This window comes from Telmatherina bonti (genome assembly GCF_933228915.1).
Source record: "Telmatherina bonti genome assembly, chromosome: 12".
NCBI lineage: Eukaryota > Metazoa > Chordata > Actinopteri > Atheriniformes > Telmatherinidae > Telmatherina > Telmatherina bonti.
In genome coordinates this window covers 22,340,172-22,484,350 of record NC_136610.1, presented here as the reverse complement: position 1 = coordinate 22,484,350, position 144,179 = coordinate 22,340,172, and the positions used below count along the sequence as shown (strand labels likewise).

The 144,179-nt window shown below is 38.2% G+C and overlaps 9 protein-coding genes across 14 annotated transcripts in view; 4 read left to right on the top strand and 5 right to left on the bottom strand.

Moving 5' to 3' along the window:
- dlg3 (discs, large homolog 3) overlaps nucleotides 1-17,666 on the bottom strand; it is a gene marked incomplete at its 5' end in the record, with an annotated part of 94,518 nt that extends 76,852 nt beyond the window's left edge. For all 3 annotated transcript variants that reach the window (XM_079249964.1, XM_079249962.1, XM_079249965.1), the window contains 3 exons: nucleotides 4,189-4,274; nucleotides 16,578-16,709; nucleotides 17,593-17,666. In XM_079249964.1, coding sequence (XP_079106090.1) covers nucleotides 4,189-4,274; nucleotides 16,578-16,709; nucleotides 17,593-17,632 — 258 coding nt within the window. The remainder of the gene's footprint in view (nucleotides 1-4,188; nucleotides 4,275-16,577; nucleotides 16,710-17,592) is intronic.
- Nucleotides 17,667-20,978: 3,312 nt separating this feature from the next.
- On the bottom strand, nucleotides 20,979-30,746 carry gdpd2 (glycerophosphodiester phosphodiesterase domain containing 2; the record flags this gene model as incomplete). The annotated part of the gene is made up of 15 exons (XM_079250087.1): nucleotides 20,979-21,046; nucleotides 21,521-21,549; nucleotides 21,647-21,729; nucleotides 21,829-21,976; nucleotides 24,587-24,735; nucleotides 24,839-25,045; nucleotides 25,135-25,294; nucleotides 25,483-25,565; nucleotides 26,114-26,259; nucleotides 28,099-28,189; nucleotides 28,281-28,379; nucleotides 28,461-28,520; nucleotides 29,589-29,682; nucleotides 29,799-29,902; nucleotides 30,660-30,746. The coding sequence occupies 15 exons, from the start codon at nucleotides 30,744-30,746 to the stop codon at nucleotides 20,979-20,981; spliced, it is 1,608 nt and encodes a 535-aa protein (XP_079106213.1).
- Nucleotides 30,747-42,255: 11,509 nt separating this feature from the next.
- On the top strand, nucleotides 42,256-49,209 carry pdzd11 (PDZ domain containing 11). Its single transcript, XM_079250020.1, has 6 exons — nucleotides 42,256-42,293; nucleotides 42,689-42,801; nucleotides 44,063-44,203; nucleotides 44,450-44,548; nucleotides 47,203-47,263; nucleotides 47,964-49,209. The coding sequence occupies exons 2-6, from the start codon at nucleotides 42,709-42,711 to the stop codon at nucleotides 47,996-47,998; spliced, it is 429 nt and encodes a 142-aa protein (XP_079106146.1). The 5' UTR covers nucleotides 42,256-42,293; nucleotides 42,689-42,708; the 3' UTR covers nucleotides 47,999-49,209.
- A 1,332-nt stretch (nucleotides 49,210-50,541) lies between these two features.
- On the bottom strand, nucleotides 50,542-52,926 carry stard14 (START domain containing 14; the record flags this gene model as incomplete). Its single annotated transcript, XM_079250086.1, has 6 exons — nucleotides 50,542-50,748; nucleotides 51,651-51,703; nucleotides 51,784-51,901; nucleotides 52,048-52,151; nucleotides 52,489-52,636; nucleotides 52,753-52,926. 6 exons carry the CDS (start codon nucleotides 52,924-52,926, stop codon nucleotides 50,542-50,544), a joined length of 804 nt encoding a protein of 267 aa, XP_079106212.1.
- A 1,841-nt stretch (nucleotides 52,927-54,767) lies between these two features.
- On the bottom strand, nucleotides 54,768-65,259 carry rab41 (RAB41, member RAS oncogene family). 3 transcript variants are annotated; one of them, XM_079249547.1, is made up of 8 exons: nucleotides 65,127-65,259; nucleotides 63,913-63,971; nucleotides 63,564-63,617; nucleotides 63,161-63,266; nucleotides 62,137-62,248; nucleotides 61,610-61,703; nucleotides 57,021-57,087; nucleotides 54,768-56,617 (listed from the first exon to the last, which is right to left on the bottom strand). In XM_079249547.1, the coding sequence occupies exons 1-8, from the start codon at nucleotides 65,203-65,205 to the stop codon at nucleotides 56,553-56,555; spliced, it is 636 nt and encodes a 211-aa protein (XP_079105673.1). In that variant the 5' UTR covers nucleotides 65,206-65,259; the 3' UTR covers nucleotides 54,768-56,552. The 3 variants fall into 3 exon arrangements, 2 of the variants coding, with proteins under 2 accessions (XP_079105673.1, XP_079105672.1); XM_079249546.1 differs by lacking the exon at nucleotides 63,161-63,266 and adding an exon at nucleotides 62,571-62,676; XR_013771510.1 differs by lacking the exons at nucleotides 54,768-56,617; nucleotides 63,161-63,266 and adding exons at nucleotides 61,087-61,180; nucleotides 62,571-62,676 and having other exon boundaries at nucleotides 57,016-57,087.
- A 3,203-nt stretch (nucleotides 65,260-68,462) lies between these two features.
- Nucleotides 68,463-73,965, bottom strand: arr3b (arrestin 3b, retinal (X-arrestin); the record flags this gene model as incomplete). The annotated part of the gene is made up of 15 exons (XM_079250085.1): nucleotides 68,463-68,517; nucleotides 68,615-68,638; nucleotides 68,758-68,835; nucleotides 69,006-69,143; nucleotides 69,429-69,501; nucleotides 69,632-69,716; nucleotides 69,818-69,953; nucleotides 70,063-70,139; nucleotides 70,239-70,298; nucleotides 70,409-70,602; nucleotides 70,689-70,733; nucleotides 70,810-70,870; nucleotides 71,047-71,077; nucleotides 73,699-73,817; nucleotides 73,921-73,965. 15 exons carry the CDS (start codon nucleotides 73,963-73,965, stop codon nucleotides 68,463-68,465), a joined length of 1,221 nt encoding a protein of 406 aa, XP_079106211.1.
- Nucleotides 73,966-80,913: 6,948 nt separating this feature from the next.
- Nucleotides 80,914-99,010, top strand: inppl1b (inositol polyphosphate phosphatase-like 1b). 2 transcript variants are annotated; one of them, XM_079250597.1, is made up of 27 exons: nucleotides 80,914-81,747; nucleotides 82,739-82,802; nucleotides 84,506-84,644; nucleotides 84,925-85,045; nucleotides 85,487-85,627; nucleotides 85,817-85,904; nucleotides 86,057-86,134; nucleotides 86,385-86,522; nucleotides 86,689-86,803; nucleotides 86,910-87,010; nucleotides 87,089-87,191; nucleotides 87,294-87,490; nucleotides 88,084-88,201; nucleotides 88,386-88,482; nucleotides 88,575-88,713; nucleotides 88,841-88,940; nucleotides 89,043-89,131; nucleotides 90,630-90,711; nucleotides 91,070-91,159; nucleotides 91,252-91,365; nucleotides 91,447-91,535; nucleotides 92,259-92,346; nucleotides 92,835-92,987; nucleotides 93,399-93,480; nucleotides 94,704-95,502; nucleotides 95,588-95,703; nucleotides 96,838-99,010. In XM_079250597.1, the coding sequence occupies exons 1-27, from the start codon at nucleotides 81,611-81,613 to the stop codon at nucleotides 96,929-96,931; spliced, it is 3,672 nt and encodes a 1,223-aa protein (XP_079106723.1). In that variant the 5' UTR covers nucleotides 80,914-81,610; the 3' UTR covers nucleotides 96,932-99,010. The 2 variants fall into 2 exon arrangements, with proteins under 2 accessions (XP_079106723.1, XP_079106724.1); XM_079250598.1 differs by lacking the exon at nucleotides 91,070-91,159.
- A 3,529-nt stretch (nucleotides 99,011-102,539) lies between these two features.
- On the top strand, nucleotides 102,540-109,659 carry LOC306763302 (P2Y purinoceptor 4; the record flags this gene model as incomplete). The annotated part of the gene is made up of 2 exons (XM_079250084.1): nucleotides 102,540-102,671; nucleotides 108,530-109,659. The coding sequence occupies exon 2, from the start codon at nucleotides 108,565-108,567 to the stop codon at nucleotides 109,657-109,659; it is 1,095 nt and encodes a 364-aa protein (XP_079106210.1). The 5' UTR covers nucleotides 102,540-102,671; nucleotides 108,530-108,564.
- Nucleotides 109,660-128,326: 18,667 nt separating this feature from the next.
- Nucleotides 128,327-129,229, top strand: sox3 (SRY-box transcription factor 3; the record flags this gene model as incomplete). The annotated part of the gene is made up of 1 exon (XM_079250422.1): nucleotides 128,327-129,229. One exon carries the CDS (start codon nucleotides 128,327-128,329, stop codon nucleotides 129,227-129,229), a length of 903 nt encoding a protein of 300 aa, XP_079106548.1.
- Between the last annotated feature and the right edge of the window lie 14,950 nt (nucleotides 129,230-144,179).

Genomic DNA, 144,179 nt, shown 5'->3' with positions numbered 1-144,179 from the left:
ATTAAGATATGCTGATTTTAAATATTCATGCCAAAAGGATGAAATTGTAACGAAGCAAATTGATCAAAACCGTATTTATTGAACAGTTAAAGCAGTGGCACAAACATGTCATTTTAAAACAAAATAAAGTGACTTTGCATGTAATAAATGCAACGTATGAAAATAGGTGCTCTAGGAGGTGACTTTTCAAATGAAGAAATAAATTTGTGGTACTACTACCTTTTGTGGCAACACTTTTGCGACATACTTTGCATACGACAGTCGTTTGGTCAACATCTTCTCTCCGGTATCCAAACCACCGCCAGATGATGGATCCTGTACTATTTTTCTTCTATTCTTTTCTTTTTTTGCCACTGAAACAGTCTATCCCTTTGAAAAATTATTTTGAATACCGTTAAAACCACATTGTATAAATCAGCTTTTGTCCTGCTTTATTAAATGTTAGATTATCAAATGTCAAATTTAACCAAAGGATTGTTATGTTTTGTGGAATTGCTAGGTGCATGTTCAACCCTCTTCCTTTATCTGGGCTTGGGACTGCCACAGTGACCCAAAAAAGACACTTTGACAGAGATACATTTATGTTTTTTTATTTGTGTAGTTTTCTTACTTTTTTAGTTTTTTTTAGTTTTTTTTTTGTTTTAGCTTGCTTTAGGTTGAACTATTATAAGGCTTTGCTTTATGGATACGTGTTTGATTTTTTTTAATCACAGAGTTTAGCGTAGAAATCAGTCTTATAATACAGGCAGAATGTCCTCGTATCATCTCCAATAAACAGCTTCAGCCAGCTTTTAATTCAGGGTTCGATTCCCACTCCTTTCTGTACTTTCTAGAGACATGACGAGCTAGATAAATATGCTTGTGTCACACACAGTGGATGAGGTGAGTAAGTGACAGAGGTTGTGAATGTAATCAAATAGAATTAATTATTTTTGCGTGACGTGAAAAACTTTGTAATTTATGTCCCACTCTGTAATCCAGAACGGGATCAGTGGTGAATTTGGCAGTTCATTGTGACTGTAGGTGGAGTCGTGCAGGTGTCCTCTCTGCTCCTCTGACTGGCTGCAGCTGCAGCCAGAGCCGACTGAGTGCTTTAGGACGGGGAGAGACTCGCTTGTGACAATAACTTTACAATATGCGCTTTAAAGTCCAGTAAAAGTCGCTAGATTTGTCGCTAGTCGCTTTTCACAAAAAAAGTCACCAGATTTAGCGAGAAAGTCGTCAAGTTGGCAACGGTAGCTACACGCTGCCTCTCATGATGCAGCACGTAGCTCACGTTATGTACGTAACTAGGTGCGCTTACTTTAACTCTCTGTGCAAAGTGGTGCAGAGTCGAGGAGGAGTGAGAAAACCTCGCCCACAGCTAAAAACAACTGTGTGACAACAGGATACTCGAATATGACCAATATAGGCATTTTCTATATTGCACAGAGGACTAGCCACGATATCTCGAGTATATTCGATATATCGCCCAGCCCTATTTCCACCACTCAGGTAGTCATTGTAACAGCTTGACCTGGCCATTAAAATGAACCACTATCCTTATCCCAGTTTACATGCATGGGAGGGAAATTTAGTTGATTCACCAAAATACATCTAATGTTATTGTGGCACATCACTGAACAAGAAAGTGAGCTGGAATTCCTGCACAAACATCATGTTAAAGTTACTTGAATGATGACCTTGTCAAATGACACCGTTGCTATGAAATTAGGATTTTATTATATTTTATTAGAGTGGAACTCTAAACTCTGGAACAATCTCTCTTTCTGTGAAGTTTTACAGAACTTTAGTGGATTTAAGTCTCATAAGTCTCATAACTCAAAAGGATGAGTTTTTCTCATAAAAAACTCATCCTTTTATCCTCGCTTTTAACTTCAGAGAGCAAAATCACTCAGTTGCTACGTTTACATCGGAGTTTTAATTCCTGTTTAATTCCGAATAAAAGTTAATTTAGCTTTAAACTGATAAAAAATGAACATGTAAACACCTAATCCCAAATGCAAATTTCTATTTAGAATTAAACTTAATTCCGATGTAAGAGGCTTATTTATTCACATTTTAATTCCAAACTATTAAATTCCTCTGTCATGTAAACCTTCCGCTCTAAGTTAATTCAGGTCATTCTGCGCATGCTCGTTACCTTGTCCTGTCCCAATTCCCAGTGTTCTTTTGCCTCCTGTGTGCAGTGGTCTATCTTTCTTCTCCTTCTCAGTTGCTGCAAAAAGTGAAGTAGTATGCTCGTCTCAAGCTGCTGCTTCAAAATAATTATCAAGATAGCGGCAAAACTGATACTTGTATGTAGTTTTTATAAGTTACAACTGAAAACACATGAAGCATGGAGCAAACTTTGTTTTTTGTTTTGTTTTGGTAGATGTCATACATCACGTCCAATCAGAACCCTTCCCAACCCGCCGCTCTAAAGGGGAATTAAGTAAGGACATGTTTCATGTAAACCTCCATATGGAATTATTATTTCCATGTGAACTCGTAGGAGAAATTGCTAATTTGGAATTATTTAATTCTGAATTATTAATTTCTAATAATAAAAAAAACTATGTACCCTACCTGATTTTCTACTCTGTTGTTGGTCTTTTATTGTTTTGTTGTCTAGTTTATTTTCATATTATGCTTTAATTATTTATTTAATTACCTGCGGATGAGGATATAAAAGTGCTTCACAAATAAAGTTTTTTTTGCATGATTGAAGGCTTTGACTGACAAGTTTACATGCAGTCTTTTTTTTTATTAGCTATTCAAGTTTCCATGAATTGAAATTTGATGGATTAACTAGAATTTACAGACTAATTGATACACTGTTAATTTAGCTAAAGTTACAATACTGGAAAAACAGCATTTTTTTTGGTAATTAAGGTAATTAATTTGTTTTGTGGCTTGTTTTGTGATCACATGAGGCAGCGCCAACTCATGTGCAAGGCTCACCCCCAGACTACCCGGCCCAATTTAAGTTCTGCAAGTATCCTTTTTGTACAGCTTTCTACTTGCTGGAAAACAAGAAGATATTCATGTTATCATGCACTGTTTAGGTATCCTAAACTTCTATCCAACAATTTGCTTTTTGCTTATGTCAAATTTCAACAGTGATGTAGAATAATGAGATTAATTTGATCAGGCATCAAAGAAACTTTAACCCTGACTGCATGTTTGTTCCTATCTGGACACCCATAAGAAGAACCTTTGGAAAATTAAGCTTGCATTTTTCTTTTTTTCTCTACGGAATAATTTTCTTTGAACATCTTTCAGACTCATTTAATTCTATTAGTCTGATAATTCAGTGGAAGAATCCTCCTTCAGTCTTTTTTTCAACAGAGTCAAAGCTGTCCATTGTGTCTAAATGACTTTTATTTTAATTAAATTTAAAATTTTGTCCATAATTGAAATCATGTCTTCAGTTTGCGTTGCGGCATGTTACACAGAGCCATTTAGCTAAATATATGGACACACAAAAATCTCAGAAATTTTCCAAAATCTCTTGTAAAACGAACAGCCAACAGACTTTTCAAATAATGGGTTATAGAAGTCAGCCAAAGATCAATTTCATTAACATTTTGGCATAGATCAAGCAAAGTTATGAAGTAGCATTAAAGAATACTAATGATATTAAGTGACCCCTCCAAATGCTATTAGGAAATTAGTGACAAAAGAAAGTCTTTATTTAATCAGTGTATGGATTTATTGATGCTTCACTTGCTTCAGCATGCAGACTGAGCTCTATGATGCTACTTAAACATTGAAGTATAAATCACAAAATGCGTTTTTCTCCCATCGCTTGAGTTGTTTCAGTGTCCTACGCTAAAAATATTCTCATTGCTCATGTGACTAAACGCTGGTTACAATGAAATGACTGGCTGACTTCATGAGAGCAACCCACTGATGAGCAAATGGTTATCAGCGCTCTTTTGACTCTAATTTCTTCTTCTTCATCCAACCATGTGGGGTTTCTACTGATCTTTCTCCCCTTGTGGCACTCCAGCACCTGCCTGAAGTCATAGCGACTGTAACATGTCTTCCATATTTAAATGGGAGAGATGCATAAAAGTGACATATTGTGTTAGCTACTAAACAAAAGGACAGCACACAGCAGCTGTGTACAATAAAGTGAAGCCCAGTGTAACATAAACATAAAACAGTATTCCTCCAATCTATTACGTAAAGAAGAAAAATTACCTCCCACGCATCCTGACTGTTCTCTTCTTTCACAACAGTATTTTCTGCATTCAGTTGCAAGGTCACCTCGTAACACTCCTGAATATCTGTGAAAAGCAAACAAAACAATAAATGTGCTGTTTTTCATTTGTTAGTTAATAAACGAAATGTGAACACTTCAACTTTCTCGTATCCATTTCTCGCCCATAACTTCTCTGCTTCTAAAGCTCACGTAGTTGGTTGTGTAAAATACTCCAGTGGTCAATCATTGGCACATTGGGAGATGCTTTACTTGTGGGAGTGGTCTGTGGACATGAAAGTCATATCACACGTTTGCTCCTCATTTCTTCTTTCTGAACTGCATGACTCAGACACTGACTTTGAGAACCACAAAAGATTTCACATAACCTGAACAACCTGTACAGTGGAAAGGCAAAAATATTTATACCTTTACTCCATTACCATCAGAGATCAATTAAAGAGTGGGCCACCATCAGTCTTGCTGTGTTGAAGCTCCATTTTAGGATGAAGATCCTACACTTGAATAAATGTGACCACTGCCACCTAGCTTAAAGCAACATATTCCTCCTGATGAAGTGACGGGAAGAAGTTTTAATGTGTTGTAGAAAGCAAAGCTGGTTTTACAGGCAATTCTTTAACCAAAGTTAACAAGATTTGTTATCTGAGGGACAAACACCAGGACCTAATCTGGTCCTGTCAATCCATCCAGTTCCAATCTTACCAAAGTAGGTAATGTATGGTTGAACCAAGCGGCATCCTCCGGCGGTTAAAAGTGAAGCCTATGCGGAAGTGCATAAAACTGCAGTTCCCCCTTCATCCCCTAGGGGCTGGCTCCAAAACAGAGCAAATCCCCATAGACTCCCATGTTAAAAAGGCCAACGGAGGAAATAAACATGGTTACAGCCTAGTTCAAAAATCCATTTTCGGTTTATAGGTCAGGTTTACCTTCATGACAACTTGGGGGGGGGGGAGTGAATTATTTTCTAACTCGCCTGTTTAAAAGTAATTTAATCTTGAAGTTTGGCATATTTAGGAGCGTGTTCTTTTGATTGACAGGTACCGATCTCCGGCTTCAAGTCAGAAGAACGTAGAACAACCGCAGTTTTTAGCCGGCTAACAACGTGACTTAGCTTTAGCCTGCTTACCTCCATTAGCTGGTTAGCTCCCGTTATCTCAGGTTTAGCCCGGTTAGCTTTTAGCTCGGCGTTCGCTTGATGTCAATCATTCGCCATGACGCTCACTGCTCCCCTCTCAGCTCCACCTCTTTGCCCATATTTGTATTTTCCGGGCGAGATGACGCGCATAACACTGCCAACATGGCAACGGTAGGAACCGCCCACCGAGCTTCAATTCAGCTCTTCAGAAACCTATGGGTGACGTCACAGAGGCTCCGTCCATCTCTTTATATACAGTCTATGGGTTGAACACACAAATTACACAAAGCTGTTCTAAATCTGAGATGAAAAGATTGTGGAAAAACTCCAGAGAAAACCAGATTTTCAGAAAACATGGCAGAAAAAGGTCCTGCCCTCACCTTTGGTTCACAAAAGAACTGTTGGGGTGAAGGTGATTAAACATGCAGTGATGAACTCGTGCGCAACAGCAACAATGCAAGGGAATATACAAGTATTGTTAACTCATGCAGCCTTTTCAACAACATGGAACAGCTTTCCAGTCAGTCAATTTTAAGTGTAGTATATGCTTCTCACACAAAAAGGTCTTAAACACAGACACATGGTTTCCAAATAGAGACAAAAAACTGCAGGTTTTCCAAGCACAATCCCTAACAACACGAGCAGCTCATAAACTACACCAGGTGTAGGGCAACTCCGTTCCTCGAGTGCCACAGTCCTGCAAATGTTAGGAGTTTCCCTGCTGCAATAAACCTGACACACATCAGACCTAATTAGCAGACTTGTGCAGAGTTTGACATCAAACTCTGCACATGCCTGCTAATTAGCCATTGATTTGACTCAGGTGTGTTGCAGCAGGGAAACTCCTAACATTTGCAGGACTGTGGCACTCGAGGGCCTTCGTGGCCCATTACTGACACACCATTTGAGCCAATTTGAAGGCATAAGGTCCACTGATGGATCAAAATAGCTTAATGCCTGGAAGAATTTTTGTCACCGACATCCACTGTCTATTCAACTGTGCTTGGTATGTTAAGTAATTTCTTTGCTGTTGTTTATCACTAGATGAGATTCCTTTTTACACAATGCACTTTTGAGTAAATCGTTCTGCTTCACAATGAGGATAAAAAAAAATCCTGAATTAAACTTTTGTTAGCCTGATGAACTTGTATGTAGGGGTAGGGCAAAGGTAAATGTGTTTCCTATATTGTAGCATTGTTTGTTGTTTTTGCTAAGTTTTGTTTTTGTGATGTTGTTTTGCATAAGGATCACTAACATCTCTCTCTCTCTCTTTCTCTCTCTGAGGTCTGGCTGGGCCTGGCCTCATGGAGTGCACACATGGAGGCAGCCTTTAAGCTGTGGAGAACTGTTTCATGATGGAGGCAGAGTAGAGAGGGGTAGGAGTGACTGGGTTTTTTTTATTTATCTTTGGATGATATGTGTTTTGTTTTTTTATGTATTAGTTTAATAAGTCACAATGTATATAGATAATTGTATGTATGTATGTAAATAATTTTTGGGGAATTGGGTTGTAAATAGTGGTTTGTGTGTAATTTGTAATGTCCTAGAACACTAGTTTTGTAAAAATGGACTGTGTGACTGGGGGAGGAGGGGGAAGAGAGAGGCATTTGGGGTTTGAGATGCTGTGATGCCTGCTGTTATCCACCCTGCCATTGGTGAGCTGTCTGTAAAAGGAAAAACCTGAAAAGTAAACCAAAATTCAGAGCTCTAAAAGTCAACTGTGGAGACCTTTGTTGTCACTCATATGTCGCGCTTCACCCTGCCATTGACCGCTGACGTCCCTGTTTTGAGGGTTTCTTTAACCCCAAAACCCCAACAAATGGCATCAATTCAGCTTCATACTGAAACTCGGTGACAAAAGTTTTATTTTAAAAACTGGGCTAAAAGATCAATAAACTCTGATGTCATTAATTCTGGTTTCAACATTAGAATAATAAGGAAAAAGTTATTTTTAAAAAAAAAGTCTTTTTTTATAAATTTAAGACATCTGTCAACAGTGTAATGAAATATTCCTTATCCAGAGAGCTCCTTGTTAAAGCTTGTAAAAAAAAACACTTGTGTGTCATGTGCAACAGCAGCTCTCACATTCACACAGTTTCAGCAAAGCACAGACATGCTGATCCTCCACTCCTCAGCTATAGTTAATGTCCAAAAGTTCTAGAAGAACAAAAACTATTCTTGCATGTAATGTGTTTTAACAAATGTGCATCACAAACAGAACTGTATTGCATCTCCCAACGCCTTACAAATTCTCCCTGAACAGATGACTTATCACATTAATTGTCATTCACCAATTTACAGGGACAGTTTCATTATTCCCACTGCTGGAAGCATAAGTGATTGAACAGCAGAAGGCACCATTTTCCTTAATTCTCATCTTTGGTCTCACTCCATGCATTTAATGGCATGGCAGAACCTAAAAAAAAAAATTTAATACAACACTTAAGTTTCTCACATAAAAGTGAAAGTGAAAAAGAGGTATCAACTACTATCAGTGCAGACTGAAAAATGCCTTGTTGAACAACCTTGTTAAGGCTCTTCTTAAACTGTTAGCATTCTTTAACTCTGCTTCTATCCTCTTCTCATCTCCTCTTGTCTCATGTTCTGTGGTTACCTATTGAGAGGCAGACATTTGATGAGGATGCACTGTGACAATTTTGCTGATATGAAAGACAGGCCTTATGACTGCAGTGTTGACATAAGGAGGTTGCTGAACAGTTCATCAACTTTCCCATAGTTCATTGTTAGGTCAATATAGGGCTCAAAATACATTTCAAAAGGATATTAAGTTTTTTTTTTTTTTTTTTTTTTTTTTTTTTTTAATGTGTACCTGGGTCTTTGAAATGAACAGTCCATGGAAAGTTTGTCCCTCTCAGAGACATAGATAAGAGTTAGTGAGTCCCAACAAGACACTGTGAGAAGAAAAGTGTAAGAATGGAGCATGTGACTCATCACTGTTTGAATGTGGAGGAGTGAAGCTGTGTGTGGGCAGAGCAATTTGGTGACCAGCTGACTAAAGAGCTGCCTCACTTAGACAAACTCTTATATAGACACAAACACAAACACAGTCTGGGCCTTTCTGCTTTTAACACTTGCATGAATACTTAATACACACAATGAGCTAGTAGCATGAAGCTATGCTTGGCAGTGATAATGATGACAATGCTTTTTTCTCGTCGGCTTCAGTATTTTTTTTTAGTTTTCTTTTCAATTTGCTTCTGAGGGCAGAAGCTGCCAGGAGAAGCATCTGGTAAGGATTACGGTCGGCGTATTTAAGAAAACCGCTGACATTTTAGCCTGACATTCAAAGATTTGGGGATGGCATCTTGATCATGAACAATCCCTCACATCCTCATCCTGCCTTGGAAGAGCTTCATCAAAGCATGTTCACTTAGACTGCTAACACCAAAGTGCAGGGTGGAACACTTCAGGAAGTTTTCCTGTCTGCTGCAATCAGACTGTTTCATAGACATGAATAACTATTAAAAGGGAAAAAAAAAAAAAAACTTTACATCATAATGCTATTACTGTCATGGCATACTATTGATACTGCAACACAGTACTATCCTGACTACTTTTGTTGCACATCAATCCATTACACATTAAACATCTCTTCCTCTATATTCCTCTCATATTAAGTTTATTCTTTGAAAGTATTCTTACTTTGTGGAACACTTTTCACATGTGGAACAAACTCACAGAAAACTGCAAAAACTTTCAGCTGCTTTCAGTAAAGATAAAAAGCTGTATTTGTCACCTATCAAAACAACCATTAATTCGTCACAGAGGAACCTTTATTTCATGCATTTATTTACTTTATTTGAGCTTTTTCCTCTTTAATGTCTTTATTTCTTTAAGCTTCTAACATTTTATGTAAAGCACTTTGAATTGTTATTGTATATTAAATGTGTTATACAAATTGCCTAATTTTTTAAAAATGTAATCTTGTTTTCTTAATTCTTGGCTTTTTTAAACATTAACTGTATTTAATGTTTAGCTGTAGGACAATAAATTATTTCCTGTAGGATCAATAAAAATTCTTACTTTATCTTCTCTTTTTTATTTTTTGGTTTTAGTTAGTGACATAGCTAGACTATGTTGGTGGTTATCTTCATTTTGCCCATCTCTAATCTGTCACAACAGAAGTTATGCAAACATAAAATGACAGGAAACTGCAGCAAAGTCTTGCACTGAGCTGAAAATAAACTGTGGCTAAATAAAGTCTTAACGTTTAAAAAAAAAACTGTTGCTTACTACAGATGTATCAAGAACTCTTGGCATCACAAATCAATAGGCCCTAAGAGTAAAAGCATAGTGAAATTGTATACTTTTGCATTGTTATTTAATATTAATGGAGTGATATTATGTAATTTTCATTAAAAAATTCCTCTCAACCAAATTAAGTAGTTTTACTACTTAAATCAAACAGCGATTAAAGTCCAGTTATTAAATCTTAGTAATGGCAAACAGTGAAATGAAAAGAGGATAGAAAAAAGCATAACACACACACATTCACACACACTAAAACCCAACCCCCACTTATAGCCTTTTTTTTTTTTTTTTTTTACATTTGATATACACATTAATGTTTCCACAGGGTGCATCTTCACAGCATTGGGGTTTCTCCTACTTTCATTTACAACACTGCACAAGTTTGACAATATTTTAAGAAGTAAATAGGAGTTACTTCCTAAAGAAAGAAGATCAGGGACTTCTGCAACAGTTAGAATGGCCCCTGTGGGGCCCAGATCAGCATCAAATCTGTCTGGGCGCACACAAGTAGGCGGAAGCAGTTGTTCTGCAGAAAGCCGGAGTAATTTCTCCATGACATCATATATATATATATATATATATATATATATATATATATATATATATATATATATATATATATATATATGTATATGTATGTATATATATGTATATGTATGTATATATATGTATATGTATGTATATATATGTATATGTATGTATATATATGTATATGTATGTATATATATGTATATGTATGTATATATATGTATATGTATGTATATATATGTATATGTATGTATATATATGTATATGTATGTATATATATGTATATGTATGTATATATATGTATATGTATGTATATATATGTATATGTATGTATATATATGTATATGTATGTATATATGTATATGTATGTATATATGTATATGTATGTATATATGTATATGTATGTATATATGTATATGTATGTATATATATGTATATATGTATGTATATATGTATATATGTATGTATATATGTATATATGTATGTATATATGTATATATGTATGTATATATGTATATATGTATGTATATATGTATATGTATGTATGTATATATATATGTATGTATGTATATGTATGTATGTGTGTATATATGTATATATATATATATGTATATATGTCTATATAAAGATATAACGATAGCTCCATGATTTATTTAATCTGTTATCCTGCAAAAAGTGTTTTTTTTTTCTTTACTTTGAAGTTGAGTGATCAAGATAAAAGTGGCATAATTCATTAGAGATCCTGCACTTTATTTTGAGTGCATAAGCATTTGTACAAAGTCATATGTGTAGCATTTGTTCAGCTTTTGTGTTGAAAAAAGTTGCATCTGCTAAGTTTTGCCATGTTTGCTCCTCAGAGGCATCTTGGACACTTGGCAACACTTAAAGTTCCATTGTTGATCTGTTCCTGGCAGAGGTAACAACGCAGGCAAAAGGTGCTAAATCACATCTTTAAGTGTTCCGGTTATCAGGATTCAGTCACACAGAATACATCAGAGTGCATCTGTTTTTACATCTGTGACCTTCCAAAAACACTCAGAAATGTTCCAACCCTCACAGACCACATAAATTCCTGGCCATGAGACAAAATACACAATTCAAGCCAAAAATCTAAGTCACAGAACTTATTCCACATTTTTTTATGTTGGGACTATTTTGTATGAGATTTGAGCTCTGAACCTTTTTTTTATCACTATCAGTTTTTTTTTGTAGGACTGGTACGTTATAGACCTCTTTTCTTTGTCATCTATTCAGTTTGACTGAAGTCATCTCAACATTTCCTGCCTGTATAAATCATACAAATGAAGAAAAAAGTGCCCCTGGATCTTTACATGATGATGAGCAACCCACACTAGAACAACACACTGATAGAAAACTAGGTCACAATTTCAAGGCAGGCAAACAATTCACCCCCTTGTCACTGCCTCAATAAAACACCCCCAAGGCATTTAGGGTCCTCTGTAATTTAACGTGTGTCTGTCCCAGCTCTCTGCCAGCAGCACCCACCCCATGCTCCCCCCCAAATGCTTGTATGTTAGAACAAAGGGATGCATGCACAGTTACGGTAACCTTTGTTCGTGACTGTGCAACCATGCAGACATCCAATCTATTTACCAAAACCAAACCTTCCCACACTGCATCCAACACCTCTGTACTTCCCACAATCTGTCAAAGTTGCAGATATCTCTTCAAGGCAAATACTTCACTGCAATCTTAACAGATCACTTTCTTCAGCTTGTGAAAAAAACAGCTTTACTAGTCACACTGTGCTCATTTAGTTAACGCTCGTCTGAATACAATCATTTTCAGCACAGGAAGCGCTTCAGTTTTAACCCTCCCTTGTGCTGAGAAAAGCATAACACAGAAAAGGTCCAACCAGAATCAGTTCACATGGCCCTGAGCATGTGAAGGCAAACACAACAGGAGCGGATAAGAGGATGACTAATGTTTATACTGCACTGTGTTCCTGTAAGAGCTGGGAACCGGCTGCTCCTCCACTCTTCCCTCCCTGATGGAAAGCACAAGTTGAGAAAGGGGCTAAGTCTCCTTAGCCCTTCACCTTACTCACACCGACCACAGGCCTCTTCTTTTACTATTCTCACACAGATTGTGGATGATCTAGAGAGCTGGAAGAGTAGTGGAAGAGGTTTGGCAAGGCAGCCAAGAGCAATTTATTTTCCTGTCTGCCTCAGGCTGGGCCTGATTGAAGATTCTTTGTGAGGAATGTTTGGAATCCCGATTTGGAAAGCTAATCCTCTCTGAGTCTCCCTCATTCCTACAAATATATCTGGTGTCCGTAGTCTCCAATTTAAAATTGCTCACATCATATGTCTCATAAAAATCCTGTTTCATAACATCATATTATACAAGGTATTCATTCTTTTTCCATACTGCTTATTCCAATTCAGGGTTGTGGGGAAGCTGGAGCCTATCCCAGCAATTAGCAGGCAAGAGGCAGGTTACGCCCTGGACACGTCGCCTGTCCATCGCAGGGCCAACACAGAGAGACAAACAACTACACACAATCACGTTCACACTCACTACTGGGGAGAATTTAGAGTGACCAGTTAACCTAAAATGCATGTGTTTGGATGATCAGAGGGAGAGTGAGAGAACCCACACACCCGCAGGGAGAATATAGAGACTCCATACAGAAATGCCCATGGATGGGCATTTCAGGTGAATTTTGAAGTAGATTAGTCATGCCAATCAAAATCAATTAGTCAACTGGTCATGACACCACCATGACGTAATCAATAATGGAACAAAAAATATTTTATGTCCAAATGGAAACTGTCACTTTGGACATAAATGTCCCCTATTGCCCAGTAGGTAGATGAGAATGTGGGTCAGGAAGATGCTGGGACTGAACCTGGCTGGCTGCATTTATGGGGTGGCTGCTAATGCCAGATTAACTAAACACAGCACACACAGGAACGTTCAGCCACAATAAAAACCAGTTATTTTCCTCGTCTTTCCATCTGGTCTCTTTGCTTTTAAGTATAACATTTCTGTGAAGGTTTAGTAATTGTTCTGCTTTGGTCTGTTGGCTTTACTATGTGTGAAAACTTCGACAGAAACATTGAACTTCCCAGTTTTTCCCTCAAGTTGGGGGGTAGAGGCAAGGTGAGCAGTGCTGGGCAGCTAATTTAACCAGGAACTCTGTTATAACTGCAAGAGCTGCAAAGTTTATATCAATATATATGTATATATATATATTTTTTTTTTTTTTTTTTTTTGGAAGAGATGCACTTATGATGTAGTGGCATTCTGTTTCAAAGTGAATACTTAAAGTTAAGACTCTAAGAGGTTTCTATCCTCTCTGGTCCAGGTATCAACAGGCTAAGCAGGTGCGGCTTTGGCCATTGCCAGGGCAAAAACTCGGGCGTGGGAGGAGTTCAGCGAGGCCATGGAGAATGACTTCTGGACAGCTTTGAGGCAATTCTGGTCACCCATCCGCCGACTATGGAGGGGGAAGCAGTGCTCAGTCAATACTGTGTACAGTAAAGATGGGAGCTGCTGACCTCAGTTCGGGACGTTGTGGGTTGGTGAAGGGAATACTTCGAAGACCACCTCAATCCTACCAACATCCTCCTTCCTACCTCAATCCGGGACTCAGGGGTGGACTTTTCTATCTCTGGTGCTGAAGTTGCTGTGGTGGTTAAAAAGCTTCTTGGTGGCAAGATCTGCCTGGAGTTCCTTAAGGCTCTGGATGCTGTGGGGCTGTCCTAGCTGACACGCCTCGGCAGCATCGCGTGGACATCGGGGACAGTGCCTCTGAACTGTAGACTGGGGTGGTGGTCCCCCTTTTTAAAAAGGGAGACCAGAGGGTGTGTTCCAATTACTGGGGAATTACACTCCTCAGCCTCCCTGGTAAGGTCTATTCAGGGGTCCTGGAGAGGAGGGTCCGCCGGATAGTCGAATCCCGGATTGAGGAGGATCAGTGTGGTTTTCTGAGGTGTTAAGGGGATCCGGCTTGGTGGCCTCAGGACTGGGTCTCTGCTTTTTTGCGGATGACGTGAAGCGGCTGGGATGAGAATCAGCATCTCCAAATCTGAGACCATGGTCGAGGTCGAGAGTGGGGTCTTGCCTCAAATGGAGGAGTTTGAATCTCTTGGGGTCTTGTTCAAGAGTGAGGGAAGGATGGAGCATGAGACCAACAGGCAGATCGGTGCAGTGTCTGCAATAATACAGACCCTGCGCCACTCTGTTGTGGTGCAGAAGGAGCTTAGCCAGAAGGCAAAGCTCTCGATTTACCAGTCGATCTATGTTCCTACCCTCACCTATGGTCATGAGCTGTAGGTCGCGACTGAAAGAATAAGATCTCGTATACAGGTGGCTGAAATGAGTTTCCTCTGCAGGGGTGGTAGGGCACTCCCTTAGAGATAGGGTGAGGAGCTCGGTCAACCAGGAGTGGTTCAGAATAGAGCCGCCGCTTTTCCACATTGTGAGGAGCCAGTTGAGGTGGCTCAGACATCTGGTCAGGATGCCTCCTGGGTGTCTCCCTGGTGAGGTGTTCTGGGCACATCCCTCCGGGAGGAGACCCCGGGGGAAAACTGATGGTTTAAGAGTTGAATAGTAGGTGCAGGTTAAAGGCCATGTCGCATTTTTAGCATCTACAATATGTAAAACCAGTCCAGGCAGATGCCCACCCTTCCTGAGACTGGTTCTGCTGGACATTTATAGCTGTTCATAAAAAGTATTCATCTCCACTGACACTGGCCTCAAAATGAGGGATTCAATTAAAACTTGTAATGTTTTCCTTAGCTGGTTAACTTTTCATTTAGTGGCTTTATGTGAGCAAGATTATACAAATTGAACTAATGTGGATTATAATCACTTGAATTTACTTGGATTATATTTAGATTATAGTAAATCAGATTGGACTGTATTTTAAAATATGTCTTTTGTAGTGAATTGATTTAAACATGAAGATGAATTAAACTAAAATTCTGCAAAGATAAAGTTCAAGACTACCAACAATCATAGAGGAAAACTGAATGAATAAAACCTGATTGTTAAAGATATCAACATTCACTCCAATACACATTTGGCATCTTGCAATCAGCGCAGGAGACACAACATTGTGCAATTAACATCATGCCCAGCAGGTAAAATGAATGACTTGATGATGGTGTTTCTGTCTGACTTGTATTATTCACCTCCTACTGCCTATCTAATGTGATGAAGATGATCACCTCCTACAGGAAAATATCAGAAGCCATTTTTCATCTTTACATGTTGATGAGGACCATCTTAACCATTTATTAAAAGGTCACACTATTTGTGTGCTCATTAGTCAACATGAGGCTTCACATCTAGGTTGCTTTTTAAAGAACATTTAAATGGGATCTTAAGCCACATCTTGTCTTAAATTATGGACTTAAATTGACACCATGTTGCAAATAAATCTCTTGCAGAACTTCTAAGAAGAAGCTAAATGAGTCATACATCTTATCTTTATGTCTGACACCTGCATCGACCTTGCAAAAGAAACAACACTCAATCCCCCCCCCAATGGCTCACTAGTAAAAAGGGCAATGCTGTTTCTTTTCACTGCTGCCTGAGTCATGGCAGCCCTTCCCCCTAAGATTCCCAGCACACAGGCAGCAGTGGGTCAGCAGAAGCAATAGCAGACCCAAAGGCGAGCATCATTATAACATGTCTGTGGTAATTAAAAAGACCACTGAACCATTGGTTAAAATGAAACGATGTATTTTATCTGCACTAAGAGTAAGAAAGGTTAACACTGATCCCGTGAGCGTTTTTTTTTACAAAACAGCAGGCTTGTCATGGAGGTGTATGTGGTTACATGAGCTATAATAATAATGGCATCCCTTCAGACAAGAAGCTTCACACACCAAGATTTTAATCAGCAGAATTAAGGATTAGTCCCTTGTAAATCAAGTTTTCGGAGCAATAATCTGCATTATGTTGATATAAATTCATGAAGCATATGCTACAAAATATGCTATTTTGTTCAAGCCTGGGGAATGATAGTACCTAAACAGTCTGGGTTTATAACAGCTCGGTCTATATATAGGCTGTGTTGAGTGTGGCTTTAATGGGATTTCATTACAATCTGAGTATGCTACAGAGGGGGGAATATACAGAAAACCTTTGTGAGATGTACTGAAAGCCCTCTTTCATAAGACTTAATTGGGAAACATTTAGACTCTGTTAACGTCCCATACAAATTAATACAACCTGACCCGGTCTATATCCTGTTTCTGCCTGCAGCAAGTCATACAACACAAATCGAGATGAATAACTACAGTAAATACATTGTGCAACGCAGCAAACCAAAACTGATATGTTACAAAACCATAATTTAGAGAGTCCATGCTCAGAAATTACTACTGGAATTTCAGCCAAAAGGCAGAATTTTGTAAGACTCTGCTGCATTGTTTGTGTTCTTTTTTTTTTTTTTCTTACCAAGAAGAGCTCGGAACAGCTGGCTCCCTAAGATGGAAGACACTTTGCCCACACTGGTCTTCAAGGCCTGCTCCTCTGGGGTGGTTAGGTTGGCCTGGTATTGTCTGAGTAGCCCCACCGCCCTCTCTGTGTCTGCCACACAAATTAAATACATGATCAGAACAACTTCAACATGAAATCTTTGCATGTTCACTAGGTCATTTATATTGCATTTCTATAACCTGGCAATCAGTAGATATACTGTGTATTGCTCCTCAAGTCCAAATAACCAGGTCAGACAAAACATGCAAATAAGAAATATGTCTCAGGTAATCTTTGGATTACTTGTCTATGCAGATTGTAAAATCTAAGCAAATAGTGATAAATGATGCTGAGGACTTCTTCTGTTGTTTTGTCCAATAAACACAGTCATCCATTGGCAAAGACTCAAGAAAACACATCTGGGGAGCTGGAAGTTAATTTCTTCCTAAACTGGGCAATTAATGAATTTACACAATTGCTGCCGGACTTTCTTCCTGTGCATCCACTCACTGATATGGGCATGTCAGCTCTAAAATCTATAAAATACACATGTTTTAAAGCAATCATTCAATGCAGGACCCAAAAGATTAAAATAATATTTGTCAAGGTATAGTAAAAGAGGCATACTTTGGGGTCAAAATTGCTTTTTTTTTTTTTTCTCACAAAAAGCAGCATTGGTGCGCGTTGCTGAACCCGGTGGGTGGTGAGGAACTTAGTAGAGAGGATGCACATCACAAAGGTACATCTGCTACATCATTGTGTCCTACCTAATTGAGAAAATCTGAGTAATAATCAGCTGCAAACCTGAAGGGGAAATTTCAGCGAACTTTTTCATTGCCTGTGGACAAAAAAAATCTCGAGGGATTACAGCTGAGGTTAGTGTGGCAAAAGAAAATCAGAGGAAAAACTTTGAAGGCGTAAAGCGCTGGCATTAACCTAAAATCTTTAAATGACACTCACGACAGAGATGAAGACATTACAGTAGGCTACTTACCATACTTATGCACCATGTTGTGCACAACTCGAAAAGTCATCTAAACTTAAAGGATTGTTTATCTTTAGTGAGAAATTAAATCCAGTTGCCTTCCAGTCTGTCAGAAACGGCGCTGCAGGTGTAATAACTGGGGTTTTAATGTGAGAAGACGAGACTGTTCACTTCTCTTCAACTTTCCATAAGTTTGGGGCAAAAACGGCCCGGGAGCTTGACATGTTTCTCCTCCCCTCACACACATGCCTCGCCTTCGTGGATACAATCCGCTGGCCCTCCCTCCTCTTTTTAGGTCAGTAACCGGTAATTAAACATTTAAACAAATGCCACTTGCAGGCTGCTTATATGTGTTGCACGACAGCGGTAATTATTAACCCGTTCCTGAAGCTATTACTCTGTTCTGGATCATTGTTAAACTTCTCCGCGTAAAGTCAGCTATTTTGTATTATTTTGGACTGTGCGCCATCTTGTGGAGAGCACAGGTAGTGCTTAAAAATTGTTTAAAGGAGGACTTCACCGACTTTATAAATCAAGCAGGGGAGCTCTGAAAACGTTCACTGGTAAGCTAGCTTAGGTGATTTAAAATGTAGTTAGGACTGCAGACTACAAGTTTAAAAATGCAAAAAAATAAATAAATAAATAAATAAAATTAAAAAAAATGTGTGTGCATAGTTTAAATAAGTTTGCTTACCGGATCTATTTAGCCGCCTCCTCATCCCTGTTAGAGGCTAGCGGATCGAGGCTACATAAGCCGCTACCATGGCAGCTACTAGCATAACACACCCAAATCTTGATGAACGAGCTGCATTGTGGGTAATGTAGGCACATTATATTGCAAATTTATTTTATTGATCAGGTATGTAAAATATGATAGGTTAGGATTATAATGCCAAAGAACCTTTATAGGAGAGTATCATTATGAAAAGAATCAGGACAATGAAGTTAAAAAAAAAAGGAAAAAAAATGGTAAATTGCACAAACGTCAAATAAGAGGTAAGTTTAAAAAAAAGCTAGATTGCTTGAAATATGTTTAGTATACAATAAGTAATGACACAGTAGTCAGTAACTTGTTGGTACCTGTAAAGCTATAGACGTTGTTAGTTCATCAGAGACTTATTTGGTTGCAGTAGTGGAATAATTTAACTCCTATGTTTGACATGTAGAACGATAAACGCCATACAGGGAATTCTTAAAACCCTGAACTGAAGTGGCAGAATGTAAATGCAAAACAAAAATCAAATAAATTAACCAATATTATAAAACAGTGCAAGAAGGAATACTAGAATACTGAATAACAATAAACATATTATTTAAACAATACGGGACATATTATATAGTATTTTTAGAAGCAGTCCAGATAAGCAAAGCTAGTTTTAATATTGTATAGAAAATAATTGTATCAAGGACAATTCTGTGGATGGTGTAAATGGTTTTAACAAAATTTTTGTTGGGCAAAATCTGTCCATGGAAATTCAACCAGAGTGGTTCCTTGTTTACCTTTCAGCTGTGGAAAAAAAATGCATGTTATTGTAAATGAAGACTAAAGTAAATATCCACTGATTGTTATGGCATTGATATGAAAACTATGACGGTCATAGATGGGATCTCACAGCCACTAACTTAACAGTAACTTATCATCTTAAAATAGTAAATTTTCACGAAGTAGCTCAAGTTGTGCCATTGTATAAATCTGGCAATAGATACCGCTGTACAAATTAGAGGCTTGTTTCTTTACTTTCACAATTATTTAAAATCCTTTAAAAACTGTTCAGTAATTGACTAGAAAAGTTTTTAGATTAACTACTCTCCAATAGTGGATTCAGATTAAACAGTTCCTTTCCTTGATCTCAGCTTTTCATACAATCCATCGCAACATATTAATTGACAAAGTGGAACAGTGTGGGATCAGGGGCACCAGGTGAAAAGTTATTTAAGGAACACAAAATCATTTTGAAAGTTGGCTGAATTTACTTAATGTTTGAACGTTGCTTGTGCAAATCCTTAGGGGCCAATACTAGGTCCCGGATATTTAATGATATATGTAATGTACTATATGATATATTAAAACTGTTATTATTAGCTTGTTGACAATCGTATTTTTAGGTCTGGAAAAAAAAATTTTAAATGACCAGAAAAGGTTACTTTGGAATTATGAAAAATTAAAAATTTGTTGGACCAAATTAAACATGGAATATACATAAGATTAATATTATGTTATTTAACATCTGCAAAAAGATATGCTTTTATCAAGAAATGATAAAAATAGGATATGAATACATGTTTCTTGGGGTCTTATATAGATGACAAAATAAGCTGGAAATCCCAAATTAAACATGTGTATAACTAAATTTCAAGAAGTATTTCAGTTCTGAATAAAACTGTAGACCAAAATTCAGTCCACATTCTTTCCTCCTCCCTGGTTTTACTTTATTTTACTTACTGTGCATGCACATGTCTGGGATATTACATAAATGGTAATTGTCATAATTATTTACACCACATAAAAAGAGCCATTACAATTACCCATAACACTGGTTACAGAGATCATTTAACTCTACTTTTCTAACATCTATCTTTCTATCTATCTATCTATCTATCTATCTGTCTATCTGTCTATCTATCTCATACTGTATATACTGTAATATCTGATGTCTACTTAAACTTGACCATTTGTACTTGTTTGTTAAACCAGCAGTGGAGATCCAGTGGTTACTCTTCCCTCTCCGATAGAGATATAATGACACAGAACTTGGGAGTGCTTTGACATAGATAGAGCAGGAATATTATTGTTAGTATTAACAGGCAGCTCTGTTGGTTTCCGAGTCCTAGCCAGCAAACAGAAACCAGACTTTACATGGTGTAATGGTTTGCACTGTGGCCTAACAGCAAAAAAGTTGCTGGTTTGAGCCTTGGCTTGGGGGGACTCGGTATCAAGGTTTTGTTCATCCCCTGAGAGTACAGTGTGCAGTAGAGGCTTACATACATAGAAAAAGAAGTTTAATTTAATTTGGCTCAGGTTATAGACATGATTTTTCTGCAGTGCTTGATACAATGAGTTTTTAAACTCCATAAAAAAGATAAAGTGCTGAGAAATCCCAGAACAACATTATGTTTTATGCAGGCATAAAGTCAAATACGCTGTAAAAGAAGTCGCAACAAATGAAAGCTCCATGATAGGTAAAGTCTTACAATCATCTGTCATCCTGTGACATTTTAAGGCAATCTGATGTACATTTTATAAAATCTGTAGAAAAAAAACTTTCCAAGTTTAATAGTTTCATACTGAAGGCTACTGCAGTAACGTTTACTTTCTCCCTGATGCACTGAGGTGGTGTAATAAAAGATGCAGAACAGCTTCCAGGCTGAAACATCTGCTGCTGAACGTCGTCCAATTACGAAGTGGTTAAGAAGGGTGACATTTCTCTCTCATTCTGGGCTGACCTGGTATTTCCTTGCCTCTCTGTCAGAAAAGAATAAAAGTAATAATGAATTGTCAGTATGTTAAACAACAAGCTTATTGCGTATCATGTTGCTGGTATGATAATAACTTTACTATTTGTGTCTATTCAGTGAATCAAACAAAATGATTACAATCAACAATAACAGTTACAATTGTTGAGCTCTTTGTAAAGGGAAGCTATTTGAAAAAGAATTTCACAATCTCTTAATTTTCTAATTAATAATAATATGTAATCTGTAAATAGTTCTAGTTGCATAAGTTACTAATGTCATGTTAAATTAATGTTTTCCGTGTTTTTTTTTAAACTCATGCAATTTTTATTTCGTGGAATTTGGCTTAAAGTCAAACATTTACTAAATAAGAATGTTTAAAAAATGCTGATGTAAAGATGCCATCTGAGCCTTAAAATAACATTTATCCCAGTAGTTAAATAATTAGTTATTGTGTGGACATATTGAGCTGTGAGCTCTCTACCTCTTCTGTGACATGAACAGGACCTTTTCCTGGAACAAAACAGAAAAGCAGATCAGTCAGTCTCTTTACTGTCATCAACTTATCAAACCACCTAACAGTTGTGCCATAAACCTGTGTTCATCTTACCTCTGGAAGAGGAAGAGCCCAATCATTAACAGAACTGATGCAGCATCGACTGTGATCCATATTTTTCTGTATTCAGATGGTGACTGAAACACACAAACATGTCTGCAGTATCAACATGTGAAGCACATCTTGGGAAAAGGATTCTTATTGGTTTTACATGCTGAATGACAAATGCTGCCCACCATGATCCAGTCAGGCTTTTCCACATCCTTTAGGAGGTGGCAGGAGTTGGTGGTAACAGAACTGGCCCCTGCACACCACAGCAGAGAGAACAGCCAGCGCTCATTAACAACCCACAGGTTCACTGTGGTGTTATTCCTCCGGAGATCACTGTCCGAAACAAATCATCATCAGAAAGATGCAGGACTTTTATAGATGATAGTGTACGTAAATAAAGAGAGAAGTAGCATGGATTGTAGCAATAGAAAGACCGACCTGAAATATTTTTATATATCATGTGTATGCAAATGTAAGTGTGCATACACATGTAAGTACATTAAGCAGCTTATTACAACCATTTCTAACACTATGGAGGCTCTTTGTTGGTTCCTGAGTAGTTTTTATATTGTGCCAGTTGTTATCATCCTGGTGTTGCTATGTGGAACTGTGCCTGGTCTGCAAGGTGGGTGGTATGTGTCAAAGAAACATCCACGTGAGTGTCAGCACCCAAGATTTCCTGACAGAGCTCTGCACTGTTAACAAGATACTCAGTATATTAATCAGTACACATTCAGTGGTTGTAAAGCTGGGGCTGATGGGTTTTTATGTGCTGCAAAGCGGGTCTTTGCACGTATTTATGTCCCAAATCTGTAAACTTCAATATTGGTCTTTTTTTCCCCTCCATTTTATGTTTATATATGGATCAGTAGATCTTTTTTTCTTTTACTTCATTATATACCAGTTTTAATAAAAGAGAAATAATGCTGACAAATGCAGACGGTATGCGTTTAAAATTAGCAGATTCTGTCATAGTGAGAAAGTCATATGACCTGATTTACAAAAGGCTGATGAACATTTTAAGTAAGATTATTTTGCATTCACATCTTTTACAATGTTATAATAATAAAAGAGAATAAATGAGGTTTAAGCAAAGTGCTCGGCTTACATTGGGGAGAAAATCTACCACTTTTCATAAGGAACAAGTATGAGAGCAGACAAGACCACCAGCAGATTATTACTTCAGTTTATTATAATACAGACATTCCTCTTGAATTTGTCAAGGTATAGAAGGTCCCATTCCAAGTTTTTCAGGGTTTTATAGACTGTAACCCCTTTCTTGAGACAAAGACTCCTGACCATGAGAACTGTTGCTACACTGTTCAGTCAGCAGCAGAATGAGAGGCAAAGCTGTCCGGTTCTGCAGGGGGAGAGACATGATCTGCCTGCTGGCTGTGACTAATAAATAGTTTTCAATCATAGTAAACAGTGTAGATTGTTATAACAGTATAAATATTCTTTTCTTGTTTCCACATGCATTTTCACAGGACGGCAGCATTCATGTAGTTGACATGACAGAGAAAAAGGCAATAAACTGCGCTGCAAGTTCATCTGCAGCTGCTGCAGAAATGGCTTTGAGCTGTGAAAATGAGCTGCTGTGGCCAAAATAGGTAGCAATGATCATATTTTTCTCTGTTCTTTACATAATAACATTTAAACTTGTTTTACTGAATATGCACTTCGTCTCATCAAGGCTTTGTGACTGTATGGCAAAGTTATTGAATATGGACATTTTAAAAATGACTGCTCTCATAATCTGGTTGATATGAATGTGAGATGATGCCAAGATTGATACTGATCTGTGTTTTTGTTTTTTCTTTTTATGGAAATGGCTGAAAGATCAGATATAGTGGCAGCACTGCATGAGTCTCCCCCAGGAAAGGCTTGGTATGATGTATGTAATTTGTTAAGGAGCATGTACTGTAATTTTTTTATTTTTACTTATGTTCAAATGTTTTAAAAGAAATTGTTTTTAGAATTATGAACACCAAACTCTTTTTCCTGTGTTTTAATTTAAATGTCAATATGATAAATTTAAACAAAACTGAAGCTGTTGAACGTTACAGTATGTAACAACTGGCTTGTTTTTACTATATTTTCAATTTTGTTTTAGCTTTCAATAAATGTTTCTTTAAAAAAGAAAAAGTGTGAGCTTTGTAACATTTGTTATCATTGTGCCATTTTTTATAAAAATAAATTGAGGGATTAAAAGGATTATCGGCTCCAAATATCAGCTCAAGAAAATCGGTCATTGGTTGAGACTAATAGGGAAAAAAATTGGCATCTGCCCTTAAAAAAAAAAAAATCTGTGTTGGTTGATCACTAGTTTTCTGTCAGACAGGATTGACATGTCTATTTTTTGCCTTTCCTACCATCGCCTGAGATTTTGGTAAAAGGTTGTTTTGTGCCTTTTTTTTCTGTTTTATCCTGTTAAACCATGCAATTTCACTAACCCCTTCTTGGCTCAGTCCACCTGTCACTCTCTCATTGTATTACAATGACTTTTGAGCTTGAAACATTTGCTTGCAGCTGTATGTGGTTTTACCAAGATGCACTCTATGCTACACATACTCCTGCCTCCTGACCAGTAACAGAAGTAATTACTGTCAGTAATAAGTTGAATGTATAAGACAACAAAAGCCTAACACCAAATGCACCACTTCAGGGATGCTTCAAAACTTGTTGCTACACTGGATTTCATTCTTCAGTAAGTCTTTCATGTGTGGTTTACTCATCTGTTTAACAACACTTCTGAGCCTGGATGTTACTGAATCTGCATTCCCCTGGAGGCTGATCTTGCACCTCATTATGAAGCACCGGTATCATGCCTCAGCCTGCTACAAAACATGCACACTTCTAGTTACAATGCGGCTGTGCATGCCTGTTGGCAGGATCACATATTGTAAATAGTGTGACTAGATTGTATTGTCTTTTTCTTTTTACCTGATCTCATCCATACTCAGTGCGCTGTATTTCACATTTAGGTGGCTTCCTCCTTTGTCTATCATCTCACTTTCACTGTTGTAAACCTGGATGAAGTCTGGAGCAACACTGCGTACATATTCTCTTTGTGATGGAGGAAGCCAGAGGACCTAAAGCAAGAAAATTCATTTAGTGTATATTTTCAAAGGAAAAGTAAAAAAAAATAAAATAAAATAAATAAATAAAAAAGTGCACAGCAGAGATTACTCTTACCAGGCTTGGGTCAATCCCAGATTTTAAAATGGTGTCCACTGTGTCCTTAGTATCATTCTCTTGATCAGGACTATAAAGATCAAATATCACTGAGATATTGTGCTGTTTTGCGAGTTGAAGGAACTGAAGTAGTGATGGTATAGTCTGATTCCTGGTGATTTCCTTATCCTCTTCGGACAGCTGGGACACTGATTGGAAAGGATCTGTCTGCAAAGTCATATAATGCTTCATAAATCTGTGGATCGCTGTGAATTTGCCAGTGTGCGTTCAGTTATGTTGAGATGCACCGTCCTCACCTGTAGGAACCACTCGCCAGCGTTCAGACTTTGCAATTCCTCAAATGTCAGGTTGCTGCTGCTATTAAAGTATTTGTCAGGGAACTTTTTTTTAACATTTGTTGTCCTTAGCAAGAACTCCGACTTATTGTCATGCATCAAGAAGGGAATCCTGTCTTTGCTGAGTAAAAAGAAAAAAAATTCATCAGCAGCCTCTTTCAAAGCAAACTAATTTATAAGATATTTTTCCCAATGATTTCTGTAACATGAAAAAGATTTAAAATCAGGTTGTTTTCTGTTCACATCTGTTACGAATCCCAGCAACGTTGCTGAATAAACTCAGCAGCAAACGGCGGGATGATGCTATACCTGAGCTGCACGTCCGTCTCAAAAGCCATCACACCGCACGCGATGCTCCGGTTGAAAGACATCATGGTGTTCTCTGGGGCCAACTAAAGACAGTGAGGACATATGGTGAAACACACTTGTGCACTAACTACCCTTAAAGCTGTTTAAGCACACACAACCCTATAAAGTGTGTTAAATGAAGCTTATCGGTGACCCAGCAGAAGGACAAACTAAACAAGGGCAGCGCTACACAGCACATGAGGTCCCTCACATGACTGGATAGTTGCTCACACCTGAGCCAGCAGCAGACTGTTTGATGTCATGTGTACATGTAAATAAGTGTTGATGTAGTACGTTTGCAAATGGGAATGCAGGATGGGTTATTTTGGTAAACTGATCTCAGATTAAATCTTATCTTTTGCTTTCTGGCTCAGACTATATCATGGCTGACCAAAAACACCGAGGACAAAACCAAAACTTGTCAGACTATTATCCACCTGCTTGTTATCAAGTAAACAACATGACTTAATTGTATGTAACTTCTATGTTTCTGCAGCTGCAGTGGGGGCTGTATTTCCAGAAGCGTACAATGCATTAGAACCCACGCCCATGTTTGTTTTTGAGGTACTGTCAAGTTGAACAAGACACTCACCATAGGCGCGCCTCTGTGGCCGATGAGCTTTGGTTTTTCAGGTAATTCTTTCCACTCTATCAAACAAGGCGAGTAGATGAATAGAGGACACAGGAAAATGGCAGCTGACACAGTTAGGAATGCCACTGCTATCAGGAACTTAGATCCTAGAGAAAACAATCACAAAATACAATGATAACCTCACAGATATTGACAGCAAGTTCAAGTTTATTTATATAGCACATTTTTTACAGCAGCAGCTGCCCAAAGTGCTGAAAAATAAAACAACAAACACTCTACAGTTCAAACCTGGAATTAAAAATGAAAAAACAAAAGCCTTAAGTTAAAGAAAACACTGTTAACTACAGAATTGACCTGCCGATGGAAGTCAAAAGTATTGTCAATTAAGAGACCCAGACTTTTTGCATGGGTACAACAATAGAGGAGAGCGGACCAAGAACACTGACAGTACCGCTTAAAAGCTCAGAGCTTCCAAACACCACAATCTCCGTTTTTTCTTTATTTAAGTGGAGAAAGTTTAAATCCATCCATGTTTTTAGGTCACATAAGCATCTGAGGAGGTTCTTCAGAGAATTCTCTTGCGGTTTCAGGGGAAATAGATCTGAACATCGTCAGCAAAGCAATGATAGGCAACTTTGAATCTCTGAAAAATAGAACCCAGGGGTAACATACAAGGAAAAAAGAAGTGGACATAAAATGGACCCCTGTGGGACCCCATAACTGAGAGGGGCTGCAGTTTAGGAAAACTAATCAAGATTAACACTAAATGACCGATCCAGGAAATAAGACTGAAACCAGCAAAGGGCTGTTCCTCTAATACCGACACAGTGCTCCAAGCGTGATAGGAGGATTTGGTGGTCGACTGTGTTGAAGGCTGCAGTTAGGTCCAAGAGAATCAAAACAGCAAAACTTCCGGAGTCAGCTGCTAACAAGAGATCATTAAAAACTCTTAAAAGTGCAGTTTCAGTACTGTGGCGACTTAAAACCAGACTGAAATTTTTCTAAGGCTTTACTGGACTCTAAGTGAGCCTGTAATTGCACCTCATGTCTGACCACACAATCGGCTGCACAGGCCTCAGACTCTGAACTGATGTCTTTCAGAGTAATCATAAAGTTGCAGAAGAAGATTGATGGTGTTCAAGTTTGTTTTTGGACTGTGGCAAGAAGCCAGGGTAACCAGACAGAAGAAATGGAAAAGTGTCTTCTGTATGTTAATCGATCTACAATGTGTCAAAATCCAAATGGATTAAATTTGGGGACAGTAGCTGATCTGCTTCGATGCACATATCCTGCAAAGTTCACACATAAAATCCAACATGCAATCCCGACAAATGTGTTGAAACCCATGGGTGTAAGAAAAACATCCTAAGAGATATGTACATGTTAAACCCTTCACGTGTCAACCACATGAAAACTTGAAGTGATCAAAAATGAGCCACTATTCTAGAAATAATTGAATAAAATGCAAACAAGAAATGCATCAGAAAGAATTGTAGCATTTATAAGGTTAATGAAAGCTGCTGAGATGTTTATCAAAAAAGTACAAAGCTATGTCCAGAGGAAAACTGGCACACCAGTGTTAATCACAACTATAAAACATGGTGAGAGGAGCATCATGGTTTGGAGCTGCTTTGGTCACCCAGAGCCTTAAACATTTGCTTAAAGTAAAAAAAGAAACAATTAGTAAACACCTTTGTCTTAACAGCAGAACATCAGAGCAGCTCTGTAGAAGTTTAAGGAAACTTTAAGAAGTCAGCAACGTCTCTGCAAAGGTGTTTATTATCATTTCATGTCGTGAGATTCTGTTTGACTATAAACTTGGCTCAGATCACTTTCTAGGCAATTGGTTCAGAAATCCCGGTAATTCCAGATAGTTGACAAGAGTCGTAATTACATCTGTATTTATGTTGTATTTATATCTAAACAGGGTTATTCAGCCCATGAATTATGCCTTTGTGTACTCTCAAAAGATGTCTGACATGTACCTGTTCCAGCTCTGTGGAAGACCTGAAAGACGAATGAGCTCAGGAGAGTCAAGGCTCCAACAGCGCCAAACTGCAAGAAAGGAGCTGTGGCCTACCCAGTGACCACAACACAAAACACACAGCGGTTACACACAACTTGATCTATGTAAAGAAAAAGAACCATAAAGATTTAGTGACTGTACCTGAAGTGAAAGAGGAACAGTTGGCCATTCTCTATTCCACTTCCAACTTATTCCTATCACCAGAAGAGTGATGAATATCGTACCCATGAAAAGGAAAATCTGTGCAGAGAACAAGCAAATGGGATATTAGAAAGTTTCTCCAAATGTTTATGCTGTATGTTGAAATAAATATATCATTACCTTGTGCAGCAAGTGTAAATCCAGCTGTTCTCCTAAGGCAACTTGGATCAGTGCAAATACCTGAAATCAATAGTAAAGTAAAAAAAAAAAAAAAAAGAATATGTAGGTAAATGATGCCCATTCTGGAAAAACTGGAGTGGGAGTGCTAAAACAACAAAGTTTTTCTCTTTGAACATTAAATATCTTTGTTTTGTATTCAGTTGAACATAGATTAAAAAAAGTTTGATAATCATTGTTTTCTGTTTTAGTTTCTGTTTTCCACAAAGTTCCATTTTCATTGGAATTGGGGTTGTGGATCTTAACTAGAAAAAGAAGTTGTGGAACGTACAACACCAGTTTGGATGAAATATGTGACTCATTGTATGTCAATGGAAAGGATAACACACAGTTAAACAAAAAATTGGGAGGATATGAAGAGCTTTGGTAGGATTTATAAAAGTTTTATAAAAAATGTTATATATTTTGGCAAGCTGTCCAGGGTGTGCCCTGCTCTCGCCCAAAGACTGCTGGGATAGGCTCCAGCTTCCCCGCGACCCTTAATCGGACTAAGTGGTTAGGATAATGAATGAATGAATGTTATATATTTTGTTAGTTTGTTAGTTAATTCATTATAAGTTTTTACTTAATTAATTACTTGATAAATAACTTGTGTATTTTGTTGTTGCTGCAATGAGTTTTTAAAATACTTAGGTCTACTTATTATAGCTACAGTATTATCTGTTTGTCTTTTGTATCAACTTTGTAATATGTCTTATACTGCTATACTACAAGTATACTCCAGAGAGATAAGTGTAGGATGGGTAGTTTAAGCGTTGCCCCTATGGTTGGGTTAACAGTATGACCAAATTACCCCGTCATTTTCTTTTGAGGATTTATTGCTGTTGAATATTAGTTATAATAAAACACTGCATTTCTTTTTTGTTTGTTCTTTCAATGATTTGAAGGCTGTTTCGACAACAATTCAATGCACATCAGAGAATTGGGTGGGTCTTATTATTTTTTTAACTTTAAAATTATCCCTATGATATGTTGCAATCTACAGCATCCAGTCTAGGTAATTAGCCTTCCCAGGGCTTACTTAGCCAATTTATCATGCTTTAACAACATTATAGCAATGTTATATCTTACCAGTAGCAGAATACAGTAGACAATTAACACTGCAGAAATGATGATCAGCACCATGAACCAGTTCACCCACTGTTTCAGAATTGTGAATGCCTCCCTTATAATTAGAAACAATAGAGCAGAGGACAAGGTTACCAGAGTAGAGGTCACCAGTATCAACAAAGAAAAACGGGAGGATTCGGGGCTGTTCGGTGAATTTGTGTGATCACGTACGAGTTAACATCCTCTCTGTCATTATAGGTAACCAGACAAATGTACATCCAGCACAAGGAAAGCAAGGATACCACAATGACAACTGAGAACCAGCAGCACGAACACTGAAAAAGAAAGGAAAATATTATCTATTATTACTTTTTCATTTATGGGTTACAAGTACACTTCATGCATATGTGTGTGTGTGTGTGTGTGTGTGTGTGTGTGTGTGTGTGTGTGTGTGTGTGTGTGTGTGTGTGTGTGTGTGTGTGTGTGTGAGAAAGTATGTTTAATCTGGTCTGAAAACCATTGGAACATGTCCAACATATTTTCATAGTTGGTTTTGTGCCATATGACTACAGCATGGCGGCTCAGCATAAACAACCCTTTCATGCTCTTTCAACGTTCCACCTGCGATTTTCACCACTTTCATTTGTGAGAAAAGTTACCACCATCCTCTACTTCCATCTCCTCCCATTTTAATCACGTTCCACAGAAAAAACAAGCAAGCCTGTCAGAGCTTGTGAGTTTATTTGTTTCTTGCCACACAAATCCGTTTTCACATTTTCATTCATTACTTCATGTTCTCAGTGTTAACATCGTGTGAATAGCTTTCGGGGCAAGCGTCCCTTTTAAGCTTCAGAGCAGCAGATGCAGAGCAGAATAGCTTGTTTGAATTATCTTAGACTATGAATTTAGTCTTTGTAGAAAGTAAATCCATGATTATAGAGATTGTAAACATTATTCCTAGTACAAAAAGAAAAAAAAAACTTCACATCAGAGCAGTTTAAGACAGATCAAACAAATCACTGAATGACTGTCCATTGAAAAAGATCAGACAAATTGTGATGATGAAACACAAATGTGGCTCATAGTACTCACTTTTCTTTTATTTTCACTTGGCTTCCTCCAGTAGCAGCTATACAAACCTCTGCTGCAACATCTCAGACAGCCACTGATTTGATGCATTATGTCTTCTCTTCAGTCACAGACTGCTAAATCTACTCTGTGCAGACGAGACACCTGATATTTGTTGGCTGAAGAAGGCTCAAGATAAAGCTTTCTGTGGATGCCCAATGGAGTCCTGGTTTCATTCACCTTCTTTAAACCTGCAGAGCATTGGAAGAAAAAAGACGACTGTGACAGAAAACCATTGAGGAGGGGGTTTCTTTTGGTATTAAGGCAGTCCCTGCTCAATAACCCTCCTCTATAGAGCTTGCATGCAAAGTGGGGGGTAATGACTGCTGGCAGAGCTTACAATGGGCAACACCATGGGGTACTGAGAGTGCTTCACAGTGTGGCCTGAGAGTGTGGTCACACCATTTCGCTGTACAAACGGACACAGTGACAGGCACGGCCATACACACAGAACATGTGCAGAATATAAAGTGACAGTGAGTGAAGACGGAAGGATAAACAAACGGGAGAAAAACCGTTGGACATGGATCATAAGTTAGGTTTTAACATGACAGATTAAAGTAAACATGTGAGGACTTGTCATTTCTTAACTGTGCCAGGTTTCTGTTATCCCTCACTAGAATAATTGTGGGAAATTATGCTTGTCACTTGTCACCCACTCAAGGCCTGCATTGAGCAACACACAGTTTCTGTTGTTCAAATCTCTTTGTAAGTTGTTGAACCTGATTTGAACGGGGCTTTTGCTGGTTTACTCCTCACCTGGGTTGACTTTTTTTTCACAGTCAAATCCTTCAGGGTAACAAACATGTTCAAAGAGGTGTGAAAGTTTGGGGATAGGTCAGACAAGTTAATATGAAACTTCATTTATTACCCTGAATAAACCCTGAGAAAATTACAACTAAACATTTAATAATATTTATCTAAAAAGTCATTGACAGATCAAAGAAAATAAGCACTCATTAGCATAGATCTTACCTGTCTAAACTTTAACAGAAGACACATCATTTCCCTGCACAGTAAGAGCACACCAGGAAGTTTTCTTAACAACGGCTGAATGTCGAATAATAACCGTCATATATATGAGCAACCACTCTGTCATCCAATGACAGATGAGAAAACCAAACAAAAGAAAAACAAAACTAACATTTTTCTACCTTACAAAAGACAATTGGAAACTTGTTTGTGGTTTGGATGGTTTACAACAGTCCCCTTTCTGTGTCTGTGTCTATTTGCTCATTTGATTTCTAACAGCAGCTCAGCAACATAACTGAGGCATGAATCTTTACAGTATTAATAAAACTTTATAACAGAAATCCATTGCACAGAGTGATATCTTTGTTATATGAGCACATTAAAACATGCACATGCACTTGGCAACTCACATAAATATTACCTTGAACTTCTTGGGAGTAACCAACAACTTAACAAATATTGAGGGTGTTTTTATAATTGGACGTGTGGTAAATTTAGCTCAATTTAGAAAGATTCATGGGTAAAACTAAATAGAATAGAAGACATCAGTCTCACTGTGTTTCAAATGCATAATGTTCTGCTCTGCTTTATGACTTTCCTTAAACCAGTGCAGTGTGAAATTTCCCCTCCAGCAAAACCTTCTCCTTTCGGGTTTCTTTTTAAATGTCTCTTCAAGAAAAAGATCAATTACAGTTAACATTAACTCTGTGCTTACTCTCTAAGCTTTCTGAAGGCCTTTCAAAGTATTATTTTGGACAGTGACTGCTCTTTTACTCATCTTAAGTCCAGGTTTTGTGTAGTTAGGATAATAGCTCCCACCAGCTCTTGTCCCTTACCATCAAATTAACTCAAAATTACAGATGGCAAACAGTTTTTTTTTAGCTAAATCTGGTCCAAAGCATCTTCCTGCTCAATGTGATTAATTTATTTGGCATATAGTCGTTGTGGTAAATAAACTCAAAATAAAAAGTCACCTAACTTAAGAGAAGAATGACTTGAGTCATCACATAACTTAACCAAAATATATTTCAAAGAGATTTTTACAGATTGTTGTGTGTAATTTGCTGACATTACTGTAATTGCAAAGTGCCAATGATGAAAGGTTTGACAGCTGTAAAATATCATCATAAACATCTACAGCAGAACAGTATCTGAAAATTATGTTCTTTAAAAGGAAATTCAGAATAAATCCCCTCAGTTTACTCTGGATATTCACAGATCCGGCTTTTCAGAGTCAGTAGCTCATCAGTCAGTAACTCAATAAGTTTATGTGTACTATGAGTTTGGTGTCACTGCAACATGTCATTTTGCAGTTATTGCTCTTTTATGACTTATTTTAATTACATATATATACATATATTTTTAGTATATTTTACCAAAGTAAGAGCTGTATTATGATCAAGATGAGATGGATTATGTCTGAGTTTGGTAGCATCAGAACGTGTAATATGATTTTGACTTATTTTAATGTTTAAAACATTGTAGGAAAGAAAAAGGCCATTTATCAAAAGTTATTCGATGTAGTTTTTAGAGCTAACTATCATTCATAGTGGATTTTAGTTCAACCACACACCTTACAAAAGAGGTTTGACTGAAAATTGAGCTCTTTAAGGCTTTTGAAAGATCATTCAAATAATTTTCAAGCGTTTTTTCCCCAATACACATAATGTAGAATGATAACAAAAGATCACACATTATCATTATTTTGATGACGATACGCCTGCCTTTGGTGAGACTATTGAATATTTCCCCAGAGCAAGTCTCCCAGCACGCTCGTTCAGACAAAATGCCACTGTAAGTCGCAGTCTGATTTGCTGTAATTGCTATAAAGTTTCGGTTTTGTAGAAGCAATGTTATACTGGCGAATTATTCGTCCGGAAAAGCCGAATCTTAAAATGTAGTGGACCTTCTGCGGTTGAAGCTTCATCAGAATAAAAATGGACGCATACAAATATTGACTTTTACTTATGTACAATAAGCTTGCACTAAATTCTTGTTTTTCTGTCCAAATTACCAAAACGATCGTAAAGATTTTGCACAGATTTGCAATAATTTAAATGTGCTTATTGACGACACCTTCTTGTGCTTTTGTTAAACTAATTATAATAAAACGCGTAGTAAATAAATGAAGTAAAACATTAAAACAGTAGCGTATGAACTATCTTTGATTATCTTTTTCAAATGATTTCAATTAACTTTACTGACAAACGTTTTGTCTGACAACTTCAAGCAAAGAAAAGAAAAATATAATTTCACAATACCAAAAGTTGCTCCTCGTAAGTCCGGTGATGCACACTTGGTGGGAAAACGTGTCCGTGTGTCTCTTTTCTCCTTGCGCTCATCCCCTCCACTTGTTCTGAGTCCGTGAGAAGACTGTGAATGTGACACATGAATGAAGGCGGTGAAATGAGGGGAGTTACCCCACAGAGAGGGAGGCGAAGCGAGGAGCAGGTAACAAGGCAAAAGATACGCCAGTGAGAGGCACCAATTCCAAAAAAATCCGCGGTTTAATCATGGATACTATATTTTATTCTAAGCATTAACCTTACAACTAGAGCTCAGACAACAGGCTGCAAAGAGGAAAAGTTCAGCAACTTGTTATTTGTCATCAAATCTTTGGTTAACTTTTGAAATTTTAGCTGGATTATCTTTTTTTCCAACTTTTCTTTTGTGACTAAAGATGATCACAATGAAACAATGGATAATTCCAAATGATAAAAACACGCGGCTACTTTCTCTATAACTGACACACACCTCAGCTGGAGGGTGTATATTTTTTAACCTAAGGGGGGAAAAAACTAATGTATGGTCGACAAGCAGAAATTTAAGCCTGTCAAGACGTGTTAGGACTTGATGAAGTAAGACCTTTTGTCCATAGCAGTTACTCCTATCTTCACCCTCTGCAGTATTTAAAAGATGTACACATCAGTGTAATTTTAATCATGCAGTGCTGTTCTGTAAACAGTCATATTATTCACTGCTACTGAAATGAATCCGTTTTTACATATGTAGACATTTGAATTCATGGCATTAGTTTTTCCCACATTCAGTTGATTTGACAGATCTGCATCCTCTCTAGGACATGATGAACAAATTAAGTTGGAGAGTTACATAAACTTAATAAAAATTTAAAAAAAAAAGAAAAAAAAAAGAAGCAAAGCTAAAGATGAAATAAAAAAAGCTCTTATATCCAAAGGATATGAAGATTTAATCTGTTTCAGATTACCTTACAGGAAGAAGCTACAAACAGGAAGTTCAGTAAAACAAACAATAAAAACAGCTATCACCTGTATAGTGTAAACACATGTTGCATTGAAGGGTCTTTACTGGCATGATACAATTAGGATCACAATGTCATAGACAGAAACTAAATTATATATTCCCTGGGTTATTTTCCACCTTTATGTTTTCTAAAAACAACTTCTTATTAAAAAAAAAAGTGAAAATTATTCAGTTAAGTTAAAACAAATTTATAAACACTGAATGAACATGTGAATGTAAAGTGAAAGAGAAAAAGAAGCAAAATGAACAACGCTGATGATAAAAAGAAAAAAAAAAGAAAAAACAGACAACAGACAAATGAAACAGAGTCAACTGAATATGGTGACAGAGAACCAGAGATTCAAGAACAAACACTTTTGAGTTTTCATTTCACTTAAGTGCCACATTAAACATGCAGAGACTTGAAAATCGCTTCAAATAACTCAGTTAGGTGTGAACCTCAAGGACGACTTACCCCAGTCCTTTCTGAGAACTGGAACAGTGGAGACTTGACACATTGCTGATACTGTTGGCTTCTACTACTACTACTACTACTACTACTACTACTACTACTACTGCTGCTGCTGCTGCTGCTACTACTACCCATACTACTAATAATAAGGATAATAATAATAATAATGGATTAGATTTATATACAGGTGTAGTAGTTAGCACTGTGGCTTTACAGCAATAAGCTCGCTGGTTCGAGCTTCGACTCAGGAAAGGGCGGGTTTGAATGTTTGCCTTTTTGTTTGGAGTTTGCATGTTCTCCCCATGTATGTGTGGGTTCCCTCAAGAAACTCTGGTTTCCTTCCACCGTCCAAAGATGTGCAAGTTAGGTTGATTGGCTACTCTAAATTTTTCCAAGGACTGAGTGTGAGCGAGAATGGCTGTTTGTCAGTCTGTGTTGGCCCTGAGTGATGGACTGGCAACCTGTCAAGGGGGTACCATCTTGCCCAATGATTGCTGGGATAGGCTCCAGCTTCCATGCGACCTGGATTGGACTGAGAGGTTAAGAAGAGGGATGGATGGATGGATGGATGGATTCATATAGTTGTTTTCAATCCACCGAAGTGCTTTACATAGACTCCAGTATTCAGTCACTCCACGCTTATCCTAGGTGATGGCAAGCTACATGTGTTACCACTGCTGCTCTGGGTCACACTGACAGAAGTGGAAGCCAATGCATGCCAGTATGGTGTACACTAGAGGTACTGGGGGCAATTTAAGTGTAAAATGAGGACCTTTAAGTTGAAGCAGGAGGCTACATGACACTGCATCAACACAGATGTTGAACTCCCTTTAGGCTTTGTCCACTTCCGCAATGCTGATATTAAACATTAAAGGTTAATAATTTTTTGTTTTTTTTAAAAATTAAAGGGCCCCTTAACGCCCCCCCCAGATCAATTAACTTTCTTCAGTACAGAGTAAAGGAATCGATTCTCAGGAATGCATGGAAAAAGAAAATTCAGCTTGGGGACAGGACTTTGTCATTCGACCATGATTATGCATCAGATGTGATCCAGCTGCGGAAAGCATACAAGAAGGTCAAAAGTGTTTTGAAAGAGAATGGTATTCGATTCCAGACGCCAGATACCCGAATGCGCATCCACTGGGAAAGCGGCCCTCAAATGTACAACAGCGCGGAGGACGTCGAAAGAGAACTGCGCCAGAGAGGTTTTTTACCTGTCAACCACCCTGAAGAGGAAGCAGTCACGACCTCCGGACCTTCAGCGACCAGAAGACTGGAGCAGACCTCGCTATGGCAACGCGTGCACCGGCGCCGGGGGAAGGAGACAGCCATGCGGGCTCGGGAGCGCCTACTTGAGTTCCAGTGGAAGACCACTACTTAATCTGAGACAGCGAGTATATGGACAAGGACGTGGGAAAACATAGGTACAAACTATGCTCCAAAGACACTATGTTTAACTGCATTAAGGTACTGATTCATACTTTAGTTCTGCTGTTCTAATACATGATTCATATAACCTGACTTGGGTAAGCTAAGACGCCAAGGTGGAATTGGTGGAAAAGCTCTGATAGGGTTATTCACTGATTCTGGGAGGGGGCCCTCTCGGAAAGGGAGGCCTTTCCCCTTACCTGTTGAGGATGAAAATGAGGGGATTTATAATGCCCCAGCTTGGGAGTCCCCTCAATTGTTTTTTTGTTGTATTACTACTCAAAGTTTAGTTCTATTACCGTTCTCAATTGCAATGTTTGTGTTAAAAGTTGAGAGTTACTTTATTTGTAAGATAAGCAACCAACTTAGTTTATTTCATTTTTTTTATGCAGAGTCAAATACTTAGAATAATGTCATTGAATGTCAACGGACTGGGTAATCCGGTTAAAAGGGCAAGAGTGATGAAGAAGATAAGAAAAGACAATGTACATGTTGTGATGCTTCAAGAAACACACATGGAGCCTCAGGAACATGAAAAACTTGCCAAATTTGGTTACAATGTCTTCTATAGTTCTTACTCACAAAGTCATAGGAGGGGGGTAGCAATACTCTTATCAAAAAAAAATAAAATTTGAGGTTGTTAAAGAAGTAAAGGATAAAGAGGGTCGATTTTTTATATTGAAGGGTAAAGTTGAAAACCATCTGATGACACTAGTTAATATATATGCGCCACCTGAAAGTGATGGAGGATTTTACAAAGCATTATTTAACAATGTAACAGTTGAAGCAGAAGGGATCTGTATTTGTGGAGGGGACTGGAATGCAGTGTTAAATTTGAAATTAGACACTACAAGTAAAAACAGGAGCAAAAAAAATATTACAAAACTACTAAACATAACTTTGGAAGAAGTGGGCATGGTGGATGTGTGGAGGCGGCTTCACCTTACTGAGAGAGACTATACATATTACTCAGTGCCACATCTGGCACATTCAAGAATAGACTACTTTTTAATGAGACAGGAAGATTACTATAGGGTTAAAGAATGTAGGATTGGGGTCGCAGATGTTTCGGACCATAATGCAATTTATTTACACATCAGTTTGGAGAATGATCCCAAAAGTACCCTATGGAGGCTAAACGTAGGCCTATTGAATAACCAATCAGTTGTTGGCTATGTTAAGCAGGAAATTAACACATTTGTAATAGACAATGATAATGGAGAAGTGGATCCATCAATATTATGGGACTCAATGAAAGCAGTCTTAAGGGGAAAATTGATAGCTAAGGCAACACACCTTAAGAAAATAAAAATAGAAGCATATAAAAAATTGATTCAAGATTTAAAAGATAAAGAAAATAAATTCAAATTAAAAAAGGACCAAGAAACTCAAAAAGAAATCCAAGATTTAAAATCGCAACTTGAAAAATATTTGGACGATGAAGTAGAAAAAAAAGCCAGATATACAAAGCAGGCATATTATGAACTTGGCCCAAAGTCAACAAAGTTACTTGCTCGAAAATTACGTAAACAACAAGCAGACTCAACAATTGTTAAAATTAGGGATCCTACGGCGCAAAAATTACAGACAGAACCAAGAGAAATAGAAAAAACCTTTTATCAGTATTATAGCAACTTATATTCACTAGAAGGCGCTCCTGATAAAGACTCCATCAAAACATTTTTAGACGAATTAGACCTTCCATGCATAGGAGAAACACAAAACAACAGAATATTAGCTGAAATAACACCAGAAGAACTGGACAAAGCAATAAGTAGTCTGAAGGCAAATAAAGCCCCTGGCAGTGATGGTTTCCCTGGTGAGTGGTATAGGACTTTCAAGGAAGAACTTAAGCCATCTCTTCTTAGGGCTTTAAACTATATTCATAAGGAAGGCAAAACCCCTCCATCATGGAAGGAAGCAATTATCTCCCTAATCCCCAAAGAAAATAAAGATAGAGAAAATTGTGGCAATTATAGGCCAATATCAATATTAAATGTGGATTACAAATTATACACATCCATTATCTCTAAAAGATTTGAAACATTTATTTCAGACATCGTCGACGAAGACCAGACTGGCTTCATAGTTGGCAGGCAAACGCAAGATAACATTAGAAGAAGTTTACAAATCATTCACACTATAACTAACAAAAAACTTAAAGCAGCCTTGATTAGCCTTGATGCAGAAAAGGCCTTCGATCGAGTAAATTGGGATTTTTTATATCAAACATTAGAAAAATTTGGCCTTACAACTCAATCTATTCAGTGTATAAAAGCAATTTATACTGAGCCCACTGCTAGAATAAAAATTAATGGGTCACTTACAGAAAGATTCAAACTCAGTAGAGGATGTAGACAAGGATGTGGACTAAGTCCCACCCTCTTTGCCTTATACATCGAACCGCTGGCTCAGGCAATACGACAGAAAGATGATTTAAAGGGCATTATAATTAACCATAGAGAACAAAAGATTGGACTATTCGCAGACGACGTGTTGTTATATCTTGAGGATATCAACACATCTTTACCTAAACTAATGAACCTTCTAGAAATGTATAACACCCATGCAGGATACAAGCTGAATATATCTAAAACCCAAATATTAATTTTCAACCACTCACCCTCAAATGACATCATTCTTAAATATAATATAAAGTGGAACGCCAACAAAATTAAATATCTAGGTGTATACCTGTCTAAAGATCCACTACTTTTATATGACTTTAACTACAAACCAATTGATCAAAGTATTAGAACGGATATTCAAAGATGGTCCACCTATCCACTCGACTTAAGCAATAGAATAAACGTGGTGAAAATGAGCATTCTCCCCAGGCTTCTTTACTTGTTCCTATCCCTCCCGATAAACATACCACCTAAACAATTTACAGAATGGGATAAGTTGATATCAAAATTTATTTGGGATGGTAAGAGGGCCAGGGTTAAATACGCAACACTACAGTTGCCAAAGGATAGAGGGGGCATGAATCTCCCTAACCTGAAAATGTACTTTTATGCAGCACAACTGAGGTATTTGTGCTGCTGGTGCGATCCTGGCTATCTAGCAAAATGGAAAGAGATTGAGGCATGCATTCCGGGACATAACATCCAAACAATTATAGGTGAAGATTCTATACCAATTAATTTGAAAGATATACTAAGTCCAATTACACAATTCACTTTAGAAATTTGGTTTAGTGTGCTAAGACAATTAAAATTGAAAAAGGAAAGAAAAATATTTAAATGGATAGCATACGACAAGGATTTTAAACCAGGAATGTATGACTCAACCTTCAGGTATTGGCACTATAAGGGTGTTACAGCGTTTTGCATTTTGATTAATAATGGTGAGATGAGGAGTTTTCAATATTTGAAGGACAAATTTGGTCTCGATAATCAGGATTTATTTCGGTATTTACAACTAAGAGAATATTATAACAAAGAAATTAAAGTAAAAGGAAGTGTATCTCATGTAGTTTTAGAGACAATATGCGATGCGTACCAACAAAAAACACGTAAAATTATATCTAAGCTTTATTTGAGCTTAATGTCCTGTCAAAAACGTACAACTCTGTATATCAAGGAAAAATGGGAGAAGGAATCACTTACTACAATTTCTGATGAGGTATGGCATAAAATCCGTGAGCTATCTCAGTCTTCTACAAATTCTTTAAAATGGAGAGAGTTTAATTGGAAAAACTTTATTCGGTTCTTTATTACGCCATCTATTAAAAGTAAACAATTATCCTGTCAGCAAATGTGTTGGAGGCAGTATGGCACTATAGGTGCTAATCATACTCATATCTTCTGGGATTGTTCACAGATTAAATTGTTTTGGACATCTGTTCACGTAACCTTGTGCGAGATGTTAAAATACCCCATTCCTTTGACATTCATTACATTGTATCTTGGCTATCTTTCTGATGTTGTAAATAAGGATGGCCAGTATTTAGTAAAAATATTATTGACAGCCGCAAGAAAAGCAATAACACGGCGATGGCTAAAACCTGAACCGCCCAGCCATACTCAGTGGATGGAGGTCGTTCAGGAGATTTTCACCATGGAGAAAATGACTTATGTCTTGAGACTTAAAGAGGGTGAATTTCATGAAAAATGGGACAAATGGATTGCCTACAAAATTTCAAAGAACACACTTTAAAAAGAAAAAAAGAGGGGGAGAGAAAGAGAAGGAGAAAAAGAAAAGAGAAAGGAAGGGAAGGGGAAGGAGAAAAGGAAGAAAAAAAAAGGAGAAAGGGAAGAAAAAAAGGGGAAAAGAAGGGAAGGAGAAGGGAAAAAAGGAAAAAGAGAAAAGAAGAAAAAGGGAGAAAAAGGGGAAGGAAGGAAGGAAAGAAAAAAGGGGAAGAAAAGAAAGGGAAGGAAAAGGGAGAAGGGAAAAGGGGAAAAAAAAAGAGGAAAAGAAGGAGAAGGGAAGAAAAAAGGAAGAAAAATGTATGGGTGCCGATTCGATTTATTGCGATTCTTCGTATATACCTGTATATTCGAATACTGGTTGCTGTCTTTTCCTTTTTTTTTTTTTTTTTTTGTTGCTCTCACTTTGTGTGTTTGTTCTTCTTCTAATGTTGTGTTATTTTACACAATGTAAATCTATGCATCGAAGGGGCACTGGTTTGCCTTCTGTATATGTTTATATTTTATTTCTAAAAAAATTAATAAAGACTTAAGTGGAAAAAATAAAGGTTAATAATTTTTTGGCCTTTATTTTTCCCCATATTTTATTAACTGCAACACTGTATGTTTTGTTTTTTTAATTTATTTTGGAAGATTTTAATAATTCAAATGTCAGTTTGATTAATTTATGTTGCTGTCATACTAATTTTTTACTAGTAAATTTTTTTTAAATTACTTTTATTTTTAAAATCTCCCATTCAATCCCATCCTTTGTAGTTCTTTTCTTTTGGATTTTTTAAAATCTTGACGACTTTTAAAAATGTAATATTCTGTCAGGTGTTATTACGGTTTCATATTATATAATTAGCCAATTTAGTCATTTTTATTGTTATTTTACTGTTTGTTTTCTTTTTTTCCTGTTATTTTTCTACCATACCATCTCCCTTGATTATATAATTGCATTTTTACCACCTTGCTGCAGCCAACATATTATCAATACATATTCCTCATGTGACTCCATCAGATCTCTTGTCTTTTCAACTATTTCAACAACGTTTCCAACCTCATCCATTCATCTGGGCTTCTGTCAGTAAACTGTTGTAGAATTTCATGCTTCTTTACACCATCTGTAATGCTTTTAATGTTTTATGTAAAGCACTTTTAATTGCCTTGTACATACAATATAAATACAGGTAAATTGATTAGCCTAAAACAACTTCACAAATGCAAAGCAGAGTGATAACACTTTCTGCCAGTAGGTGGCGACAATAAACTGAAAGGCACAAGTTAAAAATGAGTAGAAGAAGTGCTAACTGCTAGCTTCCAGACTAGCAGGTAAGAAATATTTCTGTGGTTTTATATCAGCAACCCCGTGTGATTCCAACAAAATGATATATCATATCGGTACTTTATGTTTCAAAGGATGAAAATACTTAATTTCTGAATGAACTTTGGTTAGGAAAACAAAACGAGTATATTTCGAAGTTATCCGGGGTAACTGTCGTCGCGTTAGCATCTAGTTTGTAGCCTGAAGTGTCAAATCCTTTGGCAAAAGCACCAAATGAATCTATGTTAACTTATCCAAAGTAATAATATTTAACTTTGCTCTATCACATGCTTAAGCGGGTTTAACTGAGCTAATCTAATATGTTGTCTTTAAATACAGACTCTTTATATGTCAGCATGAAGCATGAAAGCAACGAGTTAAAGTGAACTTCTCTTTATTAAAGGTTTTCCATGAGTTTTTGTGATGGACCAGAAAATTCCTTATGATGACTACCAGCTTCCAGTGGTGTTTCTGCCTTCTTATGAGAACCCACCAGCATGGATACCACCCCAAGAGGTATGCCTAAACACTCAGCTTTTACCCATCTAGATAGTGATGGGATTTATGGCTGGTTGAAAGGAGCACATCCACTTCAGAGGGGTATTCTACAGACTGGCTTGTTGTTGTTTGCACTATTTTAAATGACCAATGGTATTATTGATCATAAAATGAACACTGGGAAGAGGGATATGTTATAACTTGAGTCATATTAAATTTGGGGTTAGCTAATTGTTTGTTAAACCAAATTTGTATAATATTACTTATTTGCAAACACTACATTTTAGATTCCCATATTTTTCTTCAAAAAGAGTGAATCAAATCATACTTAATCTTCTTTCACTCCTTGCTTCTCGATGGCCACTTGCAACCCCTGTTCTCTGACTCACGATTCTTCCAGCTCTTCTCAAGCACCTCACCATCCAGTGGGCTGGTGAACTCTCTCCCATCTTCCGACACTTTGCACAGCTCGAATACTCCTGTATGACGCTTGCTTGTTGCCTCAACCTCCCTGATGGGACAAATAAAAGAAAAGCTCACTACAGGAAATCTTTTCTTTACTGCACAGAACCATTTAAATTATTTGATTTGTTCAAGAATGTCACATTACCTCAACTTAGACTTTTTTCCTCCTCTAATCACTTTTCTTTAAGCAGTGAAAAGTTTAATATAAAATTTAAACAACCCTCTTCAGCTTGACCCTGTGTTTTTTAAATATCACTCCAGTAAATTTTCTGGCCAGCTGTAGTGTAACCAGTGGTTTATTGACATATCAGTGAACATGAGTTCCACTGACAATGGAAAAACATAACCGGTATGCTAACCAAAACCAGTTACTGTGCTGATGTGAAATTGCCCACTGCTGTTGCTTTAATATCAGCAGTCAATTAAGGAATTCATCTTTAGGCTCGGTAGTTAGATAAAAATTTTCAACTCGTTTATTCACTCATATTATTTGTTGTTCATTCATTCATCCATTCATTTATTTTTCTGAACCATTTAGTCCAATTCAGGGCTGTGTGAAAGCTGCAACCTATCCCAGCATTAGGAGGCAAGAGGCAGTGTTCATCATGGACACGTCGCCAGTCCCTCACAGTCAACTGGTCCACTCTTTTAACATGTGTCTATACATATGTTGCTGAATAATTTTTCAATGCTCTGATATGTCATTGATCATTATTGTCTTCTGAAGATTGCCCACCCCTATATTACATCTACACATTTCTGCAGCTCTGGTTATACCTTTTCAGCTGTTCTTCTTGTCTGTGTTTGTTTTTAGCGGGTTCATCATCCTGACTACAACAATGAGCTCACTCAGTTCTTACCTCGTACCATTGTGTTGAAGAAGCCTCCAGGAGCACAGTTGGGTTTCAACATTCGTGGAGGCAAAGCATCACAGCTAGGAATTTTTATATCCAAGGTACGTGTGGTGCACTTGGAGTTTTGCTAGGTGATACACACGTATATCTCATATATATATATATATATATATATATATATATATATATATATATATATATATATATATATATATATATATATGATATACGTTGCCTGTATTGTGTACATATTTCATGTATATACACTATCTGTATTCATATAAGAGTCAGACAGGCATGCTAAATACGCCTGAATTATTAATAATTTATGTGTAATGTGTTGGCAGGTGGTCCCAGATTCAGATGCCCATCGAGCAGGACTGCAGGAGGGAGACCAGGTTCTCTCTGTGAATGATGTAGATTTCCAAGACATAGAGCACTCGAGGGTGAGTCAGAAAAACACTTGTTGCATTTCATACTTAAAGGCAATTCAGTGTGCTTTGCATCTTAGATGAAAAATATTCCGAGAAATATAAACAGTAAAACAATTTAAATTATATTTAAACATTTTTAAAGGAGTGCAAAAAATTACAATAAGTATATGAAATCCTATATGAAATCAGTTTGAATTATTATAAACTAACAGGGGTCTAGATGAATCATTATTTATTTATTTCTGTTTTATTAATGTAAAATTGGAAATTGAATCATAATCCTTTTAAGCAAAACATACAGAAAAAAACATTTTCAAGACAACTTCAGTTGTCAGATTTTGGAGCTGAAATGATGTAAAATGAATGTATCAATGAATGTAGTGGCACAAAGGCCAACCAAAAAAAAACCCCAACTATTTATTAAACAGTACTTTGTAGAAAACACATTTCAAGACTTTTCTTATCAGCATATCATTCTTTCAAGTCTTGGTTTTCAGAAGAAAAAATATTGACATTGAAGCAGTCACAGTTAGCTACTATCCTCACAAAATCTTTAACTCAAACTCAAACTTAAACTCAGCTTGGTTTTGGCACCCCCTCTATCCCTGGAGGACCTTTTATAAAGACAGACGTAACTTCTTTGTCACTTGACAGGTCTCTTAGCAACATAATGATAGAATTTTTCTTTTTCCATCACAACAATGTGAGAAATAATTGAGTTATCATGGATGAATCATAGTAAATTTACCACGTAAAGCCTCTGAATAAACACAACACTATTTGGTTAGATTTTAAACATCATGGATGAGTCCAACGACGAAAATTCTGAAAAAAATCCTGGGTAATTTTTTTTTCCGTCAAAGAAAGGGTAAGCTAGTGATCCCAGTTTACCACACCTTGACTTACACACCTGAGAAGGGTTGACCACATAACCTACAGCGTGTTGCGGTGCTGTCGATCTAGGGAAGTTCTCAGGATTATAAGATACAGCGCAGATTTCATGCATGGGTGCATTTCAAGTTCAAAGACCAAAACATAAATGATTCAGGAAGTATTTGTGAGCATCCATGTGTAAAGTGGAATGTGATGTGACACCAATAATGCTGCTATAATTTTATTACTTGACCTATTTTCTGTGTTTGTTAGTATAACAGCATTACGTGACCTGACACATGCTTATCCTAGTTGTTATTGTTTTGTGGGACAAGTGTAATGGAGGAACTTAGAAGATGACTGTTAAATATTAAAATCCATTAGATGTTGCTTTAGAATTCACTCTGCAGCTTCAGTCTTCTGTCACAATATGTATTAGGCCCGCAGTGGGACTAGTGGATCATGTCATGGACCTGATGTGTCTGTAAAGTACCCTGAGATGACATCGTTGTGAAGTGGCACTAAAAATATGAAGCTGAATTAAATTGAATGCAAGTCCAGGCCAAGACACTGCTTCAGTGTGTGTACAAACAACAAACGTGCTCCAGGCTCTCTCCATACCTTTTCCTTTTGATATTTAGTTTAGCGTAAAAATGTTTGCTCCAGGGCTGATTTGCCTTTTATGTTTTTTTAATTAAAATCTGCTATTAGTTGACTAGAGAGTGATTTAATGGTTTACATTGTGTAGTGACGCTGTACATTGGCTTTCTTATGAATTAGCCTTGTTTTACAGCTTGAGGGTGACCTGGTTCACTCACAGAGAGCTCATTGGACTACATGTTGTATAGTTACGTTTGCTTTTAGATGGAAATGTCACAACTGGAATGGCTTCCAGACTGCACACCTGTTTAGGTTTTGATGAAGTAGCGAAGGAATAACCCAGACACCCATTTGTGAAACAGCTTTGAAAGTACTGCTAAATAACTTTTTGACCTTAAACATTTGCTATAAGCAGACTGGCTGATTTAAAGGGGCACCATACCTGAGTCAGCAAAGAAACTCAAGAGGATATTATTGGAGAAAGTGAGGAAAAGAAAAGGAGAACGGCAAATGATTTTTAAAAAAAAAAAAAAAAAAAAAAAAGAAGAAAAAAAAAAAAAAGTCAGCACCAGACTGACTTATTTATTTAATAGAGCTCAGAGAAGAGATGGTGTGAAAGATGGCTGCCCTATTAGCCTTTATTAGGGGGTGGGCTTCAGAAAATCAGCCAAAGTTCAGTAATGGGGGCCTTGATCTGTGTTATAAAAACAGTTTTAGATATTACAGAGCTGTTATTAAGAAAGCTTTCCTCACATTCTTAGACTCTGATAGAATCCAATTAACACTGAGCATCTTATTTAGCTTTTTTGGTACATAACTATGACGGGAATGTTTTTGTAAAACCCCAAAAATAGCAAAATATTTCAAATATATTGGAGGGCATATAACAATGTCTCACGATTACGTCATTCCTTTAATCACATATACAGACTAGACGTTATTTAGTTGTATAAGATGACTGCATCAGCAAATCTAGCAACATTACTAGAAATTTTGGTGTAAAATCAGATTATTTTTCAGATTTTTACTTGAATTTTCATTAATAGAAGTACATGTTGCTAATATAGATGGTGGAAAAATGGGGTTTCAAATACCTCTATAATGTATAAAAATTTTTTTTAAAAAAAAGTAAAATATGTATTCATTTTAAGCCAGCGGTTTCTCATCAAATTGAACTTTGTTTTTCTCCGTAGGCTGTAGATATTCTGAAGACTGCTCGAGAAATCATGATGAGGGTTCGCTTCTTTCCTTACAGTAAGTCTTTGTTTACCACTTTGTTTACTTGTCAGTGGGTACATTTGTAGAAAGAAGTAAATATTGTCTTGTTTGAACACAGAGTTTGCATTTAGTTTAAATCCTACTCAACCTTACATTAAAGCCGTGTTTTTCAATGCCGGTCCTGTGGACTTCCTGGCCTGCATGGTTTAGGTGATATAAACTGTCATTGAACCAGAACATTTAGTGCTCCATTCATGGTTTAGACACTTATAATTATTTAGTTTTTGTTGTTAATCAACTTGTTGGAAAACAGCTTATAATGAAATATGGACTTAAATAATAAGAAGTTGCACATGTGCATCTAAGTTTAGACTATAGTTTAGAGAGGCTCAAATTCAGTTCACCTATAAATTATAATGTATTTTAGGGATATTCTGACATCATACAAACAGTCAGCTATCCCTACCTTATTATGAGGAGTGTATATCTAATAAAAATGTGTAAATCTAAAGCTTGTGTGGGGGATGTGAAAGAGTATAACTTTAAGGAATTTTGAAGATTGCCATCAAATAACAGCCTTTCATAGCACCCCCATACTAAGATATCGCAATTCATTCTTTTACAGTGAGAAACGGCTAAAGAAAAGAAAGAAAAACTGTCTTTCAAGACACTGAATCATATACTGGTAGGAGGTTACATAATGGTTCTACTTTAAAAATAAATCTTTGTTTTGCAGATTACCAAAGGCAAAAGGAGAGAACGGTACACTAGATGGCAGCAGAGAAAGCAAAGAGGCCTGGAAACTCTTCACTAGAAGTCATAAACTTTCTTCCACAGACTCGGGGGTGCGATGTGACTCCATGTTGAGATGACAGACGTATGACTAACAATCAAATTCAGTCTTCCATGTTAGGAAAGTTATTAACATTTCTAAAATAAGTCGTGCATACCGCCATTGATTTTCTGCGATACCTGATGCTTTCAGGATGTTGTCGCTGTAGGTTTTGTTGTTTTGTTGCAGTTAGAAAGGATAAGCCGAACCTTTAATATGAACAATTACGTAATGTGGTAAAGATGACACTTCCTGGGTCAAAGAAAGCATTCAAGGCTTTTGCATACTTAAAATGTCTGTTTTTTTGTTTAGTTCTATTATCTGTTTTTGTTGTTTTGCTGTGAACTTGTATAAAGTTCAGATAAGCACTAATGTGCCATTCGCACATTTGACACTTATAATTAAAAAACATTTTACTACACACTGACAGAGTAGGTACAAAGACAGCCTAGTCTTATATACTGTAATAACCAATAATTGTGCAAGACTTCTGGTAAATTTATAGCATTACTGACACAAGAATTTATTGTACTTAATTTAAAAAATGAACTATTTGTAGTTGTGCATGAAATGAATGATGGTGTAAATATACTTACGATTTTTCTGAAAGACTACTTATCATAATATTGTCCAGGAGTGTTTGTTTCCATGCTTTACGTGCACTGCTCCTCGGTCAAAGGATTTATTACTCTAAAACGGTATATTTAAGGTGCTAAATTGTTGACAGGTATGTTTGAGAGTTTATTGGAGTGCACGGCGTAAATAGTAGTGTGGTGGGGAAACTTGTGATGGGGTGTTCATTTGTGTGCAGCCGAAGCTTCAGTGTTTGCAGGTTTTCATTGCAACCACAGGTAGTCAGTTGTCATAGCATGAGAATGCAACAGACAAACCTGTTATTCAGCCTTTTTTGCTTGGTGTAGCTAAATTCCTGAACGGTGAAAGGATCATGTCATAGTTTTTTTTAAATCCCATAAACACTGAGCAAGACTTGCTTGAGCCCTCAGATCTCTGTTTTCATAGTTTTGACTTTTTTTTTTTTTTTTTTAAGAAAACTTGTGAATACATCTGGATGTTGCTGTGACACAATTCAGTTATGCATTTTAAGCATTTATACATACTTGGCTGTTGATTCACACCGATGTTCTTCTGTGCACGAACTTTAATAAAAAAAAAAAAGAAAGCTACAGTGGAACTTCTGATTTTCATTTGATGAAATTATATCAAACCAATTGATGCGAGTCAGAACTTTGTTTCGACTTTAATCTGTCATCAGTGTGATTCAAGAAATCATTTTGTTCTCAACGATCTGCAGAACATGACACTTAAATTCAGCTAGTTTAACTCCTGTAACCTTTTGTTTTTGTACTTGTAAAACCGGCAGCAGAGTTGCAGTCAGACTAGCTTTCACTGGTAAGTCGTCTGACTTGTTTCACTGACTGGTTCCTCTGGAGACTGAATGTTGGATAAAAAACAGTGCGGTCAATGACAGTGATTCCTCCAACATGTTAACCTCATAAGGATTTTTTTTTTTAAAAAAAAAAGGAAATTGTGCAACATTATTAAAATCTTTTTAGGAAAAAGAATCTCAGCCTGCAGGACTTCATTCCAGGGGTTGATCACCATCTTAAAATCATCTTACAGTGACATAAATACAATCATAAAAAAACAAAAAAAAGACACACCCTTTATGGTCAATCCAGTTATTCAGGCAACTCCCAATGTTTTTACTTTGCACAACTTCTATGTTCATGCAACAACCCTTCACATTCTTCTTCATTGCAAGTTTAAGGCAAAAATCCATAATGAACTTGTAGAGATAAAATGATCATTTAAAAAAATATATAAATTAAAAAAAAAAAAAAAAAGACTATTTAAAACTGCGGGCTTCTTGTTAACCTATTAACATGCAACTTGTGCTTAAACAGTGTAACAGACCAATCAAAGAGGTAACCGAGTGGTCATTTTAAGTGTCTTGTCTCATAAAAGCTACAAAATTAAGAATGCTAAAAGAATTTATGTTTTAACACATAAATGAACATAATCTTGGGAATGCAAACCACTACTATCACCAATCAGAATAAGTAAATAATTTCCCTTCACAGACACTTAAAAGAAATCACTAAGGGTCGGCATATTTAATATCTTGTAACTTTAGCTGCAATTACAAATGGAGTGGTGATGATCCATTGCTATTGTAGTGCTTCAGTAGTACCACATTATAACCTCTCACTCTGTACACTAGCTTAGTTTAACATGAACTGAGGAAAATGGCAACTTGATCTGTGCTCGTTTTCAAGACAGCTGTAAACACTTCATGGTCTGGCACAGCGGTCTGACAACTGGAGGATTTGGGTATTGTGACAGAGAGCTGGACATCTTAAATGTCCTTTCAAAGTCTTTTTTTTTTTTCTTTGATATATATACAGTTCATGTCCTCATCTGTCCTTCATGACCACCCTTCCTCCCACCACTTCTATGTAATTTAGCTGCTGTCTTCGCTGTCCTGAGCATCCAACTTAGCGCTTTCGTCTACATTTTCCAGTGAGTCCGCTCTCTGTATTGACAGTTCTGCAGGGTCCATCCTGGGCAGGGTGCTCTGCTCTGGGTACAGCCAGGGCTTGTGGTTAGGAGAGTTCAGCCGTTTCCACTCTGGGTAGTTCTGTCCTGCCTTATGCACACTTTTCATCACCTAGAAAGATAAGAGGTGATTATCACAAGGCTACTGGCTGAAAGTGAGGATTATGCTGCAACATCACGATCAGTAAACAAAGCGGACAGATAATATAATGGTCATGAATTAACACTTTAAGAAACCAGAGTTCTCTGACCTACTGTAGCTCAAAATGAGACATAAAACTTACAATTCTTTTTCAAATGACAAAACTCGATTCTTTAACCAATTATTAGCAGGATTGCACAAACTATCAAACATGAGGACATGGTTTCTGACAAAATGAGATGGAGATGAATATGGCAGTGTTGCTTGATTGATTTAATAAAATATCATTGGCTTGCTTTATTAAAAGAAACCCACTCCAGTTCCCTTTGCAGTCTAATAGATCAAGAATTGATGACTGGAAGTAGAAACTGGTTAAAATCTACATTCTCAAATGATCATAGTTAATTATTTAACCAGAAAGGAAATCAGCCTTGTAGAAACAGTAGATATTTTGGTTAATGTGTAAATATAGTTTCTGTTTAGCTAAAGGCATGAGGTAACAATTGACAGTTTCTCGCAGACTGACGTTGGCTCTAGCAGTTTCGTGATATGAAACCTGGGGAACAAGTTCTACCAGGAAAACCATCAACAGTTCCAGCAACGATTCACCTTTGTCAGCAGCAGCACTTACATGGACAAGCCCTTCAATCTTGTTTCTATGGTTACCATTGTCCTTACGAAAGCCCCACTCCCTCATGTTCACACCTGCAGTGCATGTTTTAAATTCTCCCAGTGAACACTCACCTACACTGTCTCATACACACACACACACTGAAACTCTGTTCAATGTGTGCAATTAACTTTGGTTTTGTGCTATAGGTAAATAAAGACTTTGCTTCAATTTGTCAAACCAGTTGAGTTAAGATACATACCCGAGGAGCAAGAACCTGTGATGCTTTGTTTACCACCCACTTTGGAAGAGAGCCTAAAAGAAAATTAAATAAAATGTCAGAAGAAATGTTTTAGTCTGAATTGAACTTTAGTCGCTGTCAGGTGCGATCTTACCTTTGGGGTCAGCTTGTGAAAGGTAGATGAAAGTGCAGCTTTTTGGTCCTGTGGGCTTGATAAAATAACCAGTCTGGATGGAAATGGCTCTCACCAGATCACTTTGAGGAGGGTATTTCTATGATCGAAGCAGATCACATGCAGAATAAACAGCGTTGCATAGAGATTGTTGCAGGTGATGTAAAGAATATTTGTGTCAATGAGCTGTAGAAACTAAAGCAGATGTTGCTCAGTGCTGTTGAATGTTAGGAGAGGATGGCGTACCGGGTGTTTGACTGAGAAGTTAACGATAATGTACTCATCATCTGTCACCTGCCATGAACGCAGAGTCACAACATCTCTGTTCTTTATTGGTTTTGGACAATTCCCTGCAATGGAAAAACAAGAAGAAGAAAAAAAATATAACGGTCTCTATTGGTTCAGTTTTTTTCTTTGTTACAAGCGTGACTTCTTTTGTTATGACAATACACACACTCTTGTAAGAAGAAGCCACTCTATATTCATTCCTGAGGACAACAGTGTCCCAGTACAGTACCAACAGAAACAAGAAAAATGGAAGTCATAATCTTAGATGGACCACAGAAAGAGGAGACATTTCTAGTAGTATTATCCCATGTAGTAGTAAGTAGTAAGATCCCATGTTTCTGAAAAGTCCCAGGCCCTCAGAGAAATATGGAAGCACTTCAACAAAAGAAGAGTACTCACATGAGTAGTAGCCCACATCAGCATTATCAGACAGGCGGGCAATGTCAAAACCATCCAACATATTGGGATCCCACCTTTTCCGATACTGGCCGTCATGAATAACGTCGTACATCGTGGCAGCGGACACATCTTTAATTGTCATTCTACACTAAAACACACATACAAACAAAACGTCATCCACCACGAATAAGAGGACCCTCCCAATCTAGTACAAGTTGATCATTTTTAGGCAACAAAGTGAAGTTAGAATCACCATTAACTCACCTTGATCTTGTGGACCTTGGGTGCGTTGTTCCCCTTGTTTACAGGTAAACCTTCGACCCACACTTGCATCCCCTGACTGTCATATTTGTTCACCCAGTTCTCGGTTGCTAAACACTGCTTTTTGAAGTCGGCGAAGACCGCCTCGCTCGGCAAAATACTCTGAAACCCTAACATATTTGTGTTCTTAAAAACCAGTGGCTCCTCTTCCGCTCGTTCCGCTGCGATCCGTTTCAGCAGGTGTTAAGAGATCCGCTGCACCGGCGACATTTAAGGACTGCGCGCGTGAGCCTCTGGTCGCACAAATATAAGCACAACTTCACTGCCAATCAAGCTCAGCAGCATTTTTGTGCTGAATTCCTGAGCCATTCCTTTGAATAAACACCTGTCCCTCCTAGGTGACAACACTTCCGGAGTAGGCTACAGGTATGCTTCTCTCGCTCTCGTTTCGGTGTGTGTGCGCCCCGCCCTGAATGAACCAGAAAGGTCAAACGAGTGAAAGTGTCGTTGGTCCCAGATTATTGAAATATGGGATTTATTTACTGACTCCAGAATGTTGCAGGAAGAATATTGCATGAGTGTTTGACGCATACATTGGCATCATGTTTAGGTGTGTTGCTCATTCCAGGGAAGTACTACCCTTACAAGTTACACCGTGTTCTAAAAGTGACTAATTAGGCTTTCCAAAAACATAACACCACCAAGTAGTATTGTTACAGAGGAGAAATAATCAACTAAACACAAATTTCCTTACTTTGTTTTTTTTATTTAGGCTCTGAACAAGAATTCTGAAATATAAGACCATCAGTACACTTGGCAAAGGCAGGATAATGATCAAGGTAATTCCAGTGATGTTAAAGACATAATCAGCTCAGTACATTGCTTAACTTACTGTACCTGCAAATTATTTGTAGAAGCTGTGAATAGGACATACACTGAATATTGATGGTTAAATTTAACTATATTTTATTGCTTCAAATCCTTTTTTGCATGAAATAAAATAAATTACATGCATTTACACATAAGCTGAGTGATTTTGTTTGTATCAAGCTTTTGAACTTTCTTGAAGTGTTTAAAATTCCAAGTTGTTTGGGACCAAATTACATCCAGATTGGTTTATCTTATATTTTACCTCAGCCTTTGCAACAAGTATTTTTAGAAAGGCGGCTGGCATCAACTAAAATGATTTTGTGTGGTCTCTAGAGTTGGCTATTAAGAGTGCTTTCATGGACAGTGAGCAGGAAAGGATTTGGGAAGTAGACAGCAGCTGGATAAATCCCCTTGTCCTCAGCCCAATTTATAAAACTACAAACTTGCTGTAGACATGTAATCTGTCCACATTGAGGGCTTGACAGGGCTTCTGTAATGGAGCAAATTACTTTTTACTTGTTCCTATTAAGCTATAGAGACCCAGCAGCAGATAGAAATACACAACTTAAATTAAATTTAAACTAAAGTGAGTATACCTAAAAATAACATACCACAAAAAGTTTCAATTGTGCCCCAAAAGAATAAGAGATCATCCTGCAGACAAAAAGGCCATCTCAATTAGCTGCCAATAGACAACATACTGAAATACTTTAATTCTGTCAAAAACCATTAAGGCCAGTAAAGTCTTTAAAACATTTAAGTCTTTTGCTTCATTTGCCAATCGCTTACGCATGAGAATCATTTACCAATTTAACAAACAGCAGACAGAGGTTTGTGCTTGTTTTTCCACACCTGTATTGTAACATTTTACGTCATCGATGAATTACCTAATGAGTAGTTTCAGTCTCCGTTGGTTACACAAGACACACCTCCATGAGACAGGTTTTTCCCCTTCAGCTACCTCAAACAACACTGATGAGTATAAATTAAAAGACTTCCAAGTGTGTCACATGTTTCCACTTTGCGGTAATGTGCAGTGATTCATCAAGAAAAATGACAAATGTCTCACTTTGGTGAAATACCTTTATTTAATTCCATGTGATAGGCCTACACTGTGTTTCATTAACTCTCCTTTTTATACATAAGATAGTAATAGTACATTATTCACACAAACGCTGCTAAACACGAGTAGACATCATATTTCAAATGGAGAGACAATTCAGAATAGCACAAAGCTGAATATTTTAGTCAGTGACAAATAATAGAAGAGCTGCTCATAATAAAACCTTTGTTCGTCGTGTAATTAAATACTTAAACCTTTAGATCCATTTTAAAAGGCTGACATTTAAAAACAAGCGACAGCAAACAACCAGTGCCTTATTTTGCTATGGCTAGTTATTTGGATTATGATACATTGTGTGTGTGTGGGTGTGTAGATGGTGTAGCCTTGACCTGCAACTGTAAACCAAGCTATGGACTACACAAAAGAAAACACTACCAGGCATTAATGCCGCCTTCAGGTGGAGCCTTTGCAGACACGCAAACAATAAATAAAATAAACTTTCAACATGCGTGTCAGCATTTGTACTTTTGGTTGAGCGTACGTCATTATCTGTAAGTCCACGTTACAAAATAAATAAATGCATAAAACCAACAGTCCTACATCTGCAATAGCAATACAGCAAAAGATACTGCAACTAACTTCTCTGCAATGTTTTGTTGTCTTACAGCAAGGGTGTTAATAAGCATTGGCTGTTTCTGAGGACATCTATCTACCAGCTCTACAAAACATCTAGTGAAGCCATGAGCCAGTCAGCAGGCTTCTTTGATATTTTACAATATTGTGGCTTGATTCAGTGCACTACATGGTGAACAAACAAGCAAGGCATCTGTGTTCTTATCCATATAAATCCTGCATGGTGAGCATGCTGCATGTTCTCGCGATAGTGTAATCAACACAACACAAACTATCAATGAGATGGTGGCATCAAGAGTGGAAAAACTTTACTAATTTTTTTCCCCGTTTACTGCTTTTAGGCCATCTAAAAGCCAAACAATCTTACTCAGTTGTGTTAGTATGCGTGCAGCTAATTCAACAACATTGTAAAGAGTCGACTGTTTATATATTTAATGCAAACATAGTTTAAGGTTAGTAGCCGTTAATGAATTTGGGATGGCTTCCCTTTGATGATAATGGACTTCTATTCCCTTGTTACTTTATTCCCCATCCTTTTGCAGCACTGTTTTAACTATGGAGTGACATTTTGTTAATTTGGTCTGCTAACACATTGTTGTATTTGGCAACTTAAGCCTACCAATGTGACACTAAAAAATGAGTCCACTGATCCTCTTCAATGTAAAGTGTTCACTCGAGTCATTTGTGATAATATGAAATATGAAATTTGAAATGATGTAAGATCCTGTCTCTACTTCCTCTAAAATGAGACAAGAAATAATGAGCTGTCAGAGATACAATGGTTTTAGGCAAATTCTCCATTCAAAATAAAAAAATATACAATGGGCAGAGAATTTAACCTTGCAGTCATTTACATAATCCCAAGCAGTTTAACTTTACAACGACAAGAGTAACGGCACTAAGATTCTTAACTGTGCAATAACTCAAGAGCGGTTAGCTATGTCAGTCTGCAATCCTATATAATGCCATGCAACTGGATGAAAATTGAACATATTTAACTTATTCCTTGTTTTAAATGTTTGCTTCTGAACTTTTTTTTCCCCCAAGATAATTTGATTCAATACAGTAATGCACATCCACACGGTTACTTTGAAAAGTCACTGAGTTGAAAAGGGAGGGGGAGGAAAAAAATGAATGAGGTCCTCCATCCTGATGGCAGTGTGCCATGGGTGGAGAGTGCCCACTGAGAGACAAGCTGTTGGCGTGGAGGAGACAGGCTGGGTGGGGCTGAGAAGTACTAGCATGAGCAGCTGCTCTCAGTTACAGCCATCTCTGGCTGTTTCTCCAGTTTGATGTCGATCACTGAGACAAGGAGAGTTAAGCAATAACAGCGATGAATTGCAAGTATTTACTTCAGTATTTTCACCAGTGAGCTTTCAGTCTTCCCTAAATGTACTCTGCAACCAGACTAACCTAACATAGTTCTTGTAACTGCTGGAGGAAGCATACACTATTTTTTGTAACTTAACACAAATCCTGAATATAAGCAGCTGCATAAACGTCGGTGCTTAATGTGAGTTAAAACAACAAAGTAAGAGTTATGGGTCAGAGGTTTTCACTCCAGGCAGTTCCCAGAACTTTTTTGTCTGAAAGCGCCTGAGCAGCCGTTCACGTGCAGTTTTTCTTCACATTCAAAAAGTACATCAGTGCCAATACTGATGATGCATGAAAATACTTTTTCTGCTGAGCAACTTAAAAAGGATACTATCCTCTTTGCTCTTCTCTGGTGCGCTGTCCATCCCAGGCAATGCAGCAGCAACGCGTCGGAACAGCTATGGGCCAAAAAAAAATCAAATGAGTTAAATAAGTTAAAAGGTATTTGAAATTAGTCTCACAACTAATATGGGGATATGACTTCAAACATGGGTGGATGATACAATTTGATTTGATTGATTTGAATATTGATAAAATCTTATACCTTTACTGAAAAAACATTGCAATAGTAATATTTCTGGAAACTAAACGGATTAAAAAAAAAAAATCAAATATACAAATATCACATGTTCAGATCTATTTATACACAGGATGCTTTATGTAAAATACACAGGAAAAAGTTTTTTTTTTCCCTTATATATGTATTCCTTTCCCTTTATATGTATTGGAAATTTGCCACTAAATACTTATAAAAAATAATATTTGCTCATGTCTGTTTTGCATTTATGAGACATGGTCAGTGGCTTAAAACCAGGTTAAAACTGGGAAATGCACTACAGGGAGTGGTGGAAACAGGATGAAATACTGAAGGAAATGCTTTTTGTTGGGTGCTATTTAAAAAAAAATCCTTTAGAAAATCGCAACAGTCTTCAACAGAACATTTCTTTACATGCATGTCATGCCGACACAACAGAAACAGCATGGTGTCAAAGAAGGTGGCACACTGAATAATATAATGAAACAAACTTATGGTTTAAAAAATGTCTATAACTATCAATATGGATTGTGGAAACTTTAATTTCATTATTCTCCAACCTATCAGATAAGAAAAAAAAACTGAAAAAATATAAATTTTTTTTAAACACTCAGAGTGGCTGTTTTTATCCAAAGGACCAACGAGTTTAATAACACCTGGGGCTTCATTTATCAACCATTCATACTCATGGAAGTGTACTTAATGTGTACATAAAAGCATTCCCCCGCATAATGAGATTCATCAACTTCTTTCAGTGAGTATGCACAAAGCTCAGTGGTAAAACAGAGAAACTGCATTATTTCCACAGGCATGACAGCGATCTCAACATCCATGTTCTTAACTGGATAGAAATAATTACTCAAAAAATAAACTTTTAGAAAAAGAAGAAAAGAACAAACCAACCTGGAGCTCAAATGAGTTCTAAACTTAAAAAAAAAAAAGACACCTGTGACAGACAGATGAGAACTTAATCAGTAATCAGATCATAACTCTGAGGTCTCCTGTGAGCACCATCAGAAAATCAGCTGATCTGATCAACAATATATTTTGATCAGATGCTACTTTCTGATCCTGTTTAGAGTTCTGCCTTGATTTGTGTTGAAAAATTATATTAACTACTAATGTCCAGTGGGTTTGACATACCTGCCCATCCCTGAGCTGCAGTTACACATCCATGCTAGGTTGTGTTTTCTCCAGGCAAAAAACACATTTATTCTTCAATTCATAATAGATTAAAGTAGAGTTGCCATAATGCTGGGAATTTATGTGAAATTAACATCAACAAGTCTCCTTCATCTCTAAAATACATAAAACCAATCAAGTTAAACCAAAGCGCTTCGGGATGGAAACTTTCTCCTCCAGCTGCAGATACTAACTTCTGTATGATGCTTTCTAAAACATTTTTCTTGAATTGTTTTATAGTTTTATATCAGACCATTTAATGACTTTAACCTTAAAAGGTGATAACAGATCTTTGCTTGATCCCTTATTATTTACTGTTTTCATGTTTTCTGTAGTATTTGTTTATTATTTAATTTACATTAAAACAAAACAAAAAACCCAGCATATTGTTTCAAAAGATTGTTAATAATATCTATCTCCTGCACTTAAACGTCTGCAAACCAGCTTCAGATTTATTTCTTAAGATAAATGTTTACTGAAATTGAATGAGTAAACTTAACAGAGATGTTCAGTTGATTTCATGCCTTGAAGAAAATTTATTTTTTTTTACTCTCCATCACTGAGGAGAAACAACTGATTTCCACATGACTTCTGTTTCCGAATGCAAATGACCCTGAACTGGCATGAACATGGTTATTTACAACAGGTGGGATTTAATCAAAAGATTACTTATCGGTGTGTGTACGCATGTTTGATCAGGAATTTTTTGTACACACTCTAAATTATAGTACTGTTTAAGAATTTACAACCCTTTCTACGTACGGTTGATAAATGAGGCCCCTGATCCAAGTAGTGATCACCTCTGTAGGTGATGTTAGCTGACAGAAGGGATGTATTACTCAAAGCTGAAGGCCTAAAATGATGTATTTTAACATTTACTCATTTTAAAACCATAATAATACACATTTGAACAAAACATGAAGCCTCATTTTTAAGATTGTAGTGAACTTCTGTTATTTAGACGTCAGCACAAAAACTTAAACCTAACAGTAGACAGACGGAAATCACTTCCGACATCGCTATCCACCAGTTCCATATTTCATCCCTCTGAGAGCTGTTGCCTTGTTTAGCATGTGTTTATGGCAGGCAGAAGTAGTAATTGCTCCTACCTGTCCTGAAGGTTTAGTTATATAAATGATGGTGTAGGAGGGTTTATATTTCAGTGTTGATAACTACACATAACTACTTTTGTCCTTTCTTATTTACATGCTGATTTTTGTATTTTATATTCTTGGCCCAAAGCTATTTGGTCTGCTGGGATTTCTCCTTAACTTCCTGATAAGCCACTCTGGTGTGTGCATACTTGTCAGTACATTTTTTCAGTTATTTTTTTATTATATTTTATTTTTTGGCTGTCAACTTATTCGCCTTTAAATGTGATGTTTTGACAAGAAGCAGGTGTCTTTGGCCTTCTGTCCACAGTGCACATGGCAGTGCAAGTAGCTTCCTAGAACTGGTGCGCTTACAGTACAGTCTGTACATTAAATGAAAGAAACAAATAGCAGCATTGAGGCAAAACATGAATGCCACCACTGGTCTTTTTCATTGCATACAAGAAAAGACTGCAAAGATAATCAATTCATCTGAATAACTATATTATAATAGTAGTTCCAAAAATGTTTGGAAGCTGGAAATTTTTTTTTTAATCCTATACACCACTGAAAAAAAAAATCTAAAAGGAAAGAAAAATGTAAAAACCTAAACAGACTTAATTTTTTTTAATGAAAGACCTGTGTATGTGAAATCCTTATTTCTCAGCCCCTTAATAGGCTATTAGAATGGTTAAAAAAACAAAAAAAACAAAACACTGGTTAGATTAATCCCACACCGAAATGTCACTCCAGGCCTAAAAGGAAGGGCAGCATTTGTTTCAACTCATCTGAATGGGTGAAAGAAATATCCTAAACAAATTCCAAGAAAAGGCTGAAAATTACACCTCTTTGCTTCTAAACATAAAGCAAATGACGTGCCCGATTTCAGAACACATGTTGTCCAGAAAGCAAATTCCAGAAACCCCTCTGTCTTCAGTCGGCCTGTGGTAAGTTCAGATGGACTGCGGAGGTGTCCAGTAGCCTGATAAAGCAAAATTTGACATTGCTTTTGGAAATTGTGGACTTGGCACCCTTTGAGCCAAAGAGGACAGGCACCATCTAACATATTTTCTAACTTTAAATCAGTAAGGGTGTTTGAACTGAGGGGTGGATTTAAGCAAAGACACAATTAATGTTAAATCACCACCGTGTTTGCACAGGTCTTAGAAGAACAGATACTTCAGGCCATTAGAGACAGCAACCTTTTGCAAAACATGTGCACTGGTTCTAAGTGATAGCCAAATCACTGCCTTTTGCTTTTATTTTCAACCTTCCAACATTTTAGGAAATGCCATTTATATTCAATGAAATACTAAAAAGCTGCCTATATTCTAGGGAATCAGAAGAAAAAAGGAGAAATAAATACTGTTGCATAAAATCTGTGCTGAGCAAGTGAAACCACAGCGTATCTTCTAAAAGCCAAGCATGTGGGGTGACAACACGACAGTGTACACCAAGATTCACACATTTTAACACGAAAAAGACAAAGCAGTAATGAGTGATGAGAGGAAGAAGAGTAGCAGAAGGAGTGAAGTATAGATTTTGAAGGAAGGATTAGTTCAACTACCCTGAGAAAACAGAATTGCTACCTGTTTGACATTGTAGCCAGTCTTTGCGCTGGTCTCAATGAACATGACATTCAGTTCCTTAGCTCTCTGCTCGCCCTCCTCCGTGGTGATCTGTCTGCTCCAGTAAAAGCAGAGGGAGGGGAGAAGGATGACGAGACAGATGTGGAAAGAAGCATCACAAAGAGGACAAGCAAAAAGAGGAGGAGGAAACGGAGAGAGAAAGAAAGAACTCAACACCAAATCTTTCTTTGGGTGAAAAAGAAGAGGTTAGTTTGTAACTCAAACAGAAAGAAGTTAACAAAGGAAGAGACACAGCTATGCTCATATCTCAGAGAGGATGGACGATAAGGAAATCAAGTTCATAGTCACTCATTCATTCATTCACCAATCACGCTAAAATCCATAAACAGAGAGGCTACATAGAGGCCAAAGCGTTCAGGAACTTGCAGGTGGGCCTCCCTGACCTATGGGATAGTATACTGACCTCCAGTATACTGGAAATGGGATCATATCAGCATTATACCTGCTGTTGCTCAACACCAACCTGTTTGACGTTATAGCCAGCCTTGGCACTGGTCTCTATGTACATCACATTGAGCTCACGAGCTTTCCTCTCTGCCGCCTCAACAGAAACTTGCCTGCCATGGTCCCAGGAAGGGGAGGGGGAGCAAATGGGGTGGAGTGTTGGATTGAAGGAAACACAAAAATATAAAAATGATATGGAGACAACATACCAGGCAGGGGAAAAAAAAAAAGTAAGGCAAAGAAAAAAAAGAGGGCAGAACAGAAATATGGTCAAATCATAAGAAAATAAAGGTGCTTAAATAATTAATTAAAAGAAAAGGCTGGATTATGAAACATATCAAGGAATGATAAGTCAAAACTGGGTAGGATGCACTGAAGGGAAAAACAGTGGGAGTCCAGGCTTTGGCAGTTTATATGCAGTAACAGTTACGGCAACTAGTTTTCTAATCAGTACTGGAAACAATGTGCATTTACTTATCAGTCTTTATAAACTGGGTAAGAATATCCTTATTTTAATCATGCGCACTTTATCACACAACCATGTACCTTTTATCTGCCAAGTCTGTTTTGTTCCCAACAAGCATGATAATGACATCACTTCCTCTCTCTGTTCTTACATCATCGATCCATTTTGAAGTTTGCTGGAATGAATTAAGATCTGCAAACAAACAACAAAAATACCACTAAATGATTGTGCATTTTAGCCACTGCAGCTTTAAAAGACATAAAACATGTATTACATAAGGTACAGCTGAAAGTAAGCACAGGCTGGTATCCATGACAAAGGTAAAGCATCTTATTCAAGCTTGGAGTCATGCAATAGTAAAGAAAAACATCCAGAAGAGAAGCTTTGAGAAGAAAAATATGTATGCAATTTCTAAAAACTGTTAGTAAAATTTAAGAAGCAGTTATGCCAAAAGAGTTTTCTTCCAATTGCTCTAGGCCCTGCTGAGAAAATTAAGAGTACAGCCCTGACTCACTGGTGATGTCATAAACAACCACAGCAATGGTAGAGTCACGGATGTAGCTGGGAATTAGGCTACGAAAACGCTCCTGTCCAGCAGTGTCCCAAAGCTGGAGTCGGACCTGAGGATTGGAATGTTGGAGAAGGACAAAAGAGGATAGATATAAAGGGAGGCAAGGAAAGAACAAGAATGTGGTGAACAGGACACACATAGAAGACTTGCAAGCCAAGCAGCAAAGATGAAAATGGACCTCAATGGAGGAATGGTTCAGAAAGCTCAAAGATGACAAGTGTTATGGTTACAAGACATGTGAAAGGAGACCCTGCTGAATTATTGTTTAGGCAGTTTGAGAGTTTTAGCCCATGAGGTGACATTGATAGACAGTTATTCTGTCTATCAGCCTCATAGGTGACAGCATTTAAGAAGCACAGACCCTCCTTGATACTGCTGGAGATGCTTTGTAATCACCACAGCTGATGCAAACAGTCTTTTCATGCTGTCTGACAGGGTTTGTTACGCTGCTAAATGCTGGGATTTTTCATTTTCCTTGCCCTTCCACATAGTAAGCGAAGGACAAGGAGGAAAGGTGAGGCCATGATACCTACTGGCTATGTCATAAACCACCACAGCGGCGGCTGAGTCGCGGATGTAACTGGGGATGAGGCTGCGGAAACGCTCCTGTCCGGCTGTATCCCAGAGCTGCAGCCGAATCTGTGGCCAGCCACGATACAAATGTGGGAATGAGGGGAAGGGGCATTTCATGATCCATCCAGGGGAATGGAAGGAAAACAAATTTTTGAAAAATAATGATGATGGGAACTACAAACAATCATATTTTGTAAAAACTAAACAAAAACAAATCTAAGACAATGTAAAAACACAATATGAAATGGTGAGAGGGAAACAAATGGTGGCAACTACATCGAAAGCAGATGCATGCTTTTTCTAGCAGTTTTACAACTATACCAATGAAAATTGTGAGAATACAACAAAATACATAAAACTTACCGTGCGATCTTCTAGGTACATGGTTTTTGACAAAAAGTCAATGCCAATTGTTGCCTGTAAAACAAGCACTGTGTTACTAAGCTCTCTTACCAGCATGTTCCTTGCCTTCTAATAAAATAATGTTTAACACTGGAAAAGAGTGAGAGATCATAACTTGAGTTAACCATCCTTTTGTTTTGACATGACAGATGGACAGCCATCATTGGAATACATATTATAAGTGAACTGATGTGTGGAAAGTATTCTAATCATGTGTTGGGTTTATTTTCTATGACAATACAGTCACAAAGATTTCAACCAGGACAAGGGAACTCAATCAGTTTCATTCACCATAACAATTTCCTTTTACCTGGTAAGTGTTGTCGAAGCTGTCATACATAAACCTGGTGATGAGTGAGGTCTTCCCAACTGTACAGATAAACATAGTTAACATTTGTGGTCTAAATAGATAAATAAATATTAAAAGCACATATTAGTGGGGCAATTTAAAGCCACAGCCAAAAACTCAATTAGTCAAAACAAAACCCAGCTTTTGAAATTCTTATTTCACATTTTGATTGGGAGAAAATCCTAAAGAAAAGACCAGATTTAGTGACATGACATGGTAAGTAAACTGGTTTTAACACCGATGCTGAAAGTACTGCTGAACCCACACGCTGAGCTGGCAATAAGGGTGGAGCCAATAAAAAACAAGGAAAATTAAAATAATTGGGCTTCTGACATTTAGTACGCGATGCAACAATGTAGCTGTCAAATTACCCAAAGCTTCCTCAAATACAGTCATGTCTGACAACCAGTCCCCGAGGCTGTAGATGACTGGGAGGAAAAAAGGCCGACTGGTCTGGATGAAGTGGCCGACGTGGCTCTGCAAGATGCTGCTAGCTAATTAGTTGCTATGTGCTACGATGACAAATGACGAAAGTAAAACTTATTTCCGAATACAAATATGAATCCTTCTTGTTAAAAAGCACCTGAAGGATTCGTTAAGCTCCTGGCAACCATACTAATGTCTGATTCAGGCAGTGAACAATAATGTATAGCAACGATTTAATTGGGGGCACAGTTGGCTAACTGCGAGTTTGTGAGAGCAACCATTAGCAATGACTTCATAGTGGGATATTACTGATGCATCAGAAACTAGCAGCGTGGGTAACAACGGCCATTTCTTTAATTAGGCAGCAAACATGTGCCAAACCTGACGTATAAAGTAAAAATAAAACAACTTGATCAATATTCAATATGAACAGGTCAGTGTTTGGCTAGCGTAGCTAACTACAGGCAGCTAACAGTAGCTATCCGATGACATCATCACCAGTGTAAAAGAAAAGGTTGGATCGTGGTCTTTTTCTCTTAATGTCCTTAAGACATTACTGCCTTTGGGTCGAAATATTAAAGCCATGTCTCGTATTTCCGGTAATCATTGGTGTTCACTGCATAACTTTACCTTACTGGTCACGGGCGAGCTAACGCCGAGAGGCTAGTTTGCTAACCTAGATACTTCTTCAAAAATGTGTACATCGCACTGCATTAAGCTTTGTCTGAAAAAGACGATGTCCAGCTTACCACTCTGTTCACCCAAAAAGACGAGCTTAAACTTCCGTAGAGGATTGCCAAACTCTCCGCCACCGGTCGTGGTTGACATTTTGTCAAAAATATTTAGCTAAAGTAGCTGACTCGGCTAATGATGCGATGTCTCGACCGGAGAAGACCAAACCGAGTATCTTTATCCTGCAATAGCCAGCGATTTTGTTTTTTAAGCAGTTTGTGGTGAAATAGCGCCACCAAGTGGTAACTCTTGAGACCCTAGAAAGACAACAAAGGATGGACATGAATAGCCGTGAAGACCTCATACTTTTACATTTAGTCATTCTCCTCATATTTTATTTTACAGGAAACGTGAACAGTTCTTCAAGACTTTGCTCAGGGTTTGGGACTAAATCTGGCTGGATGGGATTGTTAAGAAATACTAAGCAAACATCTTGAGCCATCCTAGGGATTCAAACTTAAATGGAAATACTAAGACACTTGCTCAAAAGTAAACATTTTCTTTAGATCTGTAATTTCTTGAAGTGGTTTTCAGTCATAGTCCTCTCGGGCTTTCTGAAGGACACCGCACAGTTCTAGTAGGTCTACTACAGTAAGGAACAGCTGGTTATTTTTGACCAACATATAAACAGGTTTTTGTCACTCCTTTTTTTCACCCAATAATATACCTAAAATGAAAAACATGTTTAAAGTTATGCTAAACGACTGGTCCGTGCATTTTGATACTTAAAGATGGAAAATGAAATGCTGCAGTGAGAGTCTTGAGTCTCCCTTTTTTTGCTTCTTTACATTTGGCTCAACGTTAAATCCAGACAAAAATGTAAAATTCCTTAAAAAACTTTTGGTAATGAAGCTCTATTGTGTCTTTACGCTCAACTGCAGGTTTGCTTGTGACTCCAAGTTTCTAAAAGTCAAATGAGAAGCAGAGCTTTTGTTTTGGACAAAAATAAATGTTTTTCAGCAAACGTCTGAGATGTTAAGAAGAAGAATTCAATAATAATGTAAAAACATTGAAATGGTTGAAATTTGAAACAGTGGTGCTATAACAAACATTTTGTTTAGGTTTTGCATACCCAAAACAATTGGTAGAGATGACTCAGGCAAGTTTCTTTCCACAACTTTTTTAAATAATTTTATCCAAGACACTGCAGATTTACTTCTACCAAATGGTAGACTAGGACCTTAAAGGGTTAAAAATTAGATTTTCTTTTCTTTTTTTTCCTGTTTTGTTAAAGTTCACAGTTAGGACTGACTTGGGTGACCCTTAGCCAACCATTTGGATGTGCTTAGGCATGGGTGTGCAAGTCTGGTCCTTAAGGGCCTCACTCCTGCAAGTGTTGCAGGTTCTGATGTGCTTCAGGTGTGCTGCAACACACCTGAAGCACATCAGACTTAATTTGCAGACTAGCTCTGCACAGTCTGCTAATTACCCATTGATTTGAGTCAGGTGTGTTGCAGCAGGGACCATCCGAATATTTCCAGGACCGTGGCCCCCTAGAGGACAAGAGCTGCCCATTCCTGTGTTTATATCTTGAGAGGATTTTCCCTGATGCACAGATAACCTCCCTACACTTTTCTCTCTTAGCCTTTTATTTTCTATTTATAATATTACGTCATTGTTGTAATTAATTTGCACTTCTCTTTGTCTTTGCAGGTATCCCTGACTTAGTGTTATGGCATTACTGACATTTTTTTCCTCCCGACAAGGACTGAATCAAAGAGTTCTTTGGTTTTCTTGGCAAAGCAATCACTTGTATGTGTGTGTGTGTGTGTGTGTGTGTGTGTGTGTGTGTGTGTGTGTGTGTGTGTGTGTATGTATGTATGTATGTATATGTGATTAATGAAGAACATATAGTAAATTTGTTTTAATGAAAATATAAATGGACTGCAGTGTTTGGGACTGAAATTGACAATCTCAAAAAGTTACTTGAGATGACTTTGTTGCAAATTGACTCTAAAAATAAATCAGAATTCAACTGAAGTTGAAACTGCTGTTTTGTCAAAACTATTTAGTTGTTATTATCTTAATGATAGACAATTAACCGATTTTTAAAGTTTAGCATTTCTATGGTTTAAGAGCTTGTTAATATGAAGGTCTTATGGTTGAATGCAAAATGACAGGTCAGACAAAAATACTTTCCAAAGGAAAAAATAACTCGCTGAAGCAGCAGACAAGTGAACATTTGGGCGACTGTTTATTTTACTGTTCATATAGGTTGATGAATATTTTGTGGGTATCATCCCACAGTTGGAAGTTCATCCATCATTTCTTATTGCTCTAATGACACAATGATAAATATTTAGCTTTAAAGAAAGTCTCTAAAATTTGTAGGAAAGTCTAGTCTAAAGAACGGGAGTGGGCCATTTATTATGACAAATGTGGGGTACATATTTAGTTCTATATAAGCCTGTTCTGACATTCAGAAAAAATGTCACACAGTTTTTCAGTGATAGAGCTCTCAAAGTAATTTACAATAAAAAGAAATATGTACAGGGGAAATAAGACCATAGAAACAACTGTATGCCACTTGATGCTTCTTTTTGTGCTGAGTTCCTTTGTGTTCTGCATTCTTTGTTAGAGAGAACAATTTCCTTTTCTTATCCCTCCGCAGGCTCAATTGTGACGTCTGCCCTGTGAATGAAGTAGAAGCTTACATCATGTTGAGGCAATGTGAAGAATGGATTTTTAAATGTGAGATTCTGCCATGACTAGAACAAGTAGCATACATTTAATTGTTTTTATAAATGTACACCATTCATATTCTTTGCATATGCATGATTTGGGGATCTATGTAGTGCTTACACTATTAACAACTGAGTTTCCCAAATCAGCATACATGCTGCAGATGATTCAAAATAAATATTTTTACTCGGTTACAACAAAATTATTACAAGAAGAGTATTGATTCAAGGGTCAGCACATCTAAAACACATCATTATCTTTTTTGAAACCTTATGATTCTTTTCTTAATGTTGTTTTTATTGATAAATGATTGGATAAAGAAGAAGAAAGTGACCCTTGAAGAAGTGAGCATCTTAAAAAATGTTGAATCTTAATTGGCCTCACCTGAACTAAAGGGGCTTTTATTCCAATGTGCTGTGATTTTTAAAACAAACAATTACAGATGAGAAAAACATGAGCAGCATGTCACCATCATCACTAGCACAGGTGAATATGTGACAGATTTTATTGTATTTATACTTACACTTCTGCTCAGTATATGCCAGTGACAAGCAGTAGGTGAACAGAAAGAGAAATGATCAGCTTGTACACTGGAAATTCTCCACCATCCTCTTTGTTTAAGAAGGATGTGTCAAGAAATAGCAAAAAAAAATTGTATTGAAAACACTATACTAACCTGCTGGTTTTGGAGACATTAGAATCAAAGGAAGCTCCACAACAACATCACTGAAATGAGCAAGTTTAGTTGTTAAAGACATATCCAATGGGAGCTTTTGTGTGGTTTAAAATAGTCCCTGACAAAGAAATGAAGAAAAATCTTTACCTTCCTGTAAGACCACCCAACAGGCTTTGGTAAGGAAGAAAGATGGAAAAAGGGGTGAGCAACAGTACAAGGGTTTACAGCTGCAATATTAGATGTACATTTAAATGTTATTAAGTGATATTAACAGTTCAGTAAAGCCTTACCCTCCTCCAGACACTGTTACAGCAACCTTGACTTTGTAGGAGATAATGATTCCCTGCATTTCCTTGTCTCCTTGACTCCTGCAAGAGGACAGGAATAGTTTATCTTTCAGATCTTGAGGATTTGATTTAAGACACTGTAAGTGGATGACACAATGTATAGCTGCATCACTGCCTTTCATTAAGAGGATGAAAACCCATCCTGGCTTCACTTTAAGCCCTTTGATTGGAAAGAAAGTAGATTGTCTTACAGTGTGGTGGATGCCAAGTTGGTGTCCTCATCTTTTAGCCTTCCATCGACTGCAATGCCTCGCTTCTCTTTATTGCTGGCCAGGAGCGGCGTCACCTGGAAGGATTTCTCAAGCGTGGCACTGGCTGCAACAGTCTCTCTGTGTATTACAAGGAAAATAAATAAGTGACAGTGTATGTTTAATTTCACAACCGTTATTTGCTTTGGTTTACACTTTCTTAATGCATACCTAAATATTAAGTGAAATATATTAATACCCAAGCATTTTTGTAATTTATAGCTGATAATTATTGAGAACTTGGAACGTCAAGATACTTTTGTTAGCTTGGATTTCTACATATTCACTTTGGTTGAAAATTCACTTGATAAAAATCTGAAATATGACTAATCCTGATTGGGTCATCTGGTAAAAAGAAAACCTTACCCAAATTCCTGAGCACAGACCTCCTTGCTGTAAGTGTCAGAGGAGTAGAGGACAACATTTGCTACCTGCTCAACTAGAAAAAAAAGAAGAAAAGTTAGGAGCATTTAGCTCTTTACCCTTCATCCTTTAAGAACTTCCTCAGTATTAATAAATCAACAAATGAATAAATGTAAACATCCTCAAATTCTTGTCTTGTTACATACCTGAAACTTTGACTTTCTTCACAGTCTTGGAGGTTTCATTGTTAATTTTGACATTAACATTAACTGGATCTCCATGGTAGTAAGTCTAACAAATAAGAAGGGTATAATTAGGTAATTCATCTATAAATTGCACCAAAAATGTGATTCAATAGAAGAGAATTAAAACAAATATAGGGTATAGTGTACCTCCTTTTCAAGGGAGGCCTCCACATGAATTGGCTTGTCACTCATCATGAACTGCTTGGATATGTCAGTTTTTGGGCCAGGCTTGTTGTTAGTTGGTGCAAACTGTATTTTGCGGATCATCAGACGGCAAGTGTCCCTGAGGTCACAGAAAAGCCATAGAAAAAAATTTAAATATGTGCCCCTGCATTCTGTTCATGCTGCTACATTTTGAGAGCGTTGTGTGATTTATGGAAGGTTTAACTCACTTTTTTTCAATGACTTCATCTACGTTCATTATTTCATTGGCAATGTATGCTTTAACCTCGAAGTCGACACCACAAGCCTAGAACAGCATAAATCGAACATAAATTAACATTTTGAACATTAACATACTGATGAGAAATAAATTAAAATGTTTAAGAAAATTAGCATGGATTCGTACCTTGCCAGAGTCACCTGGCCCTGGTTGTAAAGAGACGGAGCATGGGAGATTTGTTGGCATCTGAAGCAAAAAGAAACAAAATCTAGTGAAATTATCAGCTTTAATTGATCCAAATGATGCTGGACTGAAGAGCAGAACTGATTTGATGCTGTGTAAAGAGATTATACTACCTGGAAGGAAAAGGGACATCCTTGCTCTCCAACTTTTTTCATGAGGGACTCCTGCATTGGTGTTTTAGCTACATTGCCATCTGGAACTGGATACACCTGCTGTCGCTTTATCCAGATGTCTCTCCTGAATGAGAGTCCGATGACGTCCAAGTCCTCACTTCCATAACGGAAGGCACAGGCAAGGTAGACAAAAACTGTGAGGGAAAATGATTTACTTATTATTAGTCTTTGTTGCTCACATGTTGGGCTTATGATTGAATTGTATGCAGCATAAAAATACCTTTTTTGCCATTAAGACCAGCAGGGTCCACTTTAACTATCCCATCTGCAAAAAGAAGAATGACTCAACTATTTTTCATTTAATAAAAGCTAACATGTATGTATGTACATTTTATGCATACCAACTATTTCCACGGAGTCCACATTGTCTACAAAGTCTCTCTTGCCCAAGTACAGGGCAATCTGAAATAAAAACAAAACAACCCAAAACAACAACAGTGAAAAGCAGTTACTCCTTTGAAAAGGTCGCAAAATGGCTGAAGCTATTTTAAGGAGTTGGAAGAGCGACATACAAATCACACTCCTCCCTTTGCCCATACGCTGCCCTGTAATGACTCTATATTACAGAGGCCACTTACATTTCCATTCCCGCTGGTCTTCTTGAATACTCTAAAAAAGAGGCAGAGGGGAAAAACAGAAAAAGAATGTGAAATCAGATTTGTAAACAGCATCCGCCTCAGTAAATTTATGAGTCATTACCAAGTTAAATTTTCCTCCCTGTAGTGTATGTGCTTTTCAGGGGAGATACACTGCAACAATATGTTTTCTTTGTTTCCAAAGATTTCTCATGATTTTTGTACAATTACAAAGTAATGTTCTTGTCACTGCTAGTTAAAGGATAACCAGCCCTACTCCTCACTCATTACCACACTCCTGCCCTGAGTGGGTGGATTGGTACTTACAATGAAAATTAACTCACTCACAGAAGTCATCTAGTCATAAGATTTACATGCAATTTGTTAAACTACTGCAGATTTACTCACTAAAGTTGGTATTCTAAAAATTGGTATGGCTCATTGGTGACTTTGAAAGGTACTTAAAGTCAATTAATCTTAATTAAAGGATTATTTGACAGCAAAAGAAAGCAGTAGCAAGTTGTTCTCACAAATCTCTATCGACTATGCTGCACGATAAACAGTTATAATTTCGCATGTAATGTGTTTTTTGTTTTTTTTATAGCTCTTAGCAAGTGTTGTACAACAACTAAATTCCTTCCACTCTGTGCATGTGCCCTAATCCGTAATCCTTGGAGGTGTTTGCCTTTTTCAGGTGTTTGCCAAGTAATCCAGTTTAATCCCTTCCCTTTGTCTTGTAAATCTTTCATCCAAGATTAAATCCACACAATCCACCTTAATAAGGGTTTATCTATATCCTGGATAAATGATTGAAAAGTGTACAACAATGAAAATGTTACGGGAGGTCAGGTCATTACATTTATGTTACTTTGCTAATTTCTTGTGGGGGATTGATCATTTTAATCCCTGCATTAGATGGTTTTCTTGCACGACATGAAACAAGAAGCAACAGTTTATATTGATAAGAAAAAGTAATTCCAACAATATCTTAAATTTTGCATTGTAGATTCATCATCAGTATAGAAGAACTGTTTATTTTGGGGCGTGTAAAGACATAATGAAAACGCTGTCAAACAGGTTGAATTAATTTTCTTTGGCAGTATCATGTTACCTAACAGGAAAAAATGACTGACTTTAATGTCTATTATTAAATCATAAAGAATAAATATAAAAAATTGTTATATTGGGGTTGCTGATTATAGTACATAAGATAAAAAAAAAAAAAAAAACTCATTTACTTACTTTGACATGGTGAAGATTTAGTCTGCAAATAAAACAAATGGAATCACTGAGTTATCAGAATGTATTATTCTCGTAAAATGTCTGTCTATAAGGAACACCTTGCATTTGTGAATATTTACTGACATTATTTAAATGTGCTAGTACAGCATATCAATAGTTACATATCACATTTTAGATATGAGACAGGCATGCTGATTGTAATCACTCAGCTGTAAATAGACTATCATCCTGTTTTTACAGCTTAACAATGTAAAATAACTGAGAAAATTCCTCCAACTTGCATGATCTTAAGCTTGTCCTTCTTACCTGTAAAAGTGGTTAAATATATGACCCCAAGCTAACACAAACTTTTGCACTGTTTTAATTGCATCAAAATTTTCAGTCGCTGACCTCTTCATAGCTGTGGAGAACAGGTGAAATGTCTCACTTACTGTGCCCTCGGTGCCGCGAGTGAGTCTTCTCTGCTGCCTTCTCTAATCCGTCACTGTTGATGGAGAGTGAATGCCAATCACTCCCTCCTGTTTTACTTTTATACCGTGACCCCCACCCCCACAACCTCGAAGCCCTCCCTTCACCTTACACAGCCTGAAGGACGGCTGTTTGGAAGAAAATCTACTTAATTCATTATATCACCACTGTTTTGGACCACAGCAGTGTTAAAAATAAGGTTGCATTTGCAACTTTAAAAGAATGACCGACCAGGTATAAGGCAGTTTTAGTCTTTGGGTTGGGATGAATACTGATGTCCTGCAGTGAGACATCCTTGACAACTTTTTACAATTTTTTAAATTTTACTCCAAATTTTTTTATTTTTTAACATGTGCCTATGAGGTTAATTTAGCAATGGGATGATGTCTTGCTGTGGGCATGGTTTTACTGGTACTCATTTTTTAACTTGATATGAACTATATGCCTGTAAAGTTTTTCTGAGTACTTCCTGTGTTGTCATATTAACAACATCCTTTCAGACAAACAAACAAATCAACAGACAGTTAGATGGACGGATGCGCAGACAAATGTCAAAGTAATACAAATTGCTTTTAAGTGGTTTTTCTTATAGCTGGAGTCTACAGGATCAAATCTTTGATATTACATGTTGCTCATCTGACTTCATAGTTTTCTTGTGGGAAAGCAGAAGCAAGGTCCTAATCATAAATAGCAACTATAAAATCCTTGTAAAGTTAGGCTTATGTCTGCATGGTTGGTCAAATAAATATCCAAACAAGTTAACTAACAAGTAACTATGTAGCTAACATAAATAAATGTATATTGTGGATCTATAACATTAAAATTATATTTAAAATATTGATTGAAATACTTAAGTTGGATTATACAGGAAACAATTATATGGAAAAGATAACATAATTTTAACAAACTCCCTGTTTTGGTTAATACACTGTCTTGTGAATGGACCTCAAGGACTTCCTTGTGTTCCTCTTGTGGCTCAGACTGGAGTCGAATGGTATTTGTTGGATTTTAGTTGTTTTTGTAGCCAGGGCGACAGATGGCTCATCCACCAAGCCTAAAGCAATCTGTGCACATGGAAGGTTTATAGAAATCTAAGTGACCTGCTGACTTGCTGCTGTGCATCTTACAAGGATTTAAAGCTAGCATCAATATGCTTAAAGAAATCACCATGTCAATCAGTTCTGCAGGGTGTGAGGAAGGCTGGTCATTCATGCTACAAATGCAGATCTGAACATTTTTGGTGATTCTCTGAGTATCCACGCTAACTAATTTCTAACATGCAGTATGCAATAAATACATATAATCAGACAATAAAACAACAATAAACTTAAAATGTTTCAGGATGGTTATTTTCCAAGGCAAAAATAAAAATCCTGATAGTCAGAAAAACCATGTAACATGAACAGAGAGTATCGTTTGGGCCCTGTGGTGGTGTGGCTTCTTTGTGCATCAGGTTTGCTTCCCACAGATGCCATCAGAGCTCAACAGATTGGTATCTGCAGATTTTGGGAGCTGAGTTCTTTTTGCAGTGCCCACAGCCCTCCTCTTGGTGGAGGCTGCTGCTGTGAAGGAGTGATGCTAGTATATTGTAGGTGTGACTTGTCCATAAAAATGATTAGGTGGGGTTCAAGTGTGAATGTACAGCCAACACTTCTGCCAGGATGCAGTGATCTTCACATTACCTGTCAATTGTTTTACAATAAAACAGTCTTTTTTTGTTTGGCTAACAGGCCATTGTTTGTATTTATTTATTTATTTATTTATCTATCTCTCTATCTATTTATTTCAAACATACAAAAATCAATTGATCAAACTCATTTAAATACATAAGTAGCACAAAGTGCTTAGATAATAAAATATATTAAAAAAAAATACCAGGCACCTTTCTTCCTAAAAAATATCTTTCTGGTCATATTTTGATTTCAGCCTTTTTTTAATTGACAAGGACTAATCATGTGTGCTCATTTGGCACAGGTGGAATTAAACTGCTTAAATTGAGAAGGCAATGAAGGTTTGACCTGACTTCAGGTTCAACAAAGTATCTCTACTGACCGTGCAAATTTATTGGTAGTAACCTTTTAAAACTCCCACCTATGAACTGGGACTCAGATGTGGGTAAGGTCATGGGGGAGATATTGATTGAGGAACCTCTTATTTCCTAATTGATTGATTGATGTAGATGGTGGATACTGGGTGTTTTGGATGGATTGTTCACACCTTTGCAGTTAAGGATAATGAATCAGATTGGTGTGTGTTTGCAATGTCCTCACCTTTAGTGTCAAATGGGGATACAGTTGAAGATCTTCTTAAAGCTGCCCGGACAAGACAGTTCTGGTGTGAATTACACTGCCGGATCATCAGTTAACAGTTTAATCTCCTAAAGTTACATTTCTCTAGATAAATCTATGTAAGTGTAAAACCAACATCTGAAAGTGAAATGCAAATGTTTAGCCACCCTTGGTCAAACTTCCTGTTAAATGGAGGCAGACGATTGGTTGTGGTTATCCCCGAATGGGGACAGCTAAAAAGAAAAATTCAAAGAAGTACCATCAGCCTCTACACTTTGCTTTTACATAAATAAAACAGGCTAATTGAGATGTAGCTTTTGCAACTTTAAATGCTTTAATTTGTGGTTAGAAGGCTGAGTTTTTTCCCTTTGAATCTTCCATGAAAATCATTCAGTTGTGTTTGTGCACTTCCAAACCACTCTGATGGAGACATTTGCAGTTAAATAGCACTTAAATTCGTATTTCTATGAAGTCCATGAAGATTTCTGTCTGTATCTGGTCTCAGTATATCTCAACATAACCTTCCCCAGTTCTTTGGAACTGTCATTACATGGTAAATGCATTAAAAGAATGTGGAAACAGCTACCTGCAGCTCATCTAATTTGAAAGTTGAAACGACATCACACAAATAGTTCAGGAAAGGGAATGCTATGAATGCTGTCTGTGTACAAGCTTGTTCCAGGGATCCAAATCACACAGTCCAACATATTATTATTGTAAGTAATTTTTACCATATTTAGTCAAAATTTTTTATTTTATTTCATTTATCTATTTATTGAGAGGTGTAATTGATTGTGTGCTTGGTTTTTGTAGGTGGACACTTGAATTATCTATCTATCTATCTATCTATCTATCTATCTATCTATCTATCTATCTATCTATCTATCTATCTATCTATCTATCTATCTATCTATCTATCTATCTATCTATCTATCTATCTATCTATCTATCTATCTATCTATCTATCTATCTATCTATCTATCTATCTATCTAAAACGATAAGTTTGCCTACAGTGCATGGCCTCTCCATGATGCACTCTCTTGAGTTTTATTTGTTGGCGGTGCAGGGCAACATAAAGTCACATAAGCCCCTTACAGTTAAGCTAGTACCATTTTAAGAAAGTGCTTTATATAGACAGCCAGTATTGTCTCTTGAAAGGACTTCTAACTTGTCCCAGTGCATTAGAGCATCGTGGTATTACTGCTTCTTAACAACACAGTCTTCTGTTTGTTGCTAAATTGAGCCAGTGATGCCATGTTTGCCTCTTACAGTAACTCTTTACAACCAGTGCTAAGCTATTTAGTGCAGGCTTTAGCTGCTGGCGACCAGTGCAAAATGCTGTCACTGTAACCTTTAATAAAAAATCTGACTGTGCTCTGTAAAATCAACACTGCTGGTACTTAATTCTCAAGTCACTTAAAAAAAAACCCACAGATATACTCAGCATGAATTTTGACAAATTGTGAGGCAGGTAAAGATATTTGTGCTACAACTCCCACTTGACTTCTAGCCAGCTGTATTATTAGTGATGCATCGTCATAGGTTTTACTGCTGTTACTTGTAAAGATAACGTTTAAGAGAACGTCCATAATCTGATTTATTGTCTGCCAGCTATTTCTAAATCATGGTGCCATTTAACTCTGGCACTGTTTTGTTATATTTCAAAGCACAGTTTTCCAGCCAGAATAAACTATACACCTTGCTGCAGAACATCATTTACTTTCTGATCCAAAATGCTGAAGCAAGGGTTCTGATGAGGACTAGCGGGAGAGATCATATTTCACCAGTTTTAGCCTCTTTACAATTGCTAAGAGTTTAAAATTCTTCTCCTCACATATAAAGTTCCCCATGACCAAGCTCCACTGTACATCAAAGATCTCATAGTTTCATATATTTCTGTTTGGGGATTAATGACGTATTTTTCATTTCATTTCATATTCCAAACAGAGCACTTTGCTTTCAGACTGCAGGTTTACTTGTGCTTCCCAAAGTGTTTAAGAGTACTATGGGAGGAAGAGCCTATAGCTATCAGGCTCCGGTCTTATGGAACCAGCTCCCACTGTGGGTTCGGGAGGCAGACTCCCTCTCCACCTTTAAGATCAAGCTGAAAACCTTCCTTTATAATGAATTTTATAATTAAGACACAATCATCTCCTGAGTTAGAGTCTGCATGTACGGGGACCAACTGTCCAGGTCATGCCATTATAGTTAGGGATAGTCTAGCCAATCGTTACTTATGCTACCATGGGGACGTCACCTGATGCGCTGAGTTGTACCTTGCTCCTTTTCCCTAATGTATAAATGTACAAATATATGACAGTATTGCCATTTCTAACATATTTCTCCTCTTTCAGCAGGTGTTCCTGAATAAATGCTGCTATACATCTTGATCTGTCTTTCCTGTCCTCTCCATCCCAACCGGTCAAGGTAGATGGCTGCCCTTCCTGAGCCGGGTTCTGCTGGAGGTTTTTCTTCCTGTCAAAAGTGAGTTTTCCTTCCCACTGTCACCTTACGCATGCTCAAGATGGGGGATTGGATTGAAGTCAAGATTTGATGCAATCAGTTGGTTCTATTAGTGAAGCCATGTATGAATTGGCTTGAAATGGTGTGTCTGTAAAGTGCCCTGAGACAACATTGTTGTGAAGTGGAGCTATATAAATAAAGCTGAATTGAAAAAATTGAAATTTTGCAAAGAGATTTTATTTGGGAACACTTAAACAAGTTAAATCAACAAGTCGTCTGCCTGAGACAACCACAGTAGTGTGTTTTGTGTGTGAACTACTGTCCCTACCAGCAGTAGGAAATATGATGTAAGTAAGTGCCATTTGAATCCTTGCAAGTCTCAAACTATAGCCTTTATTCTACCTGTTAGTTTAAGTCCTCTTAAGTCAAAAGGAGTTGAACTAAAGGCGTAGTTACATGAATCCCCTTCAGACAAGCAGCTCATGGCTGAAACCAACATAATCTGTTTTTATCATCTTGAGTTCATGACATGACATGGATTTACTAAAACACTTTTCTCACATCTCTGTTAGGACAAGACAGTTGGTTAGAAAATGAATTTGTAACTACTTTTTAGAGCCATTATAATATTAATATCAGACTTGAATTACATTTTCTTTAAAATATCATCATGGACCATGTCACATCATTTTCTTGTTGAGGATAAGCAATAACATTATTTAGTTGAGGCTAGACAGCCAAAACTAGTTGGCAAACTAGTTAGTCTGAGCAAGACCAATTCATAGATAGTTTTGGTAAAAAGTTATATTTTTTAGAGAGTACGTTGAGGTTCAACTGTTAACCAGGTTGTCATCTATTTAAAGAAAGGCCTATACTCACAAAGCCATGACACAGGAGACTTATGGATAAAAGGCGAGCAAAAGCTAACCTGAACCCTGACCGTTCATCATTATAAATAGAACTTCTACAATATACTATTATTGGATTATAAATTAGTTAGCTAACCAAATTCCCTACATGATTACATGCATTTTCTCTGGATACCAAAATTAGCAGAAATCGAGCGAACTAGAGCGCAGGGGAACTGGATCAGTTTAGTGACGAGTAAAACTGAAATGTGGCATCACTGCAGATCCAGCAACACCAGCAGAGCACACCATAGAGAAAGGTTTTAGGAGTAACTATGGTGAGTAGTTGCACCAATGCACTGAATGGTAGAATGATTTCTTGCGCCTGTGCTGGTGATGTGTATTGGTTGAATCCTTGTCTCCAGATAGAAGGTGATATATTTTATATATGCAGCCTTTCTTCAATATTTAACATATGTAAGCTTTTGCTGCAAAATTAAATGAAAAATTCTGTGTTTTCTACTTTGTCTGTTTTTTTTTAGCTGACCTGAGACCTTTCTATCCGGGTTTTGTGCTGACACACTCCAAGCGTCTTAGATCCAAGAGCTCATTTCCTGTGTGTTTTAAATCTGATTTTATTTACTTGAGAGTTTTGGTCATTCATTATGGCTGGCTTGTTACTGCTGCTTATCAGTAGTTAGATGAACTCAGCAGGTCCTTGTACTTCTGCTGAACTCAGACAACAAAAAGCAACATTTGCTTAATGCAGTAGTAAGGCTTTCATGTCTGAAGGAATGAACAGCTCATGGCAACACTTTTGGGAGGAGGATCCTTTATTATCATGCAACAAGAAGTTAAACTTCCATGTTATATTTTAATAAATATTGTTATGTAACTTTGTAGTTGTACACTGTGGTGTAAGTAGCTATGAAAAAGTTCAAAACTCTTTAAGTACCAGCTGCAGATCAAAGGTTTTATGAATTAAAAGACAGTAAGTGGATATTATATGCATAAATTCCTCTCAGGAGGAATTGTGTGAGTTTGGTAATTCCGTCAACTTTCATTTAATAAGTTAGGGGTTGCAGACCACTGACCTTTAAAGCAAGAGACCAGCGGTTCAGCTCCTGTACTGCAAAACGTTTTCCTCAGCACTTTCACTTTTCCGCTGATATTGTACTTAATTACTTACTTTGCTATTTTGCTCCCAGCTGCTCGTGGTTATAATTAGGAGTTAAACACATGTAGAGTTAGGAGGCAAATTCTTATTATCAGATGTCCAAAAGCACATAAATAAGTTGAGACAGTTACATAGTTTAACACTGATTACTTGTGATTCCAGTCATGTGGTGCAAAATTACTCAACATAAACTACTACCTACCATAACATTGTCAATTTATAACTTTTAGGAAATGTGGACACAAAGGTAAATGCTTCTTTTTATGGAAAACTTATGCTATGGAGAGCATAAGTTGAAATTTGTCAAATCTTTCAAGTGCGAGCAACTCTAATAGCCTTCCTATTAGCCAGATATGACCAGTTGCAGTAGTTTTCTGTTGCTGCAAAGCTTTAGTGCAGTGAAATCCATTTGTTTTAATTATAACCATATGTACAAAGGACATAGCAAAAAAATAAGTGATTATAGATTGAAAGTTAAAAAGATGCATCGTCAGATTGTGATAAACTCACGTCTATTTGTTTTATGGGGTATGTGGTCGGTGGTTGACGCTTTTCTGCTGAGTAGTGAGAGGCAGAGCAGTAACCCTAAATGTGGGACCAAACAGTTTCCCACAGAGTTTTATGCTCCAGCTAATGGAGTAGGAGGGACATGGGAGTGGTGAATAATGCACCAGAAAGGCAAAAATAAGAAAAGCAAAGGATGATCGTAACCATATGGAGACTGCTTTGCTGAGAGGGGCTGATTGAGCAAGAGTGGAAGAGAAGTGGAGATGGGAGACAAAAAGAAAAAAGGCTAGTAAAATTTGATATACCTGTAAGAGGATTTGTTGTCTGAGAATAAACATGTTTGAAAGTAGTTAACTGAGGATTAACCAAACTGCACATTCCTGAGTAGAAAGCTGAGATTTCTGATTGTAACTTGCAGAAAGAGCCAGTTAAAGGGGCAAAGACAGGAAGGAAAAAACAGACAGGGAGAATAAGGAAGTGTTCTGCTGTTTCACACACTAGTGGTGCAGTTGAGCCCCTCACATGAATTCTCCCGGCTATGTCCGCCATCTGGAATGTCGAATCACTTCCTCTGTCTAGCCCTGCTTTCTAATGGGGTTGTCCTCTGCCTTTCTGTTCCCTCCCTCTGCCCTGACAGCTCTCTGAAGAACCACTGGAGACCACGCCAGTGTAAATGGGACTATTCTGACAAGGCACACGCACGGGCTCACAAGCTTTCAGCTTTTAAGTAAGACCCCTGGAGTAGTCGACTTTCACCAAGACTTGCTCTAAATGGAATCTTGGCTTGAAAAAAGCAAAGACAACTGCAGTCAGCTGAACTTGTTAGAGGGTGTTCCTTTTCCCTTATATGGCAGCAGAGCTGGGAAATCATTTGAATTAGTCTGGTTTCTGTTGCATGCCTGTCTGGTTTTAGTGCTGACTGACTTCCATTTGGTATGTTTCTGCCTTTACTGTGTGTGAGTGTGTGGGTGCTGTGTGTGTATGTGTGACTCGATTTGTTTGTTTTGCCATTCTTGGTTCTTCTTTTCCTGTTGTTTGCATGTAGGGCTTTTGTTTTGGGACAAGAGGCGGGCTTGTGTTTGTGGTTAAGCTCAGAGCCAGCGTCATTGCCTCAGGGGTGGCTGCTTCATTCACTCTGCTGTTTTTCTTCTACCTCCTTCTTCTCTCTCCCTTGCACTGTTGTGGTGGTCTCTATTTATTGGATCAACACACCCACCTGGGTGTAGCAATTCACAAACTGAAGCAAACTGGGTTTTTGGACAAGGATTTTTATCTGGATACGGTGGACTGGAGTGTTTGAGTGGAATAACCTCAGATTCAGCTGGATGATTTTCCCTTCCCTGCTACACAATGGGTGACCCAGAACAGACATCAGGGACTCTGGAAAGGATCATGGAAAAGTTTTAAACACTCAAGTGGACCACTCAGCACACTCTGATGCTGATGACTTGAATGAGAGACCTCCTGTGAAATGCCCTCTGTGCAAGTCTGACATGGTAAATTTGTGCGTTATGTATTGCTCTTCACCTCATGTGGATTATTCTTAGAAGAATATCACCTAAAGTTAACTGCCATGGCTACAGCATCATGGTATCATCGCGACATCAGTCGTGTGCATGCAGAGGAGTTGTTGGCACGGGCAGGGAGGGATGGCAGCTACCTTGTAAGAGACAGTGAATCTGTGCCAGGAGCCTTTGCATTGTGCCTACTGTGAGTATTCACACACATACCCTCAGCTATTCCATGACGTGTCAATCTTATCTGTGCATCTATGATCATAATATGGCAGGCATCATAGAAAATATAAAGATGTGTTTTGCAGAAGTTGTTGAACTGAACATAATGTTTATTTTGATGTGTTTCACCTCCTTGAAAACTGAATAAGTCTGTCACTTATTCAGAAAAGTCGTAAATATTGTCCTACAATATGTTAAGTGACACATAAAGGACAACAACCATACCCAGTTATCTTATCTTGTAAAACACTTCAATTTGACCAACAGAATGGGTGATTATTCACAAGTTCTCCCTGTTTGTAAATTGATTCAGCAGCTTCACTCACCCTGTCTCATCCATCACCTACACCGCCATCTGCCAGCAGGCCACAAAGACACTATTAATCAGTCAGACTGCTTTGTCCAGAAATGTCAATTTTAGCCAGTCAAACCCTAACTTATGACTCTCTGTTTCCCCACTTACCCTTATTTCCTCCCCGGGGCCCCTGAAAGTGGGTGGGAGCTCCAGCGACCGCACTACACTGACTACTCGTCAGCCCAAGCCAGATACATTCCTGAAAACTAAACCTGGCTGCTCACAGAGTTCCCTCTTTGCCTTCATTCTTTTCTCAGTATATCATTCTCTTGTTTGGTGCCATTAATTCCTCCACAGTGGAGACTAATATTCAATCTATCTGCTTTTTTTATTTTTATTTTTTTTTTACATTTTAACTCAAATAATCTTTTTATGCTGCCATTGGTGCTGATGATGATGACAGATGATATGATGATCTCAGCATCACACAGACTGTGTTTAGTAAAATAAACCACATTTGTAAAGATCTGCAAAACAACTAATGCCTTTTTTTTAGTGTTTTAAACCACAGCTTTTATGAACAATTCATTCAAACCGCATTCCCTTTGGAAAAATGCGTTGTTGTGAGCCGTTGTCACCATTAACAACAGTTATTTTTGGTTTGTTAAAGATTCCAACGCCATGTTCACACATATCGTATTCTTCCGGATTCAGATGGTCTTCTTGCAGTTCAGGTAAGCATTCTTCATCACCTGACACTGAATTATCTGCTTGAAATTGAGCAAAACACAAATGGCTAACACTTTGGCACAAACTGTCCAGCCTGTCAGACACCCAGCGGACAAGATGGATCAAACAATAGTTTGCTATTCCACGTTGCAGATAGAACAGGAACACATTTGTATTTGTACTCTGAACATACTCAGTCATGGCTGCAGCCACTTTGTTGTATGAATAGCATCTTTGCCATGTGGCTGCATACTTGTAGCGTTAGCTCAGCAGCACAGAGGAGAAATTGTTTTATTTCTCAGAGATTCCTGTTCAGCCCACACACTATGTCACTGACCAAATGGTGTGCTTGTTTGTTATGCTAATGTATGGGGGTGTTTGTATTAGACATTATGATTCTATTAGATGTAGCAGTCTGAGTCAGAGATGAGATGTTGTAAATCTTCTTTTGATGCTCTAGACAGGATGGTCATTAGACATCAACTAATTATCAGACACAAAATGCACACAAGCACAAAGTTTGCAACCACAAAAACTGCACACAGACACTCTCTGTGGTTGAGAAAAATGAACACTTTTTTCTTCAAAACAATATCTCTGTACATAAAAGGCCAGCGAGGAGTTTAATACCAATTGCTTGGCAGTTGTTTTTATGCCTTTAACTTGGAAAACTCCTCAGCTTTCCAATGAACACATTAAACTTTGTTGCTATTTCAGTTGTTTTTCCACTGCCATCAGTATAAACCTTTTGCATGTGTTTTCCCCCACTGGATTTGCTCCACTAACTCACTAGTCGCATGCTTGCCTTTTTGTTTTTCCAAGAAGGCCACGGAGATATTTTGGGGCCAGTTTTGTCGTGCACTGTCTGTTATTTCTTTTCATTTCTTTTAAATTACTTTTCAAGAGATCCTTCTGGTTTTAAAAAATACTATTTGAAGAGTTCCTGGCAAAACAGGCAGGTAGCTCGAGCCAAAAAATGGTTTAGTTCACCACAAAATGAAAACAAAAAACTTCTAAAAAGAGGGCACAGGAAAAGAGCTCTCTCAGCATTGTGGTCTAATGTGCACCATGTTGAATTGGTCCATGTTCTGAGTATGTAATCTTAATCTCTGCCTGTGCCGCTTGAAGTTTGAAGTACAGTTGGATAAGTTTCTGTGCATTGTTTGAGAGCAGGCTAACTTATGCATGTAGCTTAAATGTTAAGGCTGATTAGCTTTTTCGTAGCTTATCAGTACTAATAATGGGCTAAATGGAAACAAGACAACCAACTACTTCTATAGTGAGGAAGTAGCTGTAGTGATGTCATCTCTCTTCTGGGGCACAGCTTTCTGAGTCCCTCTGGGAGGCCTTTTATCACAGCATATAATCTACATGTGCTTTTTTCTGTCATGCAAATAATAAATAAATACTTCTGCTTTGTTCAGCCAAGAAAGTTTTAACAAGAGAGGTGGGGCTCCAATGAAACATCCCCTAAGAAGAAAAAGTATAAAAGTTAAATAGGTCAATTATATAAATTGAAATACAATGCCTGCTTCTATTTGCACAAACTTGTCAAGACAAATGAAAGAAACTTAACTAATAATAAAATGGAGCAACAGCGCTTCATACAATATGTGTCTCGTATCATCACATCTGCAGAGAACTTGTTAAAAGTTTCTGTGGATTTTACAGAATAACTCTACTACTGTCCTGTTTGCATGTCTCACAGACGACACAGGGGGTGCAGGTGAACTGTTTCCGGACACTGGAGGACTTGGTTTGGGGATATCAGCACCCCCACAAAGGCCTGGTCACTCCTCTTCTCTATCCTGTTCCCCGTGATACAGACACAGGGGATGAGAGCTCAGGTGGGTCATCAGTGGTCCCCACCAAAATGATAAAGTCATGAAAAAACATATAGCCTCTTCTGATTCTAAGATTTGATGTTAAGACAGGTCTTGATTTTGGGTAAATACAACCTCGGCTGAATAACAACTTGACATATCATAGTATGTCATTAATTATTCAGCTAAACAAAGCCAAAATGCAGCATATAAGATAGGAAACACTGTGATAAAAACTTGAAGATCTTCCTCTTAAAGTTGCCATATTCATTACTTATTTTTTGTTTATTTATTTTGTATGCAGACGATGAGAAGCCACCTCCTATTCCCGCCTCTGTCAGTACAGCTTCTGTTACAGCACCACCAGCAGAACCAGCCGCTCATACCGTCTTTCTGGAGATGCTGAAAAACCTGAACACATCCAAGTACAATTATAACAATTATTTTTCTTTAATAACTTTAGATTTTGAAAACTAACTTTTCCAGAATTTTGCTCGTAAACGTAATTTTATTTAACTTCAGCTAAAACGACGTTCAGTTCTGGTAATGGAAATGTGATTTTTTTGTGTCACAGCAACAGCCTGTTTACTTTTTACAGACTACATGCACCTGGTGGCAATGAAGCGTAACAACTAGTTGTGAAACTGTTTGCGTGACTTTTTCTTTTGTTCTATTAATAAACAGGGTTATTAGTTTGTGTTGTGTGCTGGACCAGTGCTCTTGCTTTGGTCAGTTTCCCCTGAAGAATCACTAAGCTTTTTCCTGTGAGATGACATTTAAGTGCAAACCCGAGCAGCATTAATATACTGAGAACTAATACAGATTACTTTTATTGCTTGACTAGTGTCTATTTTGTTTGTTTACAGTACAGCAGGGGAGGTGATTGGCCTCCTCAGTGACTACCTCTTCAGTGAGCTCCCTCTTGATATTGAAAATGTGCATAAAGGGGCAACAACCCTGTGCCACCTCAAGCGTACTCTGGGAACTGTCTGCCAAGGCTTGAACAGGTTAACATCACTTTATTTTTGATTTCAATGTTAACTAATACTGGCAGCTATAAATGTGTGGACATATACAAAAGGATATTTCTGTCTTTGCTACATAAAGAGTAACATATGTGCTTCTGTGATATTTTCCCCACAACAATTTCAACAAAATGTAACATATTAATTCATAATCACTGATCACTTCTACAGTGAGATTGATCTGACTCTCTCAAGTCTGGAAACGTTGGCCAAAGTCTTCGATCACCCTAGCTGCTCTTTAACACCCACCAAGCCACAGGTAGAAATGCAAACCATGGACTACACTTGTTTAAAAACACAATAACAAATTGAAGTGTTTTAATTTTAATCATTTGTCAGAGGAAAAAGGTGTAATTATATACTGATGCACACAAGCTCATTATGCATCATGTCATGTGTTTTGGAAACAAGAGTCCAGAGATGGAGATTGACAGCTTGCTGTGCAAGATCTCTGCTTTGATCAGCCTCCTTTCTTCTTTGGAGAAAAAGGTATATGATTGTTTAATAAACTCAGACACTGGTGAAAATTATTTGGTCACGTATTCAAGAGGTTTAAAATACAGAAACAACCGTTACAAATGTTTTTACTTCTCAAACAACTGTTTGAGTAATGAAGTCACAGTTTACCTTCAGTGACAGGAGTAAGTTTTTTCATTTTTCAAAGAGGGCTTTTGCAAGGAAAACTAAAATGTTCAGTAACTGTTTGAATCTAAGCCTGCAGTATTTTCTCCCCTTGAAGGTTTTGAAAGCGTTGCAAGATGCAGTGACCAATCACAATCTGGCTGTGCAGCCTAGCCCCTCCCCTCCTGAACCAACCCCCACCAATGTAATACCTGCAAAGAACAACACTAGACAGATACCTGTCCACTCCTTTCAGGTAAATAGGGTGACCCTAAAAATAACTGTGCTTGTCACCCAGATTTAGCCATGGGAATTTAGCCTCTTGCTAAATTTAGACAACTTTTAGGCCAAACAGCTTGGTCTTGATTCATATATAACTTAATCATCTTTGCATTGTTAGTAATTTTCTGCATGTGCTGCAGGTAAAGATAGTAAGGTATGGCAGGCAAACTGTTTCTGTGGATGTGGACACAGGGGTGCTGCTATTTGACAGGAAGGCTGGCTCATTTGGTATTGAGAAGATCACACAAGACAGAAGTAAGGATAAACATCTAGATCCTATTTTGTTACTTGTGCATCGCCGTATATTATGTGATACCACTACACAACATGTACAATATTTCTCATTATTCCCATGCATCAGTTCTTCAGATTGTCAAGTTCCAGAGCAGTCCAGCCAAGGTACGATTGGTGGTTGACAGTCATCACAACACACCACAGGATATTACATTTGAAAGTGCACGGGTAAGGCAAGATGCTAAGATTCACCATTAACTGGGATCCACTGTTTCCCTTACCATAAGCCATGTTCGTCTATTGCAGAAATGTGACTCCTTCTGCCAACTGCTTCTGCTAATGAAGTCCAGACACTCTCAATGGAGTGAACCTGATGTGGTGTCGGTGTTTGTTGGCACCTGGAATATGGGTAATCTATAATGACAGCAGAAAACTTCTTAATGTGATGATGAGAGTATGGAGAATATTTTGATTGATTGATTGATTTACTGGATGTTTTTTCTGCACAAAGGTGGTTCTCCTCCTCCTCGAAGCTTGCAGTCCTGGGTAACCTGCTGCGGTTTGGGACATACCCCTGATGAGTCGACAGCTTTGATCCCTCATGACATCTATGCACTTGGGACTCAAGAAAACCCTCAGGGGGAAAGAGAATGGATTGAACATATCAAAGCAACCCTTCGCAGCTATACTCAGATTGAATTCAAGCAGGTAAGTCTCTTTTTTCAGCTTTGTATCCGTTTAGTGAAGGGGTGTCCAGCTCTGGTCATTGATAGCCACAATGCTGCAGGTGTTGTATGTATCCCTGTTCCAACACACCTGACTCAAATGAATCATTCATTGGGTTGTTCATTGGATTTATTTCTATTGCATAATAAAAAAAATACAAACCCCAACATCCAGTGTTCACAATTTCATTTGTTTCTGGGCTTCTGAATAAGATAAAAATATTACTTAAATATTCAAATGTTTAGACATTGGGCCTGTATGATAATTTGCTGGATGTGCTTTCTTGGGCCTAATCAGACTTGAAGGGGGTTAGGCACACGAATGGCTCTCCCGGATGGAAAAGATAAACATATATATATATATATATATATATATATATATATATATATATATATATATATATATATATATATATATATATATATATATGTACTGTGCTGGTCGAAATGGATTACAAACATGTATTATTTAAAACATAAAACTTAATCTGCCACAGAGATCACGAGGAATCAGTGACTGAGGACAGTGCCAGTTGGAAAATGTAATTTCTTGTAATGTGACACAATGGCCTGTAGGTGGCAGTGCAATCCCTCTGGAATATGAGGCTTGCTGTGTTCGTAAAGCCAGAGCATGAGAGTCGCATCAGCCATGTGAACACAGCCAGCGTGAAGACTGGACTGGGAAACACATTAGGTAGGCCATTCTGTATGACCTTACTCTCTCTCTCTCTCTCGCTCTCTCTCACACACACACAAAACAAAAATATACAATGCACATTACCACGGTTGAATAGCCAAAATATCACTGCATGTTTAGGAAAAACAGGACATGTTTTACTAACCTTGAAGTTTGAGGTTGACTGATTCAGTTGTTTTAGGAAACAAGGGAGCAGTCGGAGTCTCCCTCCAGTTCTGTGGGACATCTTTTGGGTTTGTTAACTGTCACCTGACATCTGGGAATGATAAAGTGATGAGGTGAATTGTGATGTTTATGTTTCAGAAATATGTGAACTCTGTAGCTTGAACAAATAATAATTTCTGTCTTGCAATGTATATGGATTTTCTAGGAGGAACCAGAACTTTGTGGATATTCTCAGACTCCTTTCCCTCGGTGACAAACAGCTTGGTGCCTTTGACATCAGTATGCGCTTCACCCATCTCTTTTGGTGTGGAGATCTCAACTACAGGCTCGACTTGGATGTACAGGTCAGACTCATGGCTTTCATTATAGGATTAATGCTCAGTGGATGCTTTTTTAAAAAAAAAAAAATTGATTCAATTGATTTTGCATGTGTGGAATATCCTACATCTCTCTGATCATCACTGACTGCAGGACATTCTGAAACATGTGTCCAAAAGAGAATTTGAGGATCTCATGTGTGCAGACCAGCTAACCCGAGAAAGACACAAGAGGAAGGCCTTTCTGAATTTCAGTGAGTATTAGTGTTTCATTAAAGAATAATGAAATCATAGTTATGTTTCATTTTAGTCAGTTCAATGTGTTTTCTACATTTTGCTCTTTTTCTACGTTTAAGAGGAAGACAAGATCACGTTTCCACCCACTTATCGGTATGAGAGGGGCTCTCGAGACTGCTACCTTTGGCAAAAATACAAGACGTCAGGGGTGAGTCTTGTTTCATTGCACAAAAGTAGAAAAAGAAAGGATTGATCAAAGATGTGTGCTAATAATAAAAATAGAATTGAGCAGCTGCAAGTATTGCTTTACTTCAAATTGAAGTTTTTATTTTCAATAGTTACAAGACGCACTGTTTGGCCATTCCAGGTCTGGAACTGGACTGGTAAAATATATCATCAGGACAGTTTCTGGTTGATACTTTGTTTTTTTTTCTTTTTCTTTTTCACTTCCCTACCGAGTACAACTTCCAAGGAAAGCTCAAAGAGAAATGGAAAAGGAAACATCATTTTAAAAATAAAATTAATTTTTAAAATGAATTACATACAGTACATCTCCAGCATTTACACATATCAACTTGTTAAAACTACAAATTAGCCACAGTAAACCCACCACCTTGAGCAAATAAGAGGCCTGTACTACAAAGCTGGATTTTTTTCTTATCGAGGTAACTCCAGGGTTACCTCTGGCTTTTCTATCCTATGATGCTAGAACACTTCTTACCTGGGTAAATCACCATGGTAACTTAAGCTGAATGGCCAGCCTGCTTCAGAGTAGGTTATGTTTTGGATGAGAGATTGAGTATAAAAGTACCACCTTCTGGCCTGTTGTTACAGCTTAGCGATGTTATTGCACATATTATGAGAAGAGAGCTTAGGAGTAAAATAGATTTTAGTGGTAGATAGGATCTCATTTTGATGTTCCCAGTGACATCCTAAGCAAATCCTATGAAACACATTTCAACTGATGGACTTCAGCAATCTCAAAATAAATTAATTTGATTTAGTATGAAGAAATAAAGCCTTTCAGTCACCAGCCTTTCGGCCTGAGAGATGTGCTTGAATTTTTATATTTTGGAAGAATAATTTTCTGCTCCTCTAAAATAATATAAGATGCTCTTCAGGGTTTCTCCCTGCTTGCGATTGGTAAAAACACTTCAAACACCACTGCGTTCATGTGAGCAAGCACTGATCAATTTTTTAAAACTCTGGGTTCAGTTTTACCAGCTTCATAGTACCGCTTATCAGAATTGCAAGTGTCTGGGAAAGACGAGCCAGGTAACCGAGCGATATGTTAATCCTATTTCGAAGTACAGGCCTCTGTCAAAAGCTTTATTCAAAGTCCCAGCAGTAAAATCTTAACAGTGTTGGGTTTTGATCCCTTGACCTTCCAATTACTAAGCCAGAAGCCAGACCACTGAGCCACCACAGCTTTGTTCCAAGTACACACTTCTTAAGATAATTTATTTGCAACTTAATCCTATTTCAGGAATCTGTAGGGTTAAGCGACTTTGACAGCAGCTGCTGTGACAACTCAAAATAGCTGGTTTAAGATTAAACCCCTGTCTAATGCAGGAATGTCTGGCGTAACAGGAATGAAAGCACTCATCAGTGTAAACTTGCTCTCTCTATGTACGGGCTTTTCATTGGTGGACAGAGAAATACCCAATGTATTGTTGTTTATGTTATGACAAAACCTTTCTCTGTAGGTACGAGTTAATGTTCCATCATGGTGTGACAGAATTCTGTGGAAGTCCTACCCAGAAACACACATCATCTGTACTGCATATGGTGAGAGCTAGAGCATTTCCTAGAAAAATAAATACTTGGAAAAGCTTCAACTTAAAAGGTACACTTTTACACAAAATGCATTTGAGGCATCCTGGACAGTTGGTAAGCACTGATATATGCAGGATGTCAGTCAACACTAAAACTGAATACATGTGGTCTTTTCTGTAGAACGAGTGGTGGTCAACACCCACATACCAGTCAATCAAGACCTGGAGTTATTTCCTCCATTTCAGCCAGAAATCTGCTTCTGACTAATCTCAATAACTGTCAAAGCACGACACATTTTCCTATGTTGAAATAACATTTGCAGATCATGTGTCTTGCAGTGCTCCTGCTCAAATGGCTTGTCTTTTACTAGGTTGCACAGATGACATCTTCACAAGTGATCACTCACCTGTTTTTGCTACTTTCCAAGTGGGAGTGACGACACCATGCCACTCTAAAACAGGTGTTGTCAAGGACATGGTTTTCCGGGCACTAATAAATTAATTACGGTCGATCCATTTAAACTAAAGAAGATTTTCTTTTTAATTTAAACAGATTCAAACCCTGGCAAAGAGAGGTCCTGGATTGAGCTTGAAGGCATTGAGGCCATCGTAAAGACAGCAAGCAAGGCAAAATTCTTTATTGAGTTTCACTCCTCTTGCCTTGAAGGTACGGTGTCATTTCAAAAGGGCTTTGTGAGCAGTACAATATAACAAAGGAGCAATAATTATTTGTTATAATTATTTGCAGAGACGCGGCGCTCCAGTGAAAATGATTCACAGAGCTGTGATGTTCCAGGGTTTCTCAAACTAGGCTGGTCCTTCAAACAGCTGCCAAAGGTGAGAGGCTGAGCGCATTCATATAGTTGGAGGTTAATTTAATATTGAAATATGTGCAAACATTAATAAAAATACATTACATGTAATAAAAGCATAGTTTGAACTGTTCTGATAAGCTTGAAAATAATAATAGGTGTGACAACTTTTAACAAAGCGTAAGCTCTCTTGAAGCTGACTTGACATTTCTTTAAGCAGACTTCAGGAATAGTTCTCCATTCTTCCCGAAGGACATCTCAAAGCTTTTCTATGGACGTTGCAGACATTTGTTCTTCTAGGTTCACACACAGCCAATCATGCCATGCTTTTTGGCTATTAGCTCTGTGGTTATCACATTGTTAATACAAAAATGTTATTTTATTTCTGTCAAACTGTGTTTTTTTCCATAGATGCCGCCATGAAAGGCTTTTTTAAAAAAATGCTTGAATGGTTCATAGGTTGGTGTGAAGGGATATAACAACCATAGACACATTCCACTGAAAATGGTCAGTTAGATAAACCGATTGGAAACTAACTAAATAGCAGCCAATTTCCAAAGTAAAACAGCGAACGACCTTCAGAAATTCTGGAGAACTATTTATCAAGTTTACTTTAAAGATTAGAAGTGAGTCCGGCTTATTGAAAGCAAAACATAAAGACTTGAACATTGGTGGTTCAACATGTTTGCAGAAGGCATATGGTCCAAACATCTTTTTTTACCTTGTGTTTTGTTTATGTATGTTACAGCTTCTTCCCATTATGTCTGACATGGAGCATCTTCAGAACCAGCACCTGCTGCTTTCTGTAAAATCATGTGATGGGTTTGAGTCATACGGTTTGTCCCAGAACAATTTTTTTCTTTCATATATCGGTACACTTTAAACTTAAAATTTTAAATTAACATGATTTTAATTAGGGTGATAATCAGTAGCCTTTCTTTAAAAGCAAATCTTATGTCAAAAACCAGTTTTTTTGTTTACTAAATTTACTCTAACCATGTCTAGTAGTGTAAAATATTTATTTTTAATGCTTTCTCCATTCAGCTTCACTTTTCCTCTGCATAAAGCAACATTTAAAAGCAATTATGGCTTTCTCTTTTACAGAGGATAAATAGTTCTTTCCTCTTTTTGATGCAGTAAAAACAAAATAATTGTGTTGTAAAGTGTCGTAATTTGTCACTTATAGACATATTTATGCTGTATCATTGTTGCATGGTTGTATTGCCATATAGTTCAGAAAACATGACATGCATATGCTAGTTTTGTTGGATGCAGTGTGTTATTCATATAATAAGACATTTTAAGAAAACAATCTTTGCCGTAGGTGAATGTTGTGTAGCTCTGCGCTCACTGACTGGCACGTCAGAGCAGTTTGAGACATTTTTGAGTCACCGAGGTGAGGAGATGGGCTCCATACGAGGACGGGTCAGAGTCCATGTGCCAAGAGAAAGACGAGCAACGCGGCAGAAGATCTATGGTGGGTTGGCCAAAACTAGTCATTCCTGATCCACTGCTTTGCTTGCACTATCACTTCCCTCTAAACCTTCACTTCCACTGTCACTGCATTCTTTGACTCTCCTGTGAGTCTCACATTGCTTCCTCTATTTGGTTTCTCAATGATCCCTGGCTTGGCTTTACGCTTGCTGATATCTATCGATCGCTTCCTCTTTTGGCTCCTGAATGACTGACCATGACCAGATGCATCCTGAGACACTGACACAGGACATTTGGGTATGATGCCCGCAGGTCAGGAGCAACACACACAAACAAAACTATGCTGTGTGACTGCAAACTGGCAATGGCTTTTGCCTGCATGCAGCACACAGATTTTGAAGAAGTCCTGCTCATTGCCAAACGGGTTTTTCATGCCTTAATTTGACTTTTGCAGAGCTGTTCTGTTTTGAGAAAAATGATAAAGATCCTGGGAGGGGACACGTGTCTTCTGCAGCACCCCGGATCCCATTAACCAGGTGAAGACTACTCACTGTTTTGGGGTATTTGGCTATAAAGAAATACAAAGCCTTCAGTTCTCAATTCTTAAAGACTAGAAAAAAAAATCACTTACTACTCAGGTTAATCTGTACCCTTTTTTGTACAGCTGTACTTTTTTTTAGTGTAGCCATTGTTTTTCCATAATTTTTCCAACTATATCTTGAAGTTAGGCTTACATTTAACTTCATTCTGTCATCTTAAGAGAAATAAACTTTCCTGCTGTTGATTGTCATTAGTTTACTGGGACAAAACAAGATACAATAAGAGCAGTGACAGCAATGTGGATTTAAATGATCTACTTCAAGAAATCAAACACAACTGAAACTTACTGGTTTTAATGAAATGCTGTCAGCATTCATCTAACTGGGATCTTATAGTACTGCAAACTCTTACCTCAAAGCTGGTAAATTAAGGGATTACACCCCAGATATAAACAAGTCATTTTGGGGAGGGGAAATATAATATTTTTTTTTAGCATTTTTGGGGCTGGTTAAACATGGAAAAAGCACAATTTTTGAAACGACAGCAACCCATCAGTACGTAAATGAAAAGCAATTCACTACCCTCTCAAACTTCGCCATCACCATTGTAGAGGCTATTCCGCTACATATAATCCGCTACGCCATCATAAAATCTTTGGGCTAAACGTCAATGTTGCAAACTGGGTTCAATATGGAAAATCAGTTTGATTTCACAGATCCATTGATATATCAATAATTTTTGTTGACATGGTCTGGTTTCACGGGACAATTGGAGCTATCATGAAAGGTTTACAGCACAAAAGAAACTTAAAGACTGAGCCTTTACAGTTATGTAACTGTTCACGCCACATGACCCCAGTTCCTGAAATGGAAAGCTGTCTATAACTCCCCTTAACAAAGACACTCGTCCCTATGATTAATATGCAAAAAGAAACTCCAAAGGTCCCTAGTTCCCTTAGGAAAGTTTCCGTGATATAAATAAGGCTTCAGTTAAAGTGTAATACAAAATATGAACTCATTTTTACATCTGAAACTGTCACCACAAGTCCACATGTAATATTTTTTTTAGCACTGAGCAAATTTGGTTAAAAGACTTAAATGTTACAACTAGGTGTTAAAGAGGGTATTTTTTAGGTTTTTGTGAAAGAAATTAATTTGTCTTATGTACAATTTTAGTAGCATTTATGTCTGGAATTCAAGACTTGTATAATCCTTTCCAGGCCCTGTGGAGTCCCGCTTAAACTAACTCCGAGCAGCTACACCAATCCTGCCTACTTCATCTTTGAAGGCATATCCGTCCCACGCAGAGTGGAGGAGGCGCTTCCCCAGCGAAGAGACCCTCAGGTCATCTGGTCTGGTAATGAGGCCTTACAGCTCCCAAAAGTATCAGGTCGTCAGGGCTTTGATAGAAGACCCTGTCACAGATCAGACTTTACAGAAATCGAAATTCCAGCCATTCTGCCTCAGTGCACTCCAACCAGTGAGTGCCAAGCATCCCAAACCAACTCTTCCTATCAGCTTTTCCCAGCAAAAAAAACATCTCCAATCCCTTCACCCTCATGTAACACCATCCCACAATACCAGGAACAGACTACCCAACCAAGAAAAAAATACCAAGAAAAAGTAAATAATGTTAAGGACTCCATCCAGCCTGAAGACAATTTAACAAACTTGTACATAAATCACTCAGCAATAATGAGAGATAAAGTCAAAAGAGATTGTCTTCAGCCTCTTCCAGCAGGGGCCAATGCTATGCAAGCAGCCAAGTCACCATCAGTTATTCCCTACAACCCCACTCACTTGGCAAAATGTCGGCACTCTGCTCCCTGGCTTGTTGAAAAGCAGTCTCCTGGACCCACAGGGGACAACTCCCTCACTGCTTTGCAGATTGCCAAGTCCCTCAGTGAAGTCGACTTCTTCCCCTTAGAGCAGAGAGACCCATCAACACTTAGCCAAAGGACAAATTCTAGAAATGGCCCCTCCAAGCATGGAGACAGAAACTGCTGCTGGGAGAAAGAGGTATGACCCCATTCACAAAGACAGATGTTACTGGGAACTACTGACAGTTGGTTAAAAATATTATCTGTATTTTATCTCATTGCAGGTGTCTGTCCTCAAAGGTGCACCAGAGACTGTGCGGGAGCTTCTTAGTACTTTAGGTCTTCAGAAATACACCCTGGGACTTAGCCTGAATGGCTGGGATGATCTGGACTATTTCAGGTAAAATTAATTGGGATATTCAGTGAGGTTATATTATATGTGTTTGTCATTTCAGACAAATACAGGTTGTTGTCCTTTCTTATAACTGTCTCAATATGCACAGAAGTGAAAGAACTGGGACAGAACTGAGGTTTTAATGAGAAATCCACCTCTCATTTGATACTTAGCGTTTATTATTCACATCAATTAGTCTTCTGTTATCTGTATGAAAAGACTAATAGAAAAAAGTAGAAAATTTTATGAACACACACTGTTTTCTTAAAAGGGGGGGGGGAGGGTAAAGTATTTGCTTAGTTATGGTAGGAGATAGCTTCATTGTTAGTGTATGGAAACCAGGCTAGAGATGAGCATGTTGCTGAATAGAAGCTCTTTAGTGTTAACAATGCTTAAACAAATATACACACACTGCAAAAATGTGATTCTCCGTTTGTGATATTTCAGACTGTTTTTACTCCGGAGCTGCACTGGTATGAAAATTTCCCCTTGAGGGAATGTTATACAGTGACCTGAAGTCAAAAGTAACCATAAACAAGACACAGCTACATGACAAAAATACAATAAAATAAAAAAACAAAAAACAAAAAGAACGTAACAGAAATCTGAATACTGCATAAATTATATAAAACCCTCAAACAAAATTTTTACCACATTTAAAAAAAAACAAAACGTGCTAGTTTAGAAAACACACACACAAAAAAAGAAAACAAAGAGACATTTTAGTTGTTTTGCACCTAAAAGCTTTCATACAGTACAGGAAACCTGGGAGGCACAGCAGTTCAGATAAAGTTTGGTTAATGTGGAAGACCACTGCAGACTGTTTCAAGGCCAGTTGAAAAGGGGGAATGCTCACAGCGAAGAAAAAGTGTGAAAACATAACAGTGAATGCAAAGGGGTTTTTGAGTGTTATTTTCAGTTTTTTTTTTTTTTTTTTTTTAATATCCTTGTTAAAAAACCAAACAAAGCAAAACAAAACAGTATCTTCCTTATATTTTTGTATTTATACTTTCTTGTATCTGAGATGCCCACGCCTCATGCATTTACAGCTACATTACAGATTTATTGTGAACATTGTCTTTGTGTGACTTGTTTGATTTTCTAAACAAATCCATGGCCACCACTACTTCTCTCTGACAGTGGCATCACTGAAGCGGATCTGTGCGCTGCAGGAGTAGCTAATCCTTCACACCGACGCAGAATCCTGGAAAACCTACCCAGGAATTGGAACTGACATTAACATGAAGACATTCAGATGAAATCTTGTAATTTGGTAAATTATTACTGGAAATACACCGAGAACTGGAGAAGTCTGATCTGACTGTCAGTCACATTGCCTGGACTTTTAACTCAGCCCTGATGTCATGTCATGCATTCTACCAATACTGCCGTGATCCTTTGTTGCAACACAGGAAGAGAATACATTGCAGGATGAACTTCTTGAACATTATGGTTTGTTCATTTTCCAATTTCACAACTGCAGAAAGAAATCGGTGACATGAATGGAAGACCTTGACATTTGTTTCTAGTTACTGATGCATAACAAATGTCGATTGTGATTTTTCAGTTACATTAATTTTGTCTCCAAAGGATCATAAATTGCAATGAAATATAAACCTTTAATTTCCAATGTTCACTAAGGCTGATGTTTACAATCCACCCACTTCTATGTTGCTTTCCTTGCATTCTGCTATTATTGAGCCAGAGCCTGAGCTTGTAAAAGCCTGATAATAAACCTATTGAGCATAAAATCCACATGATCTACTGGACGATTGTCTGGATAGTTGGTTTAGAAAGATATGGTAAATGCTGTTTTGTTTACTGTCTCGTACTCTTACCATCATGTCAACTAAGTAGCTTTATGCACTATGCAACATTTACAAAGAGCCTAAAGCAACACTTGACTGTTACTGGGCAATCACAAATGTTATTTTATGCTTCCCAGCAGTGGCAGCAAAATGAGATTTAATGTTTATGTCTTTTTTCTGTTTCAGAGTAGCATACTTGTCCTTACACTGTCCTGCTCATTTGACATTTGATGTAGCCTGCGTCCCGTTCTGTAATGTATGTAGGAGATTTAGTAAAAGCAGCAGTTTCCACTTTTTTTCTTGTATAATGCCATATATTAGGGGAAAAGGAAGAACAATAACAAATGCATTGTTGCGGTCTGTTGGGAACGTCTGGCAGAGTCCCCTGTCAGAAATAATTTCAACTCCCACTTCCAACAGAACTTCAGCCATGTCCTGAGTGAAGCAGGGGACATTTACACAGAGTCGACTGTTATGTCTCCATTGTCAAGGTGGCGAACTGGAACTGTGGCTGTAAGGTTATTGGTGTGTGTTGTGGTGGTAACTCATTGATCTGCACTAGCAGATCTGTCAGGCTGAAGGGGTCCTATCGAGCCTTTTCGGTCTGTGGGATTCTTGAGGCAGCTGACAAGTAAAGGCAGCCTAAACAGAACATCGCTTTAGCAGTGACAGAAGCAAAAAAAAACTATGTTCGGAGGAGTTTGAAGAGGCCAAGGAGAACAACTTTCAGCTGACAACGCTCTGGGAGTGGACCAGCTCTGTCAGTCTTTGTTGACAGCATCAAACATACTTGCGGACTGTTCCTTTGAACTGGCACTGGTGGTCTCCCTGTTCAAAAAGGAAGGAGTATGGAATACTGGACCCCCTGAATAAGCTGTCCAGTCCCTGTACAACCAGGTGCCAGAATCTGGTCCACATTGCCGGCCGTAAATCTGATATTTCAGTGAGGTTTAGACTCCTCCAAGGCTGCCCTTTGTCAAAACCTCTGTTTAGAACTTTTATAGGAAGAATTTATAGATGCAAGTTATTTAGGGGATCCAGCTTGGTGGCCAGATACATGCATAACCCTTCAACATACATAGGTTTTCACACCCACTAAGTGTGGGTCTGCATAGTTTTTTATCTCATTTTTTCTCTAATGAGCAGAACGTTGCTATAGATATGTAGGTTCCAGCCTCCTTGTGACTCTAACTAACCAGAAGCATGGAAAATGATTTTTTTTCTTTCTCTGGCAACTACTTACAGGATTCTTGACTTGAATTCTCCAAAGCACAAGTGGTGTTTGTCAACCAAACGATGTATGGTACAGAATATAACAGAAAGAGATGAGAGAATTGCAAATCCAAGCCTAAAATAACTCTGCTGTGTCATTTGTAGCATTTAGAAGGATTGGTTACTTATTGAAGCATGGGCAAACACATGTCTGCTGACAGTATGTGTCAGTGACCACTAAATCACCGCCTCATTGACCGCCTTATTGACCGCCTTATTGACTGCAGTGAGATCATCACCTGTAAATTTACTGAGAAAAAGAATGTTAAATAAGTTTTATATATATATATATATATATATATATATATATATATATATATATATATATATATATATATATATATATATATATATATATATATATACAAAATCAAGATTCATTTGTAGAGAGTTGAAAGGAAAAGAAAGAAGTTTGTGCACAACATTTGCAAGCATAAAATAAATTAGTGAACACCTGACAGTTTTTTACACTATACAATCGATTTTCTTCCTAAAGGGAAATCAAGACTACAAACTCACTGAGAATACATCCCTGCTGAACCCACTAAATGGTTATTGCTATATGATCCCAAACGTTTCCCAGTGCATATGTATCCTTGAGCAAATGCTTAATCTAAAATACTGCAGCCCAGTGACTTGCATGGCAGTTCTGCTACTATAGGTGAATTTAGAGTATATATGAATGGGTGAATGAGAGAAACTGTAAAGACCTTTGTTGTCAGGAAGGCTGAAATTAGCTATATAAGTGCAGCTCATTCAGTGGATTTCTAATGTACAACATGCTTCGTCCCTGACATTCCACACATCCAAACGTCAGAAACCCAAACATACACAAACAAAAACTCATGGTGCTACCAAAGGTAACCTTTTCAAACTGAAAAATATACTTAAACAAAATTGATTCATAAATGCACAAAGAGTTGTTGCTATGTCTATAATTGAGGTGAAAGGGTCAGTTTCTTAAGGTACAGTTTTTACAACTTTTTAGACTTTTTCTTTCTATTATGATTGTGAAATGCTGGAGTTTCACTGAACAAATTAAATTGCTGTCAGATCTTTAAACTAGAAGACTGCTGTGTTATTCATGAACTGAAAGTGAAATGTTCCTCTGAAAGTTTAATATTAGACTTCCAATTAAAAGACTGGGTTTGTCATAGTTGATGTTTTCAGTTAAAACAGGAACCTGGAGGGTAACCCACTTCCTAAAAGACCGAGTCTGTTGTAAGTGGTCCACAGTATTTGCCTGAATTTTTCTCACTAATCAGGTTTCACATCAATGGTAGCATAAGTTCATAATAAATGCTAAAATAATTTTAACCTCACTGACCTGATCATTATTTTCTGCTGTTTCTAGACCATCCTTCACATTAATATGTCCCCATGAGAAGTGAGACAATAAAATGTTGATGCTTGTGCTGTGAAACGATCATATCTAGCCCTAAACATGATTTTTTAGTTCTTGCTTAAACTCAACCAGGAAGTGTTCAAGTGTCGCTGTGAAGGAAACAGGGTAAATCTGGACTCATCAAACCACATGACCTTTCATTGTTCCAGAGTCCAATTTTTATGCGCTCAAGCTTATTGAAGCCTTTTTGTTCACATTTTCCTCATTGATCACTGGTTTTCTTATGGCTACACAGCTGTTTCAGACCCAATCCCTTGAATTCCACTTGCATTGTGTGTGTGTGGAAATGTTCTTACTTTCACAATTAAACAATTAAACAAAGCCCCGAGTTGTACTGTTCTTTTACTTTGACTTAATTTCACCAAACAATTATGTAATTGCTGATTACTATAATTTAGGATTTTAATTGAAGACAATGGCGCCCCATTATTTTTCAAGTTCCTAATAATGTGTTGCACAGTTTTTTGACCAAATTTAAGTAGTCTCCTGAGATGTTTTCTTTACTTCATGTCAATGATATGACCCTTCATCAACAGACTAACACCATTTTTATGGCCACATGGTCTTTTCCCATTGTTGTCTAAGAAATGCATCAACTGGGGTTAAATTGGGGAGGGGGGTAAATTTATGTTGCGTGTGTGTGCATGTGTGTGTGAAGGCATATATTAGTCAGAGAATGTATGAACAGGTGTGTTTTTAAAATTCTTAGCTTTTGTGGGCTTTATATTAAAATTTCAATTTTGAATTTGAAAAATATTTGTCCATGCAGTAATTATTCATATGGAGGCTTGTAGGTCTTCCTATCCTAGTCAGAGCGGTGACTTTTTATGGCCAGATAGTGTATGTGTATTATTGTCTATGTACACCAAACAAGAATAATTCAGACTTGTTAGTTTAAAATCCTTCGGGTTATTTCAGTTGATAGGATCTTATCTGTCACTCTGGGTCAAATCAAACTTCAGTCTTTAGTTACCTATTAAGTAATAACTAAGCTTGCTTTTATTTTTTTATGAGTTGACTTATACTGCCACACCTTGTCATATGATTTTTGAAAAGTCTGAGATGAAAATAACAACTGAGGAGACAAAATCAATTCTACGCAATTTGCAAGAGTAAGCGTTTTAACCGCTGTTCTGCAGTTAACTGCAAAGTTAATTCACGTTGCGACACGGCTGTAACACTTAGCAAGACCACAAGCTAAGGTCAAGTTGCTGATTTGAATTCAGGTCCATTGCTTTTCACTGCTAGCTTATTTGCGGTAAAGTCCTTTAAACAATTAACCTTTTTCAAGCAACAGCAGAGGCACTGGAAAATTACAATACCAACTATTCATTTGATTTTATAACCATTGTGCTACTCACTGTCAAGCACTCAAGCATTGTCTAAATCGTGCCTTAATGTGAAATAATTCAGTTTAAATTGATTTTCATTTATAGTAAAGAATCTTTTTAAAAGATTTCCTGTTCTAGACGTTGCTCAACCCCACAACCGAATAACTTGTTTCTTATTCTATTTCTGATATTTCCTGATTTCTTTTAAAAAACCCAAATCCATTTATACGTTTTGAGTTATGTTGCTAACAGACCGACAGACAACCCAACACTGCTGAAAACCTAATCTCTGCCCTGGCAGAGGTAATAATTAGCCAATATTTTCCATGAAACTGTAAAATGACTCCCTTTCAACATCTTTTACCTATATATATTCTTGCTTTTCTATTTTAACACCCCGAGGAAGGCACCTAATTTTGTTGTACATGACAAAATCAGTGATGACAAAATCAGTGATGACAAAATCAGTTCTTATAGTGATGCATTATATCTGTTCCATTAAGAACAAATTTAGTTTTATGAGATTTATCAGTCATTTAATTCTGCTCATAATTTACATGAGTTTCAACCCTTTGTTAAAATTTGCGTTGTATTTAGGAGATTTTTTTTTTAACCAACTTAAAATTGACACAGGGCATTTGCACAGGGCACTATACAAGATAGGAGCGCCCCTGTTACAAGCATCTTCAAGCTGCCTCGTCTCCCCTCCATCATTGACGTTTTCAACTAATAAGTTTTACTACAACTTCTTGGAGAAACAAAGGTCCTACAGTAAAGAGGTGTGGCTTAAAAGATTCACCTTACATTTGCAGCACGTGCCTTCCTGCTTTACTTGATATTAGATATGGAGTATTTGAGTATGAGCAGTAGTACGAGTTTGGTTACACTGATAGCAAAACACTGATTTATAGTTTAGGCAACAGTTTTGGTTCAGTCAGCAGTCTGAATCCCCATTTCCCTTCAAAGCCTCACTCCCATTCCTCGCGCTCCGTCTGTTCACTGCTGACTGCCTGGCAGCGCAAACATGGACACCAACGCGACTTTCTACAACTAACGGCAAGTTTCACGCCAAAATAATTGGACTTAAGAGTCACCAGACAAGGATCAACTTTCAGATGACCTTCAGTGTAACCGGTGAGGGAAAAATGGCATTTTTAGGTGAGTAGAACCAGCGGTGGCATAACTGAAAGAAAGAAAGGAAAAAAAGTTGCTCAGCGTGCTTGTCAGCTTCCTGGGAACACGTCAAATCCACATGCATTTAGACAAACAGTTCAGTTAAAGGAATGAAAAGAGCAAAAGGAAAATTAAATGAAACTTGGGAAACTGAAGTACCATAATCTGTACTGAAGTGCAGTTTGGGATTTATAGTTGAGTTTTAGCATTTCTCTGACGGCACTCAATCTTTACAATGTTGAACACATAAAACCTTAGATAATTTATACATGCATCTCTAATTGATTTTCACCAATAGCTACTGCACAGTGCAGTGGTTTCCCGACCTGGAAGACTTTCTTACAGAACCTGTGTGACTTTTGCCTCATGGAAATGAGTTTTGGTTTATTCACTTTTCCACTAACTTTATTTTTTCAATATTATTGGGACATTTAATTTACATGGGACCAGTGTTTTATGGAGTCTGAAAACACACCCACTCTTTAAACCAGATCCCAAAGTGAATAAACAGGGGTCATTGAAATGTATGTAACATCAGTTTTTAAAAAAAAAAAAAATTATATTTTGTCAAAAAAAAACCCCCAAACAAACTGTTAAGTAGGCCACACCCTAATAAAACGTGTTTTGAGTTGTACATAACATAGTATTACGTAGTTGTAACAAAAACCAATCATACTGCTAAAATGTGTAAAACCATGTTTTTAAAATGAGTATTTTTTTCAAATTTCTTTAAAAATCATTATGTGTATCAAAAAATGACAAAATGCTACCTACAGAGAATAACCAGATTATGTTTTTAATGATGTTGAGGTAAACTTGGTGTTACTCTACGTCACAAGAAATTTTTAAAAATCTCATAGCCCCCTCCATCCAGATGCAAAATAGGCAGGTCCTTGCCTTGCAGGCATAGAAACTGCACATGTATATGTATAGATGTGAAGTTGTTATCTGACGTAGAATAACTTGTTTTAGGCATTTAGACTTATTGCTGGAATGGGATGGATTTGTGCTTTTTAGGGGTGTAAAAGTTACACCGGACTTCATTCTTTTGCTGATCCACTTAGAAATAATACTGTTAGCGGAACACAAACATGGCATGGTGTCAGTTATGAATGGTGCCCGCAATGGCCTGATGATAGACGAAGGAGAATACAGGCGTGCCGATACCATGGATGGATTGGGATTCCTCCAGCTTACCTGATGCTTTGAGAAAATTCCACCAGCATGTAAAGCTGATGTTCTGCTGTGAACTAAGTCCCTGGAGGAGAAATGCAGTTATCCACTTGTGTGGCAAAGAAAAAGGCAGAAATGTGCACAGCACATGGGCTCCTACAGCAGATCATGGAAAGATACTGCAAACATACTTTTGGAAGTTTGAGGAAAAATGTGATAAATTTCTGGAGAAAATACAGGGAGACCTGACACTAGATAAAGCAGTAGACAATGTGAGATCACATGAGTGATCACAGCAGCAGTTAAAGGTGGAGTATGTAAGATTTTCAATATTTTCAAAATAAATTAACTAAAAAAATAACTACAATCATAATTAGATAGTTTTTTTTTAACATGTAGGTTCCAGTCTGTCCATATTTGATGTGTTATTAAATTACAAGTTTAATTAATGACAAAGACCCTTCTTAAATGTTTGCCTACCAGTACAAAAAAGTGCTTTTTGTCATTTGTCATTCATTAAACTTGTAATTTAATAACGCATCAAATATAGACAGACTGGAACCTACATGTTCAAAAAACTATCTAATTATGATTGTAGTTATTTTATTAGTTAATTTATTTAGAAAATATTGAAAATCTTACATACCCCACCTTTAAAGTTAATGGCTTGCCCTACTGCTAACACGTCCACTCAGTCTGTTCACCCAAGGTCCTCCAACCCAAGCTCATCTTACTCTAGATGTCAAATCATCAGCCACAATGGTGACACCAGCAGCACTACTCTGAACAAAGAATGTGGAGCATGCAGGAGACAGCACAGCTGCATGGAGGAGCAAGGACGCCAGTGCTACAAGTGTAAGTGGACACCGGTGCTCAGGCCTTCATAAAACCAGCTAATACATTCCATGTTTGGAAACACCTCTACCCCCAGCAAATCACAAACATGCACCGAAAACAGAAGGGATCTGCCCTGTAGGTAAAAGCAGAGGATAATCTCTCTGAAGTTTAATGTAAATCACTATGCCAGTTATTGAACAGTGAGTTTGTGTGGGACTCAAATCACACTGTTGCGTTCCAATGTGTGAAGGACATGTTGACACAGGAGCCTGTACTTGTATACTTCACACCAAGGATGTGACACAGCAGGTTGACTGTGCTGCAAGCAGTTTTCAACTTTGAAACAAGTTATCTAGTCAGAATGGCTCAAGTCTAACAACAATGCCCTCCAAAAAAATGGCATCCTGCTAAAGGGAGAGAAACTAATCACATCACTCATTCAGAGCGACATGTTATCACGCATACATGCTGGGCATTTGGGGATGGAAAAGTCCAAGCAGAGGGTGTGAGATGTTTTGTTCTGGCCTGCAATGGAGACACTGGTTGGATCCTGCAGCACCTGCCTGCAACAGAGTAACTCAATCCCAAAACAGCTAATGCAGCCCCATCCCATCCCTGGGTCACCTTGGCAAATAACCACAGACCTGTTCACATAGAACAACAGTGACTACATTGCATTGTAACAGCTGAGTGCTACAGTGGGTATTTTGAGGTGAAGAAGATCACTAGTCTTTCATCAGCAGCAATCATTACTCATCTAAAACGCATGATCACCAGGTTTGGTGTGCCCCAGGGTTGTTGTTAGTGATAATGGAGCCTGTTGCAGCTCACAGGATTTTAGACTTTTGCACATGTATGGTCCTTTAAGCACATCACAAGAAGCCTGCTGTGCCCACAGAGGAATGAGCTTGCTGAAAAGACTGCAGACTGCCATAGCCCGTCATGGATAAAGCACATGCTCAGAGTGGACCCATTTGTCCGCCTGCTGGAATACAAAAACACACCAATAGATAATTTGAAGCCGAACTACTGATGAGAAGGTTTTTATGCTTAATCCTTCCAGCCACTGCTGCAGCCAGAACTTGCCTCCTCTGCACAGCCCACGCCAGATGAATACGTCAAAGACGGCAAAACCTGTCATGACAAGAACACTAAAACGCTGACTACATCGCCATCAGGAGCCACTGGCCACTTCCATCTTCCATCTAGGACATGGAAACTTGCAAAAGTCACTGGACCAGCATCTAGACAGAGACCCCCGCAACATTGTTACAGATGAGGGTCGAACATTGAGATGAAAACTCACCTCCTGCAAACTCAAGATGAGGATACTGGACGACAAACACACGCTGCCACCAGGAAAAATCTGAGAAAAGTTAGCTCAAAACTTTACAACAGACCACCACAAGTCTTATTGGCCTTAAAAAGCTTTCACAACTTGTATCCACAAGATCACACTGTGTAGTGAAGCCTAGTTATTAGATTAGATCAAACCCCATTTTACTGAAGCTACACTACTGAAGAATAATTTCTTTTGTACACTAGCCTTTATACTTTCTGTGGTAAATAACGATACAATGTTTTCAGAGTCTGGCTATAGCCCTGTGGCTGAGTGTATTTTGAATGTTTGTTTACATGTTTGCTCCATTGCTTCATATTGTCCCAGCTAAATAACAGCATTCAACGTGGATACTTGTTATGAAAGAAGGGGAATGTGTGTTCAGATCTAGTAGCAGATGCCGGCTCATGATATGGTGACATTTTTATGTGAGACGGTGGTTGAGGAATAAAGTAATAAATAACGTGGTCGCCAACACCATGTCGTCTCTTAGGTATCTGTGTGCTTAGAGAAAAATTGTCAGCCGAACAGAAACATTACAGAACTAACATATTTGACATGTAACAAACAGTAATATGTCAGTATAAACCAACATGACATCATAAAATAACTCAAATACAATCTATCATTGTTTTATTGAAAGGAAAACTGTTTCACCTTCTCAGGCCTCTCGGCCATACTTGTACATATAACAATATACACAATTAAATAAAAATAACAGATCAAGAAGGAGGATTAAAAACAAACATGTCCAACAAATTATTTTAAAAAATGGGCATCGTGCTGAGTATTTTGTAAACATAGAAATCAGAATAAATTTGAGGTTATCTGCATGGAAAATAACCTGCCCAGTCCAGTCACTCATGGAAAAATCAAACCAGTATGAAAAACAATAACTCTGGTTCACCATCTTAGGTTTAAAGGCCCCCCCGATGCATTTGGTAACATTGCCCTCAGTACTAAAAATCCTTTCAGGAGGGTACTGTTGGTGGGTTCACTTTCAACTTTTTGCATTTCAGTGAGAGAAAAGCATCTTTTCATTTTCTTGACATTGTTTTTCTTTGGAGAAACTTCCTCATGGTTTACACGGTTTCTTCACACTCAGTGGCAGAGGTGGTTCAGTGGCTGCACCCGGGTCCTCTGTTCCCTCTAAAATCTCTGCCAGTGATTGGTCTTAGTCTTCATCCAATATGTCAGAGACTGCTCTTCCTTTAATGGCCTCTGTCTTCTCCAGGCTGATGTACTGTGCTCTGAATCTAGGATCCACAAAGGCAGCCACGTTGAGGAGATGATCTATGCAGAGTTGTTATATTTCTCACTAAGATAGGTCATTACCGTGGTCTAGCAAATATGTACGGAACAGATGGAGCACTGTCACTGTCATAGAACCGCTGACCATTTGGCCACAAGACAAGTGGCTCTACCAGCTGAGCCACTGCCACCCCAAATCTTTAATTACATGTATGCTGACATATAAAGTGACATATGATCTCTCTGCGTTGATTTTGTGGTGGAGCAGTTTATCCAGAATGAGTTCTCAGCGAGAGTGCCCTGTCAAATGTCACTTTCCACCATTGTAAAGGAATGTAGGGATTTGGACTATTGCTTCATGGATGACTGAATTAGCTAAGAAACCTTTCAGACCAAGAGTTTCAGCCATCTAAGTTTACATTAAAACACACAAAAAAAATTCTACCAGAAAATGACATCTAGCAACAGCTCCAAAGACTTGTTTTTATTATTACTTTATTTGCCTCCAAAGTTCATTTAAAATGGTTGAGATTAAATAAAAAAAAAACAATCTAACAAACTGAAATTTTGTTTTGAAAGTTTTATATGCTTTATTGTTCAAACAAAAGAGGATATGGACCATCCAGCCAGTTATCAGAAAACAGCGTAAGCTTCCATGAAATTATGGTTTTTGCATGAGTGCACATGGCATGGAGAACTTTTAGCTTCGGATAAACATATATTGGCATTTAGACAGTTTCTTGTCCTTGGAAGACTTTGCATATTTCTGCAGAATGATACCAAACTACACTCTGCTTGTAAATCTACAGACTGGTCTGTAATAAAGCAATCAAAGCCATCCAATGTTCAGACTTTTCCCCCTCTGACCCAAGTTGACCTTTCTGTTGAGCAGGTGAAATCCTTGCAGGCATGGAAAAATTGTCCTGATGTCCTTTGACTCTGAATACTGACAGTGTTGTTAAGAGCAGAAATGATGCAACACTATGGTGAATATGTACCTGGCATTAAATTTTTAATGCAATTTTCCTGTTTAAAAAACCAATATAAAATTGTACGTTCTTAATAATATTTTTTTAATGGACGGTTTGTTTTATATGGAAAAACTGCCAAAACCAGTTCGTTTAAGTCAGTAAATAATTGATTTGACAGCCTTATTGATTTAAAACCCCTCTTTTTGCCAGCATGTGTATTTTACTTACATACAATGTTAAAATCCTCACAATGCATTATTTTTCCTTGTTAGGTTTCGTCATCTACAGGCTGTGAACTTGCATCGTTATGGAGCGTATCAGTAGAAACTCCAGCGCACACAACCAGTCAGAAGTGTTCATGTCCATTTTCAACTCTAGTTGTCGCTTCGATGAGGATTTCAAATACATCCTTCTTCCTGTGTCCTACAGTCTGGTGTTAATTATTGGCTTCACACTCAATGCGACAGCTTTATGGATGTTTTCAAGGATACGTCCATGGAAACCGATTACTGTGTATATGTTTCACCTCGCCCTGTCGGACTTCCTGTATGTCCTCTCCCTGCCCACTCTCATCTACTATTACGCCAACCGCAGTCACTGGCCCTTTGGTGTTGCTGCCTGCAAAATTGTCCGCTTCCTCTTCTATGCCAACCTCTACTGCAGCATCCTCTTCCTCACCTGCATCAGTGTGCATCGTTACCTCGGCATCTGCCATCCCATAAAGATGCTGACCCTGTTGAAGTCTCGTCATGCCCACCTGGTGTGTGGCACGGTGTGGGGTGTGGTGACCGTGTGCCTGGTTCCCAACCTCGTCTTTGTCACCACCTCCAGGAGGGACAATGACACTCTGTGCCATGACACAACTAGCCAAGAAGCCTTTGAGGAATATGTGGACTACAGCTCTGTTGTCATGGTGCTGCTGTTTGGCATCCCGTTCATGGTCATCATGGTGTGTTACTGCCTGATGGCACGGGCCCTGTGCCGGCCCAGGCTGGGATTATCTGCCAGCCAGCAAAGCGCCAGCTCACGTCGGAAATCCATCAAACTCATCATCATAGTGTTGGTGGTTTTTGCAGTGAGCTTTGTTCCATTTCACATCACAAGAACCCTCTACTACACATCCCGTGTGCTGAATCTGAAGTGTGAATCCCTAAACATTGTAAACTTTACATATAAAATCACCAGACCTCTGGCAAGTGTCAACAGTTGCATTGATCCCATTCTGTATTTTCTGGCTGGGGATCACTACCGGTCCAAATTTATATCTGCTCTGTCACGAAGAAGACAGGTGATGAGGAGCCAAGCACCTGAACAGGCACAAAGTCAACCGAACAATAACTGCAGTATGGGTCTTGTTTGTAAGACCTCAGAACCTAAAGACAGTGGAGACGAGGAGAAATAAAGGGACATGTCTAGTATTGTATACCTTCCACACACTTTCTTTTTTTTTTTTGGGAACTCAATATTAGTTATTTTTCAGGTGAAGTTCAAGTATTTTTTTTGGTTGATTATTTCAACCAAAGAGTCTTTGTGATAGGTCTTGCCACAGGCATATATGTATGTATGTTTATGTATGTGTATGTATATAGTCTTTTGGGAAAAAAAAAAAAAATAAAAAAATTAAAAAAAAAAAAAAAAAAAAAAAAAAATATATATATATATATATATATATATATATATATATATATATATATATATATGTATATATATATATATTAATTATATATATATATTAATATATATATATTAATATATATATTAATATCTGTTTATTTTATATATTGTACACACACACACACACACACACACACATATATATATATATATATATATATATATATGTGTGTGTGTGTGTGTGTGTGTGTGTGTGTGTGTGTGTGTGTGTGTGTGTGTGTGTGTGTACAATATATAAAATAAACAGATATTAATATATGTTGTCTTGGATACGAGACACTGATGAGGCAGTCTTTCCTGTTTTATCAAAACTGTTTTTCTGTTACCCAGAAACTGCAGCTGCAACCAGTTCAGGTCTGGATCCCAGCACAGCTGTTTTTATTCTTCAAGTCTGACAGCCTTCTTTTTCTCAGCTGTAAAGAAAAAAAGGGAAGCAGCTCTGGACTGTCTCCTTGCCCTTTAAACCACCCACTACTCTACAGATGGAGAATGAATCCCACCACCCCCCCACTTTACCTCTGGGAGTGACAAATGCAAGTTAAAGGCCTTTATCTACCAGTCATCTAGGTTGTACATGATTGTTTTGCAAGAGCTGAAACCAATGCTGGAAAGTTTTACTGAGTGATACAGAGCTCCCCACCCTTGTTTTTCTGTTGCTTTATGAAGCCTGTGTCATGTGATATTCGTGTGATTTTGTACTTGTACAGTTTGATATGTCTCCTAAGTGTTACCATGTGATATAAACTGAATATATGTGAACGGATGAGTGAATTGTGCGTTGTCATTGGGAAATTTAAGTTTACTTAACCTCTGAACAATTGACTTGATTGACTTTTATGGAAAAACAAATACGGGGACAATTTTGATAACAAGAAACTAAAATTAAAATAAACTACAATTAAGTATTAAACCATTTGATAGTAAATAATAAATAAAGAAAAATAATATACACACAAATAAGGATGAAAAAAAACAAATCAGTTGGTCACAAAAAATTAACAACGAAAGATCAGAAGTGTGTCATCATCGTCATCTTTAGGGGTTATGGTTTATTGTGTGTGTGTATTTTTATTTTCAGAAAGATCATACATGTTTTATTTATGAAGGGTGGATATGAATGTAGGTGAAATGTAAATATCAGGTTCCATTTTGGTTAACCATCACATCAACTTCAGTGTGACAGAAAAGCACAAAACTGACACAGTTTTTCCACCCACAGAATCACATGTGGCTGCAGGTTTGTCACTCTGACATTAGATCTTCTGCATACAAGTGAATGTAGTTTCATTCAAACAAAGGCCTTCGAATTTGCAGATGAAATGTGTCACAAAATAGTACTGAACTAAACAATCAGACAATAAATACTTGATTAGAAATTTTCTTTTTATTGTAAAACTAATATTGTACAACATAATAAAAAGCTGTTTTTGCTGCATAAATTAGAATAACCAAATAATAAGATGACATGTTCATAAATGTAATTAACAAAGGATAAAACAGAATAGAAAAAAAAAAAGGCAACTCTATAGAGTTACTTTATATAAAAAACTTCTATGCTTTTTGACACCATTGTGAAAACACTGGTGTTTAATGCCTTGTGTGTAGTTTGATCTTGATGTTGAAAATCTTTTTTCAACATATTTAGTTTCATTTTGAGGCTTTATTATTCAAATTGGTCAAGTTATTCCCAAAACTGTGTGTAAACATCGAACGGTTTTACCTCTCATCTTTCGGAATTATTTACTACCTTGTGGAGTTTAGCAGTAGACCTGAAGTAACTAACTGTTGCTTTGTGCACCGCAGACTTCACCCATTTTCAGACCTGTGAGTCAGCTTACCAGCGCCCCATTGTGGTCCACTTCTCAGTTGCTTGCAGCCGAACTAAACACTCCTGTTTTCATTAAACAAACCATAAAACAGAATGTTAACATTAGAAAATACACTACTGTTGAATTTTCAGAAACATTTTTTTCTGAGATTTCCCCCGGCGCAATGTGGCTCTCGACTCTGTCCTCAAGACATGGAACCACAAGACGCAGGTCTGCTACACACATAAAGATACATAACATGACATTTGTTGCACTTCAGCAGTCAAAATCATGATAATCATTTTTTAAACTGGCGGCCATCAACTCCAGTTCAAAGTTAAATAGGTCTAATATTTTACAAATATATGTAAAGAGAACTTTTTAATCAATAAAAAGATTGCGTATTTGTAAATTGTTTGCAAATAAGGGCTACGTGTGATTCGCATTAGAATTTTTTAATGACAGAAAAGGAATTATGGCTAAATTACAGACTGTCCTTGATGTTGACCTGGGAAAAGTTATCAGTTCGGGTGTACCACATAAACTGTTCATATTGGGCACATTTAGAGAAATATCACACGATTTTCTGACATATTCACATTTAAGTAGCAGCCCAATTTAAAGCGCAATTAAAAAATCACCCGCTGTTTCCTTGTTTACATGTATCTTCATAATAGACGGCTGTTTTTTTGCTAAGTGTTGTAAGTTTTATTACCTGCTGATTTTAAATGATCGAAAATCTTATGGTAAGAGTGGCGTCGACATTTCGAGAGCAATTATTCTGAGATGAGGGAAACATTTTCTAATTAATCAGAAAAGAAAAAGAAGGGGGGAAAAAGCAACGCTCTCATTTATTCTGTTATTTCAACACACTCGCCTTCTACCCAGGAATTAGACGTAGCCGACCGTATATAAACTATTTGACTAATGGATGCAACCCAGTGAGTAATATGAAACTTTAATCGCATTGGGCCTGTTTATATGTGCGATTTTTCTGGTCAACCGAAATTTCATTATGACCAAGAACTTTTTCTTCCTCTTTTATAGTTTCAAGACTTGAGAAGAAACCAGATTATGTATGATAACCGAGCGAAGCCTGCGCCTGAAAGAGCTGATGTTTGTTGCCATCATATCATTTACAACTCTGAAGAGAGCACCTTTACAGGTCTATGGACGAGAAGAGACTAAAAATAAGATATTCCCACTTCGCTTTTTAAATTTATGATATTTAATCTCCCTACAGATGGCTAAGTCGTGTGATAGTCACTTTCATTGTAGCATTTTCATTTTACATGTAAGTTGTCGAGAAGGTGACGATCTTATTAAAGTCAACGAACTAAATATGAAAATATTTTACAAACAATTCTTTGATTTAATTCTAATCAACTAGTTTTGCACATGCATGTGCCTAAGTTGTTGCTGTTTTCACACAAATGCATCTGTCAAACAAAAGCAGTTTATGTTTAAAAAAAAAAAATTTAGTGCCTTTATTTGGGGAAGTTAAAGGAGGGAGAAGAATAAAACGGTGATGAGCGGTTAAAATGATTGCTGCAAAATGACCGTTTCCGCTTTGGCGTAACCAGAGTATTTACTGGTATTAATTAAATTATCTTTAAATCAAAACCACCACCATCGGAGTCAACCATCATGCAGTCAAGACGTATGAATAAAACACATGATGTGCTCCAGCAGTAAGAGTGTCTGTGTTCAAGGACGCTGTGGATAGCAAGTGCAATCAATGACGGGATTCAAGACGTAATGAAAAGTACTTTTTTTTTTCTCTCAAAACTCGACACCTTTTAAGACCTTTTTTCAAAGATTTATTCAACTCCAAGCCACCATTATGTTGTTATTCCTACAGTCTTGACTTTAAAATAGTTTTCCATCATCTTTCACCTCCCGTAGCAAACATACAAGGGTGTGTTAATACAATTTTTAAACATTTGCTCCCAAAAACTGGTGATTAAAAATCAATTTGTCCAAGTAATTTATAATTTCATTGCATGAATTTATGTTGTCTCAAAGAAATTGTAATATTTCACATCATACAATATCTGAAGACAAACTGAAGGAAAAGATAAACCTGAACAGTTCCTTTATATTTGTATAAAAAAGCCTTACAGAAAACCTTATTAGCACTTTGAATTAAGGGGATTTATTCTTTTAAAACACCTTTTGTATTGATTGTTAAATGTTTCTCAACCTAAAGTGATGGATTTCTTTAGCGTTAAACAGTTTTTGTATGAGCGTGTGTGTTTTTTTTCTCCAGCTTGTCAAATTATAAGGCAGGGATGGAGGATTTCAAGGACGCATGGACTTCAGTTTAATCGAAAAGGCTCAGAGTGGGGTGGAAGAGTGACACGCAGAGGAGAGAAGTTTATTATTGTGCTGAAAAGGAAACCAATGGCTTTCATGGTCGCCATGGTAACTGGCCTTTCTTTTGCTGCCAGACCTATGATAAGGTACTTCACAGCATTAAGCGCAATTATTGCTAGATAAGGGGGGAAATATTGCTTTCCAATGCTGATAGATGTTAGATATTGATTGGTATGACGACTGATGAAGTGAGCGTGCTCCAGCTGTTTTACCCGCCTGACCTTCTGCAACCTCAGAGCTGAGGATGGAAAGGCTTTTGTGGTTCTGTGGACTACAGCCACTGTTGCATCTTCTCTTGAGCTGATCTCAAGGAAATGAAGAAAGATTTTGTCAGGGAGCTCTGAATGGCTGCAGGTTTTTCCAGCTTCCTCTCCAAGTTGCACCTAAAACCAGTACTTAAACACTCACTGCTTCCAGTCATTAGCCTTTTTTCCCTTTCCTTCTTTTTTAAATTTTTGCGTTGGTAGCAGTGAGGTCAGCAGTCAGCAGTCCATATGATTGGGAGGTGGTTTGTCAGTGGCATGCTAAGGTGGTTAGAGGATGGGAGATTAACATGGAGCAGGATGAGTGTGTAAGGAGGAATATGGTGGTTGTGGTTGTGGGGGAGCAAATTGTTTTAACCCCTATTACAGCAACTGCATGGCGCTCCCCTTATCTAGGCCGCTGCAGCCACTCATTAATATTCTGTACATATGGCAGTGCTTTCTGTATCATTGTCTAATAATGGGAGGGATAATCGCTCATTCAATTATCAGGCAGTCAGCAAAAGACCAACTGTGCCTGCACAGCCCCGGTTCACACAGTGGCACACCCCAAAACAGAGGTGTGCCAGTGAGAAGGTGAGAGCGATAACAGGGATTACAACATATTAGCTACTTTAATAAGTCAGGCTCCAGGAATCATGTGAAGCAAATAGGGATCCCTTGGTGAACAAGAAGCATGTCTGAACCTCGAGGTGACAAATCAGCGGTGGACTGCTTCTTCAACCTGCATCAACTTGAAAGCCACGATCTGTGATCCAAGAGTGTTTTTTTTTTTTTTTTTTTTTAAAGCTTTTAGTTTGAAAACACCTTTAAAAGCTGTTCTATAGACTGACAGCTCTGATGAATAAAGCTTGATCTGGATGTCTGCAGGTCAGAGATCTGTGAAGTGATCAAATGTGGCGTTCATCCCTGTTGATCAGAGCTCTGTGGCTTCAGGACCTCACGATGCCTGCTGCCATGCTGCAGAGGCCACGGCCTGGACACAAGCGGGGGCCGCTGATAATAGTGTGACCTCTGGCTGTTCTGACCTGGATAGACCTTGTTGAGTCAACACAAGCACGGACACATAAAGAGGGAGAGAAGTGAGAGTTGGAATTAGGTTGTGCAGTTCTCCAGTGAGTTTCTTGAAGAGGTGGGGTCATGAGACTGTGAGAGCTGTTTCCTGAGCATTGGGAGGGGGTGGGGGGGTGGGGGGTGTTTGAGGGAGTATAAGAAAGATGGAAGGTGAAATGTTAACAAAAATCTCATAAAAAAAAAATCTATGGTTTGATAAATTTTCGCATTTCAAATGAAGTGAAGGCGGCTGAGGCTGTGGAGGGCCTTTGTTGGAGGTCCTATTTTCTCTGGCAGAGCAGCACGCTCACAGGGTCAGCGAAGTTACGAAAGTAATTAAAGCTCAGTGATTCACTGCCTGCTGCAGAGAAAAGAAAGCAAGCTGTCATTCTGATTTAGAAAAATAAATTACAATTTTAATAATGGGGGAGGATGGGGGTGCGAGAACGTCTCGAGCCTTGGTGGGCTAGGGGGGAGGCGGAGGTGGGACTGTTGGGTGGGAGGAGGGGTCGAGGGGGTTGCTGGCTGCCTACTTATCAATAGTTGCAATTTTTTTTTTCTTTTTTTGAAACCGCATCGGTAGTACATTGCGAGAGCACAAGTGCCCTTAAAAAAAGAAAACCCCGGAACATTAACATACTGATTTCATGCGCATGGCAAAGGGCCCGAGCCAATATCAGAGAGGACTCAGCAGTCCTATTGTCTGCTGGGACTCTGGTCCCCTCTGATATGAAAATTCAATTATTTTATAACTAGATCTGGCGCTGCGTTTTGACAGTCGACGGCAGCGCCTTGCCAGCTGCATCAGCGTGGGGGACCAGAGGCTCCTGATAGCGAGAGGGAGGCCTTTCAGACACTGACATGTTTTTGGGGGACAAGATTGCCTAAATGTGTTGCATTTAAGGACTGAAAGTTAATCTAATGCACCACCATTATCTCACTCAGGTAATTCCAATACCATCCTGAATCTATGTTTACGCTCATGCACGCACCCACATGCTTGCACAGCCATTCATTCTTCAGCACTTTGAATCTGATTCTTAGGCTTTCTGCATCCAAACAGGGAATGTGTTTATTTTGCTGCAGCACATACTCTCAGCAGACAGGAAACTATGTGAAATAGAAGTTGTTTTCTTATGGACCTCAGCACTTTCTAGATAGAAGGAGCGCACACAGGAAAACACACCCAATACCTGGAGCTTCAACGTCAAGGAACCTTTTTAAAGAAAAGTTTTTGCTGTATATACATAAAATAATTACTGTATACATGTACTTTACTACCAAATATGAAAGACACAATTTTCCCAAATGCCTCTCTGAAGAATATATATAGTTATATGCAGTTTGTTTTTTTTTGTTTTTTTCTCAGCGTGCTGTTTTATTTAGCTGTGAAATACAACTTCCTCCATGGTAATATAATCTTTCAAGGACAAACACCAAAACTTTTAATGCTGGCCTATTTTTCTGGGTTTGAGGGACTGATCCTTTCATTACCTCCGCAGCTCATTGTGAGTGTTCTGAGGGGGGTCTGTTAAGATTAGGGAACAGGAAGCAACCCCCCCTGGCATGGCCCTCTCTACTCAGACCCTACTGTGTTGTGCTTATTAACCCGGCCTGGGAGAAGATGTACCTGCCTCCCCTCATTAGGCCGTGGTGGAGTGCGTGCTCAGCCTGCAGAAGAATGGAGCATTAATTAGTATTCTCTGCAGGGGGAGCTGCCATTAGCACTTAATTAGCGGTAAGAGTACCATTCAGCTGGGCAGCCAGTTAGTGTCTAACATAATATGTTCTGTGTGTTTTTCCTGTGAGTAAAATATTGATGAAAGAGCTTGTTTGTCTGTGCGTTAGTTCTACTTCCTCATAGATTTGTGCCGTTTTCTCTTCCTATATAGTTTACCAGCATAAAGATGCCACGATTTGTTTTCTTCAAGGCTTATCATTTTTCTTTTCTTTTCTTTTCTTTTTTTTTTTTTTTTTTGCTTGAGCTCATGTAAAACAAAAAAGAAAAAGAATAAAAGAACTCCTTGGCACACTAAAGGCCTGTGTTCCCATGCCAACATGCCTCTGTCCTTATCTCTGTAAGATTTAACTCTGTCCTCTCTCTGCTGTTGACCACCAAGAGGCCAAATGTAGTTTTCTCATCTGCCCAGGGTGGTAAAGTGGGCGATTAGTGGATTCAGGTCAACTTTTACTGTTAGTCTCAGGGAAGTTCTTTGATCTGCTGAGTAGACACTCATTTCTTTCTTTTCTCTGTGTTCTCTGTCCAGCACCGTCCCCACCGAAGAGGACAAGGGAGGCTGTTAACCCACCTTGGTCCACTCCTTGGCCTCACTGGTTCTCACTTCCTCTCTACTCACCCTTCCTCTCTTCACTACCCTCCCCAACAGCACTTGGAGGCGGACAGTGGTAGAGGTACCTTTTACTTCCAGCAATCTGAGAGGCGGAGAGCTGTCATTTGCCAATTTGGCTTGAATGGGGCGGACAGCGGATAGAATGTCGTTTTCCCACCAGGCTGCACCATCCAGACCAGCAGGGGAGGGAGAGGGATGCGGGGTGCGGGGTGTAATGCTAGAGTAAAATTAGAGCTTTGATGGCAGCTAATAGAGTGTGATGGGTGGTGCTGATGTGGACTTCCAGTACAGACGCCACAGGTTCCCTGTATCACTGCCTCTCTGTCTGACACACCTGTAAGATTACGACAGCCCCCCCCTCCTTTCTCAGAGCTGTGATTTCACACTGATCAGTGTAATTATACATCTATGTCTTCAAGCCTGTCTATGTCAGAGAGCCAGAGAGGTTCTGTTTCTCAGACCAACATATACAAAAATACACAACAGTGAGAGAAAACAGCACAGAAGAAGACTCAGATTAATCTTTTTTTTTTTTATTTATTTATTTTTTTTGCCCTTGTGTTTTGTTGAAGGACCTGCAGGCCTTCTTTGATCTCAACACAAAGCTCAATGATGTCTTTCTGCACTGATTTCTGTCAATAGTTGTGGAAAAAAGCAGAAATTTCTTATCTTTCTTATTTAAAACAAAGACTCAGAGTTCTGCTTCAGTAAATGTTTTTTTTACTTTAGTTTGGCTATTGGTCAGGGTAAGATTCAGTGTCCTTTGTTATTAATTCATATAATGGTTTTTTAAAAAGAAACAAGCAATGTAATGCAAGTGTATAAGAACATTACATTTCTGTCACTGAACAATTAACAAGCAACAGGCCAGAAACATAGTTTTGGCCTATAACCTAACTACCCACAGAGGGTGATTCTGGCAGAAGTTAAGATAAAATGGAGAGCTGTTAGGTAAAACAGTCATGTTGAAGTTATTTGTTTTTTTTTTCTTTAACAAAGATCTTTAACAAAGATCTTTAACATCTTTAACAAAAATGGCGAAAGGTCATTTTTTTTCTCTCATTTTTGTTTTTTAGAATTCAAAGAGACACGTGCAACACTCAGTTGTTGGTGTCTTCTGGCAGAAACTGTGTTAAAACATCTGAGAACCATGGTGCTTGAGCAGATTTTATTCCTATGCCTATAAATAACAAATCCCATTTAAAATCTGAGAATAAAAGAACAAAGAAACAAACAAAAATAGATGACAACTCTGACGTCTTCTCTGAGCTTCAGCTCGTTTAAGATGGATGACCCAAGACGGTCTTTTAGTTCTAATTTTAGACTTTCTTTTTAAAATGACATGTAATGTGTCATTTCATCCTGCTTTGTATCAGCACATAGTCACAAGTTGGCACTTCTGATGTGTTCACGGTGGTTTACTGGACTTGGGTTGGGTAATTTGCCTATGGTTTTGCTGATGTCAGCCAGAAAGTACATTTTGTAAACACAGCTGCATGCCTCTGTTGTAGAAAAGTCTGCAAAATCAGCACCAAAAGTCTGAAAGGTGTTGCTTACATCAAATTTAATAAAGATAAAAATCTGAAAAGAGTGTTCTTGCTTTGTTACCAATTTAAAGAAATAAATAGTTCTTAGTTTTTACAAATGATTTAGATGATTTCCAAATCACTGCTTTGTTTAAGTTTTACATTCCATACCTTTTCCCTTTTTAAAAAAAGAAAAATTCTTATAATTTTATAGAACATTGAAAAACAAATGAATATGCATAACTTATTATCTTTTTTCCCTTTGAGCTTGATGCCGAGCTTATTACTTCTTTGCAACATAGAAATCAAATGAACATGCCCTTAGTAATGTTTTTACATTTTGATTCAGATGCATTAAACCTTCCATCACTTTTTGTGTCAGTTGAACTTGTAACGATGAAGTGACTTGCAGCCGTTTCCCTCAGGAAGATTTAAAATCCACATTAATCACTCAGATGCTACCCCTCCCATCGTGCTCCTGCCACAAGACACGATGCATGAAACATAACACTGGGACCTGCCTCAGGGCCAGCAGGCACATATTACCTCTCTTTCTCCCTCTCTCGCACACACACACACACACACACACACACACACACACACACACACACACACACACACACACACACACACACACACACGTATCTACACAGAGATATGTTCTGAGGCACGAGCAGCACTGTGATGCTCTGACATCCAAACGGTTAAAGACGTCTTAAATATCCATATCAATCTGCAAACCGGTTCAGCTCGACAATGAGGGAAACGGAACACCATTAGCGGTGTCAGACAGTATCATCCTTATCTATGCAACATTAGAGAAATAGATTACTCTCTGCAGAAAATTCTTTTGAATGCTATCCAACTTAAAAGTGCAGCTTGGTTCTGCTGTGTTGGTAGAATTGTTTAACCTGTTATATATGACATATGCATGCTTTTGTTTATTTTAACATCTGAGCAGATGAGGAATTTATGAATCAGCTTTGACACTTCACACACTTAGATGTGTCTTTTATTGGTTTCAGAGTCAGAGATACAATATCCCATTTTAAAACGGATCTGATTGTACTGATTTTATTGTTCGGCTCCTTCGAAATGCATATATTCTTGTGACTGTGCAAACTGATTGTCCTCTTCCTGCTGCACAGGAAGCATTATAATCTTCTGCCCAGGGATGGGAGATGTTTTGTTTTTTGGACTCTATCTCACCAGCTCTCCCTCTGTGTAACACAATAGCCTTCTCTCTTCTCACCCAGTGTGGCAACCCTTTTAAAACAGGAAGCTCCAGGTCAGTTTCCCTTGCCAAGTTTTGCAGCCTGCCATGTTGTCTATTCTGCTCAGCTATTTAAAAAATGTTGAATATCAACAATGGCTTTCTCTGGTGCATTGTCAACTTTTGTATGAAGCAATCTTGGCTGAATGAGATGGGTCCCAGTGCAGGGAGAGCTCAGCTGCAGTGTGCACTGCCTGGGTCTCTCATGCTTCATATTTCTCTGCAGCTCTGAAGTGGAGGTACTGCTCTTTGAATGGCGGTGGCTGGAATCTGGGCAGAGGCTGTGAACGGTAGATGTCGTAGCCATTATCCAGTCCATGGTGCTGCTTCTTGGCCTGCTGACAATCAGCTGTTGAAGGTGTGTCTGGCAGAGGGATTGGAAAACAGCAGCAGCAGCAGCAGGATCCTTGGGACCAGTAAGAGCTTGGTGAGTGTCGTTGGTTTTCTGGTCAGAGTGGGAGGAGGTTAAAGAGAGGAGAAAAGAGGGAGGGGGCATACAGGGAGATGGTGCAGGGATGTTTATGGTTTCTGAGGTGCGCTCTTCTCATATGTACTAAATTTGTAAAGCTATTACTGGATTTAACCTACACATTTTATTTCTGTTTTGTTTTTCAGGATGCATCATGGCACCTGTTGGCCATGGTTTCATTCTAATCAGAAAGCAAAACTAAAACTATCAGGCTGGCTGATATTTAAATGTGAAATATATAACATCTCAACTCTTTTATTGGAAAAGGATGTAGTATAAAAAAGAAAGCTACATTTTATCTATTGACCACCATCATGCTCGCTAAGTATTCTGTTAACAATGTCCAAACTCCACTTTTCCTGACATGCACACTGGATGCATGACTGACTTTAGGCAGCGCTCTGTATCTGTGTTTGTATGTGTGAAGAAAGGGGTGAAAGCAGGGACGAGAGCTTGCTTCCAGATAATAGTAGCTTAGGCTCTTTGTCCTGCTGTCAGCCAGGAGAGCAGAGAGGCTGGAAATCTCTCCAAGGCAGCGGTAACATCTTGTCTGTTTCATTGACATATCAGTCTGTGGAGCAATGAGCCGTTGCCTCTGCACCCCTCAGCACACTTCTGTATTTGTGGATGTGTGAATAATGGCACAACAAGGTTACACTTAAAAGAGGGATGCTGCCGTAAAGTATTCGTGCACAACACAGAGAAATTGAAAATGGAAGCAGTCACATTTTGCTGAGCATTGATACTTAAACCTTCAAACTATTATGTTATTTGTAATTTTAAGATTGATTTTAACTGACTTTTGTTGATTTATTTTAACTTTTGGGTAGCAAAAAGAATGAATCAATTTTTACCCCACAAACAATTTTTAAAGGGATGTTTAGTTTAAGAAAGTCTGAATTAATTTAAAAACCAAATTTTAATCTTTGTCTTGCATTGTCAGCTTTGGCATGAAACACATATAATTTAGTCCTGTTAAAACATACTTAAGGCAATTTATCCTGAAATGGATTTCAGACTCAGAAAATATATAAAATGTTGTAATCTCAGCTCCAAAAGCCAAACTTTTAAAATCCCAATAAACAAACCTGAAGCATCCTGGCTTTTTGTGGAGCTATGCTGTCCTCCGTCTAACCTCTCTGAACTCATCCCAAGGCAAGGTGACCAAATTCATCTCTGGCCAGCCCATCCATTATCTTGTCAACACAGCCAGCTTCCTACCTTAGTGTGCTCTTCTCCCAGTAGACTTGCACTAATGAAATACCCAATAATCACCACACTCATCTCGTCATGCTCAAGGTAATTAATATATTTAGAGGGCGATGGCTAACTCTTAATTAAATTATGCCTCTTTTAATGAGATCTTGACTGGGACTAAATTTATGACTACTATCTGCTTTATCAAGTGCTTGGCATGCAACAAAGATTAGTAATTTTCTCCCAAATTGCAGCCAGATTGCACATTGTGAAACTCGTGATTTATATATCAATTTATGCTTGTTTGTTTCTTATTTTAGATGTAATAAATTACCTCTCATAATTACCCTAACCCAGTTTCTCCTTCTTAAAAGCCCCAATTCCTGCAATTAATGCTCAGTGCTGTATCGCTGTTACATATTCATTTTAGAGGAGAATACAGATAACAACTTGGCTGCATTAATCATATTACAAAATTGGGTGTATTTAATTAATTACAGTTACACTGCAAATTAATTGTGCATTCTCACAATATTATCTTAAACTAATGAAGGCACGACAAAGAGACCGTTTCATTTTTTAAAAAAAAGAGCCTAGATTAGTGGGATCTCAATTATGGCTAAAACAAAAGAGGGCCGTTTGCTTAGGCATGGCACAAAGCAAAACGTGACGATTCAGCACTTTCTTCCAAACAAAAAACTGAGAAAGTTTCCATTGTTTTTGGAGAAACTGAACATGGCAATGATTTAACAGATACATGGGAAATAATGAGTGCTGTAATTAGCTAGTCAGGCAATAAGAGCACTTAAAATGATCATCATATAGAGGTGCTTGATAATGCCATTCGCATGTGGCAGCTTTAAGCATCAGCAAGCATCATAACTTTAACGCCAGAGTAGAGAGGCTGCTCTCTTTTGTTGCATGTACACAGCATTTGCTGCTAATTCAGCCTGTGTCTCATAGCCATAAAAACCTAAAAGGCAAATGTAATGCGCATATGCTGATGAATGAAAAGTGCACAGATTAGAAGCTCAAGTGTGAGCTGAGGAAACTCAGGCTGAGACTTTGTTCCTGGGCAAACACAGAAGTCATGTTGTGCATTTGATGGCTTAATAAAGTCTTACCCAGTGGCTTAGAAGCAAAAGCACATTTATTGAAATTTTCTGCTTAATTTGACCTGAATTGAAATTAGCTTTCAGTGGATAGGAGCTTATAATTCACAGTAATTTAGCACTTTATTTTTCATTTAACGCATCATATACCAAATGCTTTAATATGTTTCTCCTAATCTGCTAAGTAAAGAGTCTCTGTCTAGGAAGTGACATCGAGTAGCTGGTAATCATATTCATTTAAAAATGTTTCGACTGATGTCCTCCCCTGTCATATAATTCAATTTGCTTTTAGCGTCATTAGCCAATAATCACAGCAAAAAAGATACTTGTGTCAATTATGGAGACTCCAAGGGTCAGTGAATATGAAGCATCACCCTGCAGCTCGGTTATGTGGTCTTGTAACAGTGATTAATCCCGGGTGTGTGTGTGTGTGTGTGTGTGTACGCCTGCGATCAAATATGTTATAAAAGTGCATCCCTAAACGATAAGCAGCTACAAGGCAAAAAGGTGATTATAAGTGTTACAACTATTCCCCGGGCTAAGTGAGATGGAGCAGAGTGTTGGATGGTCACGCCTTGTCTGCTCATGACAGTGGCGGGTTAAAGAGATTACACTGGGTCTGTGTCAGCAGCCTTGGCCTTGCACACATAAGAACATAATGAGGAAGGACATGCTTGGCCTGCTGGGGAGAGAAAAAAAAGAGGCTGAAGTTTAAAGCAGACTTCACAAGCAGCAAAAGCTTTTTGTGTGTTGTTTTACAAGAAGAAGTCGATTAGTATGACGCTTACATTCCTCCGAGTGGAACGAGGTCACTGTTTGAGTGCAGGGATGACGCCTCAGGGCTTCAGAACACAAATAACTCTGGTGCAGAGGATGGGAGAATGCCGTGGTCTCCATTAGCCTCAAGCTCTCTCTACAGATGTGCAACACTCCACAAATGCTCCTAACAATCGATGCATCTGTCCTCCGAGTGTGTGTTTTGGTTCTTTTGAAGGTTTAACTCTTGTACCTTAATGGCCGAACTTTCACTTTTTCAGATGGACCCAGCAGTTGATGAGGACCATCTGGGTTGCACCCATGTGGTAAGTTTACGCACCTGCTTCATATTGGCTGCAACATTTCTGTGATGAACCGGTGAAGACCAGTACATGCTTCTCCTGATGTTGCCTCCTCTTTATGGTCATAAAGTCATCTTTGAGAATTCTGCCTTTTCACTTTAAAGTTCTTGACCATGTTTTTTTTTTTTTTTTTAACCAAATGTTTCATATTTTATACATTTTATTTCAAATATGAATATTAAATTGGTAACTTAAAAAAAATAATGTCTATAAAATTTTAAAACAAGTGAAAAGATATACAGCAGCCTAATATTGGAATTATATGCAATAATATAATGTTATCATGTTTTTCATAACCCTGCTGGTTGAAGTCATGAACACCTGTTGCTGCACTTGATCAACTCACTTATAACATGATTTCAAAGTAACTTGCCATGTGTAAAACGGCATGTTACACAAAAGCTGTCGAAATACATGAACAATCCCGAAAAAGCGTTTGTGAAAATTAGTCATGGATGAAATAAAACATGTCACCGGTCCAGAAGAGGCTCCACCAGCCACAAACCGTACATTACACAGGCATTAACCATTTTACACTAAAAAGATGTAGCGTTTTCCATCAAGGGCTGCTTTTTGGTCAAATAAGTCGCATTATCATTAGGAATTTTGTGCAATAAAAATGTTATAATAGCAACGCTTTTATTCCTTTAAATGACCCGTGAATATTATTTTACCTGTGGTGAACTAGAGGACGCAACTATTCACGCGACACAATAGGAACAGCAGACCGTGCGTAAATTGCATCTTCATTTGCATTCCTGGTCCTAAGGAAGGGGGAAAAATAATGCAAATCTTAATGAGACAGTCTCCATTGTGGCTGTAATTGAAAAGCCATTCTTTGTTAATTACTGTTTCTCAAAGGGCCTTTCCGCGGTCACCGAGCTGAAACAAAAAAAAAAAGTTACTGATTCCGGGTTGGGAGGGATTTAAATGGACACGTCAAAAATAATGTTAATTGTAGATTTGAGATGCCACTTACGATTATTATAATGTCTGTGTTTATCAAAAATGAAATGAAACTAACAACGTGTTAATGGAGGCTATAACGATAGAAAGAGCAGCAGGGCAAATAAAGAGGCAATAAATTACAAGGAATAATCAGAGAGTTGTTTGGAGCTGAATGGCTGACACGAAGCGCAAGTCTCGTCGTTAAAAAGTATATTTTAAGATATTTGGTCCTTTAAATAAAATAAAACAGACACAAACAAACAAAAGTAAAGACAGCTTCAGTCGGCTGTTGAGCTGAGACTTGCAGATGTGCATTTCAGATTACTGTCATTTGATATTGACATGTTCGAAAACAAATAATGTTTTATGTTCTCAAAACTTTTATTTCTCAGATTTCTGGCTAAACCTAAACGCCGACGAAAAATAATGAAGAATATGATGAAAGTATTTGAAGAAAAACATGATGTCTTTTGCACATCTGGTGTGTGGAAACATCGTAGAAGGATGAAAAGATTTCCCCCCACATTTCTTTAAAACATTAAACGCGACTGACACGATTGCATTCAGGTTCCAAACTCCCATCAGGACATCCGCTTATTTCCCAACATTCAACAGTGGGGATTTTGCAGCCGCGCGCCCTGAGAGCCCCCTCAAGACTGTCAGCCTTGTTGAGTCTGAATTGGAGCAGGCTGTGCTGGTGGTCCTCCGTTTCTTAATTAGGAAATTAGCCGCACAGAGACCCTCATTATCAAACTCGGGGTTGCTCCTGGTGTTTCTCTCCCTCTCCCTGCTCTGGTCCATTTCCATAAGGAGATTACAAGCGGATCGGTACTGAGATTTGCCCAGATAAACAAATAACCGCTCCCTGAGAATTACATGACTAATTGGACGGTAGTTTTTATTGCTCCTGCTGTTTGTAACGCCCCATTAAACGGGAAAATTAAATTCATGAGCTGATGTCTCTTTTGAGTTGATTTACTGCAACTCTACGCGGATGACAGCAAATCCCTTGAAAATATCACTTTTATTTCAGCTTGAGCTATTTGAACATGTCACATTTGGAAAAAAAAATCTACAAATGTCTTAACCTTTTTATTTGTTTAAAATAAATATCCTTCATTTGTTACTGGGTGAACAAAAGAATACCACCCAAACACACTCACACGCACACACAAACAAACACAATGTTTTATTTGATTTAATTTAAAAAAAAAAAAAGGTTCACGTAATATTAAAAAATGTTTACATTACTGAATGTCTTATTTGCTCGTTGGTTTATTTGAGGAAACGGCATAAAATCGTCTAAATGAAGAGATTTTCGTTCGTTCCTGTTCTGATTTGAATTTAGGAAATTATTTTGAAAACAAACAAACAGAAAAACAGGTACATAAGGGACAGATTAAATAGAGAAGTCTGTGTTGGTCACCTCCGTACCGCGCAGGGCCCAAAGCTCCAGGAGGCGCAGCGCTCTGAAATTCACACACAACAAGGATCCCCGGTGAAGTCTTGCTGCCTGGAGATACTGAGGTGTTAATAGCCGTCTCCAATGGGCGATTCTCCGCAGTCATTAGCAGGTGTGAGGCTTTCCCCGTCCAGTGGTTTCAGTGCAAGAAAGTCGTTTGTAGCGCCACACATGCAAATGGTGGGGGCCCCTTCATGCTAATAGTTTCTGTAACCATTAACACTATGAAGAGAAAACAAGTCAGCGAACAGCAGCCGACCGCTTTTTAAAGATGAACTCATCTCCGAGTCCCAAACTGAACTTTTCCCTCGCAGGGACCAAAGAGATGGCCTGTCTCCTCCACAAGAGGTCGTTCATGTATTAAAGTTCTAGAGGGCGCACACACAGCTTCACGTACCAGTAATTTACTTTGGATTTCAGCAAGTGTTTATTTTCTCAATGTTAAACTAAAAAAAAACAAAACAAAACAAAACAAAACAAAACAAAACATGAAACTCATATTACAGCACTCGTCAGCCTCATTTCTAGTTATTTATTTATTTTTTTTACTATTTGCAGATTGAAAGAGTTTTTTGTTTAATCCTTTCAATTTTTATTTTATTTGTTGTGCATTCGCTACATGCTGGCAGAAATCTGAAAATGTTGTTGGTCTTTCCTCAACGCAGAAAGGTCTGCAAAACTCCTCAGGAAACTTTTAAGATCGCTTTAAAATTGTAATTCAAACGAGAATTTAGTTTGGGGGGGGGGGGGGGGGGGGGGGAGGTGAGGGGTGGGCATGTGTATTTTTGGTCATATAATAAATTTGCAGAAATCATTTTTTAAAATTGATTTATTTTCACCATTGTTTGGTGTAAATGTTGTTTTATATCTGCATTTCGATGTGGTATAAGTCTAACCAAAGAACCGACATTTTAAAATAACTCGGCAAAATTAAATAAAAAAGAAAACACACACACACACACATATACAATTTGAATAACACAAATATACAATCTTGCTCTTCGGACGGTAAATGTACATCTTTAACACTCACTGTTAAACTGCGCTGTGGGTTTAAAACTTCACCTCTCCCTCCTCTAACCAAAACCCATCGATGCGCGCTCCGGTTGGATGTGGGAGCTGCGCTCCGATTGGTCGCCTGCTCCTCGTTGTCACGCTGTCAATTCGCATCACATGGTCCGGCCTCTAGGCCTATTAACAGAAGAGCTTGGCGAACAAGTTTCCAGACTTGTATTTCAGAGCCGAGAGGAACGCAGCAGCTTTGAGCGGAGAGAAACCAGAAGCACCTGCAAACCCTTTAGCCTCTTCGGGCAGAACTTTTCCCTCTCTTCATGTGAGACCGGTCAGTAGACAACCTCTCTGACTATTGGCGTTGTTTTGTGAACTTTTACCTCCCCCTCTTTCCTCGTACGTGTGAGAGCTCACTAAAAGTCGCCTGAATGTATAACATGATGGAAACTGAGATCAAGACGCCGCTCCCGCAGTCCAACTCGGGTTCGGTGCAGGGCGCAAAAAACAACAGTGCCAGCGACCAGGAACGAGTAAAGCGGCCAATGAATGCTTTCATGGTCTGGTCCAGGGGACAGCGGAGGAAGATGGCACAAGAAAATCCCAAAATGCACAACTCTGAAATCAGCAAGCGGCTTGGTGCTGACTGGAAACTTCTGACCGACGCAGAGAAGAGGCCGTTCATCGACGAGGCCAAGCGCCTACGGGCTATGCACATGAAGGAGCATCCGGATTATAAATACCGTCCTCGTAGGAAGACCAAGACCTTGCTCAAAAAAGACAAGTATTCTTTGCCGGGAGGTTTGTTGGCGCCAGGATCCAACACCGTCAACAGCTCCGTGTCGGTGGGCCAGCGGATGGATGGTTACCCGCACGTGAATGGGTGGACGAACAGTGCGTACTCCCTCATGCAGGACCAGCTGGCCTACCCTCAGCATCACAGCATGAACAGCCCACAGATCCAGCAGATGCACCGGTACGAGATGGCAGGTCTCCAGTACCCGATGATGTCCTCGGCGCAGACCTACATGAACGCGGCTTCCACTTACAGCATGTCTCCAGCGTACACGCAGCAGACCACCAACGCCATGGGGCTGAGCTCCATGGCGTCCGTGTGTAAGACCGAACCAAGCTCACCGCCGCCGGCCATCACGTCCCACTCTCAGAGGGCGTGTTTGGGGGACCTGAGGGATATGATAAGCATGTACCTGCCTCCCGGCGGGGACAGCGCAGAGCATTCCTCCCTGCAGAGCAGCCGGTTACACAGCGTCCATCCTCACTATCAGACCGCAGGGACTGGGGTCAACGGGACGCTACCTCTCACCCACATCTGAAAGCAACACATAAATAGACTTCTAAACTTTTTTTTTCTTTTTAAGAAAAGATATTTCGGATACTTGAACTTTTTGGTTGCTAAAATATGATATAAAAAAACCCAGCAATTTTGTTTAAAGAAAATATCTCGAAATGAACTTAAAAAGGATCGAAACTGAACGCTGACCCCATCTCAGAGGGTTTTTTTTTTTTTTTATAGAAGCAATCAACTCATGTAGAAGAATTGGACTTCTATATTTTGAATATTGCCATATTTTCTCTTTATGAAAAGGCATGTGGCCCTGTGAAAGGGCTGGTGTATTTCAGACAAGCTGGATGGACAGTTGTTCATAAATGTTTACACTTCATTTGTAGAATGTCAGTCGTCTCCACTGTGTCCAAATTTTGTAAACTTTTGTGTTCTCCCCTCTTTACCCAATGAACTAGGTTAAATGAAATGTTAAGACTGTGCGGGTCGCAAACGCAAGTTTTATTTATAGTAAGTTTTTTTTTTTTTTACTTTCATTTGTAATTTTTTTGTCTTTTTGTTTCTTAGCTTGTGAACCCGATATTTTGTCAATTGAAACATGTTCCGATGTGTCTTTATTTTGTAAATTGTTCAGTGATGGTCTCCGACAGTGTCACGTTTACTCATGATCTCAAACGAAAAAGTTTTTATTTAAACTGACGTTTCTACATATTTTAAGACCACCCTTTATTCTTAAATGCTGAATAAATTTCTACGAAACGTAATTTGTGACTCCGTGTTTTGTGTGCAAAACAAGTTTTGGAAAGAGCACCAGAAAGTTTTTTTTCCCCCAGCAGGCATCCATATAAAATGTTAATCAAACTAAATAACTTATTTGCCATCTAAACTTGTAAACACTGGGATAATATTCTAAGTTGTGCTCAGTATTGAATCTATGTGTATGTTTCTGTTATCAAAAGCAACTTTAATGCACATTTTAATTCAGAAGTCTAAAACACCTGAAGCAAATGTTTTATTTATTATACTTCCAAGACATTAGAAATGTTTGGATATTTATACATATAAATTTCAAATCAAGAAAATCCTTTTTCATCATTCTCACTATGTTTTGTCAGATATTACTTTTAATCCTTTTTTCTTTTTTGTACCCCCCTCAAGGAACAAATAGGAAAACTGGGGTAAATCTTTTTCTTCTTTCTACATTTCAACTCAGATAATTGTTGAAAAAACTGTCTTAGTGTTGCCTTTTTAGAGTCTAATTTTATTTCCCCAAATTCAACCGATTTTAAGACTTATTTCATTCTCATTAGGTGTGAAAAAGCAGACCATCAGCATTTATTATATGATTAGTGTCACTTTGGATGTTTCCTAGACTTTATCAAAATATTTACATTATTCATTTGACATTTAAAAAAAATCTAAACAATATAAAATATCTTACACAAATTAAGAAATAATATCCATTTAAATTGAGCTGCATTTTGGATTGTGCATTTTAGATTTTAAAAGGATGCTGTATAAAACTTAAATTTCCTACAAATTTTTTGTTTAGAAACACTTGAAACTTGTACAGGAAATTTATAAAGTATTTCCATGATGCTGCACTGAACAGAATATTTTTTAAAAGTATTTAAAAACATTTAATGTGAGATTTAACACACTTTTATAATTTGATGTTATAAAATTCTAGTTGTGCGCATCTTTTAATGATTATGAATCTTGGAATAACTTCAGAAACTTGCATCTAAAATCACTTTATGTTTCAACAAACTGCACTTAAATAACACTGCATCTCTAAAAATAACCTCGCCCACTATGGACTGCTGTATAATAAAAAGATTTTTGGAAGAATGGGTTATCCTGCTGTTGCAGTGTACCTTAGGGTGAATAAGCTCTGACCACCAAGAGAGTCTAAGCAGTGGCGGCCCTGCTGGCCTTCCCACACTCCCTGCAAGACTGGATCCACAGCTCAGCACAGCAGCCTGGATTATCCCCACACACCTTTGTGGAGGGAAAGATTATCCAGACTTCTCTGCATTCAGTGACAGGGTTTAAGTCACTCTAGCGTGCCAGCAGCCACCCGTCACCTAATCGCACTCTCCAACTCATTTTTTTGCAATTAAGTAGCTTAAGTGTTTTCCGTGGTGTGGCAAGTGCAAAGGTTAGTGATAATTTATCAGACCCATGGAAGTTATCTCCTCTGAGAATAGCTGTTGTGATAAAAATGCCAACTTGTGTGCTAAGTGCCATCTAAAATGTTGAGGTTTTTACTTAATAATTAGTGGAAAAGTTCAGACATGTCTGTGCAGTGAAATTCTGCTCAGTGAGGCTTAGATCTCTGTACTCACAGTGTGAAATGGAAGTATAAAGCCTGCCGATGATTTAGGACTGAAAGTCAGTGTCGTTCAGGAAAAGGTGTGAGGCTTAACTGCATATTGATTGTGTTTGAATATTCTGACAGTTAGACCATCTGAGTTTGGCTCCAAATCACCACCACCCCCATCCCCCGTTCTCTCCCCCTGCTGAGTGCCCAGAGGGCCTCTCTTCCCCGTCATGTGGAGCTCAGTGCCCACTCAGCAAGTGCAGGCATATCCCACTTCCATCTGCCTATGACCTCACAACCCATGTTTGTTTAACCCCCACTCCGAAAACTAACCTAATTATAGCCCTGTAGAACATGGATTCAGCGGATTCCCAGTGGATTCTGCGCTGTGTGTCTACTTATCTGTGTATGAAAGCACATGAACAGTGGCGTCGCCATAGGCCATGTTTCAGTCAGCCCCTTTTTACGCTCATCTCTCTTCACGTTATGTCAGAACATGTCCGGCAAGTTGCATATCTTCTGGGAGTATACAGGGGGGGAAAAAAAGGTGGTAAAAGCATCAGAAATGTGCTTAAGTGTCTCTCTTTACGTCAGTGTGATGAGTGGAAAACTCATTACACAAATTTAGCTGACAGACTGACGTTTATGACATCACCAACCCTCCTGCTTGACTGGCTGGGCAACTTGCAGCAGGAGCACACCTTATGCTCGTAGTCTCAACTGCTGATTTAATCTGATGTGGAACCTCCTCAGATCGACAGCTCAGACAACAACATAGCTTGGGTGTAACAGATCAACGCATGAGCGCTGCTGAGGATTGTACCTATGACAGATTCAGACTGTATTGATTTGCTTTGGCTGGGATCCTCGGTGGGGGGGGGGGGGGGGGGGGGGGGGGGGGGCTTTGATCTGAGCCTGGAGGGAGAGGGGGGTTGGGGTGCTACTATAGTTGTCTGTCCTGCTTGGGCAGGCTTGTCCAGTGTGGAAGAACCTGTGTGAGGTTCTGAGTTTGACAGAGGAGTAGCGTGTGTGTGTGTGTATGAAGGTGCGGGGGTTGGGGACGGGGGTTAATCTCCCTGAACTGAGGCAGATGTTGTTAACGAGCTCCTCTCAGATCGACTCCCTGCGTGGGAAAATGGCATCAAATCCTCCTGGGGTCAGGGCTTTTGGGCTGACCCACTGAGAGTTATCCCTCTCCACTGCACTGTCCTCTGAATCCTTCTCCATTCACTCACCCACTCACTCACTCACTCATTCACTGACAGCACTCACCACAGACACTAGAAAATCACATTTGACTGCTTTTTTTTTTTTTTTTTTTTTAAATCTCTTTTCTTTGAAATGCATCCCAAAATGTTCAAGTCCCTGCCTGAACTTATGGGCACTGACTCATTTTGTTGCGTGATGTTAATGTCTCATTAAAGATGACTGTGGTTGGATTGCTGTGCCTTACACAACCGCAAAGAATGCTGAGTGGGAAATGCTTCAAAGACAATCATGCCTCTGCTCAGAGAAACCGAATCCGCCCAGCAGGGACGTACTTGTGTTTTTGTCAATGGAAGGTAAATGACTTGAATTAAGGTGTTACAGACTTTCAGGCACCCAAGTTGCCGTTTAGTAACTGTTGCATTTATGTAAATTAAATTATCGTAATAAATGGACACTAACTAATTTTCTATAGCTCAAAAATGAAACAATGCCTTTCATCTAGTGATATAAGCAACGAGAGATAAAAGAAAACAGGGGTATTGCATCTTTTTTCATGCAGTGTTGAAGACATGAGCTCTTTCAGAACATCACAACAAATGGTATAAAAAGGAAAACAACTCTGAAAATAAATAATGATCAAATCTGATCAATAACCTCTAAAACTCTTTTAGAAGAAGATCATTGATCAAAGTTGAGGTTGATTCAGATTGTGAAGAGATAAAACGTATACTAAACATCTGAAGAACTTCATGTCAACCTGGAGCCCTCTGTTGTGATGGCCTCAGCTCGTAACATATGCATGAGAACAAAACATAGTATTGCTTTTTTCAGGGTTCAGTGCATGAACTTGTCTATAGGTGATCGAAGACACACCTGCAGGGAAAACAATATTCTTCTATCCTGTTGCTTCTTTGATACCCGTGGAGGATTTCCATATCTCCAAGGTTTTAGCATGTGCAGTTACATCTGTTGGCAAATATTTTTAACACCAGCTGCTGGCAGATGCAGATATCTGGCGTGTCCCGTTGTGAAACATTGACTTTTGTGCTGAAACTGACAGTATTGGCTGTGTTTGATTTTTTGTTGGGTTCACAAAGTTTGGCCATGTGAAACACATTTGAACATTGTTGAAATGTTGACTAAAAAGTCTTTGACAGAAAAATTTATGATTGAGAATTTGCCTGCTTGAATTTGTGCTCATTCTAACAGTGTCCAACGTTTGAGTGAATGTATTTATTCATTTATTTATTTATATATTCATTTGAATGTTTCCTTGCCATTACATGGCAAATAAACTACACAACTAATTAATAACCACTGTTATCCAAATGATTATGTTTCCATATTGCTGCAAAATGTAAACAATGGTGTGTCCCTACTTAAATGCGCCACCTTGCACGCATCTAACAGCACAAAATATGACAGAATAAATTAAAAAATGAACAAACAAATGTTTCACACTGGCCTTCAGCATGGTCTGACTACTTCCTAACAACATTTACAAAAAGCTGAAATCTACCACTGCTAAAAAGAACTTCTGCAGGTGTGAACTGGCTTTTTAACCAAGAAATGGAAGAATGTGAAGCATCGCACACAGGTGGAGAGGATTTTTTTTTTATTATTTATAGAAAAATTTACCGGCCATAATTTCCTAAATAATGCAAAATGTTCTGCTACTTCAAATTACTAAGTAAAGCAGTAAAGTAAACCCTGTAAAGCATTTTCTCCATTAGCTTTGGGAATTCTGGTAAAGAAATGTGTGGAACAAAAACCAGTTATTTATCATAAAGAAAGTCCTTTCAGTTCACGGCAGATGATGCATGTTTGCAATACATATTTTGTGCAGTTTTTTCTTTTGTTTATGTCAATTTGTGAAAACATCCTGTTTAAAAGATAAGAGTTAATAGTTACAAATATGATATCTTAATCATTATTATACGATATGATTTAAGGGTAGCTGTTCATTAGAAAGATAACGCAGCCTGAGTTTTATTCAAAAAGGAAATCTTTAAACTTTGATCTGGACTGCTTCCTTTAAAACCACAAAGTAGGGTATTACCTTTAATGAAAGTTACCCTGCAGTGTGTGTGCAATGCAGTTTTCATTTCTGCCTTGTTTTAATGCAGTTTGGATAATAGAAACCACCAAGCTTTCTGGTTATTATCTTTTTCAACCTATGTACAGACTGAATACCCTGTACACAACTTACCTGTGATGTGGCTTCTCCTCATCAATCACATCCAGAATGGGCATGTCTCTGTTCCATATCATGTCAGCATGCCTGCTTTAGGGTTTATCCTAGCTCAGGATTTAATGCAAGGGTCATCCATTAAGGTGTTTGACTCAGAAGGTGTGTTTACTTTGTCCCAGCAGGTGTGTGTGAATATGAGACTTGTCAAATATGAGGCAGGATTACTGCTGCTTTTGTCTCAAACAAAACAAATACAAATCACACGAACAGCTGAAATGGGAGGAATCTGCTCCTTTGCTGCCCGTTGTAAGGATCCTTTGACATTTTGTTCTGCTAAACACTACTGAGCTTTACTTGAACTTGTTTTCGCTTGTAATTGTGGTCGGAGAAAAAAAGCAGAAAACCACACGTGCACGCAAGTGCACGCAGTCGTCGCACAAAAAAAAAGAAGAAAAAAAGAAACCAGATTAAGCAGTTTCTCTCTGAATAATTGACACATATGTAAAAATGATTGGTTCTAATGTAAAAAGCTCAGACATGTGAATCATTCTAGTGTAAAAAATGCATCTGCTGCAGATGGTCTCTTTCTGTAACGCATACGACTTTGTTTATGAACATTGGAGCATGTAGAATTGTCTATAATGAGTCAAACTATAGAGTTCTGACCCCACTAGTGACCTGTCCCCGAAGACTTGAAAAATGGGGCCAAGTGTGTGAGCTGATGTATGTACTATGCCTTAGGACAGAGAAGTGAGTTTGGGACTGCTGCAAGACAATGCAGAGGAAGGGGGATGAGGACTTCAGGGGCTCACAAGGGGAAGATTAGGCCTCTCATCTAGGCCACAGATATTGATTAGTGTTCGTTGAGTACAGTGATAGTGAACATAGATTGACAGATGTACAATGGCCATGTGGTGGCTGTGACCCATCAGAAGCTTTCTAATCGTATTATAATTGTCAGAAGATGACTGTGTTCATCCAGCAACCTGTACCTATGTATGCCCCCTCCCCAAAGGACTCCTACTGCGCACAGACTTCCAAAAAGACATCCACATGTTGACAAAGTTCTACAATCTAATAGACATGAACGATGAGCAAAGATGAGATATTTTTGTTCCGGTTAAGAACATTTTGTGAAATTTATGTATGTGGTTTATGGGAGAGTAACCCTGGGAACATGGGGAGGAGGTAGAACACACTTGGCTACGGGTCAGTCCTGACTGACTCTGTCACTTATTGATTAGTTGCCATGGAGAGTTAGTCAGGCCATCTCTCTTGGAGGTGTCTCCCAGAGGGCCAGCAGTGCTGCCCAGATGAGCCTGTGAAGTCTTTGTCTGCAGGGGGTTTAGTGTGTGTGTGTGTGTGTGTGTGTGTGTGCGCGTGCACAAGTGCGACTCTCACTCATACATCCTTCATCTTCATCCCTCCTCCTCTTGACCCCCTCTGTGGTTCTTTTACTCACACTCTACTTTTTGCATCGTCCCCCGAGTCGACTAACTCCCAAAAAAATAATCTGCATCCGTTCTGGGAAGAAAATGCCTCAATATTTATGCCTGCACCCTCTCAGGGGGAGACCAGCATTAATGGGGATTGTAAACAAATTGTCCAGACTTATTGAAGTGTGAAATCCTCCTTCATAGCCCCTGGATTTGCCTACTCATATGATCCTCTCATCTCTGTTTTTGTGTTGTCATTGTTCCTATCAAAGCTTAGGAAGGAGGGGGTAGAAGGAGGAAGATGGATGGCTAGGAGTTGGGAGGTACCCACAGCTCCACCTGCAGTAGCTGACGGCCCTGGTGACAGCTCAACGGGGAGACAGACGGTGCAGAAATTGACACCTTTCTGGAATAATTATTAGACTGAGATCTGCAGGTGAAACAAGTAGAAACATAGACATAGAGGTACAAACATACAACAGTGATCCTGTGATTATAGCTGAAATCCCTTTGTCTTCATTTTAGCTCTTATAACTGAATAAAAGATGATTTTAAACCCCTTCTGAAGGAAAACACTATTGGTTGGCTAAATGTTTTCAAAGTTTGGAATATTTCTTTAATTAAAAGATTGTTCTTACCGAGTCTGAAATCACAAAATGTGAAGACATTCAAGTAAAACAGGCAGTTTGTATGAGTTGACAACTGAGCTGTACTGCAACCGTCTTTGGTTGTGGCTTCAGTTTGAATATTTATACTGTACATCCAGTATTTCTCTGCAGAGGGCCATTGTTACTATATTTCTGGAAACATTCAAATGTGGCCTTTTTGCTAAATCATTGGCTTTTATGGAACCTTATAGTTCAAATAAATCTCAACAATTATGTCATAAAAAGTTATCTACAAGCACTGAAAAATGCTATACATCAAATCATTCTATTGTTAAAGCATCAGCTGAGGGCTTATTTACTAAAGTTTCATTTTAAATTCCAAATCGTCAATCAAAATCATGCTAACGTCTTGTCTTTTCAAGACTATGCGCACAAACTTCTTAACCCCGAAACTTGACATGGGCCCCCACTATCCCTCCCTGATATCACACCTTGGATGCATAAACATGCCTGTGCTCCACACATCACCCCACCCCGGGGGGCCTGCATGGCTTTAGTGCCGCACTGTGACACCAATCAGGGGAGATGGCGGGCTTCTTTGTCATGCAAACACCACTTGCTTCTTGTCTTATTCAAATGTCTACCCTCTCTCTTTCTCTTCTCTCTCACTCTCTCTCAACCCCTACCTTGCCTCACCCCTCTGCCCCGCCACCTCCCCGAACTTCAGTCCCCCCCCCCCTCTCCTTCTCAAGTCCAAGTAAATCCTCACCGAGAGAAGAGAGAGCCTTGAGGCCTGGGGGCTGCTGAGGCAGGCCTCTCTCCTGGGGGTCAGGCTGTGTCTCAGAGCACAGGGCTGTTTCCAGGCCCAACCAAGTCTATTTCATATTCAAATGTTACAATCAGGCCTCTGACCCACAGGGGGCTCTTTATGGTTGCGGCTCCAGGTCGTGGGGTCAAGATGGTGATTTAATAGCTTGGGCAGAGGAAAAGAGTGGGGGAAAGCAAAGTGATTTAGGGGATGAATGAGTAATAAAAAAGCATTTTTCCTAAGTTGTCATGTAAATTTAAATCCTTATTCAATATGAGGCTCCCTCCACACAAGAGACCTTCCTCTATGACTTTCTAGTGGACTTTAGCCACTCAAAGTGAAGAAAGTCCATTTTCTGCTTTTACTCTTGACTTGTGGTTGATGTAAACAGTAGCTGTCGGTGAAGCAGATGAAGCTTAGGGTTGGAGATAAAAGAGATGTTAAAGAGTCATCATGCAAGTATGGTGCCACTGTGTCTCAGATGTCCTCATGCTCTGGAGTGGCCTGTTATTCCTGTCCCCGAGGGTGTGTTCCCAGCATTGCAGCTTTAGGAACGTAGGCAGTTTTCAGTGTTTATGTATGTGTGATAGAGATCATGCTGGAGTGGATGTGGGCTGGTTTATTACGTGTGAAGAGGGTAACTTGTGTCTTTTTTTTTTTTCAAAAGGGAAAGCTGAATTGAAAGCACACACAGATGCTAAGTTTCAAAGAGTTTTTTTTTTTTTAGGCTTTTTCATACTTGAGATACCTTCATCCATCTGCAAAACATGATATTCAGTCCTTTAAATGTTATTTACTTTCCCTTTAATAATTATTATGGCTTCATTCTGACATTTCTCATGATGTAGTTTTTTTTTTTTTTTGACTGTACATAAAGGGAGGTATAACAGTCACACTATGGTGCATACTGCATGATGTACAGAGAAGTTGAGAGATTGGAAAAAGCAAAAGAGAGAGAAGATAGTACTGACTAGGGTAACTGTGTCATTAATTGCATAAACTGCTATTTAACAAGTTGATATTGAAATTTGATTCCACTTTTCCAGCCAATTCATTAAAGTAAATGGGGATAATACTTATTAATACTTATAATACTTATAAATGCATTCAGCAGCGTGTATGTTTTTGCATGTTTGCACTGAATTTTACGCATTCTTACAATTAATGCAAATAAACATGGGGTTTGATCTTGATACTGATATAAACTGATTTAAATGTGACTTTCTTTTCGCTTTCAGTGGGCAGATTTTTAAGACTGGCTCTTTGTGATTTGAAATAGGTCGAGATATACGATATGGTGCTTAAATAAAACTATGTAAAGTAACTATGTTTCTCTATAGAGTCACAGTTTTCTGACATCATGTCTTATAGTCTATCAAATTAAATCAGCGTGAGTGCAGTAATTGTATAAAACACAGATGCAATAGATGGAAGAAAGTGAAAATATCCTTTATTTATGTGTAAGGTTATTGACTGTGTTTTAGAACTTCTATTCCAATTAAACTGGGATGTTGTGTAAATATATTGTATAAATAATGCAAATAAAAACAAAATACAATGATTTGCAAATCTTTTTCATCCTATATTCAATAAAATACACGACAAAAGCAAGATATTTAATTTTTATATATATATATATAATATATATATTATATTATATACATATAAATATATATATATATATATGTATATATATATATATATATATATATATATATATATTTGAATCCTGGCAGTGCTTTCACTCTAGTGATAGTATGAGTAGCACTTAAGTGGGTCTACAACCCACATAAGTGGCTCATGTAGTGCAGCTCATCCAGGATGGCACATTAATGCGAGCTGTGGCAAGAAGGTTTGCTGTGTCTGTCAGCGTAGTGTCCAGAGCATGGAGGCGCTACCAGGAGACAGGCCAGTACATCAAGAGACGTGGAGGAGGCCGTGGGAGGGCAACAACCCAGCAGCAGGACCGCTACCTCCTTCTTGTGCAAGGGGGAACAGGAGGAGCACTGCCAGAGCCCTGCAAAATGAGCTCCAGCAGGCCACAAATGTTCATGTCTCTGCTCAAACAGTCAGAAACTCCATGAGTGTGGTATGAGGGCCCAACGTCCACAGGTGGGGGTTGTGCTTACAGCCCAACACCGTGCAGGACGTTTGGCATTTGCCAGAGAACACCAAGATTGACAAATTCGCCACTGCCGCCCTGTGCTTCACAGATGAAAGCAGGTTCACACTGAGCACATGTGACAGACATGACAGAGTCTGGAGACGCCGTGGAGAACGTTCTGCTGCCTGCAACATCCTCCAGCATGACCGGTTTGGCAGTGGGTCTGTAAGAGTGTGGGGTTGCATTTCTTTGGAGGGCCGCACAGGAGGACCCTCAGACTTCTTGTGGGACCATATGCTGGTGCGGTTGGCCCTGGGTTCCTCCTCATGCAAGACAATGCTAGACCTCATGTGGCTGGAGTGTGTCAGCAGTTCCTGCAACACAAAGGCATTGATATTACGGACTGGTCCGTCCGTTCCCCAGACCTGAATCCAATTGAGCACATCTGGGACATCATGTCTTGCTCCATCCACCGACGCCAAATTGCACTATAGACTGTCCAGGAGTTGGCAGATGCTTTAGTCCAGATCTGGGAGGAGATTCCTCAGGAGAACATCCGCCGCCTCATCAGGAGCATGCCCAGGCGTTGTAGAGAGGTCATACAGGCACACGGAGGCAACACACACTACTGAGCCTCATTTTGACTTGTTTAAAGGACATTACATCAAAGTTGGATCAACCTGTAGTGTGTTTTTCCACTTTAATTTCGAGTATAACTCCAAATCCAGACCTCCATGGGTTGATACATTTGATTTTCATTAATTATTTTTGTGTTATTTTGTTGTCAGCACATTCAATTATGGAAAGAACAAAGTATTTAACAAAAATATTTCTTTCATTCAGATCTACAACTTGTTACTTCAGTGTTACCTGGATTTTTTTGAGTATATATATATATATATATATATATATATATATATATATATATATATATATATATATATATATATACATATATGTATATATGTATATATAATCGGACAGGTGAGTGCATTCCTGAAAAGGCTCGGTTTCTCACAAGCAAGGGTGGGGCGAGGTTTACCATTTTGTGTATTGTCTTTGCTGCGTATTCAGTTGAATATAGGGTTAAAAGATCTTGCAAATGATTGTACACAACATGCAAGAGTTTATTTCTTTCGCAGGAACAGAGGACATGGTGCTGCACAGTCACCGCAGTTGTCAGATGAGCGGCTGCACCTCACTAATCCTTCTAAGTCTCTCTAGAATTTCCTTTCATTATTACAACATGTTTTTCACTTATTCATTTGACTCAATAGGAAAAATACATAGGACGTATGAAAGTTTGGAAGTTTCTGTTTCTGTTTTTATGTTTCGTTGACAATCTACAGGATAATTCCAAACAGCTGATTGATCAGCTGTCTAATGAACTTATCACTGCTTTATGTGTGTTAATCGGACTTCAGATTAGTACTAAAAGTAACACGTCGGTCTGACTAGTCAAGCAGCTATCATAAAGTATTACAGAAAATAAAACACTATGGGGATAATTCACACACATTCAGTTGTCATTACATTAAGATAAATGGAAAACAGAGTATCTAAAAGTGTGTTTATTTATTTATTTACTTTTAATTTTGTTTGACCAGTTTGATAATAAAGTTTATTTTATGTTCCCATTGTAGTGGCCCTAAAATACAAAAACAAAACCTCTCAGAAAACATACTGCTAACTCAGAAAACACAACAAAACAGAAAACATTTGACAAAACAGATTATTGCAGAAAACACACAAAAAAGCAAGAAGTCAAGAGACAGAGGCAGCAAAAAAGGCAATACAGAAATTGTGATGACAAGAAACAGAAAACAAAATTATATTTCCAAAATAGAAGAAGAGCAAAGGTCATAACTACAGTAACAAAAAAAAAAAAATTAACAGCTAAAACAATCATGATATGTACAAAAACAAGTGATAATAAATAAGTGACTAAAACAAGTGTGAGGTTTTGTAGCAAATAATTGTGAGGAATCTTTAGTAGTGGAGACAGGTATGAATGAACTCAATGCACTTCAGGGTGTGCTGCAGCTGATTCCTGTCGTTTGCAGCCAAAAACACTGAGAAAAAAATAATGGACAAAAGAGTTGTGTACTTTCAGTGTGAAGAGGTTGATAAAACTAGAAGAGCGTAAGCAAAGACTCAGAGTGGACATTCAGAAGTGACTGCAGGTATGATGGAGTTTTCCCAGTTAAAGTATACTAGATGAATAGTAACCAATGAGTTTGTCTGCAAGACTTGAGTGTAGGCAGTTCAATAGAGAATACAGGTGGCAGTGATGGATGCTGAAAGAAGCTCCACTCACAAAATGGATAGCAGCATGGCAGATGACGTCTAGATTGTGAAGAAGAGAGTTTGAGGAACACCAGATGCAGACAAACTCACCATAGTCCAGAACAAGGAGCGCCATCATTTTTTACCAGGCATTTTTTTGTTGAAAGTGTGAAAAAGGATTTGTTACAGAAGAGAACCCCAATGCAGGATTCGACCTTACTGAGCAGTGCATTTATGTGAATTTCAAAAGAGAATTTCAAAAGAGTCCAAGATTCATTATTGTTACACTAAAATGATATCTGTGATTTGATGTTGCATTAAATGTGTCAGTTTCCTGAGATCTTGTCCCAGAGCAGAACTGTATACACAGGGATTTTTGTCCGTTGTGTAAAATTTACTTGGGACAAGTTTGAATACATTTTTTGTACTGTTTTCTCCACAGGTAAAAACCTATTTCTGCAAATATCAATATTTCAAGGAAATCCATTAGAAATGTCAAATGATGTTTCCAAATTTATGGATCAGTTATGACCAGTCCAAATGTCTCATTTAACCTACCTGGTGTCTGTTTATGTCCAAGTTTATTATGTGATCTTTTTCCTTGCCCGTTTTAAGGAAAATACAGTGACTAATGAGCTTACACTACCAGCAGCAGAAACCAGGAACAGAAGGCAGCATTTGCAGATGTATGTGAGGGGCCACTAAAGGGCAAGATATGGCAAGCTCCGGTAGGCACAGCTGTAGCGCAAAGTCATTATTGCTCCTCTACTGATTCAGAAGAAAAGGGCCGCTCTAGCCACATGGCCAGTCTGCCACGCCTGCCCCTTGTCCCCCAGCCGCAGACATCCGCAAAGGCCTGGCAGCGCCAGGCGGCACCACTCACAGTTTGCACCCGTCTCACGTGTGGCAAGGCAGTCGAGCAAAACAGAGAGGTGTTGCAGGGCAGAGACGGGGGTGGGGTGAAGGCAGTGGGGTGGTGTGGGGAAGGATGTGTGGGTGCAGAGGTTAAACCAGGGTAGGAGGGCTCTTTTCCTTCTCTTATCTTCCGACTGACCGTTCTCTTTCCCATCCCCTCCTCCACCCCTGCACCCCTGTCCTTCCTTTTGTGGCCTGTGCACCTGCAGCCCTTGAGTCTGGGTAATAAAGCTGAAGGAATTGTCTACTGGAGGTTGGAGGAAAAGTGTGTGTGCATCTGTGTGTGTGTGTGTGTGTGTGTGGGAGAGGGGGGTATTAGACTGCATGGGAAACACAAGCAACAGGTTCAAACTGTGGTTGTTTAATACGGTACAACGGCATATCCCGGAGCGATGGGCTTCACTTAATGCAATTTGACATAGAAAGAGTAAGTTTAAGCAGATTTGTGTCCAGATTTACGCCATGTTTGGGTTAGTGTCATAATGAATCAGTTTGATCATAATGACCCCTGATGCTTGGCCATTTAGGGGCATTGTATATGTAAAACGAGCAAATTACTTCTGTTCTGTGAAGACTGGTAGCTAAAAAAAAGTACATTTTTACACCTTATGAGTTCTGTTTTTAGATTTGGGAAAGTATCTTTTTTTATGTAATCCATCCCATTCTAAAGTAAAATTAGCAAAATGCTGGTTCTGTGTAGATCTGTGTTATCTGCAACTTTCATTTTCTCTTGTGTTTTCTTGTACATTTACCTGACTTTAATCAAAACTGAAAATATTAGAGATGATACAGATTTTTTTCTTGTCCAAGTGCACATTCTACCAATGAATCCAGTTTGAAAACCATGGAACTACAAACAAGCTAAAACTAGCAAATAATATATTTATAGAATGAGGCAGAGCTCGTATTACTGGTATCTTTAGCGTGTTATCTGCCACTCCACAGGGAGGCCGGTTTTCTGATCACAAACCTACATGGCGGGAACTGTGCTACAGAAGTAAAACATTGCTGACTCATATAGTTGTTCATTTAGTTTAGAATGTATAGATGGAGATAAAAAAATATATATTCTCAGCCACGTTCTGCAGTCTCTTTTCAATT

Excerpts from the sequence above, each read along its gene's own strand:
- pdzd11 (XM_079250020.1), top strand. The coding sequence starts at position 42,709 with ATGGACCAGAAAATTCCTTATGATGACTACCAGCTTCCAGTGGTGTTT. Across the intron at positions 42,802-44,062 it reads CATGGATACCACCCCAAGAG|CGGGTTCATCATCCTGACTA; the intron begins GTATGCCTAAAC and ends GTTTGTTTTTAG. Across the intron at positions 44,549-47,202 it reads AAGACATAGAGCACTCGAGG|GCTGTAGATATTCTGAAGAC; the intron begins GTGAGTCAGAAA and ends TTTTCTCCGTAG.
- rab41 (XM_079249547.1), bottom strand. The coding sequence starts at position 65,205 with ATGTCAACCACGACCGGTGGCGGAGAGTTTGGCAATCCTCTACGGAAG. Across the intron at positions 63,267-63,563 it reads TGTACCTAGAAGATCGCACG|ATTCGGCTGCAGCTCTGGGA; the intron begins GTAAGTTTTATG and ends GGCTGGCCACAG. Across the intron at positions 57,088-61,609 it reads CTGGCTATAACGTCAAACAG|CTGTTCCGACGCGTTGCTGC; the intron begins GTTGGTGTTGAG and ends TTTGGCCCATAG.
- inppl1b (XM_079250597.1), top strand. The coding sequence starts at position 81,611 with ATGGCTACAGCATCATGGTATCATCGCGACATCAGTCGTGTGCATGCA. Across the intron at positions 87,491-88,083 it reads CTCAGATTGAATTCAAGCAG|GTGGCAGTGCAATCCCTCTG; the intron begins GTAAGTCTCTTT and ends AATGGCCTGTAG. Across the intron at positions 91,536-92,258 it reads CCTTCAAACAGCTGCCAAAG|CTTCTTCCCATTATGTCTGA; the intron begins GTGAGAGGCTGA and ends TGTATGTTACAG.